We start from the raw sequence: 144,179 nt of genomic DNA on the forward strand, positions 1-144,179 counted from the left end.
TTGACTCGCTGACTGAAGTGCTGAATAAAGTTGCATCTGAACCGCACCTTCTTGAACACGAACCTGACAATGATGAAAAAGATTTGATGAAATGCACAGTTGTGGATACCTGTTTGGTTGGGATTGTTAAAGTCAGAGACCTCACAAATTTGACTGTTTCTAAACCTGCTGATATGCAAGCATCAGCTAATGTATCTGGAGAAACTACACATGACACAATAGAAGAATCTCAGAATGACGATGTGAATCTTAACACAGCGGAAAATACCAAAATGGATCCCTCTACAGACGAGCAAATAGCAAAAAATCAGAAGTTGGTACTCAAGCGAAAAACAAAACGTCAAATTGTTGATAATATTAAAAATGAAAACAGCTGTGGTGCACATGAAGACATGGAAGATGCTGCATGTTCTCAGAAGAAGCGTATGAAAATAGTGATCGACTTGAACAAACCACGAGCAGGTCCAGGTTCAGATGATGATGAAAAACAATCTCCTGCTAAGTAATCGGTTTTATCTGAAACAACCACCAACCAGAATGACTCATTGACTCCTCTTGCCAATGGTCAACGACAGAGTAGAAGAAACCGTTTGTTGACCACAAAAGCATTGGAAGCTATTCAGAACGGATTTATGGACCCAAAAAAGAAGAGGAAAGAGCTGGAGGATGGGACCCACAGACGTGTTCGTGCTAAAATGGGTCATGGATCAAGTTGTGGTGCGCGTTACTTGGTGGATGGAGTCATTGATGGTTCTTCCCATATGGTCACCGAGTCTCCGAAATGACATGAGGTTGACTTTTATAAGTAGTTTTCCTAAACCTGATCATGAGTTCAATTATCAAAATATGCAAAGTTAGTTGGTTCTTGTTTGATTAATACTTTATAATTCTAATATAAGGTTTTATATTTTCGGGGTGTTACAAGTCCACCCCCCTTAAAGAGGTTTGGTCCCCGAAACCTTTATTAAGTAGTTCTTTGGTTTGGACCAACTACCTTAGTTTCGTTTTTCAGACCTCATTTCTTTTTGTCAAGAGTTATCATTTGCCTCGACGCATGCGTCTTCCATGTGTAAGTTCCCATGGACTTTATCAATTTGCCACTTGACCACTCAATAATACGAGTTCTTTAACATGTTTATTCTATATTACCCCATATTTTCAAGTGTTTTATGTGAGTCACAACACTATTTTGACCCCGGGTGATCTTGTCGGCTAGACTGATCAGTCACCGTCACCTCTTGTCCCGTTAATTTGGGTTTATCCCTTCACCATATTCGGAGTTATGTGAGTTTACGATTTTCTATCCCGTATCTCGCGCTACAGCCTAATTATATTCTATATCACTTTTCATGACCATGATTGCATCGCATCACGTCGTGTTTAAGTTCTTATAAACTTTTCATCATCAAAACCTTCTTTCTAATGTATCGTTTTGCACCTATCGGTGTTAAGACCTACATCCTTTATTATTAACCATTTTCTATTTTGTCTCATAATGTGCATATTTGTTAAACGTTGTTTTTCACCGAAATTGAATTCTTTATACAATCACACCTATCAATGTGATCGTTGTTCTTCCTCATAAGGATTTTTATTAATTACATGTTACTTGGATAGTTACCAGTATCCAAGTTTCTAATCCACATTTATTGATACTTTATTAAGTTTCCGGGTTCGAGTGTACGCGCACCCCTTCCCATGGCAATATTTATCATGACTATTTTTCCCTAGGTTCCGCATACTCACTATTGTTTATTTTCTTATACACACACACACACACACACACACATATATATATATATATATATATATATATATATATATATATATTGCCTTTATATAATTTTCCTCATTTCACTACTCATATATGCCCATATGCAACTATCATTCGCACTCATATTAATTAAAATTCGTGTTAAAAATTGAATTTACAAGAGACATACCCGAAACGGCATCAGGTTCTATCTTGACTTCGGTTGCAGTTAATTGGAAAGATCTGGCCCTTGCCTTTTGTGCTTTCATTTGCACATCCTTCTCATTCAACTCCGGGCACTCAAATTTCCTGTGACCCAGTTGGTAGCAATTGTAACAAACCGAAACCTTCCCTGGGCAGAGCGAAGCCGTATGCCCTGTCTTTCCGCATATGGGACACGGTTTATCCTTAAAGCGACACTCGCCTTTATGCCCCTTTCCACATACCTTACAGCTCGGCGATCCGCCCTTCATATCCGGCTCCTTTGCCGATTCAGTTGTCCGTGCCTGCTTTGTAGGGCTTGGGTTCACATCCTGCACCCTTCTTTCGCCCCTCTCTACTTGTTTCTTCAATTCAATCTCCCGCTCCCGGGCGGTGTTAATGATTTCAGTGAGGGTCTCGTACTTCGAAGGTGTCATAGACTCCCGATATTCGGCACTTAACATATTATACTAATAATATATTTTCTGCTCCTCATTCGTCACAAGTTCGTCACAAAACCTTAATTTATTGAGAAAGATGCCCGTAGTCTTGTCTATTGATTCACCCTTTTGTCTCAACTGGATGAATTCTTCCTTGATTCTGTTGATGACCGCCTTGGGACTGTGATGTTTAAGGAATGGTACCTTAAACTCATCCCATGTCATGGACCTTGCCGCATCGGCTCCAATCTCTTTCTTTTTGTTATCCCACCAGTCTTTGGCTTGACCTCTCAACTGACCCGTACCGTAAGCTACAAAATCGCTTACGTCACAGTGGGTCCTTTCAAACACTCCTTCAATATCACTTAGCCATTTTGGCATATTATCGGGTCAACTTCCCCGTTGTAACTTGGCGATTTACACGCCATAAACTCCTTATATGAACAACCCTTATGTTCTCCGGATTTTTCTTTCACAAGGTTGACGTTGTCTTCCAACCTTTTAACCCGTTCCTCAACTAATGAAAGCATTGTATTCTGGACTTTGTCTATAAAACCGGATAGACTATTCTTGATTGCCTTTCCTACCTCTTCGGCAATCACCTCTTTCATTTGCTCGGTGACTATTGGCACCGCATCATTATTACCCTTTTCCGTCATCTCGAAACTGAAATGTTTATACCAATTGTTAATCACTTCATTTATAATATATTTTATTCGCTTCGGTTTAGCCAAGTTCATAACTTGCTTTAACCGTTCTCATTTAGTGCACTTTCCGGGTTTGAGTGTGTTAACACGCTCTTCCCGCGCACGTCAATTCACATCTCTTTTGTAACATATAATTAAATCTACTAAAATAACTAATTCTTACCGGATGATCGATCAAGCTTGAACCGAACACTTTGTTGACAACCTTGAGCTCTGATTACCAACTTGTAACACTCCGTTTGTTTTTATAATAATTTATCATAAACTAAGCATTTATAAACCAAAACTTTGATTTACATATCAAACATAAAGAAGTTTTCATCGAGTTAACAATTTAGATAAGTACTACTAGTTTAACTACCCCAAAACAAGTATTTAAGTGTTAACTACATAGACATTGTTTTAGACATTATTAAGTAATCGCGGAAGCTTCAAAATATCGTGTTCGGTTCTTGGAATTGTGCTTGATCGCCATCCGGATTAAGTCCATCATCACCTACGGTCAAAACCACATAAACGATTAGTTTTGACACCTTAGAATCAATTATAAACAAGTTCCATGGTTAAAAATGAGAAACAAACAAAGATTTTAGCGGATTGGGGCGGTCGCGCCGCGCGACCGAGTTGGCATCATCCGTCGCGGCCCGCCATGGCCGTCGCGTCGCGTGACGGTGATGGTGTTTCACCGTGGCATGGCGCGAAGCCACGTTTTGGGCAGTAAGTTCGTTGCTGGGTGCTGTATATCAGCCCAGCATCACTATTTCCCATTTACAAACTTTAAACTATCATAACTTTTGACTCGAGCGTCCGTTTTAGCCGATTCTTTTTCCTACGTGCCCGTAATTAAATTACGGACTCGTTTATCAACACAAATCACATAAAAATTCAGTTTACGAACAACTGGCCTATGATTCGGCTCTTTGTTTATTCGACCCATTCGTTTACAAGTCCTACAACTTGTTTTTGTTATCATCTCTTGTTTCAAGGATTTTACCCATTCCCGAGTTTTCAAACAATAGCGTTTCGCTCCCCTATCAAGAGTTGCTTACGCCTTAACAACATGCATTGTCTACGAGGATTTTAACATGCTCCTTTTAACAATTTGACAAGCATAACTTCTAAATTTTAAATCCCCATACAAAGGGTTTATTTGCAACAAGTTTAGTGTGTCCGCTTCACGGATTACGCTTTAATTATGACCATTCATCGAGTGATAGGTCAATCGCTTCAACAATTACAACTCGACATTGTTTTGACCCGTTTGGATGTCGAATGGAGGCCACCATTTCAAAGACATACCAAACTCTACATCTAACAAATGTTTTGACCCGTTTTATTTGTCTAAGGCACTTCGTCACTTCCGTGACTTAACGGGTTTTACTCTTCGGCTAAATTCTAATAGAAAAAACTAGAACAAATAAATAACATAATGTAACGAAACCATAGGTCGTGTACCTCTAAAGCACACCCTTCAAACGCATATCACCTCCGACTTGTCCGCTTGACGATCCGGATTCTTTGCCTAAAGAGTTCCATTCACAACCAATTTAGAACCCTTTTATAATTAATAACGCACAATTCATTATGATATTCGAATCTGCATTTTTGTTCAATCTTTAACATTTTAATCCTCATTTAGGCGTTTTAACAAACACCTAGCGGTTCAGATTTTACATAATCAATACTAAGTTCATGTCTTGTTATTTCCATTGCTATCAACTTCAACTAAGCACATCAACACATAATTTTAACCTCAATATTCCAGAAATTTCTTCATAAATTCAGATTTCACTAGAACAACCATTATGATCCTAGTGTTCACCTAATTTCTACAAACCCATTGATCACCTACAATGGTGATTATAAACCCTACAAGTATGATGTAAGGTTTTTACAAGAAATCATCTAGGGTTTATCCCTAGACATCATATCACTTCTAATTTCATCTATACAACAATCATGCAGGCTCAAAATTCAAAACTCAAGAGTTCATCTAAAATTTGAAGTAGAACCAAATATCAAATTTTCACATACCTTACAATCCCTTCATCGAGGTGATCGCTAATACGTATTCAGTTTTTGATTTAGACTTGATTTAGGCTTCCAGTTTGTGAGATTTTGTGAAACTTAGGGTTTGAAAAGAAACCCCCTGATCGCCCCTGTGTTCTTGTTCGACCACACACACACACATGTGTGTGTTTGGTGTGTTAATTGTTACTTTAAACATTTAAGTTTCAATTTTTACAAGTTTGGTCCCCTAACTTTTATTTTGCTATAGTTTAGGTGTTTAACCTTATTTTAAGTTACTTCAAGACTCGTAACTAACTGGGTTATAAATTCCTAGTTAGTTGGTTCTTGTTTGATTAATACTTTATAATTCTAATATAAGGTTTTATATTTTCGGGGTGTTACATCCACTTAATAGAATTCGTGTTACTTACGAAAACGCCACCGCGCCAATCTAGTCCATAGATTGTTTTGATTTGACGATCCATAAGCGTTCTCACCGTTCTCACACTTTCTACGGTTTTCTCTAAATCCAGACCCTATATATATATATATATATATATATATATATATATATATATATATATATATATATATATAGAGAGAGAGAGAGAGAGAGAGAGAGAAAGGAAGTGTAGAATACAACACCCCTAATCGTAAGTTACGTACGCAACAACCAGATGACGACACATGTCATTCTTTTATTTTCATACCAAGGGAAAATCAGACAATTACCTTCAACACCAGAGGATTACGAGTTCGTTACACCACTATCTCAGTAATTTTCAATTGTATCAGTTTCAAATATTCAGAAATTTTAAAATTATCCATTGCGGTTAAAGCTCTGCAATTAGGGTTTCAATTAATTTCGATTTTAGTGGTTCCGCAGACCAGTTCCAGACGAAATACAGAAGATGTTGAAATGGGAGATGATCATGATTCGATTAAAGAAGTTCGAACTCTAAATTCAAACAATGTCGAAACAGGGGATCCGTCCAGCATGCATCTTTTACATGTTTTATGTTTACCAACACGCGTGATTATTTTTTCTATAATATGCGTGATTAGCAAAACACATTATTACTAGATTTATATAACATGCTTCATTACATAATTATAACATGCATGATTAGCAAAACACACTTATACTAGATTTATATAACATGCTTCATTACATAATTGTAACATTCTTCGTTACATAATTATAGCATGCATGATTAGCAAAACACACTATTACTAGATTTATATAACATGTTTCATTACATGACTATAACATGCGTGATTAGTAAACACATTATTACTAGATTCATATAACTTGCTTCATTACATAATTATTAACATGCTTTATTACATAACTATATAACATGCTTCATTACATAATTATAGAACATGCTTCATTACATAACTATATAACATGCTTCATTACATAATTATATAACATGCTTCATTACATTATTATATAACATGCTTCATTACATTATTATATAACATGCTTCATTACATAATTATAACATGCGTGATAAGCAAAACACATTATTACTGATTTATACAACATGCGTGATTAGAAAAACACATTATTACTAGATTTATATAACATGCTTCATTACATAATTATAACATGCGTGATTAGCAAAACATATTATCACTATATTTATATAACATGCTTAATTACATAATTATAACATGCGTGATTACAATGTCTACATGCAGTGCTAAAGTAGTATATGAGGTTCTATGGCAATGGAAGGTATGGCTTAATTGTGTGTAGAATCGGAAGTGAGAAGAATGTGTGTTGAATCGAAAGCAATAAATGAGATATTTTAGGGCTAGAATTTCGCTCCAATTTGGTATACAGTTTCTGAATCTCGTATGATGTATGATAAATGAGAGAATGAAATTGACAATTATGTCATTTTCTCCTAAATTTCTATCAGAATGCTTGCTTATTACGATCGTGCCACCACGTATAATCAAGTGAAGATTGTATCAGATCCTGTGGTTGTGGTTGCTGCGTACGCACCGTAGGTTAACCGGTCTATATATTAAACAATACTTGCACAATTTATAAAAGTCTAGTTGTTTTTATACAAGTTTAACACCTTCTAATACTTGTTTAAACCCAAAAAAAAATTAGAATTATTATTTTCCCACTAAGTTCATCAAAATATTTACTAACTAGAATAATATTTGGTGCTTAGTAGTATCTAGGATCTTTAAAAATCGTTAAAAATCTAAAACGCATGCGAATACCGGGCAATTCCAAACAAAAACAATAAAGTAGGGTCTTTTTGTGCTTTCACCTAAGTTCCACTTATGACCTATTATTCCATATCAAACCAAACATATTGGATAATTCATGGACTTCTAAACACTAACCGAGTCGTCGCCAACGTTCGTTTTGGGTATAATATTGTTACACAATACAATAATTTTTCTAAATCCACCATTTGCAAATCCATTGCACTCTAGGGCTCTATAAACTTCAAATTGACTTTAATCACATATATTGTCACACTCCCAAAATTACCACTTGCGGAAGACGCCGTGGGGCATGTGACGTACCAGGATCTAGCCACCAATCATATTGAACTCATAGATATATTTGATTAAAACTTTCATTTACTAACATTAAGTGTTACATCGTTACAAATAATTAGCAGTATACAACGGAAGCATAATTCATTCGTTAAGTGTTTATAAACCACATGTAAAAACCAGTAGTCTTGTGTTGCGATTCCATGTATCTCGACCCATGACCACTCCAGCATCCCAGCCAGCAAGTCCCCAATGATATAAACCTACAAACCTGCAAGCATGCAGACAAGTGTGTCAGACGACGCTGGTGAGTTCAAAGTCTGTTAACCCGTTGTAGTTACCAGATATAGTATAAACAATTCCATGATTTGATTTGATGTTGTTATTAACTTGATTACCGTATGTGGCGACTAGATGTGAATGCCCAACCCCAATGCCTCCATTTAGGCATTGGTCATGAGGTCAAGGTATTAAACAACCTTGAATAGATGTAAGGGGTCTTATATGTACACGATGTGAATGCCCAACCCCAATGCCTCTAACTAGGCATTGGTCATGAAGTCCAGGTAATTAGTTCACGCCCGTCCTTTCGGCCCGGTGTGAGGGTGCCAAACCTAATAGCGCTATCAACTAAATACCTCGTTGCTTCTTCAGCAACACGGTAGATGTATGGGGTCTTACATGATTTATACTGTGTTCAATAACCAACATCCCAAATAAACAGTTTACCCAGTATTCCCTTTAGAAACGTTTACCAGATGTCCCAAACCACCGGGACGCATGCTTGGAAAAGTGCAGTGAACTCACCTTAGGTTGCTCGGTATGTTAGTTACTTGTTCACACATAATTAGTCAAAGCCTATGATGTTCATGTACACGAAATCAGTTTACGTTCACGTTGTTCACGCATGTTCATAGTGTGTATTTCGCAGCAAGGATCATCGCAAACAGATAACAATCGTTCATAACACACGTATCAGATAGGTTCATAATTCGCATGCATGTTTCGAAATAGTACTTAACAGTTAAATGAGCTGTTCATCATAAGCAAGTATTCGATTCACATATATCTAATCACATGATTAACACCTCGAATTGTATGTATATGATATCATGATACACTCTAGTTGTTCGATATATATACTGATTCATGGAACGGCTTCACATTCCCTAGTATCCTCAGTCATCACTATCATCATTAACAGGTGGTAACATTGTCTTTCATTATCATACTCGTTCAAAGTTACAATCTGTTGGTGAGCTTCAGTCCTAACGAAGAAACTCTTATGGCAGCGAAACTTCATACTTTCGTCGGCCAATGAGTGACAAGACTTCCTAGTTGTTTGTCGACGAAACCTTAAGGAGTTTTGCTGATGTGTGTGTGTGATCCACTCTACAAGTGGCCCGATTACATGCAAAGCCCAAATTACCAATTCACACAGTGTATGGGTTATTATATAATACCACCATTAAGATTAGTAATCCCTAAACTAGTTATAACCACAATTGTTTAACATGCTACCCCTTAGAGTCAACAACAACAGCACTAAATATTCAAACAAAACCACATCAAGCAATTATCGTGATGACCCTAATATTATATGATCTAGATCAATAATTAACGTATATCTTGCTAACATCTAGATTAACGATCCCAATGAATGGAACATCATATCATCATCTAATCTTAACCATACTAGCAGACCTCGACACACATAAAAATCATGCAACCAAACCACACTTGGCCGTGAACCAGAATAGCTAATCAATATCAGATTCTGTTGTAACGTAAATACATCTAGCAAGGATAATCGTGCTTTCTTGTGATGCTCACATACACTATTAGCACATTGCACATAATCACATACAACCAACATATTAAATACGAATAATATCATCACTAACCAGAGGGATCAAGATACAAGGTGGACTCGAAGGAGGAGTTTCGCGGAGGGATGTTGCCATCGAGTGCTGCCGTCGGCTCAAGGGCTTTTAGGGTTTCCAATGTGTCAAATACGTGATGCGTCAAAACTCTCTATGCAATATATAACAATCCCTTGGCACCGAAACTTCCATCTTTCGTCGGGTGAATGGGGCATTTTTGTCGAGCCCATAAACTGTCATATATTGTTTCCATTAATTACATCATATCTGCGGCCCAATACATGTGCAAGTAGTAGTCCACTAAAACGAGTCGGTCCAATAAAATTTCTGAGAACTGAATTGATATATATTGTCGGCCATTTATATTGCAATTGCATTAATCTAGAATTGGAGGCACTTGTGCACACTGCTCGAATTGGAATTGGCCCAATGAAGGTTTAGTAGTGTCAGACTATTCATGTGAGTATGTCTATTACATCGGCCACTAAATCAAAATTCAACATCTTTGTCAAACTCACTTTTTTTATATTAGTCCAATAGAGAATTAGTGTATATCACGTGAATAAAATTGACAAGCTCGCCCAAGAATTGATTGTGATATATAATGATGTGTCAGTTATCACGTGACTTAGATCGACGACCCATTAACTAACCACATAATAATCCTATACCAAACATGCACCAGTTACAATAGAATACGAATTATGATAACACTTTGCGAAACGAATAACGTGACGAGTAAGGACCTTGGAAACTCGGGTTGTCACATCATCCCCAACGTGAAGGAAATTTCGTCCCGAAATTTGATAAGCAATCCAAAACAGCACAGTGTTAGATCAGGATGACTGTGGGTTTTCCCCAAGCGCCACATCATCCCCAACTTGAAAGGGAATTTCGTCCCGAAATTCACCAGTTGCATCAGAATTCAATTTGACAGTTTTAAACAGGTTAGGCTACGTGAGCTCCATCTGATTATCGCGCTCCCATGAAAACTTCGGTCCACGTTTTGAGTTCCAACGAACTCTCACGATTGAAATTTGACTATGCTAACGGATCCTGACGTCCTGGTCCATGATTTCAGTAGATTACACGACCACTGCAACTTGTCACTAGCCTTCGGTTCTAATAAGGGTGTCACTAGTTTTCCGTCGGACAAACACTTCTTCAAATTCGAAGCATAAATGTCATCGCGGACGTTACCCAATTCATCAGGTAACTCGAGTTTGCAGATCATGACCCTGATTCTTTCCAGAGTTTGAATGGCTCAAAGTGACGAAATTTTATCTTTGCCACACTCCCCAAAGCGCACCGCACCTTCCCAGGGTGGAACTTTCAATCATAACACATTCGCCTACGGCGAACTCCAAGTGTTTCCTAAGCTTAACAGCTTCCCTGACGGTCATGTGCTGCCGCCCACGATTTCCTCTCTAAACGATCTTCCCAAGGGTTTCGAGTACAAGTCCTGGATATGCGATTAGGTTGCCACCCACCTTAACCCAACAAGGAGATTAGTGTTACTGTCCATGCAATGCCTCAAACATAGTTGTCTGAATACCAGAATGGTAACTGTTGCAGTAAAACTCAACCAAAAGGTAAATGTCCTTCTAACTCTTACTAAAGTCCATCACACACATGTTCGCAACATGTCTTCGAGTGTCAGGATGGTTCATTTACTCAGACCGCTTATCCTACGGCGATAAGCAATGCCCATGTCTAGACATGAGTCGAGAGTGTTGTGTTTTGTCCCCCATAAGTCAGGTATGGTTCAACATTGGAGGTAACAGGAGTTGGCACCTCGTGCCTCAAAACCGCCTTTCTCAGAGGAATACTCATAAGCTGTGAAGACTCGTCAGTTTCCTTGATTGCAAGAAAGTGTGCTGGTAACGTGAGATCATCAACGATCACCCAGGTGATATTGTTTCTGTTTCAATGCTTCTGGTTGCCGATACTCCACCTTGACTTTACCACAAGTCAAACATCATTCACATACATTGCCAGGTGGGCCTTCATGCCCGACCACCAGTACAAGACTTATGTATCCTAATATTTCCTATAGAAATCCATACGACTAGAATATCGAGGTTGGTGTGCATTGCTCAACACAAGTTTCCTACCGTTGCCATATAATGAGATCCACCCTCGTTCCTGGGGGTAGCGAATACCATCCGCCCTGCCAGAGGTTTCTTCTCCATGCCCCGCATGGGTTCAACTTGAAAATTCCTCTTCCTTCTGTTCTCCAGTTTGAACAGAGCGAGTCTGATCAGGTAAGTTAGAGTCGGTAGTATGCTGCAAAGCTCGTGCACATTCAAGTTCACAGTCGTAACCATCCAAAAGTTCCATCCGGCGATGCCTTTAACTGATTTAGCTCTTTCGAAACAAGGGTACACGGGAGGCTCTTGTGATCGATCTAAGTAGTGCATCCGGTATCATCCAAGTAATGCCTCCAACTTAAATCCAAAGACTACGGTTTCCACCGTAGGTTGTGTGTCGTGCAGTTCCTCCTTGTAACTCCATTACGTAAGTCGTCACTCTCTCGTGTTGCATCGGTGTGTAACTGGGACTCTGATTCGGACAATCATGGTATACCACTAGATCACCCGAACCCTAGGGTAGAGACGATGCTCAGGGTATCGCAGTGTTGGGATTCGAAAGCTGAAAAGACACCCTCCTGTTTTGTCTTTCACGAACACAGCACCCTGCTGTGTTAAAGAGATTTAAGCTGCGTGATCTTCGAAAATCCTATGATGAACCTGCTGTAGTGTCTAGTGAGGCCAAGAAATTGCTTCATCCTCGGAGGGATCTTTGGTGTCGATCAGTTTCTAACAGAATGGATCTTAGCGAGATCCACGTGTATTCCCACTTCGTCGTTCATATGACCAAAAAAAATGTACCTCTCGAATCCAGAAGTTACCTTCAACAAGACTTCGCGCGTAGTGGCTCCTCTCTCGAGAGCTCTAAAACAAGATACATATGCCGCCCAGGTTGTTCCTTTCTTCTGGAAACGATTTCTAAACATCATCCATAAACACGGTCGATTCATGTGATCCATAAGCTGCTGGTGTGTTGATTATCTCGATGGTCATGGTGTACAAAGTCGCACTGGCCGCATGGCGTTTGATATGTCGTTCTATGAACTGTCACCTTGCCGAGTTCTGGATAATCAGTACACATACAAAAAGGCTTATCCTCACGGATATAATTGGGGATTCCCAAAGCGAAAACTAGATCCGACAAAACTCCTGTCCAACAGTTCTCGTAGTAGCTTATATAGTTCTTGCAACCCTCATGGTGCAAGACGGTAAGAGTACGAGTATTCGGAGCTGCCTCTGGCGTGAGATCAGCTGGGATTCTGACTAACAGTTGTGGTAGTAAACCTGAAAGTTCCTCGAATAGCACACCGAGATGGGTCATAACATTTGGTGGATCCTCGATCCTATTTTCCTTAGCCTTATCATCAGAAACGGTTGCTAACATAGCGGGGTCATCCCTCCGTAGATACTTCTGGGCTCTCATAACTGGAATGGCGCTAACCCTTGCGCCCCTCTGACGCTTTAGAACAGACAACGGTTCTCCACATAAACTTTCTCCTCACTAGTATATCTGCGCGATCTTTGGATAACCAATCCACACTAATTGCTGTATTGTAGCCATCAAGGGTAGTCGAAGGAAGGTCGATGTCGAACGCTTGTCCCACAAGGTTGAGTTTGCATCCCAACAAACATATGAGGTTTCGTTTGTCTTGCCGTCAGCCGATTCCATAACAGGTTCGGTTTCAAGAAGCATCAGGGTTAAGCAGGACAGAGACAAAGCATTTAGCTACTCATGCTAGCTACCATGTTGCTGAAATCCTAGCGTCGCCCATGCCAATCCTAAATGCCCTTCCATGAGTATCATTTCCAGTGTTGTGGTTATCGTTACGAGGATTTCCCAGTACTGACGTCGGTGTCGTCTTGCTTTAACCATGGCCAATCCATGTTGTTGGCACCTCCATTTCCATACCGTTAGTTACAATTACGGGTATCCTGATGTTGCCGTGACTGTTACCTCTAACGTCATTGCCTGAAATGGAGTCCTACAATTCTTTTACCAACAAGGTCCATCTTGTCACATTTTTCCGTGCCACGTCCTAAGACGCTACTCATTGTGCCGGCCGTTTCACATTTTCGCACCACGGTCAATTGTCTTCGTTCATGTCCTGATTAATTCGTAGGAGTTAGCTCCCATGAGCCGCTGACTGGGGTTGAAGATCCGATTAGCGTCAAATTGCTGGTGTTCGTTGTTGGTAATCAGGGTCGTCCAAATGTTGAAGTCGGTATAGTACAACTCTCATCCTTTTGTCCACCGATGCTGCAAGTTTCTTGAGTAATACACAGTTTGTTTCGAGAGTGTTGCAGAGGTGGTCGCACTTCGGGATCTAAGACGTCAATACATTAAGTTCCAGCAAACAGAGAGAAGTGAGGGAGGTATAGACCAATCATTCGACGTTGCAACATCCAACTTAGGGATGTTCGTACAAGCACCTAACATTCTACATAGTTCGCTAGGCGTTCAGATGGGTTCAAAAGGTTTCAAAGGGAAATGAAAAGAACACATTCGAGTAGGAGACAATTACTTCTATGACTCCTATAGACTGTTGTATTTCACATCGATCAAAGAACGAAACGGAATCCCTTTTACACTTGTTAAGCCTCACTGGGACTCGCATGCACCCCACATTATTATTATGTGTGCACCCACAATAATATGGTGATTTGCATGCTCATCTCAGCTCCTCCTAACTCATGTCAAATGGTTCCTCAAACTCGAGTAGCAAACAAAGAGTATCACGAAACGTAAGTCATAAATATTTATGGAAATACCACCCTATCAGTCACATAACACATGCAAGTAATACATGAATTCATACTGTTGTGCTAAACGTGCAATCACATGCAATATCATATGTAAGTGTTCACTAATTATGTTGTGCAATGAATAAACGAGAGACGAACCTTGCAGTCTGGAGCTGAGTGTCATGGTCGTATTCAGAACTTGTTCGGTTATAGTCTGGTTTTATAAAACATTTTAAAACCAAGTTCACTATAACCAGTGGCTCTGATACCAAACTGTCACACTCCCAAAATTACCACTTGCGGAAGACGCCGCGGGGCATGTGACGTACCAGGATCTAGCCACCAATCATATTGAACTCATAGATATATTGTATTAAAACTTTCATTTACTAACATTAAGTGTTACATCGTTACAAATAATTAGAAGTATACAGCGGAAGCATAATTCATTCGTTAAGTGTTTATAAACCACATGTAAAAACCAGTAGTCTTGTGTTGCGATTCCATGTATCTCGACCCATGACCACTCCAGCATCCCAGTCAGCAAGTCCCCAATGATATAAACCTACAAACCTGCAAGCATGCAGACAAGTGTGTCAGACGACGCTGGTGAGTTCAAAGTCTGTTAACCCGTTGTAGTTACCAGATATAGTATAAACAGTTCCATGATTTGATTTGATGTTGTTATTAACTCGATTACCGTATGTGGCGACTAGATGTGAATGCCCAACCCCAATGCCTCCATTTAGGCATTGGTCATGAGGTCAAGGTATCAAACAACCTTGAATAGATGTAAGGGGTCTTATATGTACACGATGTGAATGCCCAACCCCAACGCCTCTAACTAGGCATTGGTCATGAAGTCCAGGTAATTAGTTCACGCCCGTCCTTTCGGCCCGGTGTGAGGGTGCCAAACCTAATAGCGCTATCAACTAAATACCTCGTTGCTTCTTCAGCAACACGGTAGATGTATGGGGTCTTACATGATTTATACTGTGTTCAATAACCAACATCCCAAATAAACAGTTTACCCAGTATTCCCTTTAGAAACGTTTACCAGATGTCCCAAACCACCGGGACGCATGCTTGGAAAAGTGCAGTGAACTCACCTTAGGTTGCTCGGTATGTTAGTTACTTGTTCACACATAATTAGTCAAAGCCTATGATGTTCATGTACACGAAATCAGTTTACGTTCACGTTGTTCACGCATGTTCATAGTGTGTATTTCGCAGCAAGGATCATCGCAAACAGATAACAATCGTTCATAACACACGTATCAGATAGGTTCATAATTCGCATGCATGTTTCGAAATAGTACTTAACAGTTAAATGAGCTGTTCATCATAAGCAAGTATTCGATTCACATATATCTAATCACATGATTAACACCTCGAATTGTATGTATATGATATCATGATACACTCTAGTTGTTCGATATATATACTGATTCATGGAACGGCTTCACATTCCCTAGTATCCTCAGTCATCACTATCATCATTAACAGGTGGTAACATTGTCTTTCATTATCATACTCGTTCAAAGTTACAATCTGTTGGTGAGCTTCAGTCCTAACGAAGAAACTCTTATGGCAGCGAAACTTCATACTTTCGTCGGCCAATGAGTGACAAGACTTCCTAGTTGTTTGTCGACGAAACCTTAAGGAGTTTTGCTGATGTGTGTGTGTGATCCACTCTACAAGTGGCCCGATTACATGCAAAGCCCAAATTACCAATTCACACAGTGTATGGGTTATTATATAACACCACCATTAAGATTAGTAATCCCTAAACTAGTTATAACCACAATTGTTTAACATGCTACCCCTTAGAGTCAACAACAACAGCACTAAATATTCAAACAAAACCACATCAAGCAATTATCGTGATGACCCTAATATTATATGATCTAGATCAATAATTAACGTATATCTTGCTAACATCTAGATTAACGATCCCAATGAATGGAACATCATATCATCATCTAATCTTAACCATACTAGCAGACCTCGACACACATAAAAATCATGCAACCCAACCACACTTGGCCGTGAACCAGAATAGCTAATCAATATCAGATTCTGTTGTAACGTAAATACATCTAGCAAGGATAATCGTGCTTTCTTGTGATGCTCACATACACTATTAGCACATTGCACATAATCACATACAACCAACATATTAAATACGAATAATATCATCACTAACCAGAGGGATCAAGATACAAGGTGGACTCGAAGGAGGAGTTTCGCGGAGGGATGTTGCCATCGAGTGCTGCCGTCGGCTCAAGGGCTTTTAGGGTTTCCAATGTGTCAAATACGTGATGCGTCAAAACTCTCTATGCAATATATAACAATCCCTTGGCGCCGAAACTTCCATCTTTCGTCGGGTGAATGGGGCATTTTTGTCGAGCCCATAAACTGTCATATATTGTTTCCATTAATTACATCATATCTGCGGCCCAATACATGTGCAAGTAGTAGTCCACTAAAACGAGTCGGTCCAATAAAATTTCTGAGAACTGAATTGATATATATTGTCGGCCATTTATATTGCAATTGCATTAATCTAGAATTGGAGGCACTTGTGCACACTGCTCGAATTGGAATTGGCCCAATGAAGGTTTAGTAGTGTCAGACTATTCATGTGAGTATGTCTATTACATCGGCCACTAAATCAAAATTCAACATCTTTGTCAAACTCACTTTTTTTATATTAGTCCAATAGAGAATTAGTGTATATCACGTGAATAAAATTGACAAGCTCGCCCAAGAATTGATTGTGATATATAATGATGTGTCAGTTATCACGTGACTTAGATCGACGACCCATTAACTAACCACATAATAATCCTATACCAAACATGCACCAGTTACAATAGAATACGAATTATGATAACACTTTGCGAAACGAATAACGTGACGAGTAAGGACCTTGGAAACTCGGGTTGTTACATATATATTAAGTCTAATTGTACCATCACGAAATAACGCATTTTAATTACAGCGCGGATAATGATCGGGAAAAATACGGGATGTCACATTCCAATCCTACCTCCCAAATTTTGATGCTAAAATATTTGGTTCTTCAGCCCTAGGCCCTGGTTGCATAATTATCTTATCAGGCAAGAAACTGTTGATGCCAAAAATGGGGAGAAGCCTAAAAACCAGATATGATAGCCATAGGAGCTGCAACTGCCAAGAAAAGGACAGATGATAGAAGCAGGGGCGGAACTAGTGTTATGTGAGCCGTAGCACGGGATACCCCACAACTTTCTTGGCGTACTACAATCTTTTATTTCATTTCTGTTTTTTTTTTTTGGTGGTGATACCCTTAATCAAATGTTAGGATACCCCTAAATGTAATAGAAGAGGATAAGATGAAATGAAGTTTCAGAGAAAATGAAAATTTTTGGTTACATAAAGTTGCAGGTTACAGAGCATACTTTCTTGAAGAAGGAAGAAGATGAACTCATAATAATTAATATTTAAAATAATATTATGAGTATTGGGATATTAAATGAAAATGAACACTACTAAATCTGGAAAAGTCAAAAGTCACTTTTCAAAATATCCAATTAATGTTCAACCTTTTATTCAATTTACTATAAACATTTTTTTTTTGAAAAGTAATTTATTGTAAACATTACTTATTTGTTTTTTTACTTTGTTTATTTATTATTTTATAGTTTTACCTGCATAAAAGATTCCCTGAAAATGATATGCATCAACATTTTTTATAAAATATACCGTGGTTATTTTTTAAACTAACAAAAAGGTTAAAAGTGAAAATAATACTTGAAAAAAGATTAAAATAGTTCTTTTTAAATACATAATAATACTTGAAAAGATTAAAGTGGTTCTTTTTAAATACGTGATTTAATAAATTATCTTTTTTGTTTAAATGTAAAGAAATATTATATAAACATGAAGAATATATACATGTTTTATCAATTCTATGGATATACGAATAAGAAAAATTTTAAACTCCAGTCATAAAATTAAAGATAAAGATCTTAGACACGATTCGTAATATTATTTATTATAAACTAAGTATTATTTATAAAACCTATAAATAAGATTTAAAGTTTTATAAAAAAAAATTTTATAATGTTCTCGTGTGTAGTACACGCATTAAAAAAAATGATAATCAATATAAGCTTTAAATTGTAAAAAGAAGAATTTAAGGGCCTATTTTTACTAGCTGCACAGGGCCCTTGAATTCTCAGGGACGGGTCTAGGTAAAAAAAATTGGGATACTCCTAAATTTTTCTTCTAGTTCCGCCACCGGATAGAAAGGGCCATTGATATGGTTGAAAAACAAAAAGAGCCCTTTGTTGGTGACATAGATCATGAAGAAAGAAGATCAAAATTCAAAAGAGATCAAAGAGGTCTAAGTGTTGCCTTGGTGAAAGATCAGATAGAAAGTTAAAGAGCGAGGAAAGAGAGATGTGAGGCAAGATATAAAAATAAATAAAATTGATAAAGTTGATATGAGGCCTCCAATAGTTATCCAAAAATCCAAAACTCTTGCAAAATTTGAAGCTAAAAAGAGACAAGTTCCTCAAACTCAACCAGGAGTTCAAACTCACGAAAAATAAGAATGTTATAAAATGGTGGTTAACGTGTTAGCTGGTTTGGTCTTGTGACTGCCACAAAACATACAATTCGAAATCGCCCTGACTATCCATGAACACCCAAAAGTTTATTATTGGTGATTATCTAAGTAAAGGGATGAATCAATATATAATGTAAAAGTTATTAATCTCTTTTTATTTTTAATTCACAACTAATTAAACCAATTGTTATAAATAGGACAGTTTAAAACCACACATGTTAAGGAAAAGCATCTTGAGACAACTTAATTTAAATGAGAAAATGAAAAAACTAACTAAAAAACACGTTGAGGACCGCAAGGGCGTTTTTTATATTATACATGTGATAAAGTGCCTTTTAATATATATATATATATATATATATATATATATATATATATATATATATATATATATATATATATATATATATATATATATATATATATATATATATATATATATATATATATATATATATATATATATCTAAGGGAGGGTTCATTTGAGAAGAAATTTAATGTGAGAAGAAAAAGAAGAAATGGCATATTAGTAAAATGTTATTTCATTTATAACTCATATCATTAATTTTTCTCTCTTTAATTAATTAGTCAACTAATTATTAATTATCCTACATATAATCTACAAAACCTACAAATATCAAAATTTTCCTACATATACCCTACACATTATAGAATTTTATCCTACACAGTCGAAATTTATCATACACACTTCGAAATATATATCCTACACAACTCGTGATTTATCCTACACAAACTAGTAATTTATTCTACACCTTAAATTAAGTTGTTTTTTTAATTTGAAAAAAAATATATATATATATTTTCAAAAGGAGTTACAAATTTAATTTAGCTAGTTATTAAATGGGAAGAATACACATTAATGATTTAGTAAGTTTACCAATATACCCTTATATTAAAATTAAATTCAAATATTAAATAAAGTAAAATGAAGCATTTTTATTGGTTGAACTTCTTCTTTTTTCTTCTTACAAAAAAATTCTTCTCATTTGAACCCTCTACTGTATAGTGGAGGGTTCAAATGAGAAGAATTTTTTTGTAAGAATAAAAAAGAACAAACTTCAACCAATAATAATGCTTCATTTTACTTCATTTAATTTTTGTATTTAATATGGGTGAAAGGGTATATTGGTAAAATTAGATAGATCATTAATTCTTAGTCTTCCTTTTTAATAGCTCACTAAATTAAATTTGTAACTTATTTAAAAAATATATATATATATTTTCAAAGAAGAAAAAAAAAATTAATTTAAAGTGTAGGATAAATTATGAGGTGTGTAGGATGAATTACGAGTTGTGTAGGATAAATTTCAGTATGTGTAGGATAAATTTCTAAAACGTGTAAGATAAATTTTGATGTGTCTAGGCAAAAATTTTAGTGTGTAGGATGATACTCTTTATGACTAATTAATTAGTAAAAAAATAATAATAAATGAGATGAGAGAAAAACTATTTAATGTTTTACAATTGTACCCTTTATTCTTTTTCTTCTCAAATGAAGCTCCCCCTATATATATATATATATATATATATATATTGGATATACTGCATATATGCATTATACAAAAAACAAAAATCTTGGAAAAAAAACGTTTTATTACACATGTGTAATATAACATGTATTACATATCGTTTTTGCCTTGCGGACCGCAAAGACTTTTTCTTGTGGTCCACAACGTGTTTTTTAAGTTCCGGGTATATGTATTACGTACGTGTAATACAGCTTCGGATGAAGTTTTTTAGTTTTCTTGTTAAAAGGAGTTTCTGATGATCCTTCCCTTCCCTATATGATAATTTATCAATATGTGGTTTTATTAGTATAAAAAATGGAGAGACCATAGACATGGATGAACCATTCAGGATGGATAATACATGCATTCAAATATAAGTAAATACCTTGTGGGCTTATAGACAGATTAGAATAATTATAAAATTTTCAAACTACATATATTAATCCAACTTTAAAGAAGACAAATAAAAAGGTTTATAAGGTGTTGGTTAGACGTGTTTGGTCTTGTGACTTGTAAAATCCACCAAAAAAAAAAGCAGATTAGTCGTCTCTTTTTATTTATAAATACCCGAACACATACTCTTCTCTTTCTGCAATCACAGTTTCCTTAGTGACCGCTGCCTGGAAGGGAGCCTACCACATTTTGGATTGATAACTTAATTAACTTTCAATATTTCAACCTAGTGGGATTGTATCCTTGCTGACTCAAACCACTAGGTTGAGGGTAACGTCGCCTTTAAAAGAGGGGCCTACTACTATAACTAAGATAATCTCTTAAAATGCCCAAAATGCGGAAATCATTAAAAGGGTACATGAAAGATAAGTCGGATCCAAGTGATTCTTTTATCTGTTTTTAATTTTATTTTATTTTTTTATTTTTATCTTTTTATTAGTTTAAAAATCTTTTCTCAAAGTTTGGTTCGATTAGACGTTGACGATAAGGTGGTATTAAAAGCTCTTGTGTACTTGGTCGACCTCGGTATCTTGCCATCACTATACTACATCCGCGATGGGTGCACTTGCCCTAGCGTGTGTGTAGAGTGATAGTAGAATATCAGGTTTTATAAATTTAATACTTGAAATCGACGAGTAAAAAGAGCTAAAAATATACTAAAAATTATAGACACCCGCACGCACGTCAAGTACTTAAACACTTTTTCTTGAACGGTCAACTAAATCATCGGATAAGTATCTTGGGATACCCTCAATCGAGCTAATGTATCCCCTCCTTCGTAACGGTCAGAGTTGGATGCATACCCGAGCCACCAGTTCCCAGGAAAACTCACCCGCCCGAATGCCCATTGCAGTAAAACCCGGTTCGGCTCGGTTTTGAACTGGCAACCTCCAAAGAGGCCTAGTTCTAAACCTCATTGCCACCACCAATGTCCTTCAAAGTGAGGCTACTGAGAGTTGAACTTAGAACCTCAAGGAGAAAAACCAAGTGATTAACTATTAGACCAACTTGTTAGAACAAGATAGGGAAATAGTGACCGGTTTGTCAAAACCCGATAGATCTATCAATATATCTTGTGTCCTCCCTCCAAGAGGTTAATGATGATAGCGGCAGGGAAAAATCCATGGATAAGCCCTCGAAAGGGTAAATAATGGCCCTTACTCAAGGCCACCATTGGCTACATTCATTGTCGTCTATTAATCATGTCAACTAAAAATAAAACGTGTTTCTCTACCGAAATGTATGAGGGACACTTTCAAAAGCCCAATGACATTCGGGTGCGATTGAAAGTTTGAAACAAAAGCCCAATCAAGTAGGTATTCACCTAATAGTTCCCTATATATGAGGGACACGTTCAAATCAATTCCAAGTCTACTAACAAAGATGTTCGCTCAACTTTAGACTTATGAAAACATTTTATATGTTAACTGTAACACCTCGTAAAACCACGTCCAATGATATATTGACACGTAATAAACCCTAATAAAGTCAAACCTTGAATTTAAGGGACTAATTTTTCAAAAAATCGAAAAACATTAATTATGAAAGAACTAGAAGTATTAACATACCTAAAATAAGTTTCTGAATAACCTTTTACGGTTTTATATTCACAAATGAGCCACTTGTTGATCAAGTGTAGCCGTTTGCGTAATTAATTGAAAGTTTGCGCGGTAAAGGGTTAAAAGCGTCAACATGTTAATTCTTACCTCTGAGTGACCTTTTAACAATCCAAGAGCTTCATGATATTTAATTATACTCTCGGGAATGCCAATCGTTGGCCGTCCAAGGCTTTTATGCCTTAAAGTGATGTTACGCGCAACTTTGCAAATATAAGGGGTTAAAAGTGTCAATATGTTTAATTATACCTCTGAATGACCTTTTAGCAAACCCGAAGCATTATGATGTTTAATAATACTCTCATAAATACCTAACATGGATTATATAAGGCTTCAATACTGTTAAACGATGATATGCGCAAGTTTGTGCATTAGAGGGACTATTTGCGTCAAACTGCAAAAGTCTATCGATTCGTATAGTATTGAACCTTCCGGAATATGATCATAAGTTAAGCATGCCCTAAATATCCTTTACATAGCTTAGAAATAGGCTTAGAGGTGTTTGGTGCGCAAAAATAAACTTATTTGATCAACAGGGACTAAAAGCGTCAAAAAGTGCATAAGTTTGCATTTTCGCGCATATCTTACGTTCTTAATATATCCGGACATCCAAAAATTTATGTAAGCATTACAATATTTTATTTTAGTGTTTGGCTTGATAAAATTCCATTCGTCGCGTAATTTGGTTCGTTTTTCGCGTCCGTCCGTGTTTCGTCGTAATTAGCCGAACGACGTGACCGTACGCCAAACGAACCGACATCCGGCATGTTTTTTAGCATGTTTCATGTCCCCTATGCTTAGGCATCATTGTAGAGCCTTAATAATGGTTTATCGGGCCTCAGATGTGTCGGGAATGGCATTTATCAAGTGCATGGGCCAAAAGTGACAACATTGAAAATACTGTGAGCTGGTGTAAGGACCGTATACAGGACCTCATATGGTCCATATACATGTGCCAGTACCAGAAAATTCAAAAACCAGCTTTGGTTTTGCTCTTTGTCTCACATATTTGATTCTAGGGGCTGGTATTAGTATACCCATGGTTTTCTAAATCAGGGGGCATACTTGTAGGGATGAGATCGAATCCCGTTTATCGAGAAACGATCCTAACGGCTCTCAAAAACCTATAAGTACCCCCCCTTGATTATGGCTTTCCTTGCTCATTCACTTCCAATCTTGCTCTCCTACTCAAATCTGAGGATCCTGACTTTGGGGAACCTCCTTTTGAGTTATCTTCTGCCCTTAGACCTCTTGTAAGTGTCCTTCCTTGCTTTGTTCTTTTTATTCGGCTTTTAAAGTCGAAAAGTCAAACGTTTCGATAAACGCTTTGACTTTTAGCTAGACCTTGTATGGTCGAGCCATGGTTCGCAGCGAACATGGCTACGTGATCGTAATTAGGTAGGTGTTAAACCCTCAAAAGGGTACCTCCTAATTACCACGTTTACTTAGTTAATTGTCGGGTCAAAGTAATTAAAATAAAAGTCAAATGGGTTAGTTTTAAATAAAATTCATAACTAATAATATAGAAGCTATAAAATCAGTTTTGTCACTTTAATAACTCGGTAAATATTAGTTGAACATGTCTAAACATGTTCAACCCGACAATTCTAAGTATAGGCTCGGTTCACAACCGAAAGTCGCAAAGTTTGACCTTTGCTTTGACTTCATTTCTGACCCAAATTAGCTTAGTTTAATTATGCCTGAGGGTTCCTTTGTGACCATATTATATGTTAGTATAACCCCCTGAAGTTATACTACTTGGTCCTTTAGCTTGTAATACTTTGATATTCTCATTCGGTTTGTAATATATTTATCTTTCGCTTCCGCTGTGCATAAAATTGTGTTGTTTGACTATGATGATATCAACTACGTCACGATACTCCCCACCGGGCCCACCGGTAATACGTGGAAATATCGGGGTGTGACAGGTTGGTATCAGAGCCAACATTGAGTGAATTAATCACTAGCCTTTGTGTTTAATCTCAATGACACAGTAGCACATTCCTTGACCTTCTGAGTCTAGACTTAACATAGGAATACTCTCAATCCTAATCTGGCAATTTTTACTTCCAATTTTTTTTATATATTTTGAATATGTCGCCAAGCGAAGAAGCTGTATTAGAAATGCTCCACTTCCGGAGCCTTGAAATGCTGAGCTTCGTATCGCGGCTAGAATGAAACGTGCATCCAGGGAGAAGACATTCAGAAATAAAGTGAAGAAGAAAACTCATTTTGCTGAAGATCGTTTCCTCAGTAGTCCTTATAAGGACATATTTATCTTTCAGTCCCTTCAAGGACAACATTATTCCTTTCAAGTCCCGTCTGGGGCACACCTGTACTTTTTAATTTTGTAGTGGAATGATTAAATCTAAATTTTCATTCTAAACATGAAAAATGAAATAAATGAAAAATAACATTCCTTTTATAAGATCTACCATTATAATAAGATGGCAAAATCTAAAAAGGACAAGACCTAGCCACGTGTCATTTTAAGACAGGGCCAAGATGGTAGTTCCTCAATTAGATTCAGATCCTTATTAACATCTCAATTTAGGTTTGTTTTGCGCTTAATATTAAAAAGAATCTTAAAGGTAAAACCTAGCCTACATGTCATTTCAGACATGGCCAAGATGGTGAAACCTATTCAAGAGATTCAGATCCTTGTTAACACCTAAGAACATGTTAGCACTCTTGACAAATGTGACTCGAGAAAATCACAACAGTCATCCTTATATTGGATTCTTCCAATTTTTTTTATCTAGCCTAGTGATTCAGAAATCATGGCTTAAATCATCCTATAAGATGATCATACTGTTAACACCTGAGAACGTGTTAGCACTCTTGACAAAAGTGATTCGAGAAAATCACAATAGTCATCCCTATATTGGAATTCTTCAAATTTTCCTGATTTAGCCTAATGATCCAGAAATCATGGCTTATATCATCCTATAAGATGATTATATTATGAACATCCATTAGTGATGAAGTGCCTACGGGCTAAACTTGTTGTCCGATAAGACAACGACAGTGGTGGTCTTTGACCCCCTGTCTAAAAATGTTGGACTATGTCCAAGCATAATAGTCTGTATGATCCATACGATCTCGACTAATAGCATCTGATAAGATGATCATATCATAAACATCCCTTAGTAAGGAAATGCCTATGGGCTATATCTATTGTCCTAAAAGACGAAAGACAGTTGTAGTCTTCGACCCTCTGTCAAGAAAAGTAACCAACTATGTTTAAACCTTAAATGCCTTGATCCTATACGATCATAGCTTATAAATTCAAAACTTTCCTCGTGACAAGGCCCTTGTGCCATTTCAATATCCTTAATAGCTTATGGCTGGATTAATTATAATAAAAATTTAAAATAATCCTGATTACCAAAATAACTAAGAATGGTCTATTAATACCATGGTTAATGAATCATCGAAGATGATGGTTCCAAAATAAACTCCCTGTCAAGAAAAGGGTAATGAACTATGTTCAAACCTTAATGCCTCGATTCTCTAAAATCGTGGGTTATAAATTTAAAACTATCCTTGTGATTAGGCCTGTTGTGCCACTTTAATATCATTAATGTTTTATATACTAGGATAAATTATAATGAAAATACTAATATAATTAACAAATTAACCAATATGGTTTATATTACCATGGTTAATGAATCGTTAAAAATGATGATTCCATAATAACCTTGGAATAAATCATTGTCAATGTCTATGTAGCAATCAAGCTACATGGCTGGATCAGAGGAGGTCAATAGCCACCCGAAGGAAAACAATGATACTACCAGAATTAATATTACTGGTGCGGAACTGCAGGCATTAATAGATAATGATGTTACTCGAGCTCTTGACAGACAATATAATGAATCAAGTGATACCCACTCTAAGACTCTATCTATGGCTCGTAGTAAGCCCCCTACTAAAACACATGAGTCGAAGGAGGACGATGTTCATCACTCATTAAATCAGAGGAGTGTCCCGTCTAGATAGATTGTGCTTCATCAAGAGGCACCAATTAAGAGCTGCTCATATAAATATTTTGTCTCCTGCAAGCCCAGAGACTTTACAGGAGAGAAAGGAGACATCGATTGCATAACATGGCTCGATGAGATGGACACTGTTGTTGACATCAACGGTTGTGCAGAACAAGATGTTGTGAAATTTTTTTCACAATCATTTAAAGGAGAAGCGTTGGCATGGTGGAGATCATTGCTCCAAGCCACGGGAAAGGTCCTACTTTACAACTTATCTTGGGATTAATCCGTTGCATTAATCAAGGAAAATTTTTGCCCTCAGCATGAGGTAGAAAAGATAGAAACAGACTTCTTGACTCTAGTCATGAAGGATTTAGATTGCCAGGCATACGTGACAAGTTTTAACATTATGTCCCGCCTAGTTCCTTATTTAGTCACCCCTGAACCTAAACGCATAGCGCGTTTTATTGGAGGCCTAGCACCAGAGATAAAAGGAAATGTTAAAGCATCTAGGCCTACCACATATAGGTCCGTGGTGGACTTATCCTTATCTCTCACCTTAGATGCAATCAGAAATAAGTCTGTTAAGGCTTCTGGCGAGGGAAAAGGGGAAAGAGAGGAGGAGAACTCTCATCGATCTGACAAGAAGAAAAAGGGAAGTTTTAAGAACAAGAAAGATTCTGAGTTTAGGAAAAACTCGAGTCAGTCTAATAACAGACCCAAATGCAGTAACTGCAGAAAGCAACATTCTGGGAAATGTAGAATTGACCCACGTGCTAAACTATGTGGAATTTGCAAGACCAAGGGTCACACGACTTTAGATTGCAAGGAGTTGAAGAACGCGACATGTTACAGTTGTAACGAGGAAGGGTACATCAAAACCAACTGCCCAAAACTTGTAAAGAAGCATGGAGAGGCCAGGAAGACAAACGCATGAGTCTTCCAGAGGAACGCCCAGGAGATGGAGCAGAATGATGACACTATAGCGGGTACCCTCCCTTATCAAGAATTTTATGCAGAAATTTATTTGATGATGGCACATATAAGTCTATTATGAACAATAAATGTTGTAAACTGTTGTCTCCGCCTGATTAGGACTCCGGTCATATAACGCGAGGTAGAAATTGGCTGATGATACTTTAGAGAATGCTCTAACAAATCTTAGATAGATATTTTATATCTATTAGGAATCACTCTTTTCTGATATCCTTATGGCAAGCTTTCAAGCTATCCAAATTCATCAATATAATAAAGACAGATGTGACATTTTGATCCCCTGTCAAAAAGGTGATGGACTAGGTCCAAACCTTAAATGCCATTGATGGTCTTTTGAGACCTAGGCTAAGTAATATTGATATATTTTTAAAAATAACGTTCATTAAGAATGTTAGTATTATATTGGCCTGTATGGTTTAATGATACCATGGTTAGTATATGCTAACGCCATCAGGTGATGAATAGCAGTTGTTGGATTGCAACTAAGTAATTGATTCATTTGGTGATTGGAACCAAATCTTGAGTATGACAAACTCAGATAAGACAACAGTCAATCGTGCCATTGATAATGCGACGCATGCTAATGATGCTACAATTGTAAACCTTAGAATTTCCAAAGATGTTCTTCAAACTATGATAGACGCAGCTGTTGGAAAAGCTGTGAAGAAGGCCGTGAAAAAGTTAAAGGGGCATAATGCTACATGCTCCGAATCTCATCCAAGACTACCCTTCCTTACTCACGAGAAGGATCTCGTTCATGCCTCTAATGCAAAGGATGAACTAAAAAGGAAAAGGGAGGAAGATAACTCCCAGAGTTCTAAGAAAAAAAGAACAAACAAAGGTCCAAATAGAAACCTGTATGCAAGACCAGCAAGAAGCGCCATTTTGGGAAGTGCAGGTTCGAACCAAAATCCCAATCTCAACCTCTACCTTGTGGGATCTGCAAGTCTAAAGGACATAAAACGTTGGACTGCAAGGATATGAAGAATGCAGTCTGCTTCGGCTGTAATGAGAAAGGCCGCATCAAGACTACATGCCCTAAGTCTGTTAAAGGAAAGGCGGCTAAGAATAGAAAGCCTAAGAATGAAAGCGCCTAAAATGCCTAAGATAGTTCATATAAATAATGGCATCAAGTACATTCCTTAACATTTATCAGCGATATAAATTCTAAGAGTTTTATTTTGGTTCGGGTACCAATAAATCCTTCATAAACTATAAGTATAGCAAACTTTTAAAATCTTTCATAAGAACCCTAGGTATTAAGCGTAAGGTAAAACTTACAGACAAAATCATAGGAACCATTTCTTCTGTTCCTGTCAGAAATCTTTAGTCATAAATTCTAGTGCACCCTCTCCCTAGATGAAGTACGTCAGAATATGTAATTGATATCTCTTGATCTCTATCGATTAAGAATACCAGATGGTATGACAAAAAGCGCCATATGAGGGCTGGTGTATCTTAATACGTTCCATAGATTGCTTCCATGCCTGATCAGTATAGAGGTTTAATGCATGGAACCACAAAGATATCCCAATGATCATATGGTACTAAAGCCAACTAATTGTATTCAAAGAAGATATCCAGAATGGAATTGTAGGTGTCTCTGATTAAGAAATCTGTAGACTCGTAACATAAATGTGCAACTTATCTGACTCAGGCACAGATAAATGAACTGGAGCATGAGATTTGGAAAATCTCTGTAATCTCCGTGTGTCTTGATTATCTTCTCCAAAGATTACCCTGTTTACCTCCTTAGAGGCAAGTAGAGTTAAGATTAACATCCCGCTTAGGGCTGCAATTATTGTGAAATCTCCATGATAACTAGTACCATCATTGGAAGAAACGAAACCCTGATTAAGTGAGTTTTAAAATAGAGGTTCATATAGCCTAACTCAATATTCTGAGAGCTGATATTGTTAAATAAGAAAGACGGTTCATTTTGTTTATGCATTGATTACCGCAACCCTATTTAGGCAACAATTAAGAATTGCCATCAGCTGCCCAGGATCGTCGATTTATTCGACCAACTGTAAGGGTTAGCTATTCCTTAAGATTAGTTTTAAGCAGTGTTTGTAATAACCATCTCACCATAAAATAAGTTTTTCTATAACAATTATTATGTAAGTATCAAGGCTACTCCTTTGGGGACCTTGTATAGATGGAATGTTAAACATCTATTGTTAGAACAATAGATTGGGAAGTCCAATTATCAGGATCTGAAAGTTGCATTGGAAACGACAAATAAGATTATTCGAATTCGTAATCATCTTAAAGTTGCCCATAATCGGCAGAAAATTGAGGATTGATAAAAGTCGCAACCTTCTTAAGTCCTTAATAAGGAATAAGGTTCAATCGAAGGTATCGCCCTAAGAAGGGTGTGCTAATTTTAAACTTCTCAGGATAAGTTAAGTCCTAGATATATAGGAATATTCAGAAATCGAATGCAACAAAGGGCAATAGCCTATAAGCTAAGCCCTATATAAGGAGCTCAATGGAGCTCGCAATGCTACCCACACTGATGATTTAAGGGTATGTTTCGCCAATAAGTTGAGACACGTTATCATAATGAGAGGCAGATTAATGAAACTTTATGGTTGGATGAGAAACCTGTATAGATTAAGAATCGTCAGGTTAAGAAGCTGCAAAAGAGAGTATGTACCTATTGTATAGGTCAACTGGGATACCCTTCGAGGCCCAAATATACTATGGAAGTTAAGTCCATGATACATCAGAAAGTACTTCCATTACTTTAGCAAATCTCGAGGTCAAGATTTCTTTTAAGGGGGTGAGGATGTAACACCTCGTAAAACAACGTCCAATGATATATTGACACGTGCAATAAACCCTAATAAAGTCAAACCTTGAATTTAAGGGACTAATTTTTCGAAAAATCGAAAAACATTAATTATGAAAGAACTGGAAGTATTAACATACCTAAAATAAGTTTCTGAATAACCTTTTACGGTTTTATATTCACAAATGAGCCACTTGTTGATCAAGTGCAGCCGTTTGCGTAATTAATTGAAAGTTTGCGCGATAAAGGGTTAAAAGCGTCAACATGTTAATTCTTGCCTCTGAGTGACCTTTTAACAATCCGAGGGCTTCATGATATTTAATTATACTCTCGGGAATTCCAATCGTTGGCCGTCCAAGGCTTTTATGCCTTTAAGTGACGTTACGCGCAACTTTGCAAATATAAGGGGTTAAAAGTGTCAATATGTTTAATTATACCTCTGAATGACCTTTTAGCGAACCCGAAGCATTATGATGTTTAATAATACTCTCATAAATACCTAATATGGATTATATAAGGCTTCAATACTATTAAACGATGATATGCGCAAGTTTGCGCATTAGAGGGACTATTTGTGTCAAACTGCAAAATTCTATCGATTCGTATAGTATCGAACCTTCTGGAACATGATCATAAGTTAAGCATGCCCTAAATATCCTTTACATAGCTTAGAAATAGGCTTAGAGGTGTTTGGTGTGCAAAAATAAACTTATTTGATCAACAGGGACTAGAAGCGTCAAAAAGTGCATAAGTTTGCATTTTCGCGCATATCTTACGTTCTGAATATATCCGGACATCCAAAAATTTATGTAAGCATTGAAATATTTTATTTTAGTGTTTGGCTTGATAAAATTCCAATCGTCGCGTTATTTGGTTCGTTTTTCGCGTTCGTCCGTGTTTCGTCGTAATTAGCCGAACGATGTGACCATACGACCAAACGAACCGACATCCGGATATTTTTGAGCATGTTTCATGTTCCCTATGCTTACGCATCATTGTAGAGCCTTAAAAATGGTTTAACGGGCCTCAGATGTGTCGGGAATGGCATTTATCAAGTGTAGGGGCCAAAAGTGACAACATTGAAAATACTGTGAGCTGGTGTGGTCCTTACGGACCGTATACAGGAACTCATACGGTCCGTATACATGTGCCAGTACCAGAAAATTCAAAAACCAGCTTTGGTTTTGCTCTTTGTCTCACATATTTGATTCTAGGGGCTGGTATTAGTATACCCATGGTTTTCTAAATCAGGGGGCATACTTGTAGGGATGAGATCGAATCCCGTTTATCGAGGAACGATCCTAACGGCTCTCAAAAACCTATAAATACCCCAATTGATCATGGCTTTCCTTGCTCATTCACTTCCAATCTTGCTCTCCTACTCAAATCTGAGGATCCTGACTTTGGGGAACCTCCTTTTGAGTTATCTTCTGCCCTTGGACCTCTTGTAATTGTCCTTCCTTGCTTTGTTCTTTTTATTCAGCTTTTAAAGTCGAAAAGTCAAACGTTTCGATAAACGCTTTAACTTTTAGCTAGACCTTGTATGGTCAAGCTATGGTTCGCAATGAACATGGCTACGTAATCGTAATTAGGTAGGTGTTAAACCCTCAAAAGGGCACCTCCTAATTACCATGTTTACTTAGTTAGTTGTCAGGTCAAAGTAATTAAAATAAAAGTCAAATGGGTTAGTTTTAAATAAAATTCATAACTAATAATATAGAAGCTATAAAATCAGTTTTGTCACTTTAATAACTCGGTAAATATTAGCTGACATATCTAAACATGTTCAACCCGACAATTCTAAGTATAGGCTCGGTTCACAACCGAAAGTCGCAAAGTTTGACCTTTGCTTTGACTTTTAGTTCTAACCCAAATTAGCTTAGTTTAATTATTCCTTAGGGTTCCTTTGTGACCATATTATATGTTAGTATAACCCCCTGAAGTTATACTACTTGGTCCTTTAGAATTAGAGTTCATTGCATGTTTCCATAATGCCTAAATGTTGACCATAATGCCCTTTCGATATTAAAACAAGATTTTTGAAAAAGTGAAAGGACTAAAACCTTTATAACTGATTTATAAACATGTTGATAAAATTTCACATCAGTTCGTGGTCTAAAATGGGAGTTATGCGCAATAGCGTAAATTGAAAGCTTTTTATTAATAAAATGGCATTTTCGGCATAAAGCCTATTTAAACCCAAATTTTGTCATCAAACTTTTTACCTACTGATATTATATAATATTTAGGGATTTTTGGAAATTTTTATAAAAATTTATTCTGATCATAACATAGAGTTATCGCATAGACTCGGTAATTGACGACAATGCCCTTTTCGCAAATAAAATGAGTTTTACACATCCTTTGCATACCAAACCTTTTTCTACTGATTTTATATGTTAAATAAGTTATTTTAAATAGTAAAGGCTGATCAAAATCTCAGATTTCGTTAATCAACCCGAATATCGTCAAATACCGACTTTTATGCTATTTAGGCGCATAGTATGGTTTAAAACCATATTGGGCACCTAAAGCTTGATACCTACTGATGTTATGAATAAATTTTTATACTTCAACAGTAAATAAAAGATTTGAACTCAGATTTCCAAAATTAACTCTTAAAGCTTATGTGAAATGACCAAAATGCCCATACGGTGCATAGTTTGGCCATAAATGATAAATTTCACATATGTGAGGTATTTTACTGATATAAGTTATTAAAATAAATATATTTAATGATCATTTTAGACCAGAACCTCAGATTATCATTTAACCTCTCTTATAACCTTTAAAATGACCAAAATACCCCTACGGGGCTTAAATTGGTTTTAAATTCGTTTTGGGCATAATGGAAGATATCTTACTGATATCACAACATACTAAAGGCATATTAACTTGTGGAACATGTTCATGACTCTTATGGTTACCCGTTACGCATGTTTCGCGTTCGGATCGGTTTATGTAACTAGTTTGCATAAAATAACCGAAACGGGTCAAACCTTATCATTTTCACTTCAAAATCCAGAATGTGTTTAGTTTGCCCATATTATACAAGTCTCCAAACTCATCGGGTCTAAATCACATTCTAATCCGGTCTGCGCTTAATCTTGCGTTTTGAACCGTAAACCTTCCTTAAAACTAACCGGTCTAAGTTTCAACTTAAACAAAACCCGTTAGGAATCTAATAGGTAAATAAAACCTTCGTTCCAGATTGAGAGCCCCAGTAGAAGTACTTGTGCTTGCTGATTAGAATATACGGCTGAGTATAAATTGCATTGCTAGCTCAGGTAAATACTTTTAACTTAGTTTCCCTTATACAGGCTTGGGATACGGTATTATAAAAATACCGCTTGGTCGGGTGTAGAAACCTTTTAATCGGAGATGATTAAATTGAATAATCCCATTTTAATCTGTATTGCTTGATAACAAATAACATTGGGGGTTAATAACCGTGTCCTGGATATCCTTGGCTCATTTAAAAAGTGAATGGCCACAACTTAAGCACAAGGTGTAGGCATAACACCTCCTGTTGCATGTGTAAAAGATATACTCACACATAAGGGTGTCTTCTTGTGAGATTATATTTGTGGTGTGTCTATTAATCTTGATCGGTTTGTATAATCACCGGCCCTAAATGTTGGACAAACATGTAAATCGGATACAAGATTTTTATTAATAAAATTGTCCCAAGTTATAAAAGAATTTTTGTGCCACGTGCATTCAAATCAATTTTCTAAAACATTTTCAAAATAAGTCAGTTAAATTGTATTTACAAGTGAAAACTGACGTATTTTCCAAAAAGGTTAAGTGACAGGTACTGTACGTAATTGGCTGGGAGCTCAGGGCGTTAATAGGGAATCTTGCAAGTTCTAGATGCCTACAGTCTGTTGAACAGTTTTCTTTTATTTGATCCGCCTGTGGATCCTTTACATACCGCTTGTAATACTTTGATATTGTCATTCGGTTTATAATATATTTATCTTTCGCTTCCACTGTGCATAAAATTGTGTTGTTTGACTATGATGATATCAACTACGTCACGATACTCCCCACCGGGCCCACCGGTAATACGTGGAAATATCGGGGTGTGACATTAACCCTTTATTTGGACGACCAATTGGTGACTACGACAAGTGGTTATGTTTCCTATCCTATTAGTGTTAAACAACACATCTTGCATACAAATTATCCTATGATTCTTCATAACAATCACACAAACACATAGATACTTACACACAAGGCTATCATAATAAATTATTTATAATTCACAAAGTACTTAAGAATCTTCATATCATATATCACATAATACTTCACCTTTTTCACCAAACATACCAAATCACACAAGTCCTACAAATTTACAACCAACCATATATATACTTATATTACACAAAACGTTTAAGACTTGTTTTTCTATAAGTATATTAGATCGTTATAATTATTTTCGGCAAATCACTACTTAGTGTAGGTAAAATGCAATTTGGAAAAGTCTATAATTTTTATGTAAATATCAAGTTTTGGAATTTTAATATATCAAAATAACCATTTTAATTACTAATCCACAGTCATAACACCAAAACACATAGTTTTCCATAGTAACACAACATGCATTATACGTATTCTTAAGTAATTTTTCATGTATCGATTACCCTAATTTCATCATGTAAGACCAAGATACATCTAATATCATCATATAATTGACGTTTTAGCAGATTTTATCATTCAAAGCAAGTTCCTGTTATTTAATCAAACAATGCATAGTTATGGCCATTTCTAGGCATAGAATTAATGTTTTTGAATCGCAACACCACATAGAACACACCAAGCATGGCAACATCATTTTATACACCTTAAGACCTGTTTTATCATCATATCATACACCTAAATTTTCTGTTCTTAATTAGATTCATCATGCGTGCCTCATTCATACCGAAAATTACCGTTTTACGTCTTTTTAAGTCTAAAATGACCACATAAACAACCCTACCCATCTGGATCACATCCGATACTTATCATATGACTTTTATGCACAAAATAACATATTTTTATCACCATAATTTTAGTTCCACATAAATCACACATTTATCATGGTAAACATCACATTTTACCCCATTTTAAGCATGTTTTACATAACTACAAGCTTCCAAATCATGAGTATCATTTAGATAAAGTAAGACCTGATTATTAAGACTAAAATACTATCATAATATCACCACATATTCAGATCATCAATAACTTTCAGATGCCTAGCACAATTTAGCTTTTATCTTGCATTTTTAACAATCACCAAGCATCCTACACCCTCCTAAATTAGGGTTTTCCACCCACAATCATCATCTAGTATTTTTATACAATAAATACTACATAAAACTCATATTATACATAACCCTAAAATATATCATGTTTCATGTGACATTTAACACATTTTAAGCACCATTTCAAACAGCATAAGCACCCACACCCTCCCTTATTACCCATGACACACACACACACACACACACACTTTAACCTTTAAAAACTCTTGTTTAAATCCCATGTTTACTGATTTCATTTGTTCAAAAAGAAAATCATGTTGTTTGGTGAAAAAACTTCACTTTAAACAAGCTTAAAATATCACAATTTCAGGATTCAAGAATGGGTTTACCTTGGATGAACAAGTAGGGTTTTTCAAAGATGATGATGGGATCTTGAACATGAATACTCCTAAGAAATACTCCAATGGGTGCTTGAATCTTCAATAAATTGCCCAAAACTCTTATGTGTGTGAAATGGAAGGTGAAATATAGAGAGATTTTGAGAAGATGAAAATGAAAAGTGTGAAGGAATGGGGAGGGGCGGTGGACGGTTATAGGAGGGAGAGGAAGAGAGAGTGGGTCTTGGAAATGATAAAATGTAATGATGAGGAAGAGGTGTGTGAGTTTATATAATTAGATGTATGGTGGTGTAAGAAATTTAATCATTTTAGGAGATTTTTGAGATATTTCTTGGTGGGTGTGGCCCTATAGCAAAAAATTAAGGGGTTTGGGGAGGGTTTTTATATATATATATATATATATATATATATATAGAGAGAGAGAGAGAGAGAGAGAAAGTGTAGAATACAACACCCATAATCGTAAGATATGTACGCGACAATCAGATGACGACGTGTGTCATTCTTTTATTTTCATACGCAAAGGAAAATCAAACAATTACCTTCAACAGCAGAGGATTACGAGTTCGTTACACCAATATCTCGGTAATTATGAATTGTATCAGTTTCAAATATTCAGAAATTTAAAATTATCCATTGCGGTTAAAGCTCTACGATTAGAGTTTCAATTTCAGTGGACCCACAGACCAGTGCCAGACGAAATACAAAAGATGTTGAAATGGGAGATGATCATGATTTGATTAAAGAAGTTCAAAACCCGAATTCAAAGAATGTCGAAACAGGGGATCCGTCCAGCATGCGTCTTTACATGTTTTGTGTTTTCCAACATGCGTGATTATTTTTCTATAATACGCATGATTAGCAAAACACATTATTACTAGATTTATATAACATGCTTCATTACATAATTATAACATGCGTGATTAGCAAAACACACTATTACTAGATTTATATAACATGCTTCATTACATAATTATAACATGCTTCGTTACATAATTATAACATGCATAATTAGCAAAACACACTATTACTAGATTTATATAACATGTGTCATTACATAATTATAACATGCTTCATTACATGACTATAACATGCATGATTAGTAAAACACATTATTACAAGATTATGCTTCATTACATAATTATTAACATGCTTCATTACATAACTATATGACATGCTTCATTACATACATAAAGAACGTGCTTCATTACATAACTATATAGCATGCTTCATTACATAATTATAACATGCGTGATTCGCAAAACACATTATTACTAGATTCATATATAACATGCTTCATTACATCAATATAACATGCTTCATTACATAGTTATATAACATGCTTCATTACATAATTATAACATACTTCATTACATTATTATATAACATGCTTCAAACATAATTATAACATGCTTCATTACATAATTATAACATGCGTGATAAGCAAAACACATTATTACTATATTTTTATAACATGATTCTTACATAATTTTAACATTCGTGATTAGCAAAACACATTATCACTAGATTTATATAACATGCTTCATTACATAATTATAACATGTGTGATTACAATGTCTACATACAGTGCTGCAGTAGTATATGAGGTTCTATGACAATGGAAGGTATAGTTCAATTGTGTGTACAATTGGGAGCGAGAAGAATGTGTGTTGAATTGAAAGCAATAAATGAGATATTTTAGGGCTAGAATTTTGCTCCAATTTGGTATTTGGTTTCCGAATCTCGTAAGATAAATATGATAAATGAGAGAGTGAAATTAACAATTATGTCATTTTCTCTTAAATTTCTATCCGAATTCTTGCTTATTACGATCGTGCCACCACCTATAATCAAGTGAAGATTCTATAAGATCATGTGGTTGTGGTTGCTGCGTACGCACCATACGTTAACCGACCTATATATTAAACTGTGACAACCGGTGATTTTCGGCTTTTAATTACGTGATTAACAGGTGATTAACACGATAATAAATAGTGTTTACAACGCAAATTAACTTAATTAGGCTTTTGGAGTGCCTAGAAACGGCTAACCGGCTTTACAGGGCGTGAACGGTGGGTTACGGAAAATCTGGTGAATATTACGCGACTACGAGCTGATACCGTACAAAATACTGACAACGCCGACAAGTATTAAATTTTTATGATATATTTTAGCTTCGTAATTGAATTTTAGTGACTACAGTCGAAACCGGATCGAAAAAACGGAGTGAAAACGACGAATGGAGCATTTTGCGCGATTTTTACGCAACCGACGAACGAACACGCAAACGTCGACAACCGACCCTAATTCACGTATTTTAGTATTAAATTTTTTCTCTACAATGCTTGCATGATGTTCGGGTACGAAGATGGGCTTCAAAGACGAGAGCGGGCCTTTCAAAATGCTAGAAACAGGCTTGTGGGCCTTGGGCCCAAGCCCACAAAACCCCCACTATATAAATGATTTACCCCTAAAATCTCTCATTTTCACCTAAACTTTCTCTCTCTAACCTCCCAAACTCTCTCAACTTTCCCTCTCTAGAACTAGCCGGCCGGTCAAGAAGTCCGACGACGGCAATGCTCCGGCGAGAAACACGGCGGCCGACCACCGTGTGCGGTGGCCCGGTGATGGCGGTACGACGGCGGCGCCGCCGCATGCGGCGGCGGCGATGACTACTCCGGCGAGCCTTTTTCCGATCCGACACCCTACCCCCACTAAACTAAACGTCCCCGACACGATGGCGGTGCCCGTTTTCGAAGAATCTGAGCCGTTTAGGCTCACGCGCAACTCCGGCGAAGTTCCGGTCAAGATTCCGGCGAGCTTCTTTTGGAATTTTAAATCCGTGCATGCGTAGATCGGGTTATGAGGAGCCTTTCTGCAAGTTTTCGAGAGTTTTATTTTTCCGGCGAAGTTAGTCCACTCCAGTGAGTACACTCAACTCTTTCTCTCGTTCAGATTTTATAAACCTCTATCAAAAGCTCCTCCTTCCCTTGTTTTCTTTTCGTTTTAGGGATGTTGGAGGCTCGGTTCAGTCTCGGCTCGACTGGTTGTGTGCGTTCAGGTGGTGGCTGGCGGTCCTGGTGGGATCCAGTGACGGCGGAGAGCCGGCGGCAGCGGTGGTGGGGTCGGCCGACGGTATTGGTGGTGTTTCAAGTTTAACTCGGTTCGACTCGGTGTGTTACAGTTTAACTCGGTTCCTTACGGCTCGACTCAGTTTAACTCGGTCAAATTCAGTCAACCGAGTCAACTCAGTTGACTCAGTCAAACTCAGTCAACCCGGTCAAACCTGGTCAACTGTTGGTCAACACGAGATGCGGTAAAATGTAACGAACACGTTAAAGCATTTATAGTTAAATTATGTTAGTTTTGTCGTGCATCCGAGCTCAACCCGACCCGACTAATATAACGACAAATATTTTTATCGTTTCAATTATAAAGATTTCATAAATCCTCATACTCTAGTTTATTTTATTTTAAGTGTTCATTATAATTTGCGAAAGATATATATAATTGTGTTTGGTTTATTGTTGAATCTTGATAAAAATACGACACTTTAGATGTCGGGACCGTCCAAAAACAGGGGAAACTCTGCCCGTTTTTCGAGAAAACCCGTAAAACGAAAGCACATTCTTATTCAAATGACTTACATAAAACAAGTCGCGGATGCATATTTTGTCAACGGTACTTTGTAAATTACAAATGTTTCAATAACGCTAAGTATTTTACAAAATAAATATAATAACTTTTATGTTTATTTTCAACGTTTAACGACTCGAATTCTCTTATAAAAACAAAAAGAATAGTTTTTATACTTACTTCGGACATTATTTACGACAATAAATATAATTATTATGTTTATTCTAAACTTCGAAATGTCGACGATTATTTTATAACAATGAATATAAACATGGTTTATTTCATACGAGAATCACTTTACAACTTTCGATATCAACGATTCAGAAATTTTTGCGACAAATCAATATAGTTATTATTTTTATTTTACAACTCCAAAAATCTGACAAGTCTTTTATAAAATCAATATAATTATTATATTGTTTCAAACGCCGAACACGCCTTCGCTTCATAAAATAGATGTAGTTTTATATATTTGTTTCAAATGTTGAACATCATGAATTCGTTTTTTTATAAATATAGTTTGTATATTTATTTCAAGTATTAAACAATACGAATACTTTTATAAAACATAAATACAGTTTACGTATTTGTTTCACGACGATTCTTTTGCAAAACAAATATAGCTTTTATATTTATTGCAAACATCAAACGACTTGTATTCGTTTATAAAATAAATATGGTTTATATGTTTATTTCAAACTTCCAACGGCGATTCTTTTATAAAATAAATATAACTTTTCATATTTATTTTATACGCCTGAACGGCATATACGGGTATTTTGACAAAGATCATACGAAACGAAATATATAATAGGAGTTTGTTATATATTATTTTCGTATGAATATTCTTTTTATACACGTACGACTTATCGGGACGACAAGCGATTTCAACGATATATTTATATATAAATATTTATTTATTTTAAATCTCTCGAGAGTCAAGTCTTTTCAAGACTTATTGATTATTAACGACATTAAGCGAAATTAAACAAGTATAACTTAATCATTTTCGTAAAGTTAATAATTTGCCGTCGCATCGTTCGGTCAACGCTTCGGTAGAGCTCGGTGACACGTAGTTTAGTTAATGCGTTTACTTAGAAGCTTATTAGATATTCCGTGTTAGGAATATTGTAGAATGCACGCTAGCAAGTCAAGTCTTGGAAACGACATCACAAAGTCGTAATTAGCTAGCTTTGCACAAGGAATATTCAGGTGAGTTCATAACCCCCACTTTTACTGTTTTACATTTTTGTAAATGTTTTCGGGGTGGAAAGACATGCACGATTTTCAGAAACATACAAAGTTTTTGATAAACAAAGACTGTATACTTTTAGACAAAGCACGTTTTGCAAGAACATACAAAGTTTTGAACAAACGCAAAATTTGTATTTCTAAATCATATTATGAATGGATTTCGAGGAACTCAAATGATTTACGAAAGGTTTATACTAAACATACCGGTTTTTACAAAACAAATACGTATTATAGAAATGTGAGGTTCAGCCTTAGAGGCTGGGGTGAAATACATGTTACAATTATTTAGGACATTTTTATACATGGTATGGTTAGCTTTAGGAGGGTTGGTGGGTACAACGCTTAAAGCCATTAATCCTCGTTGTTAGGACCGAGGGACACAAGAGTGATAGATCTATTTGGGTGTAGCGAGCCCACACCCGTGAGGTCGGGGAGACCCATAGAGGTGACTGTGTCTTACAGCCGAGGCCCGGTACAAATTTGCTAGGTTTGAGTTTTCCTGCATCACTTCACACATATATACCAGTGGCTTTGCAACCCATTGGTGATCTCTTTTTCCTTATTGCTACATGCCAGGGATTTTTATTATCATACACACTTACTAAAATAATTGATTTATACAAATTAAATACCATGTTTTATTCAAATTCAAAGCATAGGGTTTATGCGGGCGTGGAGTCAAAGTCCGGGTGGGCATTGACGGTTTTACAAATTTTACAAATACGAGACTTTACAAGTACATGGTTTCTTTTACGAACATAGTGCGTTACAAATACAAAGTTTCTATATAACTTGACAAGAAAATGATTTTAAATTCGTTTTCTCAACAATATTCAAAAACCGGTTATTCAAAAAGATTTACTTCAAATCTTTTACAAACAAACTATGAACTCCCTCAACTTTATGTTGACTTTTTCGCATGTTTCTTTCTCAGGTTGCTTTTCAAAGTTATGGCACGGTTGGAATAGGAGGACCACGAAGAGTCGAGTACTTAGGGGTGTTCAATTTCTAAAAGACTTAGATTATTTGCTTCCGCTGTGCAATGAAGATACCAGTCCAGTCACGTCAGCTCTGATAAATTTCGGGGTGTGACATAAACAATACTTGCACAATTTATAAAAGTCTAGTTGTTTTTATACAAGTTTAACACCTTCTAATACTTGTTTATGTTACAAACAACCCGTTGATGTGGCCTTACGGATCATTTGGTAACATTACCAATGTGACATAACCAGTCCCCGACAATTACTTGATGGTAGTAATTGTAATTATTGATTAGTTTAAGGGGCAATTATGATTTCCCTTTAGGTACCTTTAATGGAGAATGTAAAGAGTTTTCATAACCGATCACTATTCATGATCATCATTCATTTTGATGTTATATATATATTTGATCATAAGAGATGAACAACGTCATAAGAACACCAATACTAAAATTCTCTCTAAGGTGATCCATCAACCCAAGGTACCATAACGGGAATCATGACCTTATCTTCGTCTTCAAAGATGACCACTCCCACAAGTAAGTGTCTCTAACTTGGTATCTATATTTACGTTGATTGAATAAACATGATTAGGTTATATATTTTGACCCATGTTTAAAGATATAATCAACATGTGGTATGAGAGCGATGTTGATTATATCAATCTAATCATGTTAATTTGTTCGTTGTCTTGTTTTTGCTCACAAGTATATCGGCAAATCGATCTTATGGAATTAGAAACTTAAATGATTAAAAAAAATTCTATGATCGATTAATTAGCTTTCTAGTTGGATCTTGAAAATTTCCATGTTAAAATTAATTTATTTTTTTAGTCTAAGCAACGTTTTAGTTGCATTTCATGAATTGAATGCATGAATCAATTCTTTTAATACTCATATAAATAATTGATTGGAATGATTTTTCTTATGAATTATTAAATCCTAATATATATCTGTCTTCATTCACGATAATGATTATTGGCAATTTTAGTTCTTGATAAATCTGACTTTTCATATTTAACCTTTTCTTTGTTTGACTCATTGCGTCTGACCATCAGACTTTTGGTTTTGTATTCCTATGAAGTGAGTGGGTATATAATTTTATGATTAAAAATGAGATTAACGATCGGTTGAAATAAAATAATGGGCTCAAAGTGAACCAATAGGTTTCATTGTTAAGACTTTTACTTGGTCCAACGTAATTTTGTGATTAAAAATAATGTCACTAGTCACATATATTTATGTTATGCCTATTAACGTCACATGATATACGGAATTATTTTATGTTTTCGTATGACTCATGTGAATTATATAGTAGGTTTTCGCCTGTGATATATTTTGTATAAATTATTTTGCATAAATTTTGCATATCGTCTATGCGAAAATATATAACTTTTGCATGCTTTATTTTTGCAAGCCTTATTTTATTTTGTTTTGTATGGTCGTAACGGGTGCATGGCCCAACTTTGGTATGGCTATTACTTGCGAATGTCCCAACTTATGTAATAATGTGTATTGTTGAACAACTCAAATGCTATTAATTTGACGATATACATAGTAAATTATTAGCATAATTTACATAAATATTTCATTTCTGGCCAAAAGGTGTTATGTTATATTTATGTGCTTTTATGTATGTTCATTGAGACATTCTATATTTATGTGTGTTCATAATATATGAATTTTGGTCAAAGCCAAAGCGAAGCCAAAGTTCATGTTGAACACTAAAGACGGTCTATTATTTATATCGTTCATAATGCTGAATTTTGGTCATAGCCAAAATTTTGGTAGAACATTAAGCCGGGATTAATTATTTTATATCGTTCATAATGCGTGAATTTTGGTCAAAAAGCCAAAGCGAAGCCAAACTTTAGGCAGAACATTAAGTTGGTTTTATTTACGTATATTCATAATACATGAATTTTGGTCAAAGCCAAAGCGAAGCCAAAGTTCATGTAGAACAATAAGTTAGTCAATTATGTATGTTCATAATACATAAATTTTGGTCAAAGCCAAAGCGAAGCCAAATTTATGTAGAACATCAAGACAATCTGTTATTTATTTATGTTCATAATGTGTTTGAATTTTGGTCAAAGCTAAATCGAAGCCAAAATTCAGATAGAACTTAAATTAGTCTGTTATTTTGGTATTATAGTAGACTATATCTTTAATATAATAATTTGTGTCCGTCTTACTTGATTATCCCATAATGTAAATCACTCTAAGCTTCTTCTTAAGTTTGTATCCCATCTATTTCATCCACTCTAACTTCAAAACCTAAAACGTTTTGCTTACTAAAGAGTTCATACAAAATTTGCACTTATTGGATTGTTGATTATCTATTAAGATATGACAATCCTATTGCTCTTTTATGATAAAAGTATTACAGAAGAAAACTAGATCATGACTAGTGGGATAAGTCAAACATTATATCTCTTATGATAATCAAGAACTCACTTAATTATTGCTGTCACGTGAGCTATTCTAGATTCTAAATTTCCTAAGACTAATTTGTTTTCTTTGGAAGAATCAAAATAACTCTTAAGACGCCTGCATTACTCTAGATTCTTACTACAAAGTTTGTGGCATATGTGAATACATCATGATGTACAGTACCATGACCCATAATTTAAAGGTTTACACATGGAAATCAGTACACTTTTCCGGTGCATTACATATAACTTTTCCATTAATACCATAAGTTTCCTTAAGAATCAACTATAACACTCAAGAGTACCAAAGGAAAATGAGTGTGTTGATTAGCAGCATATGTACAGGAAAAGGAATGCACGAAACTGGAAAATTAGATGTTGTTCATCTCACCGCCACTAAACCTGAAAGGAGGATCCTTTTAAGATTCAGAGATAGTGTATAACTACTACTTCCAGCTATAAGTTTCTTCAAAGGAAAGTCTCACAGCAAGTTTATGCCATTAAACTAGGCATTAGCATCGAGACTATCCATAATTCAATGGAACAGCTGGCTAAGATAAGTAGTAAGATATTTATGATATTTAAGTCTGCTAATGGTAATATTCTAACCAACACATGACCGGTTGACTCTAGTTCTATGTGTTTCCTTACCAGAAATCAACAAATAATTAATATGAGAGTTAGTGGCAAAATTTTATGTTAAGACTATAAGAACCATAATAAACTGTTTTATAATTGGGCTTTATGATACCTTATATATTATGTAGATTATTCAGAATTTAGTATCAATATAAAAGCTACATTATGACAGTTGTGAGGTTTGCATGGTTAAAACAAAGTCACTCTTACCTTAAACTCTTATATTATTTGTCATCTCAATTTGGATAGAAACCTTATAAGATAGAACTAGATGATGCTACACTTTTTCACAACCTTTTGTTATCATGAAAATGAAAATTTAACAAAAGAAAAATGAGACTTACAAATTCCATCCATTAAGACCAAATTTCATGAGAAATCATGACTAGGTTAATGAAGGATGAAATATTATCAAATCTCATTCTTAGTGAGTTATGAGTATGTGTTATAAGCCTTAATATTTAAATGGCTAAGGGAATAAATTAAGTTCCATTAGAAGTTATATTTCATTGGAACGTATCCCAAAATGGAATATTCAGACATAATTCATTTATCATAATATTTACTTGTATTTAATATGTCTTATATGAATAAAGGTATTAAAGAAATTAATTCATATATGCTATGATTCCTTCTAAATATGTCCCTCAAAATTTTATAACATCTGGACATTAAGGAAATCAAGTCTGACATATGTGACAGGTTCCCATAGCACGTACATCATTGAAACTTATCTTGTAGCATTCCTAGAGATCTAAAAGTTTAGTGGGAGCATTAAGTGTCTTAATCTTTACTTGCGAAAGTTGCAAGAGGTAGGGGAGTGAAAACTTGTTGTTACCTCAATTTGTACTTCTTATACAAGACATTGTTTCTTCACAACTTTTCTCTTTAAGAATCTACTGCTACTCTAACAAAAGTTTCATTGTTGCTTAAACGTGGGCACACTCAGATTTCTTACCAAAATTATAATCCTCAAACAGAGAAACTACAATGAGTTACATCATTAACTTGTTTTTCTATTAGAATCTATTGGCCTTCTAATGTTGACCATAAGCATGCTAAATTTCTAATGATTTCTAAAATTAGTGGGAGTAGTAAAAGTCCTTATCATGACTTGCAAGAAGTACAAGAGGCGGGGGGAAGAGACTTATTAAATTTTACTCTGATTACACCTCTTGTACACCATACTCCACCAACTCTTACACACTTGGAATCTTGAAAATGATAGCAACTTAATCAAGAGTTAATCCATAAAATTGAAACTCTTAATACAACCCAATAATCAACTACGGAGGTCATCTAGGTTTAACTTTGATGATTATGTATCCTCCTTGACTGAAGTTGAAATGGATATTAGAAAGTTTACTGCTCCTACCTTTTCTAATTAAGCCATTAGCATTAATCAATTTTCTAAATGGAATAAAGATTGTTATTAACAAATTTGATTTTATGTGTCAAAATAACGTTTGGGATTTGGTTGAATTGCCTAAATCCAAATGAAAACGTTAAGACACTAAAAACAAGATTGATTGTTAATGGTTATGCTCAGAAGAGAATTATTTATCAAAGAATCATCTTACCTTTCTTACAAAAAGTTTCTTTGAGGATCATTCTTGTTCTAGTAGCTTATAATCTTTTGTAGCTACATTAAATAGATATTAAAACAACTTTCCCTAAACAAAGACTTACATGTTCAAAACAACCTGAAAGTTCTAAACTGAAAGGTCAAGAACACTTAGTTTCTAAGTCGATGAAATCCATATATGGGTTGAAGCAAACATCAAAATGTGACGAAATCTTAATGCAATTCTTTTCATCACAAATTAAGTGGATTTATGTGTACCAACCTCAGGATGAGTGGGAGCAACTAATGTAAATTTGTCCTTATATAGATGACACCTTTTTTGATAAGTATATGTTACATAAGTCAAATAATTTCTCACACATATTTTGATATAATGAATCTCGGAAATATCACTTACGTGAGAGATATCAAAATACACCGAGATAGACCCATTGGGGCATTAGTTTCGTGCCATAAGCTTTACTCCAAAGTGGGTCCTTACATATGTAACAAACAATATTGCTCTCATTAAGAGGATAAAATGATAAATGAGATTACTTCCTTATGCTTCATTAATTAGAAGCCTTATGAAGGTTCAAGTCTATACTCGTTTAGATATTGCTCACAATGATGAACATTAGATCACTCTAGATTATTGTGAAGCATCTTACAATATCTTTAAGAAACGAGAAAGACTATAAGAAGAGGTTGATTATTCTTACCTTGATTTTATGATGTTCAAAAGAAACTAAAAGTTACTTTGTGGTAATCCTTATGTCCGCAGACAAATCTATCTCATGGAGGAGTCATAAGAAACTGTTAACAACAACCTAAATTATAATGACATAATATGTTGTTAATTAACAACGCAATCGTCACTAAATGTTGTTGAAATTTTATCAGTGGACTCATAAACTTATTAACTCCATATAAATACTATATTGAAGACTTACTGTGAAAAGTCAGCTACCTTATTTCCTCGAACAGTAACAGTTCGAGAGGTGCTGCATTAAACTTCGATACAAAATTATTGTTCGTTTATGAACAAGAAGAGGAAACTAAATATTTGTATCAAATACATTTACATTCATAATATGCTTGCGGATCCGTTAACTAAGGTCTACACTCAAAGTCTTTCTAAGAGCTCATAATAAAGACGGGTTTTACTAAAGGCCTTACATAATAGCATATCGTACATATGAATGATTAGTTATTATTTTTTCCTCAATTACACAATTTGTTTGTCTATAAATACGTATGTACACCTGATGACATATAGACAAGAATTATACAAATTAATTTCAAAGGGCTTACCTCAGTCATTTTGGTCTTAAATTTACGTATGTTTTGATTTGGGGTTGTAACATAATTAATGGGGGTCTTGAGTTGACAATAACTCAATGACTGTATTTTTCTGTTGCAATTTCAATTTGAAACATTGATTAATGTTTTAACTTGGCCAAACTTACTTATACTTATCACAAATGATCACTCGGCCAAGTGGGAGAATGTTAGAAATAATCCGTTGATGTAGCCTTACGGATCATTTGGTAACATTACCAATGTGACATAACTAGTCCCAACAATTACTTGATGGTAGTAATTGTAATTATTGATTAGTTTAAGGGTCAATTATGATTTCCCTTTAGGTACCTTTAATGGAGAATGTAAAGAGTTTTCATAACCGATGATCATCATTCATTTTGCTGTTATATATATATTTGATCATAAGAGATGAACAACTTCATAAGAACACCAATACTAAAATTCTCTCTAAGGTGATCCATCAACCCAAGGTACCATAACGGGAATCATGACATTATCTTCGTCTTCAAAGATGACCCCTCCCACAAGTAAGTGTCTCTAACTTGGTATCTATATTTACGTTGATTGAATAAACATGATTAGGTTCTATATTTTGACCCATGTTTATAGATATAATCAACAGTTTAAACCCAAAAAATTGAGAATTATTATTTTCCCACTAGTTTTATCAAAATTTTACTAGTAGAATAATATTTGGTGCTTAGTAGTACCTAGGATTTTTTAAAATCGTTAAAAATCTAAAACGCATGTGAATACTGGACAATTCCAAACAAAAACCACAACGTAGGGTCTTTTTGTGTTTTCACCCAAGTTCCACTTATGACCTATTATTCCATATCAAACCAAACATATTGGATAATTCATGGACTTCTAAACACTAATTGGGTCGTCACCAATGTTCGTTTTGGGTATAATATTGTTACATAATACAATAATTTTTCTAAATCTACCATTTGCACATCCATTGCACAATCTGGCTCTAATCACATATATATTAAGTCTAATTGTACCATCACGTAATAACACGTTTTAATTACAGTGCGGATAATGATCTGGAAAAATACCGGATGTCACATTCCAATCCTACCTCCCAAATTTTGATGCTAAAATATTAGGCAAATATTTGGCTCTTCAGCCCTAGGCCTTGGTCGCATAATTATCTTATTAGACAGGAAACTGTTGATGCCAAAAATGGGGAGAAGCTTGAAAAACCAGATATGATAGCCATAGGAGCTGCAACTGCCAAGAAAAGGACTGATGATACAAGGGCCATTGCTATAGTTGAAAAACAAAAAGAGTCCTTTGTTGGTGACATACACCATGAAGAAAGAAGATCAAAATTCAAAAGAGACCAAAGAGGTCTAAGAGTCTCGGTGAAAGATCAGATAGAAAGTTAAAGAGCTGAGGAAAGAGAGATGTGAGGCAAAATATAAAAATAAACAAAATTGTTAAAATTGATATGAGGCCTCCAATAGTTATCCAAAAATCCAAAACTCTTGCAAAATTGGAAGCTTAAAAGAGACAAGTTCCTCAAACAAGGGGTGTGCACGGTTCAGTTTGGTTCGGGTTTTTGGGCAAAACTAAAACCGAAACCGAATTGTCGATTTTCGGTTTTTGAAAACCGTTCGGTTTCGGTTTTTTCGGATTCGGTTTTTTCGGTTTTTACACTAGTTCGGTTCGGTTTTCTGGTTATTTCGGTTTTTGAAACAAAATTATGTAAGATTAAAAAATAAAACATATAATTTAAAATTTAAGGATCTTTCTTATATATTTACATCTAAGTTATTATATTTAGCCTTTTTAATTAAGAATGTTCACATAAACCTAGTCTTTTTAATTAATAATGTTCACATAAAGCTAATCTTCTAATATATTTTTGTGTTTCTCCAAAGTTTTTATCAAGACATTTTCTTTTATAATATTTTGAAGATTATTTAATTTTAATATTAAATTTTGTTATTTGTTGTAGGCAATAAATAAACGATCTCAATTATAAACAAACATGTTAATGTTTTATTAGAAATACTTAATATTCAAGAATAAAATTAATAATTTATAGTAGCATGGGTTAAACACTTAAACAACTTAAATTTAAATGTAAAATATATGTTTTTTTCGTTTTGGTTTTTTTCGGGTATTGAAAATGGTTATCCAAAAACCGAACCGAAATTTTCGGTTATTAAAAATCTGAAATCCGAACAGTTGGTTTTTGTTTCGGTTTGGTTTTGTCGGTTATTTCGGTTACGGTTCAGTTATTTCGGTTTTCTGCTCACCCTTACCTCAAACTCAACCAGCAGTTCAAACTCAAGACAAATAAGAATGTTATAAAATGGTGGTTAAACGTGTTAGCTGGTTTGGTCTTGTGGCTGCCATAAAACATACAATTGGTAAATTATCACTGACTACCCATGAACACCCAAAAGTTTATTATTGGTGATTATCTAAGTGAAGAGATGAATCAATATATAATGTAAAAGTTATTAATCTCTTTCTATTTTTAATTCACAAATAATATAACCAATTGTTATAAATAGGAAAGTTTAAAACCATACATGTTAAGGAAGAGCATCTTGAGAAAACTCAATTTAAATGAGAAAACGAAAAAACTAACTGAAAAACACGCTGAGGACCGCAAGGAAAAGTCATTGAGGTCCGCAAGAGCCTTTTTTTATATTATACACCAGGTTATAGACCCGCGTATTACAAGGGTTGTGTGTATATATATATTTATAATATAAATCTCTAAATACATCATAGGACCGAAATTACATTTTCATGTATGATAGTGGAAACAATCAATTAAAGTCGTATTTTGTCGGAAAGATCAACTGAGTAACATGTTTCATTTTAGAAAAAAAAACAAAAAAGTGAAATGACCAAATGTGTCAAAAGTATTTGAATGCTTAAAATGTTCTTAATCGTTTTATTAAAAAGAAATCTTATATCATACTTTTGATAATATGTTTTCGCTACTCATAAACAATACATCAAACATTACAAAATGTATATATAAAAAAATAGAATGCACAAAAGGTGTTGAAACGTTGGCCTAACATGACTCAAATCCTTTTGACCTGTAAAAAAAATCACCTGTTTTGACATGAACTCGTTACAACCAGAAAAAAAATATAAATAAGATTCAAACACTTCCCATTAAAAAAGAAACAAAAATCCTATTTTACAAGTATGTGGTTGACCTGAGTGGTTCATAATATTCATTTTAAAGATAAATTATTGTGAAATACAAAAATAAATCGGAAAGCACAACTAATATGTGGAATATGAAAATTACATATTATATAAAAAAAAAAAACTTAAGCATGATTATTCATTTTGATAAGTATTAAAATCATAGGTTTTAAAATTATAGATAGTTGCCGTTAAAAGAGTTTAAAAAAATTGAAGTATTCTAATAAAAACTTTAAGTATTTGCATAATACTATTAATAGTCATTAATTAGAATTACATATAAATTAAATAATATTATTAATTAATGATTTAAAGAAGAAAATGTCATGTGGCGTTAGTTATAACTTTGAATAAGAAGATGGCATGTGGCATTAGTTGGAGTTTTTTTTATTATAATTAGATGTGATAAAGTGCATTTTAAAAAAATATATATATTTTATGGATATACTGCATATATGCATTATACGAAAAAATAAAAATTTTGGAAAAAAAAAACGTTTTATTACACATGTGTAACATAACATGTATTACATATCGTTTTGGCCTTGCTGACCGCGAAGACTTTTTCTGTGGTCCACAACGTGTTTTTTAGTTCCGGATATATGTATTACATACGTGTAATACAGCTTCAGATAAAGTTTTTTAGTTTTCTCGTTAAAAGGAGTTTCTGATGATCCTTCCCTATATGATAATTTATCAATATGTGATTTTATTAGTATAAAAAATGGAGAGACCATAGACATGGATGAACCATTCAGGATGGATAATACATGCATTCAAATATAAGTAAATAGCTTGTGGGCTTATAGACAGATTACAATAATTATAAAATTTTCAAACAACATATATTAATCCAACTTTAAATAAGACAAATAAAAATGTTTATAAGGTGTTGGTCAGACGTGTTTGGTCTTGTGACTTGTAAAATCCACCCCAAGAAAAGCCGATTAGTCGTCACTTTTTATTCTATAAATACCCGAACACATACTCTTCTCTTTCTGCAATCACAGTTTCCTCAGGAACGCTCTCAGGCTGCAACAACAACAACAACTTGTGCACTTGCAATATTTCTCAAAGGTAGAATTCTTTGTTTCATGATCATCAACTACTGTTTTATGTCTTTGTTTCTTGCATTCTTCATCATCATTGTGTGTTCATCAAAGAAATTAATCTTCAAAACAATAATTAAAAATGTATCTATTTGATGCAAAAAATGTATCTGTTAATCTTTGCGTCGTCACGTGGGATTCGTTACATTCAAGTTTAGTAAGCTTTTTTGATATATTTTTTCGTTGCTGTAGCATTAAACTTATATAGGTTTGATCTAATTGTTTATGTTTTCATCGCGAATGCTTTTAGTTATCGATGCTTATACTTTAATATATGTTCAGGGCATTCACTGTTTTTTTATGTTAATTTCTGTTCAATTTGGTATTGTTGTATGTGTTCAAGTAGTTACCAAATTGTTTCGATTCTTGGGCTCATTATAGATCTGAATTTGATTTTCTATAGGAGCTAATCGTCTAAATTAATTTTTTTAATTATGGAATAACTTAACTTGATTTATTGAATTGATTGAAATTTGCCAACATAAATGCAACAAAGTTTCTGTTTAGATGCAAGGATTTGGAACAGTCGTAAATCGCGTTAAAATTCGAGGGGAAAATTAGGTTCCCAATAGTATAAAAGATATTTGGGGACAAAAATGTGTTTAGTCATACAATCAAGAACTTGTGTTTTGATTGAAACATGACGCTAACAAGTAACGTTGTCTGTTTTCATGTTTAGTTGAGGATAGATGGATAGAGATGTTGATCAACGTGTCGAATGGCTCCATTCTGAACAATATTCTGCTACTGGTAACATCTTTGGAGAGCCACAAAAGATCGCGCGGGTTGGAGATGAATACCAGGCACAAATCCCATCTTTGATGACAGAAAGCGAGCGATCCCAACTCAAGAAGGTACCCGTCTGTGAATGTGGTCTGTCAATTCCTGTCACATGGGTTCACAGTCAACATAAGAACAAGGAAGAAACCATGGATATTGAAGCAAATGCTAAGGGCGGGAAAACAGACAACGATTTGGTTCCAGTTCCTTGTTCACAAACTGAAGAATCTTGGAGCGCGATTGAACATGATAGTTTTGTTCTTGGTTTATATATATTTGGTAAGAATCTTCGTGTTGTGAACAAGTTCATGGGGAATAAAGGTATGCCAAATGTTATATCTTATTACTATGGGAAGTTCTACAGAAGCAGTGAACACCAAACATGGTCAATGTATCGGAAGAAAAAAATTAGCAAGTCCCTTCCTGGAAAAAAGATTTTCAGAGGGTGGCTGCACGAGCTTTTGTCTCGCTCGCTTTCTAATGTAACTGATGAGTGTAAAGCTAAGTTGACACAGGTACTTTGTTTATTGCTGATTTTTCTACACTTTGAAACATCGGTTATTAATGTATGGTTTCTTGCAGGTCATTAGAACGTTTGAGGAGGGTAAACTTTCATTTGAGAAGTATGTGTTCAGTTTAAGAGATACAATAGGCCTCGATCTTCTTGTAGAAGCCGTAGCCATTGGGAAAGGAAAAGACGACCTTACTATCAAGACCCAAACGCGATTAAGCAGCAAAAAAGTAGAATCTACTTGCTCTTCTCTTAAAACGGAAGAAATTGTTGATATTTTGAAGGATCGCATTGGATTAAGTAAAGCGCGGTTAAGTGAGTTCTTCTGGGCTGCTGTGTGGCCTCGTCTTTTAGCTAGAGGATGGCACTGTGAACAGGCTACAAACTATGCGTTCCAAAACTCGAAGAATCTAGTGTTTCTTGCACCTGGTGTGACAAAGTTTTCAAGGAGGGATCTGGTCAAAGGAAGTCAATATTTTGACTCGCTGACTGAAGTGCTGAATAAAGTTGCATCTGAACCGCACCTTCTTGAACACGAACCTGACAATGATGAACAAGATTTGATGAAATGCACAGTTGTGGATACCTGTTTGGTTGGGATTGTTAAAGTCAGAGACCTCACAAATTTGACTGTTTCTAAACCTGCTGATATGCAAGCATCAGCTAATGTATCTGGAGAAACTACACATGACACAATAGAAGAATCTCAGAATGACGATGTGAATCTTAACACAGCGGAAAATACCAAAATGGATCCCTCTACAGACGAGCAAGTAGCAAAAAATCAGAAGTTGGTACTCAAGCGAAAAACAAAACGTCAAACTGTTGATAATATTAAAAATGAAAACAGCTGTGGTGCACATGAAGACATGGAAGATGCTGCATGTTCTCAGAAGAAGCGTATGAAAATAGTGATCGACTTGAACAACCCAAGAGTAGGTCCAGGTTCAGATGATGATGAAAAACAATCTCCTGCTAAGCAATCGGTTTTATCTGAAACAACCACCAACCAGAATGACTCGTTGACTCCTCTTGCCCATGGTCAACGACAGAGTAGAAGAAACCGTTTGTTGACCACAAAAGCATTGGAAGCTATTGAAAGCGGATTTATGGACCCAAAAAAGAAGAGGAAAGAGCCGGAGGATGGGACCCACAGGCGTGTTCGTGCTAAAATGGGTCATGGATCAAGTTGTGGTGCGCGTTACTTGGTGGATGGAGTCATTGATGGTTCTTCCCATATGGTCACCGAGTCTCCGAAATGACATGAGGTTGACTTTTATAAGTAGTTTTCCTAAACCCGACCATGAGTTCAATTATCAAAATATGCAAAGATACAGCAATTAGATTTTACAAAGAGCAAGTGCATTGTTATTGCTCTAAATAAAATAGTTCACTAAACCAATTCATATTAGCATAATGATAGGGAAAGTTAGAAGTTGAAACTTTTATCTACAAGATGTTTGGTTAAATAATTGTAGTCTAAAGTGTTCTAAATGTGCTAGAGGAATTCTAAAGTGTTCTAATATGCCCTCTAGATTAATGCTTGGCCAAGAAAAAAAAGAAGGTATTAGATTTTGAAATGGGATTTTCCTTTCTCCATGCAACTAAAAAAATCGCTAACACATTACAATGCCCATTAAGACTGAAAATCATCACATGTATTTTTTAAACTAAAACGACTTGGATTTTCCTTTCTCCGTGCAACTAATAATCCGCTAACAACATTACAAGGCCCATTTAGGCTCAAAAGCGTGTCATTAATCATACATATGTATTTTAATGTTAAAATGACTTGTTATAATCTAATGTGGCTTTGTGTAACTTAAATTAACTCAATAACACATGACTCGTCATTAGCATGTCTCTAATACCAAAACGACTCATTATGTCTTTAATAACCAAGTGATGTGTTATGACGTAATGTCGTCTTGCGTAACCTAAATTAACCCACTAAAACATTACAGGTCATGTTAAGTCGCAAAAGCGTATTATCAATCATACACATGTATTTAATATCAAAATGACTTATTATGACCAAATAGTGTGAATTAAACTAACCCACTAACAAATGACAGTGCCCATTAAGGCTCAACATTGGCCTGGTCATCATAAACATTTCTCTAAAACCAAAACTAATTGTTATGACTAAAATAGTAGGACATGCTGCAAAACAGGTCTGCACAAGCTTTTTGAACAATAACAAGCCTCAATACCTACTTTTTGGAAGACATGTTTATAAAAGCTTTTTGAAACACATACAACCTGCGTCTCCTATCTTCTTCATTCGTTTGATATGGAACTTGAAAGAATTTCACCTAATAACAAATAGAAACAACTACATACTCGAAAATCACGGATGTTATTGGTTCAACAAACGAACACAACCCATTCAACAACCCTAGATTTTTATTTTATTTTTATGAGTGTTAGTAACTTGGATTCAATTGTATTGTTTAACCTTTCTAGGGGAAAAATATGCTCCATAGCGATTTTTGTTGGTGCACTTGTGTCTGTACTTTGTCTGTATTCGGTCACGATGTAAACGATGTCCTTGTCAGTCTTGTAAGTTGACCAAGTCAACCGTCCTCCTGGTTTGACTTGGACAACAGTTTGTATGTTGAAAGATATTTGTCTATGACGAAGGATAGATCGAAGGATAGCTTGAAGGATAGCTCTCGAAGGATAATGTTGATCCTTCGAGGTGATCGAAAGATGAACCTTCGATGGATGATCGATAGATCATCCTTCGAAGTCTATGCTGATCCTTCGATTGACTTGTCATCGATAGATGATCCTTCGGACCATCTATCGGATCCTTCGGACTGGACATCATGGGCTGGGTATAAATACCCATGCAGTGTATGAGACAGACAGACACTTAGACAGATTCACACACACTCGAGAGATAGAGAGCATTGAGAGCATTCTGTCCAAAACTCACACACACACTTTGAGAGTTTACATGTTAGATTTGTAAACATTGTGCTTGTAACTGAAACCTTCATACGTATTAATACATTGGTGTTAATCGGTGAACCCTTGTGTGTTTGTGTTTCTACTTGTTTCATCCCGGTTTGCTTACTAGCTTGGATTCCGCACTCGCTAGTGGGTTAGTATAACAAGGTTTGAGGTTCGTCATCCTCCAAGACAAAGGGACCTACAAGTGGTATCAGAGCCAAGGCTCTTAACCTTGTTTAAAACCGGGTTTGTTCAAGTTCTTGGTGTGTTTGAACACTAGGTTTAGCACCCGTTTTGGTGGTTTCTCTTGCATCTCAGAACTGAAAAACGGTTTCTAAACCTTCGGGAGTGTTCAAGGTTAGGTTGGGTAACTTGAAAACTTGTTTTTAAGTGACTTTGTGTTTCCCGGCCATATTTCCGGTCAAGGATTCCGGTGACTGGTTTGGGGATAAGGTTATCCATTTTGGGAAATTTTTCAAAGTTGGTGGGAAAGGTACAGCCTGCACATCCTTTCTGCCGAAAGTTGACTTACCTACCCATCACCTTTTCACCAACCTGTCATATCAGCGTCAGTTGTGTCAGAAGGTCTCGAAAGATATCTTTCGACATCGAAAGATCATCTTTCGACTATCTTTCCATCAAGGAAGGCTCGAAAGATTATTATCCTTCGACCCATCCTTCGAAGTCTGAAACATATCTTTCGATAAAGGAATCTATTCGAAAGATAAGTGTCCGAAAGATAGGGATTTAACTCGAAAGATAAGGATCTTTCAAAAGGGAATCCTTCGAGTTCTTGAATCTTTCGAAATTATTGTTCGAGATTCAACAGTAATCTTTCGAGTACTGTTGATCCTTCGAACAATAGTTGATCTTTCGATTGTGGTCAGTTTATTGTTAACTAGTTTCTGTGATTTCAGATCTTTCGACCAGGATCCTTCAACTGTGTGATCTTTCGGAATTCTTACTTAGCATTTATTTTGCTTATCAATCATGAATCCGAATTGGTGGAATCCGGCCCCCGACAGTGGTAAATATACAAGTTCAGGTGTCACTCCCTCATGGTGGGGTACACCGGCGCCAGACAGTGGAAAATACACGTCTACAAGTCTATCGCCTTCATGGGCCGAGTCTCCGGTATCGACATCTTCTCAGGGAAATCAATGGGCGTTAGTCTCGAATCAAACTCCTAGTATCCAAAGTATCTTACTGAGCGAAAGTGAAACAGGAAGTTTGAATCGACCTCCGAAGCTGATGCATTTAAACGAGTATCCAGGTTGGGCTGATAGATTCCGTACATATGTTCTGGGTCAAAATACAGAGCTGTGGATACGTTTCACCACAGACTTTGATCAAGCTATCGAAGTCGCTGCTTCAACAACTGCTAGTTTTGCCGATCTTCCAGAGGATCAGAAGAAAATATATGATCTGGAGAAGAAAGCCTACGCCATTCTCACTCAGGCGTTAAGCAAAGACATCTATCATCAATTTGTCAGCTTCAAGACTACGAAGAAGCTGTGGGACGGATTGAAAACCAGGGGAGTAGGAAATGAAGCGACTCGTCAACTGCGTCATGATCTGCTCAAGAAAGAATTCAACTGTTTCACATGCTTAGATAAGGAGTCTTTGGGAGACATGACAAGTCGATTTTATCATTTGCTTACTGAGCTGAATAATTTTGGTGTGACGACAACTCAAGCAGAAGTGGTCAAAAAGTTTGCTGATGCTTTGCCTCCCCAATGGAGTAGTTTCTTGGAAATCCTGAAGTATAACGGAGTGTTGAAAACTACAAATATCAACGACTTCGTGCAGCTTCTGGAAAACAAGGATCAGGAGGAAACATTAAAGGCGAAGAGAGTTCCATTGCCACAGAATCCTGAAATGTATTGTGGAACTTCCAATACTTCGTCTGCAAGAACAGGTCCACATGCTCCTTTGCAAATAGCGTTTGTCACTAGCACGGATATGTATGGCAATCCGGTGCAAGTTCCTGTAAAGCCACCTCCCACCACAGACATGTATGGAAATCCAATACAGCCACCTCCTCCTCCTCCTCCTGCTCAAACACAACGTGCATGTTATGGAGGAACATCATCTGCTGGTCAACAATCAAAGCCAAGTACTGTACAGCTCGACACTTCAAGCTTTTCTAAAGTCAGTGTAGAAGTAGCTAAGGAACACATGGAGCTGCTTAACACTATAGTGAGCGCGTACTGTGGGTTGATAGAAGGTCAGATTGGCAATATTAATCTGACACAAGAAGACTACCGGCAGATTGATAAAGAAGAGATGGACTTGATGGATATCAAGTGGGCCTTTGCGAGTGCTGTGAGAAGAGCAAAGGATTGGATGGAAAGTACTGGAAGAACCAGCTTGGAAAGTAAGAGAGACACCAAGTATGGGTTCGATAAACAAGCTGTTAAGTGCTTCAACTGTGGTGAACGGGGTCACTTTAAAAGGGAGTGCACAAAGCCAGCTCAACACGGGAACCAAAACCCCTTCAGAAATCAAGGCAATCAGCAGAACAGAAACAATGAGCGTACATTGGTGCCTGTCAACAACCAAACCAACCGGGCTCTTGTAGTTCAGGTGGATGAAGGCTGTGACTGGTCAATCCAGTTGGGTGGTGATGCTCCCGATGGAACAGCATGTTTTGCTCAGATTGTGAAGGAGTTAGTTCACACCAGTGGTGGAGAATCTTCTGCCAGTGGTGGTGAATCGTCTGAAGATGAAGACTCTTCTGGGTACAGCAGAAGTGTTGATGAAGAATCATCCAATTCTGGTGATGATCATGTGGGTGAGACATCTAATGTTTCGGATGATGCTGACTTTGATGGGCTTTTGGAGGAAGCGGCAGCTGAAACTCAAAGAAGATCTATTTTGGTGGATCAAGCTGCTTATACTTCGTCTTCTCTCCATTCAGCCTTTATGGCTAATGTCGACGGTTCATCAAGTCAGGTATGTGTCGATGAACCCACTGCTGTTAATTGTGATGAATGTGCTAGGTTGCATGCTAGGTATGCTGACTTAGAAGGAAACATGTCTGAGTTGCAAGCCAAACATGATGCTTTACAAGCTAGTTTGTTTGACTTGCAAGACAAACATAGTTCCTTGAGTGCTGAGTGGTGTGACTTGCAAAGCAAGCGTGAGGCTTTGCAAGAGAAATATGATGTGACATTCATCCACAATCAGAAGTTGACTGTGGATCTCTCAAAATGCACAGAAGCCAACATGTTTTATGAAAACCATGAAAAAGAATTTAAGTCAGTAATTGAAACATTAAAGAAAGATAAAACTGAACTGACTAAAATGGTTTCAAGAAAACAAACTGATATTAATTTGTATATATCTCGCCTTGAGATTATGCAAAAAGAGATGGCTTGTGTGAAAACCGAAAGTGATGCGATCCAACTCAAGCTAGACAGTTATTTGAGCTCTAGCTATGTGTTAGATCACATCATTGATGTTCAGAAGGAAAAGAGAGATGTCACATGCATAGGCTACAAGAAGTGTCCACCACCAGTGAGACATAATTATGATGCCATGCCTGATGAAGAGGACAGGGTATTCTTTGAACCGTCTGTGCCTCTAGATGTTAAGGAATTTGCTGCAGGACTCGGATACCAAAAAGAAGTATCCTCAGATTCAGATGTGTCAGCAGATACATTTGTAAGTGCTGAACAGAATCAAGATCCTCCAGTTGTGATTGAGGATGCTGATTCTTCTGATGATGAATCTGATGATACTATCCCAGCAAAGTCTGATGCGGTAGTCAAAAATGAGGACATACCTCTCGAGAATCACATTTTATGTGATCCCCCTGTACAACCCGCTAAGACTGTTGCAACTGAGTCCTCATCTGCAGAAGAGCCGGAGAGTGTGAATTTGCTGTACACTCTTGTTGGTGATGATAAAATTTACTCAGACAAAGATTTTCCCATTAAGAATGTTAATCAATCCTTAATCTGTAAAGTCTTTGAAAATTCGACAAGTAAGTTTTTGGGAAAGACAGGACCACGTGTTACAGTTACACAGTGTCCTCCTATTCCAAAGGCTAAAATTCGAAAACAATTTGGTAACAAGAAATTACCAACAGTGCCAACACAGCAAAATCACACCAAGCCCAAAGAAAAATCACCGGCTCAAGTCCAAAAGAAGCCGAATCAAAAGAAGAAGAAAAACGTTAACTTTGTGAAATCGACGGGAACGGACAAAATTGAAACGTTTGAAAATAAATCTAACTTAGATTTTGTCAAGAAAGCTACTGTTTTGAAAAGAAATGAACAAAACAGTTCACAGCCTAGTACCTCGGGTTCACAAGGTTCAACATCATCGGCTAAGCGATCACATGATACTTCGGGGTTTGTAGAACGAAGATCATGTTTTGAGTGTGGAACCATTGGGCATATAATTCGAAATTGCCCATATCTTCATAAACAAAAAGAAAAGGTTGATGATCCCCGTGGCAAGACTGACCGTAAGCCATCTGTTTTCACAAAACAAGATCCCCGACTTGTAAAAGAAAGGGAAAAGAAACAGAAACGCCAACAGGTCAAGAAGATTGAAAAAGCAATTAAAACTGATGTGGTTCAAAAACAATCTGTTGCTGTAAAACCAGACAATTCTAAAACTTCAAACAATCAAGAAGTTAAACTTTTAAAGAAAGACACTGGTAAAACAAAACAGACCTGGAAACCAAAATCGGTTACTGAATCAGGGGGACCATCACAATTCACCAACCATCAAAGACAAGAAGTTATTGTCATTGATGAAAATGGAAGACCCAAGACCACAATGGCTTGGGTCCCCATCTCCAACTAATTCATTTGAGTTCATGTGCAGGGTGTTCCAGGAGGAACTGTCAGTAGTCATTGGATTGTTGATAGTGGGGCATCCAGGCACATGACAGGCGACATGAAGTTTCTCTACGACGTTAAATCTATTAGAGGAGGTTATGTTGCTTTTGCTGGAGATAAAGGTGGATATATAACGGGTGAAGGAATGATATCCAACGGGATTGTCAGCTTTGACAAGATCAACTTTGTGCAACAACTTGATCACAATCTTCTTAGTGTTTCTCAAATCTGTGACAAGCAGTTCTCAGTACACTTTGATGCTAATGGATGTTACGTGCTGAAGCCCGGCTTCAAAATCCCAAAAGAATGGATTCTCTTGTCGGCTCCAAGGATAAATGATTTGTACGTCCTTGATATGAGCCAAGCTATTACTACGTCTGCACAAGCAACTTGTTTCGTTTCCAAAGCCACAGAAAAAGACACTATCTCTTGGCACAGACGAATGGGTCACATTCACTTACGCAAAATGAATCATTTGGTATCAAATGAGTTGGTGAATGGTGTTCCTCTTAAAAATTTCCATCTTCAAGACGTCTGTGTTTCGTGCCAGAAAGGAAAGCAAACAAAGAAGAAGCACCCTACAAAGAAGATCAACACAGTGGCAGTTCCTCTTGAACGTTTGCACATGGATTTGTTCGGTCCTGTCAAGCACAAGAGTATTCGGGGTGATCAATACTGTCTCGTGGTTACTGATGATTATTCAAGATTTTCTTGGGTAGCTTTCATGGCACACAAGAGTGAAACCTTTGGTATTATCAAAAACTTGATCATTCAGATTGAGAATTTGTATAAGTTGAAGGTTAGGCGGATACGTAGCGACAATGGTACTGAATTTAAAAATCATTCCATGACGGAGTTTTGCACTTCAAAGGGTATTCTTCATGAGTTTAGTGCAGCTTATACTCCTCAACAGAATGGTGTCGCTGAACGTAAGAACCGCACATTGATCGAGACTGCTAGGACAATGTTGGTAGAGTCACAGTTGCCCATTCCATTCTGGACTGAAGCTGTGGCCTCTGCATGTTACACATTGAACAGAGTCCTTACAGTCAAAAGACACAACAATACCTGCTTTGAGCTTCTTCAAAAACGGAAACCAGATTTGTCTTATCTAGAACCGTTTGGAGCTCCATGCACAATCATCGGTCCTAATGGAAAGTTTGGGGCAAAAGCAATTGATGGATACTTTCTTGGGTATGCCACCCCTAACTTACGAGTCTGGAATCTAGAGACTAAAAGGGTCGAGGAATGGTCTGAGGTCAGAGTACAAAGGCACACCTTGCCAGTCAAAAATCCGGGTCAACCTTGGATGTTTGAGTACGATGACTTCTTCAATTCGATCAATGTTGAAGCCGTTGAAGAAAATGCTACGGCTAGGATGTTTTTCGAGAGTGACAATGCAACAGTTTCACCGGTGGTTCGTCCAATTCTTGTTAATCAAGAACCATCCTCTTCGGTGAACAATAATACTCTCAACAATGAGGATTTTCATGATGCAAACGAATTGAACGAATCTTCAGAGGATGATGAATTTGTAGATGCAGATCAAGAAGCTCCAACAACAGCAGTTCATGGTACTTCAGAGGGTACTCCTCCAGTGGATGCCCATCGAACAGCTGAGGCTACTGCATCATCCTCTTCGTCAATTCTGGGCCTTGAATTGGTTGTTGATCTCAACAACCTGGGTACAAATGTTCCAGTTCCAGATAATCCAGAAACAAGGATTCATAATACCCATCCTCAACAAAACATCATTGGAAATGTGCAAAGTGGCGTTCAAACAAGAAACATGTTGCGAAACAACAACAATGCAGGCTTGTATGCAGCTATTCGAGAATCCGGGCAACAAAACGATTGGTCCTTCGCGTGTTATGTCTCACAAGAAGAACCAAGAACATGGAAAGAAGCCTTGAAAGATAATGCTTGGGTTGAAGCAATGCAGGAAGAGCTGCAACAATTCCAGAAGCTGGGTGTCTGGAAACTAGTGGAGAAACCTGCTGGATACAAGAAGATTGGTACCCATTGGGTTTTCAAATGCAAAAAGGATGACCGCGGAGTTGTTATCCGAAACAAAGCACGTTTAGTCGTTCAAGGTTTTCGTCAGATTGAATGGATCGACTACAACGAAGTTTATGCACCTGTTGCACGTCTCGAAGCAATTCGAATCTTTCTAGCCTATGCGTCTTTTAAAGGATTCAAGGTTTATCAGATGGACGTGAAAAGTGCATTTTTACATGGTGTGGTTGAAGAAGAGGTGTACGTCGAACAGCCTCCAGGTTTTGAAGATCCTATCCATCCCGATCGGGTTTGGTTGCTCAACAAAGCTCTCTATGGTCTTCATCAAGCACCGCGAGCTTGGTATGCAACCTTATCTCACTATCTGCTGGAGAACGGTTTTCGTAGAGGTCTTATCGACTGTACTCTTTTCATCAAAGAACAAGATAGAGATCTTCTTCTGGTACAGGTATATGTTGATGATATTATTTTTGGTTCTACTAATGATGTCTTGTGTAGGGAATTCGAGCGCATTATGCAGGATAAATTCGAGATGAGTGCTATGGGGGAAATGACTTTCTTCTTGGGTCTACAAGTACAACAAACAGAGTCTGGGATATTCATCCATCAGACTAAATATGTTGGTGACATCTTGAGCCGGTTCCAGATGTCTGATGCAACGCCCATTGGTACCCCATTGCCAACAAATCACGGAATTACTCCTGACTTGAAGGGAGAAGCTGTTAGCCCCTCAAACTACCTCGCGATGATTGGATCTCTTATGTACCTCACAGCATCAAGGCCAGACATAATGTACCCAACGTGCCTGCTTGCCAGATATCAAGTTAACCCGAAGGCCTCACATCTTGCTGCTGTAAAAAGGATTTTTCGTTATTTGAAGGCGTACCCTGACACCGGTCTGTGGTACCCTAGGGATAATAACTTTGAATTGGTAGCTTTCAGTGATTCTGATTTTGGCGGATGCAAAATCGACGGTAAATCCACAACGGCTGGATGTCAGTTCTTAGGAAATCGCCTAGTCACATGGCAGTGCAAGAAGCAGACGTGTGTCGCTACATCAACATGTGAAGCTGAATACATTGCTGCCTCAAGTTGTTGCTCCCAAGTTCTTTGGATCCAACAACAAATGCGGGACTACGGTTTTGAATTCCTAACTACTCCTATTTACGTTGATAATTCTGCTGCTTTAGATATCACTAGAAATCCTGTGCAGCACTCAAAGACCAAACACATCGAAATCAAATATCACTTCATACGTGATTGCTTTGAGAAAAGGCTAATCGATGTTGTTAAGGTTCACACCGATGACCAACGTGCCGACTTATTTACCAAAGCATTTGACAAATCAAGATTTGACTTTTTATTATTGGTAAACGGCATTAAGGTCAAGCAAGAGTAAAACCAACATCGGAAAATCATTTTTGTAAATATCTTTGTGTTTTAAATTTATCTTAGTTTATTGATTTTAGGGGGAGTAAATCCAAAAACCTGAAAATCCAAAAACATCGAAAAATTTCAAAAACACCAAAACAATAGAAAAACAAAAATGAGTTTCCTGGCGAGCAAAAGAGAAAATGATAGTACATCAGTGGTCTATCCAAACCTCTTTAAACCTTAAATGAAAAACGATAAGCAGCTCTATATAAGATGTATCGGTAGGCTCACAATCATTTTAAAGTGTGCAGGGTGATATAAATCTTAATCGACTGAAGACCAGGTGGGAACCATTCATTGGCATATGGTCTTAGTACCGAAATTTCGTTTGATAGATTGCCGAGGTTCTGAGATATTCGGTCTTTATGCTGCTTATCATCTGGGTATCATGGTTGTATCTTTTACCGAAAAATAACGGGGACGCAAGTCTAGATCTTCCATGATACTATACATACGTGTACATAATACATACTGCATTCGACCTTAATAAGTGATAAACAATCACATGTCCCTACAAATAAGTGATAAAATATCGCATTTATCCGGGTGTCAAGTTCGTCTCTCTGCTGTACGGAAGTACTGACCTGTTCACGGACTTGCACCTGTGCCCTCATGCATACGAAAATCAAGTTCCTCATCAATAAGTGATTATATCACATAGGGCTTGTTTTCAAATCAAAATAAGTGAGTACCTCACATTTTATACGGTCAAACAGATGATAATCGGTATACTCACCGGTAAGATGAACCCTCGTGCATACCTTGATACGGGAATGTGTCGTGATGTGGATGAACACCGGTCGTAAGTATAAATCATACCTTAATGTATCCCCTCGCCATGATTACATCTGATAAGTTGAGCTTAAGTGGACAACAATACCGATAATTGTTATAGGATGCTTATCTTAATGTTAACTAACTGAACAACAAGAGTGTTTTGGCATGACCGTACACTGATATGATTCTCTTACCCTCGAAACTCGCAAAAAGAATGTTTGTGTATATTTATCTATTTACTGCTTAACTTTTATTGTTTTTTTTAACAGTTTCGTCGTTTGGTGCATATCAGCATGACATTAGCGGTGATGTCGTTTGATAACACTCAAAGGATTTTAAATTGTTGTCTTTTAAATTCAAAAATACCAAAAAGATTTTAGGTGTGTTTTAATATAAACTTCATAAAAGCCAAAAAGATTTTATTTCTACTTTATTTTCGATCGTACGATGTTGGAGCTCGAGCCTTCGATACCTGAAATCTGAACGAAAACCGAATTGACTAAATCTTCATAAACGGTCGAAATTTGCAAGTTTTGAAAGTTAAAACTAAAATTGACAAATTTATTAAACTTTCAAACTGTCGGACGGTGTTTGATTATGACATGGTCATTCGTGTGTCATTTGTTTATACTATTCCAAGCAGTTGTTCTCATTACGCGTTTAGATTTCTTGCATGTGCAGATTCTAAAGGCTAGGAGAACATGGTCGATGACAAGCTTTGGAACGAAGACACGACGAGAAGGCACTCAAAAGATGAAGATGATCGAGTTGCCGCTGGCCATCATCAACACCACAAGGATCTCACTTCATAAAGACCAAGTCATTCACGAGCATAACTCAAGGGGGAGCTTATGCCAAGGGGGAGTTTGTCAACACACTTCCTACATGATACGGGTAGTTTGTTGATACACTCTCTGCTTTCAAAACGTGAAGACTTTGAAGATCCTCCGACTATAAAGACTTGATAGGACATCAGAGTTTTGAGAACTCGAAGACCAAAGACCATCGAAGTTCGAAACGAGTCTACAACTTTAGAAGATAAAGACAAAGCTACAGCCAAGGGGGAGTTTGTTGGTGCACTTGTGTCTGTACTTTGTCTGTATTCGGTCACGATGTAAACGATGTCCTTGTCAGTCTTGTAAGTTGACCAAGTCAACCGTCCTCCTGGTTTGACTTGGACAACAGTTTGTATGTTGAAAGATATTTGTCTATGACGAAGGATAGATCGAAGGATAGCTTGAAGGATAGCTCTCGAAGGATAATGTTGATCCTTCGAGGTGATCGAAAGATGAACCTTCGATGGATGATCGATAGATCATCCTTCGAAGTCTATGCTGATCCTTCGATTGACTTGTCATCGATAGATGATCCTTCGGACCATCTATCGGATCCTTCGGACTGGACATCATGGGCTGGGTATAAATACCCATGCAGTGTATGAGACAGACAGACACTTAGACAGATTCACACACACTCGAGAGATAGAGAACATTGAGAGCATTCTGTCCAAAACTCACACACACACTTTGAGAGTTTACATGTTAGATTTGTAAACATTGTGCTTGTAACTGAAACCTTCATACGTATTAATACATTGGTGTTAATCGGTGAACCCTTGTGTGTTTGTGTTTCTACTTGTTTCATCCCGGTTTGCTTACTAGCTTGGATTCCGCACTCGCTAGTGGGTTAGTATAACAAGGTTTGAGGTTCGTCATCCTCCAAGACAAAGGGACCTACAATTTTTACTGAACTTTATGATGTAGCAATAAACAAGATATGATGAAATATTTTATGCTAATACATTTTTACCCCTATCATTGTTATTGTTATTGTTATTGTTGTTGTTGTTGTTGTTGGTATTTGTTTTTTAGGCACAAATGCACAGTTGGGAGAACATAATCCCACCGAGACCCATGTGATCGTTACGTACGTAAAATCACCTATGTGGGAGAGAAGTGAGGTCGTTTTAAATGGAATTGTGGGGTGCACAATTCCTAGCACTCTCGCAGAACTAGGATAGTGTTCCACGACCATAATAGACACGTAAATGAGAGGTTAACTAGACCAAGAAGACTAGTGTGTGAAGTGTAAATGTGTAATAACGTCTACGTAGAACACCTACTTCTCCTGTATTACTTGACCGCTGGAATTGTATCTTAACACTAGAATGTATGGCTCGATCTCCATTCATGCGGGTGATTGTTGGAAGTTTGGTGAAAAATATGTTTTCCACTTAACTTTGGACACAAATATCATTTATATTTGAGATTAATATACTTATTATTTAGGGCATTTGTGTTCTACTATGTGAGGATATCACAACGAACCAAACCGTGTCCAAAATGGAACCAAGATGAATGAGAGATCGAAGCTCTAAGTTGTGTGGCTGGAACATTAAACTTTGAGCAGGTTTATAAGTAAGCTTTTTCGTAGGAATATTCCTATATGGCAAGGCACATCCAGTGGCAGTCAAGAGGGTGTAAAGCACCCATCGTGTTCGCGTCCGGCCACGGGATGAAAGTAATGAGCGTAATGTGACGTTTTGATAGCAGTTTGTACTTTGCATTGCCGCGAGCCGCTTGAGAATCGCCTTTACTATTTTTGACCTAGTGTGGATTGGTGTTGTTCGAGTCTATGGTGTGGCTCCAATAACTTGTGTGGTCAACAAAAGACTATCCAAATTCCAGCAATTATTATAAATTCATTTCTTTACAAAACTGAATTCATCCATTGAATTCAGCAAGTAATCACGAATTCATTTGAGAATAATTACGATTTTGAATTTTGATTTACATGTTTGGCAAACCACACACATACTCAGACAATTTCCATAACTTCTCTGCCATGCGCGCTCTTGTTTAAGGTATTGTTTCCAGTGGCGGACTTACAATGTTAGTAGGGGTAGCACGGGTGTTGGTGCACTTGTGTCTGTACTTTGTCTGTATTCGGTCTGATATAAACGATGTCCTGTTTTGTGTTGTAAGTTGACCAAGTCAACCATCCTCCGGTTTGACTTGGACAACAGTTGAAAGATGTTCTGATCGAAGGATAGCCTCGAAGGATACACCTGATCCTTCGAGGTGATCGAAAGATATGGTTCGACCATGGTTCGACCATTAGACCTCGAAGGATGATCCTTCGAGGTCCATGCTGATCTTTCGTGTAACATGTGGTCGACAGATGATCCTTCGGACCATCTGTCGAATCCTTCGAGCAGACCTGCTGAGCTGGGTATATATACCCATGCATGTGTTGAAAGTTCTGGAGTTCTGCCATTTTTGCACCGAGAGAGAGAGAGTGTTGAGAGCATTCTGTCCAGAACTCACACACACACACACTTGAGAGTTTACATGTTAGATTTGTAAACATTGAGCCTGTAACCGAACCCTCATTGCATTAATACGACTAGTGTTAATCGGTGAATCTTTGTGTGTTTGTTTCTCTACTTGCTACTAACTCGGTTTGCTTGCTAGCTTGGATTCCGCACTCGCTAGTAGGTTTGTATAACAAGGTTTAGGTTCGTCATCCTCCGCGAAACAGGGACCTACAAGTGGTATCAGAGCCTCGCTCTTTACCTTGTTTAAAACCGGGTTTGTTCAAGTGTTTGGTGTGTTGAAACACTTGGTTTTGCACCTGTTTTTACTTGTTTTTCTTGCATTTTCTTTGAGTAAAAACGTGTCTAAACTAACCGGGAGTGTTTAAAGTGGGGTTGGGTAACTTGAAAAATTGTTTTAAGTGATTTTGAATTTTCCGGCTATATTCCGGTTCAAAATTCCGGTGACTGGTGTTGTTGTCATTTTTGGCAAACTTTCAAAGTTGGTGGTGAAAGGACAGCCTGCACATCCTCTCTGCCGAAAGTTGACTTACCTACCCATCACCTTTTCACCAACCCGTCACATCTGTGTCAGTGTGTCAGTGCTCATTCGAAAGATATCCTTCGACATCGAAAGATATCCTTCGACATCGAAAGACAATCCTTCGATCAGTGACAGCTCGATAGATAAACATCTTTCGAGTAGTCCTTCGAAGTTCGAAACATATCTTTCGATCAGGGAATCTTTTCGAAAGATAGTTGTTTTATCTCGAAAGATAAGGATCTTTCAAGTGTGAATCTTTCGAGATTTTGAGTCTTTCGAAGCCAGTGCTCGAAAGTCAACAGTGATCCTTCGAACACTGTTGATCATTCGAACAAGTGTGATCCTTCGGAAGTTAGCTATTCGAAAGATAAGTGTCCGAAAGATAGGGATTTGACTCGAAAGATAAGGATCTTTCAAAAGGGAATCCTTCGAGTTCTTGAATCTTTCGATATTATTGTTCAAGACTCAACAGTAATCTTTCGAGTACTGTTGATCCTTCGAACAATAGTTGATCTTTCGATTGTGGTCAGTTTATTGTTAACAAGTTTCTGTGATCTCAGATCTTGCAACCAGGATCCTTCGGCTGTGTGATCTTTCGGGTGGCTATTATCCTTTGAGACATTGATATAGTTTTCATTTTTCTGATCAAAAATGAATCCAGCATGGGGTAATCCGTCAACTGCAGAGAGCAGTACGTTTTCTGCAAGATCCAGTGTGCCATGCAATTCTGATATGTATTTTGGAACTTCCAGTACTTCGTTTGCAAGACCCGTTTCACATGCTCCATTAAAAACGGAGTACGTCACAATCACAGATTGTTTTGGCAATCCAAAACTAGTTCCTGTAAAGCCAGCTCCCACCACAGACATGTATGGAAATCCATTACCCCCAGTTGCCGTGCAACACCATTATTCTACTGTAGAATCGTCATTTCTTAATCCCAAGAACAGTAGTCAGACAAAAACGGCGTTGTATGCTGAAATTGTCAAAGATGTCAGCAAGGGTGGATCCTCGGGGAATGATGACAGTTCTGAACATGTTAGAAGTTCAGGTGAAGATGTTTCAACTTCAGTGGAAGGTGATACAACTTCAAGTTCAAGTGAGGATGGATCTGAATGTGAATCATCAAGAGAGATTGTTGATTCTGATGCAGAAAGGCCAACACCTGAGAGTAATTCCAGTCAGGTATGTGTTGATGAACCAACTGCTGTAGATTGTGATAATTGTGCTAGATTAAAGGCAAACATGTCTGAGTTGCAAGGCAAACATGATGCTTTACAAGCTAGTTTGTTTGACTTGCAAGACAAACATGTTTCATTGAATGTCAAGTGGTGTGAATTGCAAAGCAAACACGAAGCTTTGCAAGAGAAATATGATGTGACATTTATCCACAACCAGAAGTTGACCGTGGATCTTTCAAAATGCACAGAAGCCAATATGTTTTATGAAAACCATGAAAAAGAATTTAAGTCAATGATTGAGACGTTAAAGAAAGATAAAACTGAATTGACTAAAATGGTTTCCAGAAAACAAACGGAAATTAATTTGTATATCTCACGTCTTGAGACAATGCAAAAAGAAATGGCTTGTGTGAAAACCGAAAGTGATGCGATCCAACTTAAGCTAGATAGTTATTTGAGCTCTAGCTATGTGTTGGATCACATCATTGACGTTCAGAAAGAAAAACGGGATGTCACATGCATAGGATATAAGAAATGTCCACCACCTGTGAGACACAATTATGATGCGATGCCTGACGAGGAGGATAGAGTGTTCTTCGAACAATCTGTTCCTCTTGATGTGAAGGAGTTTGCAGCAGGACTCGGATACCAGAAAGAAGTATCCTCAGATTCAAATGTGTCAGCAGATACATCTGTAACTGCTGAACAGAAACAGGATCCTCCAGTCGTGATTGAGGATGCTGATTCGTCTGATGATGAATCTGATAATGCTGTCCCAGCAAAGTCTGATGCGGTAGTCAAAAATGAGGACATACCTCTTGAGAATCACATTCTATGTGATCCCCCTGCAAAACCCGCTAAGACTGTTGCAATCGAGTCCTCGTCTGAAAAAGAGTCGGAGGGTGTGAACTTGCTGTACACTCTCGTTGGTAATGATAAAATCTACTCTGACAAAGATTTTCCTATTAAAAATGTTAATCAATCTTTAATAAGTAAAGTCTTTGAAGATTCGACAAGTAAGTTTTTGGGAAAGACAGGACCACGTGTTACAGTTACACAGTGTCCTCCAATCCCAAGGGCTGAAGTTCGAAAACAATTTGGCAACAAGAAATTACCAGCAATGCCAAAACAGCAAAATCACACCAAGCCCAAAGGAAAGGCACCGGCTCAAGTCCAGAAGAAGCCGAATCAAAAGAAGAAGAAAAATGTTAACTTTGTGAAATCGACGGGAACAGACAAAATTGAAACGTTTGAAAATAAATCTAACTTAGATTTTGTCAAGAAAGCTACTGTTTTGAAAAGAAATGAACAAAACAGTTCACAGCCTAGTACCTCGGGTTCACAAAGTTCAACATCATCGGCTAAGAGAACACATGATGCTTCGGGGATTGTTGAACGAAGATATTGTTTTGAGTGTGGAACAATTGGACATATCATTCGAAATTGTCCATATCTTCATAAGCTGAAAGCAAAGGTTGATGATCCCCGTGAACAAAATCATGCCGCCCAAGAGAATAGTAAAGGCAAACAGGGCGAAAACAAGAAAAAGGTTCGGAAGATAAACCTCGTGAAATCAAGAGGGACTGATAAAATTGATACTTCCAAAAACAAATCCAATAAGGATTTTGTTAAACAAAGTAAAATTTTGAAAAGAAACAGTCAAAACAACTATACACAACACACAAACGGTTGTGATGTAGGACCAAGTACCTCAAGATCACGAAGTTCATCATCCGGCTATTGCAGTTATGATACTCCGAGGTTTGTTGAGCGGAGATCATGCTTTGAATGCTGTGAGTATGGGCACATCATTAAGAATTGTCCATATCTCACCAAAAGAAAGACAAAAATTGATGCCCCCCATGGTAACAATTACCATAAAAGATCTGTTTCACCAAAACAGGACCCTCGTCTTGTTAAACAACGAGCAAAGAAACAGAAAAAGAAACAAAGAAAAGAAGTTGAAAAGTTTTTAAAACCGGAGATTATCCAAACAAAATCTGTTAAATCAGATGTTAAACATGAAAAACAGAAAGAGATTTGGATACCAAAACCGGTAACTGTTTCAGGGGGAGCTACATCAATTCCGAATCATCGGGAAATGGATGTTACAATTCTCGATGATGACGGACGACCCAAGTCTGTGAAGGCTTGGGTCCCACTCTCCAACTAATCTCTGAGTGAGTGTGCAGGAAGTTCCAGGAGGAACTATTGATAGTCTTAGGATTGTTGATAGTGGAATGTCCTTGCACAAGATAGGCGACAGAAGAAATTGTTGCCTTTGATGGAGAGAGAGGAAAGAAAAAGAGAATGTGTTTGAATGAAGTTGCAAAATTCGACCAACTGAAGAACGTGCCAAAAATTTGGTCATTCTGGTTTTTGATCGGGTCCACAGGAACGAATGAAGTGAAATGTGTGTCGATGCCTTTGCATGGATTGAACATCCGCACACCATTTCTGAAAGAGAAAGTCAAGACCTTCGCTGGTACAATGTGGAAGACCAGCCGGACCCGGAGGTTTATGAGCTTGTTGCTGTCAAGAGATTTTTCAGTAGTTGCAAATTCGACCTTGAAGTCCACACCGGATGGATATCCAGTTGGGAGAGTGCTTAGATTCCTTGCAATGCACGGAACAGTTGCAGGATACGCCTCTAAATTCTTAATCTCTCCTATACTTGTCGATATTTTAGCTGCTCTGTGAATTGTTATTATCTCGTACAGCACTCTTTGACCTGACACGTTGATCTCGGATATCACCTCACACGTGATTGTTTCAATATGAAACTCATCAATGTTGTCAAGGTCCGCACCGCTTACCGACCTGCCAACTCATTTTTCCAAAATTTGTTAAGTCTTTTCGGATAAAACTTAATTTTGGTAAACGGCATTAAGGTCAAGCACAAGAGTAAACCAACATCGGAAAATCATTTTTGTAAATACCTTTGTGTTTTTAAATTTATCTTAGTTTGTTGATTTTAGGGGGAGTAAATCCAAATATCTGAAAATCCAAAAACATCGAAAAAAAAAAAATTTCAAAAACACAAAAACAATAGAAAATCAAAAATGAGTTTCCTGGCGAGCAAAAGAGAAAATGATAGTACATCAGTGGTCTATCCTAACCTCTTTAAATCTTAAATGAAAAACGATAAGCAGCTCTATATAAGATGTATCGGTAGGCTCACAATCATTTTAAAGTGTGCAGGGTGATATAAATCTTAATCGACTGAAGATCAGGTGGGAACCATTCATTGGCATATGGTCTTAGTACCGAAATTTCGTTTGATAGATTGCCGAGGTTCTGAGATATTCGGTCTTTATGCTGCTTATCATCTGGGTATCATGGTTGTATCTTTTACCGAAAAATAACGGGGACGCAAGTCTAGATCTTCCATGATACTATACATACGTGTACATATTACATACTGCATTCGACCTCAATAAGTGATAAACAATCACATGTCCATATCAAATAAGTGATAAAATATCACATTTATCCGGGTGTCAAGTTCGTCTCTCTGCTGTACGGAAGTACTGACCTGTTCACGGACTTGCACCTGTGCCCTCATGCATACGAAAATCAAGTTCCTCATCAATAAGTGATTATATCACATAGGACTTGTTTTCAAATCAAAATAAGTGAGTATCTCACAATTTTATACGGTCAAACAGATGATAATCGGTATACTCACCGGTAAGATGAACTCTCGTGCATACCTTGATACGGGAATGTGTCGTGATGTGGATGAACACCGGTCGGTAAGTATAAATCATACATTAACGTATCCTCTAAACATGATGACATCTGATAAGTTGAGCTTAAGTGGACAACAATACCGATAATTGTTATAGGATGCTTATCTTAATGTTAACTAACTGAACAACAAGAGTGTTTTGGCATGACCGTACACTGATATGATTCTCTTACCCTCGAAACTCGCAAAAAGAATGTTTGTATATATTTATTTATTTACTGTTTAACTTTTATTATTTCTTTTAAACAGTTTCGTCGTTTGGTGCATATCAGCACGACATTAGCGGTGATGTCGTTTGATAACACTCAAAGGATTTTAAATTGTTGTCTTTTAATTTCAAAAATACCAAAAAGATTTTAGGCTTGTTTTAATATAAACTTTATAAAAGCCAAAAAGATTTTATTTCTGCTTTATTTTCGATCGTACGATGTTGGAGCTCAAGTCTTCGTTACCTGAAACCTGACTGAAAACCGAACTGACTAAATCTTCATAAACGGTCAAAATTTGCAGATTTTGAAAGTTAGAATTTAAAATTGATAAATTTATTAAACTTTCAAACTGTCGGACGGTGTTTGATTTTGACATGGTCACTCGTGTGTCATTTGTTTATACTATTCCAAGCAGTTGTTCTCATTACGCGTTTAGATTTCTTGCATGTGCAGATTCTAAAGGCTAGGAGAACATGGTCGATGACAAGCCTTGGAATGAAGACACGACGAGAAGGCGCTCAAAAGATGAAGATGATCGAGTTGCCGCTGGCCATCATCAACACCACAAGGATCTCACTTCATAAAGATAAAGTCTTTTCACGAGCATAACTCAAGGGGGAGCTTATGTTAAGGGGGAGTTTGTCAACACACTTCCTACATGATACGGGTAGTTTGTTGATACACTCTCTACTTTCAAGACGTGAAGACTTTGAAGATCCTCCGACATTGAAGACATGATAGGACATCAGAGTCTTGAAGACTTGAAGACCAAAGACCGTCGAAGTTCAAGACGAGTCTACACTTTTAGAAGAACAAGACAAAGATTAGAGATCAAAGACAAAGCTACAGCCAAGGGGGAGTTTGTTGGTGCACTTGTGTCTGTACTTTGTCTGTATTCGGTCTGATATAAACGATGTCCTGTTTTGTGTTGTAAGTTGACCAAGTCAACCATCCTCCGGTTTGACTTGGACAACAGTTGAAAGATGTTCTGATCGAAGGATAGCCTCGAAGGATACACCTGATCCTTCGAGGTGATCGAAAGATATGGTTCGACCATGGTTCGACCATTAGACCTCGAAGGATGATCCTTCGAGGTCCATGCTGATCTTTCGTGTAACATGTGGTCGACAGATGATCCTTCGGACCATCTGTCGAATCCTTCGAGCAGACCTGCTGAGCTGGGTATATATACCCATGCATGTGTTGAAAGTTCTGGAGTTCTGCCATTTTTGCACCGAGAGAGAGAGAGTGTTGAGAGCATTCTGTCCAGAACTCACACACACACACACTTGAGAGTTTACATGTTAGATTTGTAAACATTGAGCCTGTAACCGAACCCTCATTGCATTAATACGACTAGTGTTAATCGGTGAATCTTTGTGTGTTTGTTTCTCTACTTGCTACTAACTCGGTTTGCTTGCTAGCTTGGATTCCGCACTCGCTAGTAGGTTTGTATAACAAGGTTTAGGTTCGTCATCCTCCGCGAAACAGGGACCTACAACGGGCTACCCCTCAACCCCGTCTCCGTAGTGTAAAAATACCCCTTAACTCCTTTTCCATAGTGTAAAAATACCCCGCAACTTCGTCTCCGTTATACAAAGGATACCCCTGGTCTAAAAAATAAAAAATTGGGATACCCCTAAATTTTTGGGCTAGTTCCGCCATTGATTGTTTCGGTTGTTAGGCTAATCCCAGCATACAATCTTCTTAGGTTGTTGTAGGGTGAGAGACAGACGAAATCACCTGGGTGGCCCAAAATCAGTTTTAAGGGACATCCGTTAAACAAAAATGCTCAACCATCTCCGTTTTAATTCAGTTTATTTTTTGTTTAGTGTAATTGTTCTTGCATGCCGTCTTTGTATATTGTAATCAGATTCTGTTTTTATTTCATTGTTCTTGCATGCCGTCTTTGTATATTGTAATCAGATTCTGTTTTTATTTCACCGTATTGTAATATGTTTTTTTTAAATCAAGTTATTCATCTTATGTTCTTTATTTTATGAACGGTTGTCCTACAAAATACAATACACTTTCCAGGTCTTTTAATTTGCTTCTTATTTATAAACCACCCTCATGTTTGTTGATTCACTTGCATGTGATTTACAGATCCCATTCTTTCGAGTTTCATATCAAACGACGTTGACCATTGATATCTCTTTTATCCTTTTAGTTCCATTATAGACACACTTAGCTATTCTTAAGCTTTTAACAAGGAGAACACAAATCAACAGATTATGAACACTAATATATATTTAATTCTTTGTGTTCAGACACGGTAAAAAAAATAATATTTTCAGTTTGTTTTTCCTACAAATAGTGATCTTAACTAAATATGTTCAGTAAAGCAAGTTCATTTTGATTTCCAACCAAGATATTCAGGAATACCTATCACATAAAAAACTAGATAAAAAGTTGAGTTGGTTCCTTATAAATCCTGACTCCCATATGTGCTGAAATCATTTTATATTTCAACCCAATGGAGTTCTAATCCACCAAACTCAAACAACTTACTCATCTCATGCACTTGCATAAAACTTTGAAATACCACCACATATGCATGAAACACAACATAAAGCACAACCAAAATCAAACCCAAACAGCATAGAAATCCAATCCAAAAGTTGGTGCAAGTTCACCATAAATATCAAAAGATGTTCTGCTGGTTCTCCATAAGCATCAAAAGATGTGTGTGAAGTAATCTCCACTTAATATAGAGCCCACATACAGCACAAAGTTTAAAAACAAACATCATTCATAAGAGGGTGCAAGTTTCTCTTAACCTTATGTGATAATTATTAACTTATGGTACCATCTGACCACAAGTTACTAAGGGTCGAAATCGAAACATGCTACTTTGAACATGCTGAAGACTCCACATCAGATAAATCATCAAAGACAAGCTCCTCCCTGTGCATTTCCAGGCGAGCAGCTTCAACAAGAAGACTCATATTGTAGTCCGCATATGTTCGTATCTTCTTCGAGTTTTTGGATTCACTGGCTACTGCATCCATTGTCTTTGTAGTCACTATACTTTCACAGCTTTCACCATCAGAATAATCAGATTCTTGCTCTGCATAACACCACATCCGGTAAAAGAGTTAGCAAACTAAAGAGGTTACTGTGTTGTGAAAATTGCTACCTTTTAAAAATAAATTATTTTGTGTTTTCTTTATTTGTATTTTTATTGTATCCTAGCCAATCTAATACAAAAGCAATTTTTTTTCTTTTCTTTTTGATTTTCGTTTAACTGAGAATTTAATTTATTTTATTAATTTGTAATTGTAATATTTAAAAAAAATTATAAATACTAAGTTTTGTTGAATTTGATTCCACCTAGTGATATACATTTAGTGAAAACTATAGCTCCTCATTTTCAAGACTATAATTTAACTAAAAATCATGTTTTCTTTTAATTTAACTCATACTTTTAAAAACCTCCTACATCTCAATCCCCAAGACTATAATTTAACAAAAAATCATATTTTTTTTTAAATTTAACTCTCATCTTTTAAAAACCTCCTACATCTCAATCCCCATTCATATCTCTATATTCTTTTTCCATTATTTCGTTATCTTCTTCCAATTACAATCTTACTATTTTTTGAATTTAACTCTCATTTTTCTTTTTCCATGATTTCTTTATCTTTCTTTCAAGCACCACCTTGCTGACCACCACCCAAGCACCACCGCTGACCACCACCTTGCTTGTACCCCGACCACCACCTACCTGCCACATCTTCATCAAAAAATAAGAGAAAACCCTAATCGGTCTTTTTTCCAGTGAGAGAGTTTATGAGATGAAACCCCTAATACTCTTGTTTTCCGAAGAGAAAAAAGAAGAAAAGGGTTGATATCTCCACCGCTGCATCTCTCTTTTTGATTGATTTTCAGCACCCCCACTTGATTAGCATCTCCCCACATGGATATAAGGTTTTAATCTAAGAAAACTCACAAATCTAGGGTTTTGATTCAGATAGAGAAGGGGGCTAAAGTGATGAAGATGAAACTATGGTGGCAACAACTCCATGGTGGTGTGATGAAGTTGAAGAAATCGAAATAGATAGATAGGGTAGAGACATGTGGTGGTTGTGGTGGCAGTTCCATGGTGTGGTGGTGGCAATGGCACACCATGGTGATGGAGATGATGACGACATAGATATGTATGTGTCTGTTACATAAACGATACCTCCAGTCAAATATAGTTAATTACAAAAAAAAAAAAAAAAAAAAAAAAAAAATACTTAAAGTCATTTTTGTTAAAATTTAACATAAAAATTTACAGACCTTGATACCCAATATTACTACAAAACAAGAACCCACAAACCTCAAACATGCAACTTTTTAAAGTTAGTATCCAAACATTTTACTTTGCCTAAACATAAAGACCATTTGCATCCTTATCATGATATGTATTTGCACATCCTGAAAAACTAGATTATATAATTTTGTTATTGTAAACTATAAAGCAAGTCATTCCATGCTTCAATTCTTTATTCTTCTTTCTTGTGTGTAATTCAATAGACAGGATTTAATGATAAAATACACTAGTGTATTTTATGATTTGATGATGAAATCCTTATCGTACACGTGTGTAAATCAATGGCTAGGATTTGTTCACTCAGCTCGCAAATACACTAGTGTTCACTCTAAAATCCCACCCTATATATATATATAGGACGAGGAACATTACAGAACACCAATTATTGCGAGAACAAAAAGAACTCTGAATCACTAAATTTTGGGATTTAAGATTTATATTTTCTTAATCTTATGTTTCCTACATTCATATGTGTATTATATATATATATATATATATATAGGGAGCCGCTAGAATGAAAACCAACTCGAGTTGTAAGAACCGCGAGAACTACACCCCACGGAGCGCCGTTCGCCATGATTTTTTTTTACAAGTAGATGTGTATATTATAAACACAGCCGTAAAAAATCATGGCGAACGGCGCTCCGTGGGGTGTAGTTTTTTACACCACAAGTTTGGTGAAAAAAAAAAAGAAAAAAGAAAAAAATTAAAAAACACCAAACTTGTGGTGTAAAAAACTACACCCCACGGAGCGCCGTTCGCCATGATTTTTTACGGCTGTGTTTATAATACACACATCTACTTGTAAAAAAAAATCATGGCGAACGGCGCTCCGTGGGGTGTAGTTCTCGCGGTTCTTACAACTCGGGGTGGTTTTCATTCTAGCAGCCCCCTATATATATATATATATATATATATATATATATATATATATATATATATATATATATATATATATATATATATAGAGTAAGGTTAACATACAAAAAGCCTTATCATACATCACGTAGGAGACAATGAAAACCGTTGGATCAGGGGTATAATCACGCATGGGACCACATAATCACGCATGGGACCACATAATCATGCTTTGGACCACATAATCACGCATGGGACTATAATCACGCACGTTCTATGATAATAACGCACGTTATATTTTTTGTCATGTATGTTAATGTAGGTTAAGCCTTGAAGTACATTATACTTTCTCTCTCTCTCTCTCTCTATATATATATATATATATATATATATATAACCACATATTTTTAGCTACACATAGTCTATATACATGTAGGTAATTTAACCTACACATAACCTACATATGTGTAAGTTATATAAGAACTAAAAATTTTCCATATATTGTTTTTAATTATAGTGTGAGAAACAATAAATCTTACATTTGTAACATTTTCATTAACTTTTTAGGTTTTTAGGATTGAAAAAATGGGTGATTCATTTTGTTCTGCGTGTTCTCACAATATTTAGTGTTCTGCATAAAAATTTCCTATATATATATATATATATATTTTCTTAGCGCTTACCTTCGTTGGATATTCTGGATTCCCTACTAACAACAGGAGCTAAAATGTCTTGATTTGCACCCTCGTTTTGACCATCTTCAATGGTGTCTTCTTTTTTTTCTCCAAAAGCAGCAGACGATCTTTGTTCAGTAAAAATCCTCATAACTTTCCCCTCATTCGCCATCTCGAACAACTGGGCAAATCAGTATCAATGATAAGGAATTGCATCTTGGTTGTAATACAACCTTATTTAACGAGGACTGAAAAAATGGATTATTAACTTTTTTTTTACCACTGTATACACTGGCCATATAGTTTTTTAAGTTATTGAAGATAAATGTCTTGGAAAATTACTGGAATAGACAAGTTAACTGTTGGTTTTAATGAAATAGGCACAAATATTTAGTCCTTGCCAAAATAGAAAAAGGAAAAACCAATCAAGAGATGCCAAACAAGATTCGTGGGCTTAAATTGCCTGCACAAAATTCATGGTGAAGTACAATGCGGTCCACATAAAAACCAATAAAAAAAGGACATGTGTAAAGCGAAGGTTAAATAGCCATCATGAAAAAGCATAGGCTTAATAGCCGTCAGATGCTAATAGCCTACAACTAAAGCCATCAGCTATTTAGCCTTCGCTTTACACGTATCTCAAACTGATTTGATATTATGTGGACTATCTGAACTTCACAATGATTTAGCATCTCTTGATTGCCACTTTTTGTCTTTTTCTATTTTGGCAAGGGCTAAATAGTCATGTCTATTTCGTTAAAGTCGAGGATCAACTTGTCTATTCTCGTAATTTTCGTTGAAGATTTTGGTTGCTTGTATCACAAAAAGGTACATATATACTATTTTCATACACTTAAATGTGTATGTAACATATTGTTTCCTGTTAACAAATGTACCAAGCTTTGATATTTAATCCTTCCACACTTGTGACTATCAACTATTTTGTCTAAACCTATTAAGCACAAGACATTTTGGTACATTTATTTATATATTTAAACACACAAAAGCATATAACTTCAATAATAAATAATGTGAAGAAATCAAAATTTTAAACAAAATTTAAAAGCATGAAACATTGAGCCTCTAACAAAAGAGTGGCAGTTAAGTTGAAGTAACACATATATATAGTTGGTGAGAATAAATTCTGATTTTAAAAGAAAGAGGTGTTATTGTGTCTACCAAGTTGTAGGGACTTGAACTCAAAATCTATTTAAGTTTCGACAGATCAGCACATCCCAATCCCCATCCCTGTTAACACGATTTATTTCCCCTTATCATAAAGATATATTAGTGTTACAAACAGCTAGGTCCATCCCCTAAAATACACATGTAGAGTTTGTTCAAAAATATATGATGTAAAGTAGATACCAAATTCATATATAATGTATTCATATATAATATAATAAAAAGAATAAAGAAAGTGCATGATCCTTATAAATAGTATGCTTGATTCAAAACAATAAAATAAAAGATTCGAACAAAAGGCTCCACGAACAAAGAATTACCCCAATTACAGGCCCCAAATGTGGAAACTAATAAAAAAGTGATTTGATCATTCAAATCGGTCCCTTTATAAAGAAACAATTGAAAACGTTTCTTTTAGTTTACACATTGAAATGGAAGAGAAAAACTTGCTTACCTTGGTGAAAATTAGGAATCGGTGAAATCTTGATCGCGAATTGAAGAAAGCAATGGCGTGCACCGTTGTCTGTCAGTCAATGTGGTAGGCTAATCCGAAAATTAAAATTCGGAAGACACCTGTAAGTTTATTTGACGGCTAGGGTTTGAGGTTATCGGCGACGATTAGGTTTTTTACGCTTTATTAGGATATGTAATATGGAAAGTGGTTTATAACCATAAATGGGTCGGGTTTAAAGACCCGAACGATTCGTGCATATTCATTTTGTTTTTTAGAAAATGGGAAAATAGAGGGCTTTCAATGATACACACATCAGCATGGTGGGCTTGTATAGTCAAGTGACAACATTTTACAACAATGTTGTGACACCTGTGCCTCTGCGACCATCAAACAAATACTAAATTTATGAAATATTGTGTTTCATACTTGGGATTTGTAAAAATATGTGTATCGTTTGCACATATCAATTCATGTTCGATTTTAAGCTTTAAATCGCTTTCTGGAAGGTTATACGCGCACTGATGCGTAAATATAACCAGTTTAATGCAACGAACACTCCGGAATAGTGAAATAGGCTTAACATACCTTAAATAACCTTTACGTAACTTAGAAATAAGTTTTGGAGGGTTTGGTGTGGCGAAATCAAGTTTATTCGTTTACAGGGACTAATTTCGACAAACTGCGAAAGTAGGCCGATTTGTACTGTAACGAACATTCCGGAACTTGATCATAAGTTAAATATGCCCTAAATATCCTTTACATAGCTTAGAAATAGGCTTTGAGGTGTTTTGTGCGCAAAAATAAACTTTCTTGATCAATAGGGACTAAAAGCGTTAAAAAGTGCACAAGTTTGCATTTTCGCGCATATCTTACGTTCTAAATATATCCGGACATCCAAAAATTTATGTAATCATTAAAATATTTTATTTTAGTGATTGGCATGATAAAATTCCATTCGTCGCGTAATTTGGATCGTTTTACGCGTCCGTTCGTGTTTCGTCGTAATTAACCGAACAACGCAACCGTACGACCAAACGAACCAACATCCAAGATATTTTTGAGCACATTTTAAGTTCCCTATACTTTAACTTCATTTTAGAACTTTGAAATGGGGTTAACGGGGCTTAAACGTGTCAAAAATGCATCAAAAACCAAGTTTTGGGCATGCAGGGGCTAAAAGTGTAAATCTGTCAAAGTTCTTAGGCCTGGGGCGTAAGCCCAGGCTTATTCTTACGCGGCCGGCGAGAGCTGCCTAGATCAGAAACATTGAATCTGGCTATCCAGCTGGTTTTTGATGGTTTTGAACATTGTTTTGGCATACCTTGGGCTATATTTGATGGTTTTTAAGGTACCCATTGTTTAGAAATACCATGTGCCCAAGTGGAGGGTTGAGATTCAAGCTCGGTTTACGAGAAACGATCTTAACGGTGGACTGAAATCTATAAATACCCACACCTCCCTTCCTTGCAATTCACAAATCTGATTCTTTTTGCTCTAAGTTGGGGCTTAGCACCTCATACCTGAGCAATTTGAATCATGATTACCTTGCTTGGACCCTTTGTGCCGTTTGATTTCCGTGATCCCTCTAGCATTGCTTGGTAGTTATTCAAGACTTCTAAGCATCCTCAAGTGAGCACATTTTCCCCTCTTTTACTGTTTTTCAAACGTTTTGGGCTGAAACACATGTGCCTACTTGTTACTTTCATACTTTCCATGTTTTCATATCATATACATGCTATGTTCATTAGTACACTATTAGTACATGATTTCATTATGTTTTGCTATGTATGTTCACTTAACATGCTAGCCCATTGTTTTAAATTTTGAACTATTCGAACCATTTGTAACCATTTGATATATGTGAACCATTTGTAACCATTTGATATATATGAACCATTTGTAACCATTTGATGTATGTGAACCATTTGTAACCATCTGATATATGTGAACCATTTGTTATATGGGAACCATTTGTAACTGTTTGAACCGTTGGGTTAGGGAAGTGATTAGCTAACGGGGCGGGTGTAATGTGTTAAAAGCATGGTGGATACGCCGCTGGTACTTCCTATATATAAGTGTTTTTAACACATTATATACCGTTGCGTTATCTAGATCACTTGGGTAAACGATTTTGAAACGATGTCACACAATGATGTTTTCTTAATAATATAAACCATACGAGTTTTGTTAACGAGTTTCTACGATATGTTTTACAATTTGATTTCATAAAACAAATGTTTTGGAGTTAAGAATCATGTCTACGAGATTTTATAAATCATATCCAACTTGATTTGAGTTGGTTAATTATGTCGCAATACTATAGTTTTCAAAATAAGGTTTTTAAATAAGTATTGCAACATGTAAAACGAGCCATGAATCTGACACTCACATAAAACCTATGTACTCGCCGGCATTTTTATGCTGACGTATTTTCACATGTGTTTCAGGTACCATAGTTGATGATGTTTGATGATGATATTTATGTACGCTCACATAGGAATGGACGAGGCCTTAGTGACATAATAACAATGGAAGTCTATTTGTTCATGTTTTGTTTCTAATTCCAATGTAATGTAATCCATTTAATTCAATAAAACAAAACTGTTTAATCCATGGTTGTGAAACAATCCCCGACGTTTCCGCCACGTTTTGTTGTTTTACGTGGTCGGGGTGTGACAGAAAAGTTGGTATCAGAGCCAATGGTTATAGGGAATTAGGTTATTAGTAATGCTTTGACCTAGACTATAACCTTCCTAGGACCCTAACGCGAGTTTACTTGCGTTTAGTCATAAAACAATACCGTTGGCTATCTTTAGGCAGCAACCACAATAAGAACATAAATTGCGAATCTGTCTTGAAAACTAATCATCTGTTCTAGGATGATTGATTACTAGGTTTTGAACCCTCTAAGTTTTCAAAATCTCTTCAAAGTTTGGTCTAAATAATGTGAACACGTGCAAACTGGAAGGGTGGGTGCCTGTACCCTGGGTCTTCTGTCTAAGGCTAGAGTGTTCGTACAAATCCGCAGTATCGGACCAGTCACTCTTACCTGGGAACTCTTGGGGTGAGTGTCCACTTATAGGCGAGCATGTCTTTGCGATACATTATATTGACCCATTTACTTTGATTAGTCACCGTCTCATTTGTTTGCCTTTGGTAACAAACAAATGGTCACAATCTTCATGCGTTGTCATTTTCTTTTGACTATCTTTCGCTTGTTTCCTCCTATGCCTTCCATTATCTTCAAGATGCCTCTTCATCGCAACAACACTCAAATGTCCGAACCAGGCGCTGCAATTACCCAGCGAATAGGCGTCGTACACTAGAGGACTGTTGATTTAGCTATTACCATGACTCGCCTCAGGGATGAAGCCGTATAAAGGAACTGCTCCTTGGTGCAATCAATGCCACTGTCATCATCCGAATCAAATACCCTGTTTCAAATGTACCCACGGTGGACGATGGGGACATTTGGTTAACATGTGCCGCTTTGCAATCCAAAGCAAAGCTGTTACAAATCCTGCTGCTGCTCAACCTTCAAATTCTGCTTCATATGTCGCCTTGGCATATCTAGCGCCTCAACCTCATGAACTTTCTACCTTGTGTATCGACTTAAGCACGCCTAGTGCGAGGTGTCGAAACACCTCTCGTTACACAAATTCCGAAATCCATATAGGATCTTTCTCTCCTCATAATTAGATCCTTGTGGATGGGTAACGTTCATCGGAGCCCTTAATTGAATTCTTTGTATGATTCAATATGTACATTACGATTCAATAAGGATAAAGCCGAATTCCTATTAAGATTTTCCTATCTTCATAGATAGATTCTTGAAAATGATTAAAGTGCCAAATGAAATCCACGGATTGGATTCCTTGTATGCTTTAAATATCCGTGTCCAAAGATAACAAATTAAAGGTCAAGTTAAACAATTATGCGATTATGTGCTTATGTGTTCCCTTTCATGTTTTTGTGTGATCCAAATTTTTGTTATCCAAATCCTCGTAGAATCTTCCATATCTTCGTATAAGGGATTCATAGTAGGATATCCAAAGGTACTACCTTAAATCCTTAATGGGCTTCTACGTTAAGTTAAGGACCTTGGATTATAAAGTACTATTCCATAATTAGACCCCTTGAGTGGTCTAGTTAAACAGATTGATCCAAAAATCTGGTTAGGAATATCATGTGATGATATAGCTGAAAAGACTCCTTGGTGGTCTAATTAAAGAGATCATTTGTCGATCTAATTAAAAGGACCCTATGGTAGTCTAGTCACACTCATCACAGGTTTGATTTTCTTCCCCTACACATTATGAAATGCACTGTGCGGGCTGTGCAAGGAATTACGAATTATGGACGCGTACATAATTATGGAATTTAGTGCACAGAAACCACAGCAAGTTTTGTCATGTATCTAGAGTTAACCCTATTCATTTCCATTTCTGAAGAATACCCATTGAGGAAAATGACTCATTCCATTCATATTCGTTTCTGAAGAATATCCATCGAGGGAAATGAATATCCTTGATTTTTCCTTCATTTCCGTTTCTGAAGAATACCCATTGAGGAAAATGACTCATTCCGTTCATTTTCGTTTCTGAAGAATATCCATCGAGGGAAATGAATATCCTTGATTTTTCCTTCATTTTCGTTTCTGAAGAAAACCCATCGAGGAAAATGTCTCATTCCGTTCATTTTCGTTTCTGAAGAATATCCATCGAGGGAAATGAATATCCTTGATTTTTCCTTAATTTCCGTTTTTGAAGAATACCCATTGAGGAAAATGACCCATTCCGTTCATTTTCGTTTCTGAAGAATATCCATCGAGGGAAATGAATATCCTTGATTTTCCTTCATTTCCGTTTCTGAAGAAAACCCATCGAGGAAAATGACTCATTCCGTTCATTTTCGTTTCTGAAGAATATCCATCGAGGGAAATGAATATCCTTGATTTTTCCTTCATTTCCGTTTCTGAAGAATACCCATTGAGGAAAATGACTCATTCCGTTCATTTTCGTTTCTGAAGAATATCCATCGAGGGAAATGAATATCCTTGATTTTTCTTCCTTCATTTCCATTTCTGAAGAATACCCATTGAGGAAAATGACTCATTCCGTTCATTTTCGTTTCTGAAGAATATCCATCGAGGGAAATGAATATCCTTGATTCTTCCTACATTTCCGTTTCTGAAGAATACCCATTGAGGAAAATGACTTATTCCGTTCATTTTCGTTTCTGAAGAATATCCATCGAGGGAAATGAATATCCTTGATTTTTCTTCCTTCATTTCCATTTCTGAAGAATACCCATTGAGGAAAATGACTCATTCCGTTCATTTTCGTTTCTGAAGAATATCCATCGAGGGAAATGAATATCCTTGATTTTTCTTCCTTCATTTCCATTTCTGAAGAATGCCCATTGAAGAAAATGACTCATTCCATTCATTTTCATTTCTGAAGAATGTCCGTAGAGAAAAATAACAAGATTATGCCTTGCACATCTTTAATGGGTTATTCTACGCAAATAGATAAACACCCTAGATTCCATGCAAGACAATTATTTAACACAGCGTCACAGACAGAGTCCTACGAATAAATTTTGGGACGAAATTTCCTAAAGTAGGGAAGACTGTGACACCTGTGCTCTGCGACCATCAAAAAAATACCAAATTTATGAAATATTATGTTTCATACTTGGGATTTGAAAAAACATATGTATCGTTTGCACATATCAATTCATGTTCGATTTTAAGCTTTAAATCGCTTTCTGGAAGGTTATACGCGCACTGATGTGTAAATATAACTAGTTTAATGCAACGAACACTCCGGAATAGTGAAATAGGCTTAACATACCTTAAATAACCTTTACGTAACTTAGAAATAAGTTTTGGAGGGTTTGGTGTGGCGAAATCAAGTTTATTCGTTTACAGGGACAAATTTCGACAAACTGCGAAAGTATGTCGATTTGTACTGTAACGAACATTCCGGAACTTGATTATAAGTTAAATATGCCCTAAATATCCTTTACATAGCTTAGAAATAGGCTTTGAGGTGTTTTGTGCGCAAAAATAAACTTTCTTGATCAATAGGGACTAAAAGCGTTAAAAAGTGCACAAGTTTGCATTTTCGCACATATCTTACGTTCTGAATATATTCGGACATGCAAAATTTATGTAATCATTAAAATATTTTATTTTAGTGATTGGCATGATAAAATTCCATTCGTCGCGTAATTTGTATCGTTTTTCGCGTCCGTTCGTGTTTCGTCGTAATTAACCGAACAACGCAACCGTACCACCAAACGAACCGACATCCGAGATATTTTTGAGCACATTTTAAGTTTCCTATACTTTAACTTCGTTTTAGAGCTTTGAAATGGGGTTAACGGGGCTTAAACGTGTCAAAAATGCATCAAAAACCAAGTTTTGGGCATGCAGGGGCTAAAAGTGTAACTCTGTCAAAGTTCTTAGGCCTAGGGCTGATGCGGGCCCAAGTGTGGAGGAACGGGCTATTTTGTATTTAGAGGCCCAAGACCGCGTAACAAAAGGGGCTTCACTAAAATGGCTCTAACTTGGGCTACAGGTGTCCGTTTTGGACGTGAGACCAGGCGAATCGAACGTGAGAACGAGCTCCATCTTGCTGCAAACGCCTTTGGCGGTTTGGGTCATCGTCCGGGCCAAAAAACGCTTATTTCTATTACTTATTTGCATTTTTATGTTTTTTGAACTATTTTGGGCTTTTTGTTTTAGGCCGTGTGTTTGGCCCGTTATCTTTTTTAGGCCCATTTCGAATTTCGGTTTCTATTTATATGTTCCTCTAGTAATATGAATGGGCAGACTTAAATTTTGAAACTACTCAATTTTTCACTTCAAATTCTGTGCCCTTTGGTTTGCAATTTGGGGGTTGGGGAAGAACTACACGGGTATTCGTAGAATCAACGTGTTTGATCTTCATTTATCATACCACGCTCTACATCAGGGGCGTAAGCCCAGGCTTATTCTTACGCGGCCGGCGAGAGCTGCCCAGATCAGAAACATTGAATCTGGCTATCCAACTGGTTTTTGATGGTTTTGAACATTGTTTTGGCATACCTTGGGCAATATTTGATGGTATTTAAGGTGCCCATTGTTTAGAAATACCATGTGCCCAAGTGGAGGGTTGAGATTCAAGCTCGGTTTACAAGGAACGATCTTAACGGTGGACCAAAATCTATAAATACCCACACCTCCATTCCTTGCAATTCACAAATCTGATTCTTTTTGCTCTAAGTTGGGGCTTAGCACCTCATACCTGAGCAATTTGAATCATGATTACCTTGCTTGGACCCTTTGTGTCGTTTGATTTCCGTGATCCCTCTAGCATTGCTTGGTAGTTATTCAAGACTTTTAAGCATCCTCAAGTGAGTACATAGTCCCCTCTTTTACTGTTTTTCAAACATTTTGGGGTGAAACACATGTGCCTACTTGTTACTTTCATGCTTTCCATGTTTTCATATCATATACATGCTATGTTCATTAGTACACTATTAGTACATGATTTCATTATGTTTTGCTATGTATGTTCACTTAACATGCTAGCCCATTGTTTTACATTTTGAACTATTTGAACCATTTGCAACCATTTGATATATGTGAACCATTTGTAACCATTTGATATATGTGAACCATTTGTAACCATTTGATGTATGTGAACCATTTGTAACCATCAGATATATATGAACCATTTGTAACCATTTGTTATATGGGAACCATTTGTAACTGTTTGAACCGTTAGGTTCGGGAAGTGATTAGCTAACGGGGCGGGTGTAATGTGTTAAAAGCATGGTGGATACGCCGCTGGTACTTCCAATATATAAGTGCTTTTAACACATTATATACCGTTGCGTTATCTAGATCACTTGGGTAAACGATTTTGAAACGATGTCACAGAATGATGTTTTCTGAATAATATAAACCATACGAGTTTTGTTAACGAGTTTCTACGATATGTTTTACAATTTGATTTCATAAAACAAATGTTTTGGAGTTAAGAATCATGGCTACGAGATTTTATAAATCATATCCAACTTGATTTGAGTTGGTTAATTATGTCGCAATACTATACTTTTCAAAATAAGGTTTTTAAATAAGTATTGCAACATGTAAAACGAGCCAGGAATCTGACACTCACATAAAACCTATGTACTCGCCGGCATTTTTATGTTGACGTATTTTCACATGTGTTTCAGGTACCATAGTTGATGATGTTTGATGATGATATTTGTATGCGCTCACATAGGAATGGACGAGGCCTTAGTGACTTAATACCAATGGAAGTCTATTTGTTCATGTTTTGTTTCTAATTCCAATTTAATGTAATACATTTAATTCAATAAAACAAAACTGTTTTATCCATGGTTGTGAAACAATGATTTTGTTACAACACTCTCCGACGTTTCCGCCACGTTTTGTTGTTTTACGTGGTCGGGGTGTGACAAATGTTACTAAAGTAAGGTCCGAAAGGTTACACCAAGAGTAATAACTAAATAATGTTGTTTAAAGGTTAAACATACCTAACACGAAATGGCAAATTGCGCTGATTATCAGGTCCACTAGTAATTAGATAAAAGATCATGTACAAGAGAGAAATTCCATGCAAAGTGTAGGAGATAATCATTGGCACACACATGTCTTTCTCAATTTATGGAGGGAAGTGTATAATGGTCTTTTCTACCTTGAACTACTTTCCCACTTCGACATAACTTTTTCAAATGTTAATATTTAAAAAAATGCACCTTATTAGTGAGCATTTGATTATCTTTAATTTGAGCAGACTATTGCTCTAGTTTTCTTAATTTTTGTACAGGATACGTGATTATACATTCAACATAAATCATTACGTGATTACATATTCAATATAAATCATTACGTGATTACACATTCAACATAAATCATTACGTGATTACACATTCAATATAAATCCATTACGTGATTACACATTCAATATGATTTGTTATAATTGATGTTATTACAATTATGCTTATTACGTGATTACACTTTAAATGATAAGAACTTGATTGTTTATGCTTTATTTTGTGATTAAATCTCTAATATATTGCATTATGTGGTTATTATAAGTTGTTTGACTAATGTTTTGTACTACATTTATACTTAATATGTGATTAAACCTGAAATAACAGGTATTTCATGAAATATTATATATTACATGTTTTTTATTATAGTTATAGTTAGTACGTAATTATGTAATCACTGAGTGGGGTTTCACATAATAACTATAATGAAATCATAGTAATCACGTAATGGGTATTCAAAAATCACGTAATCATGAATAATACATAGTTAACTATTGTTACATAATTACGTAATAACTTAATGATAAATACTATAATGAAATCATGTAATCACATAATGGGTATTCATTGATTTAGGTATTCATTGAGTATGTTGCAATACATAATCACGCAACGTTACACAATCACGTAACTTTATAGTTTATAAAATAAAAATAAAAAATTTAAGAAAACTATAGCAATAGTATGCTCAAATTAAAGATACAGAAATGCTCGTTAATACAGTGTAATTTAAAAAAAAATATTAGCGTATGAAAAATTTATAGTCGTTTGAAAATCAAAGGGGAGGAGTTCAAGTAAGAAAAGACCATAATACGCCTTCTCTGTTTGTTTTTTCAATTGTTTAAACCTGATATTTAACAAAGTGTCGTCGCTTTATTTATAGCCATTGATCTTGGGAAATCAAGGGTAGGACTTGTCGCCTACATTTCGTATGCAATTCCTCCCATGTATGGTAACCAACCTCCTAGTAATTATTATTTGAAAAATAATTATAGTTTAATATATATATATATATATATATATCGGGAGAAGATCATGCGAGAACCGCGAGAACCAATGTGAACACAACCAAAAATGCCTAAAAATAGCTAAAAATCACACAAATTTTTTTTTAATATTTTTATATAAAAATAGCTACTTTTCGAAGCCAAAAAAAAATTAAATTTTTTTTTTTAATTTTTTTGCCACTAAAAGTAGCGATTGAGCATAAAAATATTAAAAAAAATATATTTTTTAGATTTTTTTTATTTTTTTAGATTTTTTTTAGGTTTTTTGGGGGTTTAGTTTTTAGCATTTTAGCTTGGGGGGGGGGGGGGGGTTAGGTTTTTGGGGGTGGGGGAGGGGGGTTTAGGTTTTGTGGGGGGGGGGGGGAGGGGGGTTAGGTTTTTTTAGGGTTTTTTTTAGCTATTTTAGGTTGTGTTCACATTGGTTCTCGCGGTTCTCACAATAAATGGAGTTCTCGCATGAGCCCCTCCCTATATATATATATATAGGGTAGAGATAGTGTACAAAGTGTCTAAAGTGTGAGAAGTGCAAGATGTGTTTTAAACCATTAGATCTTTGATCTAAAGGTTGAGATCAATAGGGACCAAATTATAAATTGTGTTTTAATTATTTGGACTGATTTGAAAATTGTAGGGGTAATAGTGTCTTTGTATATGTTTCAAATTAGGTAACCTCTCCTAAATTCTAGCGATTCACTCCTAAATTCTAGCGATTTAAATTTTAAACTTATTCTAAAATCCAGACATTCTAAAAAATCCAGAAATATGTAACTGCTACAAGAAATATATAACACTATACATCCATCATGTAACACTATATAACACCATATAACACTATATAACTCTAAATAACACTATATAACACCATATAATACCATATAACACTATATAACATTATACATCCATCATATAATACTATATAACACCAAAAAACACTATATAACACCATATAACACTATGTAACACTATATAACACTATATAAAAATATATAACACTATACAGTTCCGAATGGTGGTTGCAGTGTTATATATGATGTTGTAGTGTTATATAGAGTTATAAAAGGGTTATATTGTGTTATATGCTATTCGTAGTGTTTTTTAAAGATTTTTAGTGTTATATAAAAACCTTCATTCTGCATCCATCACTATATAACACTCTATAAATTTTCATTCTGCGATCTTCAGAATTAATAATTGATGAACGAGATGACACAAATTCGTAGATTAATTCTTAGTTCGTATTCCTATAATTAAGGGTGGTGGTTATGGAAGGTTATCAATTAATTAAATCAATAAGAAAATTACTTGTTTACCCTTTTGAATTAATTTAGATTGAGGACACATGTCATCTCCACAATATTTCTCACACTTCACACACTTTTGAATTAATGTACACGATCTTCAATATATATATATACACACACACACATATATATAGGAAGAGGATCATGAGAAACTAGATATAAATAAAAAAACTAAAAAACAACCAAAAAATCCTAAAAACACACAAAAAATCAATCTTTTATTAAAATTCGCTATTGATTATATATATACAAACTTTTTTTAAATGTAGTACTGCACATGTCATTATATGTACATGTTGCATGTACAATTTAGCCCTAGAGTTTAGGTTTTGGGTTTAGTTTAGCTTTCAGGGTTAGGTTTTTGGGGGTTTAGGTTTTGGGTTAGGTTTTTAGGTGGGGGAGGAGTTTTAGTTTTAGTTTTAGTTTTTTTCTTTTTTTTTGGGGGGGGGGGGGGCGGTTACGTTTTTGGGGGATGGGTGGGTTAAGGTTTTTGGGGGTGGGGGTTTAGGTTTTTGGGGGGTGGATGTCATACCCCAACCGATGGCGGAAACGTCGGAGTGATGATACGAAAACGAGATTGCTCGAGACTTCATAACTTGCTAATTGCAACAATAAATAATTTTAATTTCATTTCATGCTAAACGGGATACATTGATCAAAAGGAAATTACAACAAGTAGAACATAACAATTTAAGCAACAAAACATAATTTTAAACTAAGTGCGTTTCTAGCCATCCTACTAGATTCTTTCAACGCATCATCGTCATGCTCATGCAATATATATTAAAGTAACATGTCAACACAAAAGCATTGGTGAGCATACAAGTTTAGTGTACTAGCATATGTATAAAAAAAGATTTAACGAAATCCACATGGCAATAATGTATTCTAAGGCATAACATGACATAAACTAGCATGCATCAGCTACTTGCCAACCCAAAGATTCCACTAGCGTAATCTTGTCGTCGCAACGACAAGACCGTTTTTGTATTTCTTAACATGACCATAAGAATACGGGCGGTGTGCTACTCCTATAGCGTTATACATGTTAAGGGAGGCTTGTATGAAGTTAATGACAAAGTATTGTGCAAGAATGGCTCTCTAGCATGCATGTATTTCTAGAGGATAAACGTATAAAGCATGTATATTGGATTCAATTCTATGAATAAAGTATTTGTGTATATGTATTTGTGTGAGTTTTACTATGATATATATTGCACCCAAAAGTGTAAAAATGAAAAGGGGTTCATGTATACTCACGGTTTGCGAAGTAAATCCATGTAGTGAGTTTGACGAGTCTTGAGTTTATGGAACATGAAGTTACCCTAAAGGGAAACGGAGGTGTGTGAGTTGCGGTTTTTGTTCAATGGATTAGATTAGGAATTTAAAAGTTCACACATTACGAATGTAAATCAAGGTACCATGAGAATGGTCATGCAAGGAGGTAGGATGAATTCCATCCATTTAACCTCATAATATGTTTCACCAAAGCACAAAAACATTAATTTTGTTGATGGTTTCGGTTGGTCATGAATGTGAAAAATAATAATAATAAAACCTACTAAATCTACAAACAACCAAATGAGTTAGCTGTATGTGTGCATGCCAAACATGGCAAGTGTTTAGGGACGTGATGTAGCCTTGTCCCTTTGATGAAAATTGTTTGAGACTTAGTGGTATGAAGATAACAAATCAACAAGTGAGGTAGTGGAACAATGTTAGAGAGTCAAAGCTTCCATGGTTCAAACTTTCACCAAAACACAAGTCTCACCATATTGAAGATGGTGAGCTTGGATGGTTTTAACACTTGTAGGTTGTCTAAAACCTTGTCAAAACAAAAAGTTCAGAGGGTGTTTGCACCTCTAAACGTATAACAATCAATCATACATAAGTTCCATAACCATAGGTTTGGTTAGAAGCAAGGTAGGTACAAGATTGTGCAATTTTAAACATCTTTATAGATGTTTAAGTAAAAACTTCTCCAAATTAACAGAAAGTTTAGGCCTCAAAATGGTGATGTTCCACCTTAGTTTACCATGGTAAACTTGTGGAAACACTCCTAGAGGTGTTCCAATCTTTCAAGAAGAAGAAGAAGTGAAGAAACTTGAAGAAAAGTGAGATTGAAGCTCACTTTGGAACTTAGAGGAATATGCCCTTAACTTGATGTTTCAGCTGATTATGGAGTGTATTGAAAGTGTTTGAGGGTTTGGAAAAGTGAAATGGAGGTGTAGGCGTAACACCTCGGAAACTTGTACCGAATTATATGACGACACGTGTGCCACTATGTTGGACGAGAGGGACTAAATGTGTAATAACATAGAAGAATGTTTGTGGATGGACCATTTATGTCAACATGCCAATTAATTTGGCCTCTGAGTGACTCTTACGGACCGTAAAGCTTAATAGCTTACGGACCATAAGACAGGCATTTTATTACTTCTGTTAGACGGTTACGGACCGTAAGCTTTAATTGCTTACGGACCGTAAGCCCAGGGCCCTCACGGTCCGTAAGGCTCGGTGCTGGCAGATTCACCGGCAAACCAAGGCAGTCTGCACTTGCTGCCATGTATCCGCATTCTTGCTACTTTTGTTTAGTTTCTTACACCTCATACCACACCTGTGATGATCTTAAAACATCCCTAACACCTGGCAAGATCCTACATCACTGCTCCAAGTATAAATAGCACCCTTTATGAACATTATTCTTTGATCATTTTCACTCATTTCTTCTCTATCACTCTAGGAGTGTTTCCTGGCCAAAGGAAGCATCCTAACCAAGTTCATCTTTCATCTTGGATCATTAGTAAGTGTTCCTTTTCAGTTTATTTCATTTATAGGCTAAGTATTTAGCCGAAAGTCAAGCAAATTGATTTTTCTTTGACTTTCGGTTAAGACCATTATGGTCCAGCAATTGTTTGAATCGAACATGGCTATGTGATCGTAATTTGGTAGGTGATAATCCCCTAAGAGGGCACCTCCTGAAGATCACGTTAAATTGGTCAAATGACGGGTCAAAGTTATAATCAAATAAAAGTCAAAACGGAGTTTTTCGAAAAACTTATAAACATCTAAACACATATTTTTGACACTATATCAGTTGGTAAATAGTATTAGAACATGTCTAAGAATGTTCAACTCGTCAATTCCAGTTTATAGTCTGGTTCGTAACCGAAAGTCAAGCAATTTGACTTCTGCTTTGACTTTCAATTCTGACCCAATTTAGCCAAGTTAGCTATTGATTTGAAGTTGCATTATGATCATATTTATGTATGGAATAACCCTCTGTGGTTATACCATTTGATCATAATCGTTTGTCGGGTTTTATACAAGTTCATGTATTATGCCATAATATTGACCAAAATGCCCTTTTGAGCATAGAATGGTTTTAAAATGTAATGTACACATAATTTGATAAACCTAATAATATGGTAACATAATAATAATGTTTTGCCATAATGAACTTGATTATAACTCATCCGATCACCCGATACCGCCTATGCGTGTACGGTTGACTTATGTAACTTAGTTTACGTAAGTTAACCAAATTGGGTCAAATCTTTCAAATTTCTTTCAAATTCCCGAATGTATTATTGTTTACCCATATTATACAAGTCATAGTACTTGTGAGGGTTTAAACTACATTCTATCCGGTCACCACTTAATCTAGCGTACCGTACCATTTTCTTTATATTATAATTAACCGGTCTAAGTCTACGACTTGAATTGGACCCGTTAACATTCTAATTGGTTATTATACCATTCATTCCAGAATAGGGCGTCCAGTAAATTGCAAACCTTGCTAGTTGTTTTGTTTGAACGGTTGTGCTTATATATATCTTGGATTGTAAGATTTAAGCCAAGTAAATACTCTTAACCTATTTTCCCTATATGGGCTTGGGATATAGTAAATTATTACCGCTTGGTCGGGTATGGGATCAATGACGGATTGCGTCTAAAAATCCAAATAACCCGTTTTAATTCGTTTTGCATGATAACTTAAACATTAGGGTTAATGCGACCGTGTCCTGGATATCCTCGGCTCTTTTAATTGCAAATGGCTACGACTTAAGCACTGAGTGTAGGCATACACTCGACAGATGCTAATGGTATAATAAAATATTTTTCTTACCCTTAATGGGGATACCCTTTTATGGGTTAAAATGTTGTGTCGGTTAATCATGTTATCGGTGTTTAGTACTGGGCCCCATATGTATTGACAAGCATGTAAAACTGAAAACAAGAGATATATTTTATCCCAAGTTATTCATGAAAATATAAGTGCCATTGTGTGCATAAAATGATTTTGAAATATTTTCAAAATGTGTCGGTTATTTGTATTTACCAGTGTAAACTGACGTATCTTCAAAAGACTAAGCGCGGGTTGCAAAATATGTAAATAGGCTGGAAGCTGGCCGGTAAATGCTTTAGTGGAATTTGCAACTCCATGCATTGAAGCCTAGTAGTCTGTTACATAATCATTTTGTTATTTCGATCCGCCTATGGATCTTTTATACTTTTCTGTCTGTATATTATTTTTGAACATTCGGACACTTGTAATTGTAATAGTATTTTTAATCCCAAGACTTCCGCTATGTTGTTTGTGATTATCTATATCAATTTGTCATGTACCCGAAGTCCGAGCCCATCAGGAAATCAGGGTGTGACAGTAGGAGGCTTGGTTATATAGTGGTTGACTAGGGTTAGTGTTTTAATAGAGATATAAGGTGATTGAGGAAGAATGGAGGTGGAAAAGGTGACCAACCTGCAACCAAGAAACAACAATATGCGGATTAAGCCCCTCGCCACCCGCGGTCGGCAACGGGTAGTCTGTCGCCCCCCGTGAGGGGCTCTTTCCCAAGTTTGGTTTTTTTCTTTTTTTCATTTTTGCCCCTGAACTTTGTAATTATGTTATTTTATGTTGTGTTCTTGTATTTTAGCTTGTTTTTAGGAATTTAAAGTGTACCAAGGTATTGTATGAGTATAATGCATGTATGATTAATATTTCTAGGCATTTCGAGTCTCGGTTTTGCGTATGTAACATGTGTATGTATAAAAATGAATTTCCATTATGATCAAAGCCTCGGATTACAAGATTAGAAATGAAATACGAATACATCACGATTACAAGTTTCTAAATATAGAAATACAAATGCAACTTTCTAAATAAAGAAAGTATAGAATATGAAGTGTTACAGTGGAAGTGTGGGCGTTAGTTTGGGGGTTTAGGTTTTTTTGTATTAATGCACATGTGTAGTACTTATTATATTTTTTTATAAATTAAAAATAAAGAAATTTAAGAAAAAAATTGAAAAAAAAAATTGTGTGTTTTTAGGATTTTTTAGGTAGTTTTTTGGTTTTCTCATAATCCATCCCCTATATATATATATATATATATATATATAGGGGAAGGTTCAAATGAAAACCACTAGTTATTGTGAAAACTCGAAAACTAATTAAAAAAAGCCAAAAAAACATACAAAAATTTTTTTTTTTAATTTTTTTTTTGCAATCAAAATTTCGCAGGTTTTTTAATATAAAAAAAAATTTCAAAAAAAAAAAAAAATTTGTGTAGTGCACATGTGTAATACTGCACATATGTATGTGTACTACACGTGTATTATTACACATGTGCACTATACAAAATTTTTTTTTTTTTTTGAAAAAAAGTTTTTTTTATATATAAAAACTAGCGATTTTTATAAAAAAAAATTTGAAAAAAAAAAATTTGTGTGTTTTTTAGGCTTTTTTTAGTTAGTTTTCGAGTTTTCACAATAAAAGTGGTTTTCATTTGAACCATCCCCTATATATATATATATATTGGATTAAATAACTGGGTTATTTATAAATAAATAATTATTTAATTTATTTTAAATTAAAATATAATTAGACGTTATATATATATATATATATAGAAAAAGTATATCGTATATTACGGCTTAACATACTTCACGTACAACAACGTGCGTGATTTGTTATATAACATGCGTGATTAATGTTTTCAATATGCGTGATTATTGTGTTTCAACATGCGTGATTTTGGATTTTTGAGTTATAACGTGCGTGATTTTAAAATGAACGTGCGTAATTACCTGTCGTACGTGATGTACGTTAAGCCGTAATGTATGTTAACCTTCCTATATATATATATATAGGGGAGGTTCATTTGAGAAGAATCTTCTTAAAAGAAAAAAAATGAATTAATCTAGACCTTATATTTTTTTATCAATGGTTGTGAATCAAGATATCATTTTTGTCCACCTTTAATTAATGTTTTAATTACTAAGGGTAATATAGACATTTTGATGTAGAATATTAATAAATATTTTAAAGAGTTACTCAAGTCTTATTAATGCAACCATAAATTCCTCCTTCACCATCATTAATGTATTGACTCCTACACAAATTTTATTAGAAGTGACAAAATTACGTAAAAAAATTTTGTCCTACACATATTTTATTACGAGTCGCAAAATTATTTAAAAGTGTTTGAGTCCAACACATTTTGTATCATACACCAAAATATTGTTTTAATGGTGTAAGAAACGTTGAAAATGTAAGAGCATGTACAAGATTGTTTTTATTGTGTAAGGTGCACAACTATTTTATAAGATAGGCTCATTATATGATTAGAGTTCATTAATTTGAATAGCAAAAATAAATAATAGACTCATTAAATGATTTGTTCAAATTACCTTTGTATCCTTTGTTCTTTTTATTCTTAAATTTTAATTCTTCTCATTTGAACTCTCCACTATTTATATATATAGGGTAAGGTTATTGTAAAAAAATGTGGTTTTTGTGAGAAGGGTAAGAAAGAATCTACACCATTAGATCTTTGATCTAATGGTTGAGATCAATAGGGACCAAATTGAAAAATGTGTTTTATTATTTTGGACTGATTTGAAAATTGTAGGGGTAATAGTCTTTATATCCATTTGAAGAAAGGAAACCGTATCTTCAAATGCACACCAGTTATCAGAAAACCCTACAAATTCGCAATTTCACTCCTCAAAAATCGGATTTCATGGAAGAAGATCATCATCGAAAAAACATCGTTGTGTTATAAATGTAATCTACAATCCTTTTTGTTAGGATCTGAGTTTCTTTTGATTGTGTTTTGTTTAAGAATTAAGAAGATGAACAAGTAATGCAGCGGAATTAGAATGGAAATAAACTTTGCACACAATCAAACAGGAGAAATGCTTTCAACACACATTTTAACAAAGAACCGAATGATTGAATTTATTTCAAGATTCAATTACAATGCATGCATGTATAACAAACTCCCCCTCAGCCTGAGCTCACAGTATTTGTTCGTACAGGAAGACAAGTGGTGAAAGAGCAGATAGAACAGTATATGGTACTGTTCTATATATAGGCATGAGCAAACCAGTGAAACATCTTGGCTGACGTCACCATGAAAGTGACATCTAACCTCCTAACAACCTGTAACTACTGATCTAATACAACTACTACTTGCTAACTACTGATTACATTACAATATAAAGAATAAACAAACTACTGCTTCCCATTCCACTGTTGTGACTCCAGCAGTACTTTATGTCTTTAGCAGTGCTTGACCCAGATCAGTAGATTGAGCATCAGTGTTAGTCTTCAACAGTTCTTAAATCATCAGCAATTGTTGAAGGACAGATGTTGTAGACGAGCAGTAGATAGAGGTTATCGGTTGTTTAGCCACTTTCAAGGGGAGAGAATGAATCATAACATCTGCTTATTTTGGATCCACTGCTCTGATCCGGTTTTGGCTTTAATCAACTATTCCTTTGGTAGGGTTCAATCCCAACAATCTCCCCCTGGAACAGATGATGCCAAAACCCTTCATTATTGTGGAACCTTATTGCCTCATCAACAATTCCCTGACTTGCCCTTTGAATTGTAATTCAAAGTCCAAGGAATCTGTGTCATCCTCATCCTTGCACAGTGTAAGATCAAGTAGATCTTGCAGATCTTCAACACCCAGGCCCAATGCTTTTTCCCTTGATATTTTTCTTCACTTCACCACTGGATCTGATCAGAGTCAATGTGGGTCTATGTGTCAGATTTCCACTTTAGTATTTTTGAATCCAGTGGATTTCTTCGGGGAGGTTTTATTGCAGATGAGTTTGGAGATGGTGGCCTGGTAATAACTGGCTGAGCAGTTGTTGGAGTTTGTGCAGATTCAAGTCTTTCTACTATCATCCGCTTAAGCCCTTCTTTCACAAGGTAATCCCCTGGTTTTTTTCGGATGTTGTTTCTTTATCCATCTGCTTTTGTTTCCTTCTTTGGTAAAAGATGGCAGCAGGTGGAGCAGTGGATCTCCTGAATTGTTGCTTTTGTGGCTCAGCTGAAACCACTGCTTCGGGATAATCAGGCTTTTGTGGAATATTAGGATTTTTCTTCCTTAGTTCTTCCAGCCTTTTGTAAGATGCAAACACTTTATCCTCTGTCCATCTTGACACCTGATTCCTTGACCCAAAATCAGCTGTAATCAGCTCTTCTTTCATCCTCTTCAGCTGTAGAGTCCTTTCTGGTACATTTTTCTTGAACTTTGCCCAGATAGGAGGAGTCTGCTTTACTTTGTTTTTTATCATATCTTGAATTCTGGCTGCTTCACTTTCAAGCTCTTTAATGGTCCATTCTTTGTACATGTACCTTTCTCCTTTGTATTTCTTGTAAGCCATGATATTATCAAGATAGTTTTTTCTCAAGGTTTCATCTGCTCTTTCTGATAGTTGCTGACAAAGATTTTTTGAAAACTGCTCCAAAGTTTTGACTTGGGTCAGCAAATATTGGTAGTATCTTTTGTGACAACCCGTAACTTCGAGGTAAAAACGGTTTCTTTTAGGCAAATTGGATTTAAATAATCCCAACTCACTGTTATTGGCCAATAATAATCTCAACTCATTTAATCACCAATAATAATCCGAACAATTCAATTTTGTTTGTAAAATACTCCCAGTTAAAAAAAACATTAACTGGGTTAAAAAATTGCTGATGTGGCTTGCCACGTCACCTGCCACATCAGTTGCCACATCATCAAAATATGCAACGTAGACTGCCACATCAGCTGCCACGTCATAAAAATGCCACGTAGACTGCCACATCAGCTGCCACGTCATCAAAATATGCCACATGGCAAGCCACATCAGCAATTTTTTAACCTAGTTAGTGTTTTTTTAACTGGGAGTATTTTACAAACAAAAGCGAATAGTTCGGATTATTATTGGTGATTAAATGAGTTGGGATTATTATTGGCCAATAACATTGAGTTGGGATTATTTAAATCCAATTTGCCTTTCTTTTATAGTGTGCAAACGTGTAGTCGAAACCAAATTCATATTGCATTGAAACAACCCGAACCGTTTAAACCAAAGCACATGTCTCGCTTGTAGATTCAACCCACTCGTTTAACTCGAAACTTATGAGGCCCAAACTATAGTATGATCATTATACATTATATTGGTTAGTTGATTGATTATATTTTATTATTATTAGTTGATAAGAAAAAAAATATATATATTTCTTCTTTTTGCGGCAGTAGGTATATCCTACTAATTAGAATTCCAGATGGATATGTACCTTGAATGGGCCTGGCTCTAACAATCAACTCCACCGCCAAATTTTCAGCCTAAAAAGATATATATATATACATGTACGTACGTAATGAAAACCCTCACGCAAGTCACCCAAACCCTACGGCAATTCTCCATCTCTACGCACGTTACCTTTAATCCATCTCCCTCCCTCGGCAACTGGAGAACATCACCACTCCTCCGCCACACTCCTCCGTCATCGATCGCCGGTAAGTCCCGCAAGTTTCGTTACTTCGTTTTCAAACGTGTTGTTTCGGTTTTGGTCCGATCTTAGCTTCGTGTGATGCCTGTATTTGAGTGATTACATGAAACTACATGAAGGTATATATATATATATATATATATATATATATATATATACACGTGTTCGATGTTATGCATATGAATTGTTCATGCTTGTTTGTACATAGTTCTAGTTAACTGTTCATGAAAGTATATGTATATATCAGACGTTAAATATGAATGAACAATAGTTTTGGTTCGACTTCGGTCTAATAACATGAACGCATACATGAACCGGTGTGTTTAGTGTAGACATGAAGATTTACGAGACTGCGTATTTGATGTTATGTATAACGTGCTCGGTTGATCGTGGATAGTTATAGAATATCAGAAGCTTTTAAAGTCGAATGTATATGAGTGATTCATATGTATGAAGAGTTTATGCGATGCAACAGGTATGGCTGATGTAATCGAGCAAGTTAAGGGTTGCAAATATAAAACAATAATAGGCCCCCGCTAAAAGAATTGTGTGTGATTATAAATTAAAGTCAACCCAAATGTTTATGAGTAGTTCGATGTGCATGTGAATGATCATAATGATTGTTTTATGTGGAACAATACTTGTTTTAATATGATTCAGACTTTCCAGGTGAAGTAATGAATGAATTGGTTATATATATATGGATAGATAATTGATTTAGAGATCATGCTGGGATTAATTATGTGTGATGAAACGTATGTGATAGATCTGATGTTTGTGACTCAACCTTAATATCAATAGTTTAGGCACTGCACATCCGGACTCCAACCACACGAGCCCACTAGCGGGCTGGGGAGTATTTTGGGTCGTTCAGTCCTTGGGCTGGACTCCGAGAACATATATTGTTAATGTTCAAAGAAATAAAAAAAAACTATATCTTATTTCACTACCAATATTGGAAGTCAAACAATTAGTGGGGCCGATTGTGAAAGATATTGGGCTGGGTATAGTTACGAGCTAAATGTTTTGGCTGGACCTTTATGTGTGGGATTAAACATGGGTCGCCGGGTCATGTCGGGTCTTATGTGGGTTCGATACAAGATGCCGGTAACCAAAGTGAATATTAAGTGTTGTGATTTATTATTGTAATGTGCATGAAGATATATGGTCTTGTATCGTGAGAATACATATAACCCGAATGCTTTTTGTAACGTGTATGATAAATGTGTGCTATACGTGCCTATCACATGTGGAAAATGTTTGCTGAATAAGTGAATTCTATGTAGCGAAACTGATTATTATTGAAACCATATTAGGATTTGCGGTGTCCAACGATAATACAAGTAACTAAGTCTAACCGAGCAAACCAAGGTGAGTTCACACAGCCAAGGCATGGGGTTCCCACGGTGGGAATGGGATTTTGATGATTTATTCGTACATACTTAATTAATAGAACCTAATGATATGGTCCTCGGGTGAGGAAGAGAAATGATAAGATACGGCTAGACTAGTATACCGATTGAACTGATCTTCGCATACACGCCAAGGGTTGGCCGCGATATTATGACTATTCATTCGCACACATGCCTTGGGAAGGCCGCGAACTATAGATACTAAAACTTCGCACACATGCCAGGGTGGCCGCGATACAAATATACATAGTCTAGAATACTTGGGAACTTTCCCTAATCTTCGCATACATGCCTAGAGGGTCGCGATACGAACTAATATGATACATGACTTAACGAACGAACACAAGGCTTACTTTACTAGTACTATTACTGAACTGTTTACTGTGAACTCGCTCAACTAGTTGTTGATTCTTTGCTGCATGCCTTGCAGGACCTTAGGTACTTATGGAGCTTGCACAAGGAGGAGCAGGTCGTTGTGGAGCATGGATCGTGGATGCCATGTTAAACGTTTAAACAACTGAACTTATGATTTACATTGGGTTTACATACTTATGCTTCCGCTACTCAAATTATGTTTTGTTGGTTTTGAACATCAATTGTATTGAATTGGGTTTTACGAACTACTTTAATTATTATACACTATGTTCAATATGATTGATGGCTTGATCCTGGTCATGTCACGCCTCCAAGCGGTGGTACTCCGCGGGTGGATTTTGGGGGTGTGACAGATTGGTATCAGAGCCATTGGTTATAGAGAACTTGGTTTTAATATGGGAAAAACGTTTTTATTAAAACCAGACTATAACCAGAACAGTGCTCTCAACGATCCACAACGACGCTTCGCTCCACGTGCAAGACTCAACATCCTAGGTAATAAGGTTTATGTTTATTACCTGCATGCTAGAATTACATAGAATTTTGCTCATGGTGTGCTTAGATAAACATAGCAACTGTTGATTGAAACCTTGTGTGCTTACCCTTTTCTGTCATTCTTTTCTTCCCTTTCTGCGTCAATACCCTCTTTTGGTACATTGTGAGTGTGCATTCTTTCGTTTAACTTGCGCTACGTCATCAACTCGACAGGCATGTCTGCACCGTCCGCATCTTTCGACCAATCCCGGGCGCCAGGGAAGGCACCCGCTGCTACTCACTCACCCCCGCGTCAGATGGAGACGCGTGCGGCTTATAGGAAGAGACTCGCGCAGGGCGGGGAGTCGTCCTCCCGACCTACGCATGCACTACCAGTTAACTCCCTCAGCGCCCAGGCCGAGTCGGCTGTGAATAAGGCCCTCCGAGATTATAACCAGATTCTAATAGAACAAAACCAAGTCTTAATGGAGCAAAATCAGAAATTACTAAAAAAGGTTGCTACCCTAGGAGGGCGAGTGGAAGCTCAGGAGAAGCAGATACAGGAACTTAATAGGAGAACTACTGACTTGAAGGCAGAAGCCCTAAAAGGGCGTGAGGTACAAGGTCTGATACTGAGAGACGCTCGAGTGGATCATGAAAGGCTTAACTCACATGCCGAAAGGCTAGGTATGATGAATTGGAGGGTCCATCAGTTGGAGGAAGCCCGCTTCGCACCTGAACCCGAGCCAGCCCCAGTCCCGGCACCTCCCGAACCAGAGGCGGAAGAGTCTGATGAAGAGCCGGAAGAGGAGGAAGAAGAGCCCGAAGAGGAGGAGGAAGAGCCGGAAGAGGAGGAAGAAGAGCCGGAGGAGGTCTCGGATAATGACGGAGACGATGATGATGGTAGTGACCTTGGGGATGGAGACGTGGACGACTGACTCGTCTTTCACTCGTTTATCTAGTTATTATTTTTTTTTTCTTTCAGTTGTTTTCGTGTAAACAATCATGGTGACTAAAACTTTTGCGAATATTCGATGCAGTGACTTATATGGTTTAATTTGAATAGGTTTTCTTATTCTATTGTTTTAAGGATATTTCTTGTACTGAGTCGTCACCTTACCTCTTTTTCCCCTTGCACCACAAGAGTCACATCTTTGACTCAACGACAGTTACCTTAATTATGGTAAACCTCTCGCTAGCCTTTGTACTACCCGGTGCCTATTGGTTGATGCAATGCCTCTTGTTCGAGTTCGTTGGAACTCCCGTCGTGGCCCAGAGTTCACCTGGGAACAAGTAAATCAAAGGAAACGCAAGTATCCCCAGTTGTGCAAGGAACGTAAGTCTACTACTGAAGCTACAGTGGAATTTCGGGACGAAATTCCCAATCAACGGGGGGATGATGTGACACCCCAAGAAAAACCAGGAAAACCATGCAACCTAACTAGCTTCCTCAGTGACAACGTGCTAAATTTCGCGATGAAATTTCTTTCAAGTTGGGGATGATGTGACAACCCGTAACTTCGAGGTAAAAACGGTTTCTTTTATAGTGTGCAAACGTGTAGTCGAAACCAAATTCATATTGCATTGAACCAACCCGAACCGTTTAAACCAAAGCACATGTCTCGCTTGTAGATTCAACCCACTCGTTTAACTCGAAACTTATGAGGCCCAAACTATAGTATGATCATTATACATTATATTGGTTAGTTGATTAATTATATTTTATTATTATTAGTTGATAAGAAAAAAAATATATATATTTCTTCTTTTTGCGGCAGTAGGTATATCCTACTAATTAGAATTCCAGATGGATATGTACCTTGAATGGGCCTGGCTCTAACAATCAACTCCACCGCCAAATTTTCAGCCTAAAAAGATATATATATACATGTACGTACGTAATGAAAACCCTCACGCAAGTCACCCAAACCCTACGGCAATTCTCCATCTCTACGCACGTTACCTTTAATCCCTCTCCCTCCCTCGGCAACTGGAGAACATCACCACTCCTCCGCCACACTCCTCCGTCATCGATCGCTGGTAAGTCCCGCAAGTTTCGTTACTTCGTTTTCAAACGTGTTGTTTCGGTTTTGGTCCGATCTTAGCTTCGTGTGATGCCTGTATTTGAGTGATTACATGAAACTACATGAAAGTATATATATATATATATATATATATACACGTGTTCGATGTTATGCATATGAATTGTTCATGCTTGTTTGTACATAGTTCTAGTTAACTGTTCATGAAAGTATATGTATATATCAGACGTTAAATATGAATGAACAATAGTTTTGGTTCGACTTCGGTCTAATAACATGAACGCATACATGAACCGGTGTGTTTAGTGTAGACATGAAGATTTACGAGACTGCGTATTTGATGTTATGCATAACGTGCTCGGTTGATCATGGATAGTTATAGAATATCAGAAGCTTTTAAAGTCGAATGTATATGAGTGATTCATATGTATGAAGGGTTTATGCGATGCAACAGGTATGGCTGATGTAATCGAGCAAGTTAAGGGTTGCAAATATAAAACAATAATAGGCCCCCGCTAAAAGAATTGTGTGTGATTATAAATTAAAGTCAATCCAAATGTTTATGAGTAGTTCGATGTGCATGTGAATGATCATAATGATTGTTTTATATGGAACAATACTTGTTTTAATATGATTCAGACTTTCCAGGTGAAGTAATGAATGAATTGGTTATATATATATATGGATAGATAATTGATTTAGAGATCATGCTGGGATTAATTATGTGTGATGAAACGTATGTGATAGATCTGATGTTTGTGACTCAACCATAATATCAATAGTTTAGGCACTGCACATCCGGACTCCAACCACACGAGCCCACTAGCGGGCTGGGGAGTATTTTGGGTCGTTCAGTCCTTGGGCTGGACTCCGAGAACATATATTGTTAATGTTCAAAGAAATAAAAAAAAAACTATATCTTATTTCACTACCAATATTGGAAGTCAAACAATTAGTGGGTGTCACACCCCCGATTTCCACGTGTCACCGGTGGGCCCGGTGTGGGGTACAGTGACGTAGTTGGCATCGTCATAGACAAACACACAATATAATAATGCACAGCGGAAGCAGAATAGATACATTTCAACTTTAAATAAAGTGCAATAATAAATATCACAGTAGTTGAAACGGATCCACAGGCGGATCAAATAAAATAAGATAAAAATTGTTCAACAGATATTTGTCGTCCGAGCTTGCGAGACTATAGTGGACGCTCTTAGGAAACAGCCAGCCTATTTTCGTATAGTACCTGCACTTAACCTTTTGGGAAAAATACGTCAGTTTACACTGGTAAATACAAATCAACCGACTCATTTTGAAAATGATTTAAAATTGATTTAACTGCACAAGGCATAAATATTTTTATTAACTTGGGATAATTATATAATATAAACTTGTGAACGATTTACATGCACTCGTATCTTTGGTGGCCCGGGATCTACTGTCCGGGCTAAGAATTAAATGACACACCACATTAAAGAGTTATACACGCCGAGTGTACGCCTACACCCCGTGCTCTGGTCGTGGCCATCTCGTAAGATAATGCCAATGATATCCGGGACACGGTCAATAACCCCCCAAAGCCTAAAGTAAGACAAGACTGTTTAAACGAAGTCGCACAAGCTATTCAAGACTGTACACCCATAAGGCGCAGGACTTGTGCGCCCGATCAAGCGGTATTTTAAATACCGTACCCCAAGCCCGTATAGGGAAAATAAGTCAAAATGTATTTACCTGAGCAAGTATGTAACACAAACGGTAAGTGTGGTAGCTTTTACTGGGCCTCCTAATCTGGAACAAAGGTTTATAATTAACCTATTAGATTCCTAACGGGTCTTTTATTTAAGCCTAAGCTTTGACCGGTTAGTTTTAAGAATGATACGGTTTACGCACGATTAAGCGAAAGACCGGATAGAATGTGATTTAGACCCGACAAGTTTGAATACTTGTATAATATGGGTATACTAAATACATTCTGGATTTTGAAATAAAAATGATAACGTTTGACCCGTTTCGGTCAATTTACGCAAACTAGTTACGTAAACCGAACCGAACGCTAAAAGGGCGTTACGGGTAGCCAAAAGAATCAAATGCAAGTTTCCTGATATAATATGCTTTAAATATGATATAACATCAGTAAGTTATGTTCCATATTGCCTGGAATAAGTTTAAACTCAATTTATGCCTTTGAAGGGCATTTTGGTCATTTAAGAGATTGTAAAAGAGCTAAATTAGAAATCTGAGGTTCGGGTCTGGTCCATACAGAAAATATACTTAGTTTAACATGTTATAACAGTAGGGTATGACCCATATATCAAATTTATCATTTAAAACCAAACTATGCACCGTAGGGGTATTTTAGTAATTTCACAAGGGCTAAAACTGCCAAAACTGGAAACCTGAGTTCAAAATATTATACTTACTGTTATTATATGAAAATATGCAATTTACATCAGTAGGTATAAGTCTTATATGTTAAAAACGGGTATAACGCTTACTATGCGCTTAAAACGCTAAAAATGCGATTTAGAGCCGTTTCCGGGTTTATATATGAAAGCTGAGATTTTTATATTCCCAGAAGGCTCAAAATAATTTATTTAACATATAAAATCAGTAGGAAAAGGTTTCGGGTCAAAAGAATGTGTAAAACTCATTTTATGGCTAAAACGGTCAAAACCGACATAAGCCGAAATAATTAAGCGATCCAAGATACGATCAGCCAAAAATTAAATAAAAATCATCTAAAATCCCAAAATATTATACTACATCTGTTGGTAAAAAGTTTCGTATCAAAACGTGGCCAGAAACGGGTTCTACGCGAAAAGGGCCGTTTATGTAAATTTATAATATAGTTTTACGCTAATGGCCATAACTCACAATCTGGACCACCAACTGATCCGAAATTTTCGGTGCAAGTTTATATATTAGAAATAAAGATTTATATCCTTTCACTTTTCCAAAAATCACGTTTTATATCAAAAAGGGCAAAATAGTCAACTTTTAAGCATAATCGGAAACATGCAATTTAATCGGCTAAGTATAGACTCAATCAACAAAATTCCAGAAAGTTTTACCAAAATAAAAATAGTCAAAAATACTTTCCAATACAGATCTCAAACATGCATGTACGAATCCGAATCGATAGTCTACGAAATAGTCGTTTTATAGGACTTTCGGTCCCGATTCGTATTTATACTATAGATTGTCGAGTTGATGATGATAGAACACATTCTTATATGTATTACAAGTTATTTATGATGATCAATCAGATTGCATGTCTAATATATTAACATTCAAGCTTATTTTTGCAAAAATCACTTCTGTTGACTTTTTAGAAACATGTTTGACTCGACAATTAGCATGCATATAGTGGGATTCAGATAATACCCTTTAGAGGGTTTGTTTCCCACATAAATACCAACATAAATCTGGTTTTAATTCGAGAAATGACTGATTGAAACTTGTTTAATCAGAAAGTCAAAGTGTATAATCAAACAGTTTGACTTTTAGCAATAATCAAAGCAAGAACGGATTAGAGATCGAATTAGAAGCTTACCAAGGTCCTATTGATGTTAAGCTAACACAAGAAATCGGCCTTGATGTCCAGAAATGCTCCAGAGATTCTTGAGAGCTTTTGCAAGTTTGGAAGTTCTTGTTCACAACACAAGTGTTTAGTAAAATGAGCTTTGGATCAGATTTAAAGCTGAATTTGGATGTTTGCAAGGAGGTTACTGTGGCCTAGGCATGCATGGACGTCTATTGGAGCTCAAGGGAGGTGAAAACAGCTGGAATGCACCCAAAATCGGACCCAAATCAACCCAGTTCGCGACTTCTGTCGCTGGGCGCTGGGTCGCGGCCCGCGTAGGACCTCAGGCGGGCGCCTGGGGTCAGCAGTTCCAAACTTCGCCCATTTGTTGCATGTTTGGCCCCTGTACTTTGGTTGCGATGATTCGGCTACTTATCTTGACCCGTAAACCCCCAAACTTGGTTTCTAGGAACCTTAGGACATTTACCAACATGGTAATGTCCTCGGATAATTTTGCGCTCAACCGAAAAGCCATGAAATTCGACGTTGACGCTTTTAACCCCTCAAGTGCGGTTTTGACCATAACTTTCTCATACGTTGACGAAACTTCACGAAATTTTAACCACATATTCTAGTGAGTATATTTTAGCTTCTCAAAGCTTCAGGTCTGCCAAAAGTTCACTCAGAGGTATAAATTAAACATGTTGACACTTTTGGCCCCTATAGTTTGTAATACTTCACTTTTGTGCAATTTCCGCGTCGTATGATCCATGAACCACCCGTTTAAGGTTATGAACATTATGTGGGGTTATCATAGAGTCTATTTATCCATTGTTGACACTTTGGACCCTTACGTTCCATAGTTTTCACTGTTTGTCACTTTTAGTCCCTCTAAAGTTCATTTTCACATACCGGAACCTTATGACACGTGTCAAGACATTATTGGACGAAATTTTTTCGAGGTGTTACATCCTCACCCCCTTAAAAGAAATCTCGTCCCCGAGATTTACTGAAACAAATGGGGATATTTTTCTTGCATCGTGGATTCCACTTCCCACGTGTATTCGGGACCTCTACGGGCATCCCATTTGACCTTAACAATAGGCACGTGCTTCCTTCGAAGCTTCTTTACCTGTCGATCCTCAATCGACAAAGGTTTTTCGTCAGCGAAACACTTCTTCAAATTACAGATGTGAAACACATTATGAATAGCACTAAGCTATTCAGGCAAGTTTAACTTGTAAGCGACTGACCCGACACGTTCGATAATCTCGAAAGGTCCTATGTATCTCGGGCTCAGCTTGCCTTTCTTTCCAATTCTCATCACACCCTTCCAGGGCGATACTTTAAGCAACACTTTTTCACCTACATCGAAGTGAAAATCTTTGCGCTTAGGATCTGCATAACTTTTCTGCCTATCCCTGGCAGCTTTCAAACGATCGCGTATCTGCACGATCTTGTCTGTCGTCTCAAAAACAATGTCTGGTCCAGACAACTGGACATCCCCAACTTCTGCCCAACAAATGGGCGATCTACACTTTCTACCGTATAGGGCCTCAAAAGGCGCAGCCTTTATGCTGGAATGGTAGCTATTGTTGTAGGAGAATTCAATCAGTGGTAGGTTCTTATCCCAACTACCACCCAAGTCGATCGCACATGCACGAAGCATGTCTTCCAAAGTTTGAATAGTACGCTCACTCTGACCATCAGTCTGAGGATGATAAGCTGTACTAAAATTCAAACGAGTGCCCAACGATTGTTGGAAACTCTTCCAAAAATGCGACGTATATCTAGTATCTCTATCGGAGATAATAGATATAGGTATACCATGTAGCGCTACGATCTTATCGACGTATAATTGGGCTAACATATCTGAGCTATACGTCTCTTTGATGGGTAGAAAATGAGCTGACTTAGTCAGTCTATCTACTATGACCCATATGGTATCATTTCCCTTTTTCGTCTTCGGCAACTTGGTGATAAAATCCATTGTCACCATTTCCCATTTCCATTTGGGAATTTCAGGTTGTTGGAGCAAACCTGACGGCTTCTGATGCTCAGCCTTGACTTGCGCACAAGTCAAACACTTAGCTACATGCTCAGCTACTGACTTTTTCAAACCAATCCACCAATAGTTTGCTTTCAAATCCTGGTACATCTTATCAGCTCCAGGATGAACGGAATATTTAGAGCTGTGGGCTTCCTGGAGGATAACATCCCGAAGTCCTCCATAGACTGGAACCCATATTCGTCCGTTTAGTCGTAGCATTCCATCCTTGTCGTAGGATAACTGCTCCTCAGTTACTCCTAACTTTTCTGCAGGATAGTTAGCTTCCAGCACAGCTTCCTTCTGTGCAGCTAACACCCTTTCATTCAAATTATTTCTTATTTCAATGCGCTTGGCATTGATTCTGATTGGTTTCACCCTTTCCTTTCTACTTAAGGCGTCGGCAACCACATTTGCCTTGCCTGGATGGTATCGTATCTCGCAGTCATAGTCATTGAGAGTTTCCATCCATCGCCTTTGACGCATGTTCAATTCCTTCTGATTGAACAAATGCTGAAGACTCTTGTGATCCGAATAAATTATGCACTTGGTTCCATACAAGTAATGTCTCCATAGCTTCAAAGCAAACACAACTGCACCCAATTCCAAATCGTGGGTGGTGTAGTTCTTCTCATGCACTTTTAACTGTCGAGAAGCGTAGGCAATAACTTTGCCTTTCTGCATGAGTACACAGCCCATACCAATATGTGATGCGTCACAATACACCACAAATTCTTCTATGCCATCGGGCAGTGTCAACACTGGCGCGTTGCTTAATTTCTTCTTCAGAATATCGAAGGATTCCTGCTGCTTAGGGCCCCAATCAAACTTAATCTTCTTACGAGTCAACGAAGTTAGGGCGCAGCAATCCTAGAAAAGTTCTCGATAAATCGCCTATAATATCCTGCCAATCCGAGGAAACTGCGAATCTCGGTGGGAGTCTTCGGCTCTTGCCAGTTCATGACTGCTTCTACTTTAGCGGGATCTACTTGGATACCACGCTCGCTTACCACATGTCCAAGAAACTGGACTTCTCGAAGCCAAAATTCACACTTCGAAAATTTGGCATAAAGCTTCTCTTGATGCAGAAATTTGAGAATACAACGAAGGTGTTTCTCATGGTCAGCTTGGCTCTTCGAGTAGATAAGGATGTCATCAATAAAGACTATGACGAATTTATCTAGATAAGGCTTGCAGACGCGGTTCATGAGATCCATGAACGCGGCTGGTGCGTTAGTGAGCCCAAAAGGCATCACTAGGAACTCGTAATGTCCATAACGAGTCCTAAACGCTGTCTTGTGTACATCTTCGTCTTTGACCTTCAACTGATGATAACCTGACCTCAGGTCGATCTTGGAGAAATAGCTTGCTCCTTGCAACTGATCGAACAGATCGTCGATCCTGGGTAACGGATACCTATTCTTGATAGTGACCTTGTTAAGCTCACGGTAATCGATGCACAGACGCATCGACCCATCCTTCTTTTTAACGAACAAGATTGGCGCTCCCCAAGGAGACGAGCTAGGTCTAATAAAGCCTTTAGCTAAAAGATCGTCCAACTGCGTCCTCAACTCCTTCATCTCCGTTGGTGCCAATCTGTATGGTGCTCTTGCTACAGGCGCAGCGCCTGGAATGATGTCTATCCGAAACTCTACTTGCCTATCTGGTGGCAAACCAGGTAGTTCTTCATGAAATACTTCAGGATATTCCGAGATAACGGGAATATCTTCAATCTTCGGCTTCGGCTCATCAATGGTAACTTGTGCCATGTAAATGACACATCCCTTCTGCATGCACCTGGATGCCTTGAGCATGGACACTTGCTCCGGCAATCCATGCTGGGTGTCTCCTTGAATAGTAAGTGACTCACCAGACGGAGTCTTAACTATTACTTGCTTTCTGTTACACAGAATCTGGGCTTGGTTACTCGACAACCAATCCATGCCTATCACTATGTCGAATCCAGCTAGCTTAAAGGGAAGCAAGGATAACGGGAAAGAGTGATTCCTAATGGATATAACACATCCATCTAGAACTGTCGAAGCGGTTTCTATGGTTCCATCGGCTAATTCCACCTCATATTTTACGCTTAAGGTTTTAACAGGAAGGTTCAACAATTTACAAAACTTATCATCTACAAACGACTTATCGGCTCCTGAATCAAACAAGACTCTAGCAAAAACATCATTTACAAGAAACGTACCGGTAATGACGTTGTCGTCAAGGACTGCTTCCTTAGCGTCCATTCTGAAGACTCTCGCATTAGTCTTCTTCCCATCATCAACCTTCTTCGCATTCTTTGGGCAGTTGGGCCGAATGTGCCCTTTCTCGTTGCAACCAAAACAGGTTGCATCCTTCATTTTCTTGCAATCCACAGCTTTATGATCTGTGGACTTGCAGATCCCACAACGTTTCTCGAAAGACTGGGACTTAGACTCTTGCCTGCATCTCCCAAAGTGATGCCTCCTACAAATCTTGCATTTGGGTTTTTCTCCCGACTGATCTCCTTTCTTGAACCCCGACCCTTTCCTATGGTCGTTGTTTCCCTTGTGTCGTTTCTCAGGTCTTCGTGAGGTGTCATCCTCACGTTTCCTTTTGTTTTCCTCCGAGCTCTTCATAGCTCTAAGTCTGACGACATCTTGAGTGAGGGAGAGGGATAGATCAGCTACTGATCTAAATGTAGTAGGCCTTGAAGCCTTGACGCTTGCCTTTATCTCCGGTGCCAGACCCCCAATAAATCGAGCAATCCTACGCGGCTCCGGGGTCACCAGATAAGGCACTAACCGGGATAAGGTGTTGAACGTAGTAAGATACGCTTGACAATCGAGATTCTTCATAACTAGAGACACAAAATCCGATTCAATTCTCTCGACCTCATGCTGCGGACAGAAATTTTCCTTGATCAGTGCTACAAACTGATCCCATGTCATGCTATACAGAGCGGTCTTTCCAGTAGCTTGTAGAAGCGACTTCCACCATGCTAACGCGTCACCCTTGAACGACTGGGACGCGTACTTCACAACATCCCTATCAGCACACCCGCTGATATCAACCACAGTATCCATCTCATCAATCCACGTCATACAATCGACGGCCCCCTTTTCCCCAGTGAAATCTCTGGGCTTGCAAGATACGAAGTATTTGTACGTACAGGACCTGCTGTGCGTATCATGGTTCATCTTAACTTCTTGCTTTGGGATGCTGCTGTGGTTGGAGGAGTGATTATCATCCTCAGCTTTCTTCGGCTCACTCTTTTTAGAAGGTGGCTTACTATGAGCCTCAGAATGAGTCTTGGGCTTTGCGTGCGTTTCTGTTCGGGTCCTACTCCGAGTACCACTAGATTCCCTGAATTGCCTATCCATAGCTTTGGCAACAGCGTTATCTATCAGTGCTTGCAACTCTGCACCGGTAACGTGAATCTTTGCATTATCTGAGTGTTCCCCAGAATGACTGTTGGTCTCCTCCGATTTGGCCATTGTAGCTTTAAGCTACAATAAAGGACAAGGTCTATTTAGAAACCTAACAGTATCATCGTTCTAGACGATTTATTAACCATGGTATCAAGAACCTTAACAGTTAATTTAATAATTTCATTCAGGCTCTTATTAGCAATCAAGGAAGGAAAATATATATATATTGGCACCATTGGCCTAGTCACATGGACAATTACTAAATTATAAATTTAGATTTTTATAGGATTATAAATTGTATAATTAAACAAATAATCCTTTACTAGACAGAGAGTCATAAACCACAACTGTCACTATATGACATAGTCATAACCCGTAGGTATCAAGTCATTAATAGTCTTGTATACAGATATAATCTGTAGATAATTTATTAAAAGGGGTGGCTTGTGTGATTCTACCGATCAGCTTAGCCAGGAATGTTAACATGTTTTCAGACGTTAACAGGGAGTTGAATCTTTTCAACCAGGTTTTACCATCATGGCCAGGCCTGTTAATAGGGCATTCAAGCTAGGTTATACCTTACTAAGATTCTTATAAAATGGCAAATCAAATAAAAATTGATATTTTTCCATTATTTTAATATTATATTCATGCATATAAACAAAATGAGAAATTCAAATTAACCATTTCAAATTTCAAATAAAGTACTAGTACATCTTTGCCCTAAACGGGACTTTAATTCAAATAACACGAATAACATGCCCGCGCAGGGGCTAAACAACTAACAACAACGACAAATAAAATAAAGCAAACCCACGCAAGGGTTAACAGAACAACATACCCTCGCAGGGGTAGAATAAGGGAAATATACCCACGCAGGGGTAAAGTACAGAATAGATGTCCACGCAGGGACATGAGTAGTGAGATAACAATCAAAGGATTCAATGATCCTTCTTACTCTTACCCTTGAGTAAGTCAAACACCTTCTTGAACATGCCACTGTTGCGTCGGCGATCAGCTCGCATCTCGTGTTGCAACTCACGTCGCATACTGTTAATCCCATGTAGGATTTCTTGAACCTGCGGCGGCGACATCATAGGCGCCGGTGGCGGTGGCTGGTACTGCTGCGGCTGCGGTGGCTGTGGCTGCTGGTAACCCGGAGGGTAACCAAAAGTAGACTGCCCAGCAGTCCAAGCGTCTCCAAATGGACCACTAGGTGGGAGCGAGCTGTAGTTTACAGCTTGCCAATAAGGGTCTCCTGTGTAATCGTAACCCTAAGGGAAAACCTGCTCGAACGGGTTAAACTGAGCTGCGCTGGCATAAGCCGGAATCGGCTCTCCGTAGTTCTGCGGCGGCAGAGGCGGGATCGGTACTGAAGTGACCTCCGATACGGGATGCGGAGACTCCCCCGTCTCGGACTCCTCGTGAAGAGGCGTGTAGCGGCTGCTACCAACATGTGGAGGGGTGCCTATGCGAATCCCTTCGCGCGTAGACATACGCGCATTCCTCCTTGGCCTCTGAGGCGGAGGAGGTAGAACTGGTGGCGGCGGTGGCGACGGAGTGATCACGTCGCGCCATAGGGCCTCAGATAGGTCCTGCTGTAGAGGCGGCTGCTGCTGAAGCTGCTGCTGCTGAGAGTGGTGCTGCGAGTGCACCGGCGAACCATGGCGAGACTGGAGCATCGGAGAGTTGTGGCGGCTGGGGGTGTAATACCAATCGTACTGCTTAAATCTCTCCTGAAAGCTGTCCACACCATTGTAGGGTGATCCCCTAAATGGCGACCCATCCGATATCTCGATGGGATGGTTGGGCGTACCTGACGGTGGCAGTGAAGGGTCCGTGTCCTCGTCAACTTCCATCTCGTGTCCACCAGGAAAGTGGTCCTCCGGTCCTAGTGGGTTATGACCCACTGGCTCATCCACAAAAGCATCAGGGTTATACAGACCCTGGTAAACTGGTGCTGGGTATTGGTGAGGCGACTAATGGAGCGGTATGTAGGATCCATGAGAACCATGGGGCCCATTCTCCGAGTGGGGCCCAAATGATTGGGGTAGTGATGGCGAAGTGCTCATAGACACCGAGTGTCTAGCCGGCTCGGCGAATGATCCCCAGAGATCATTGGCTGCGGTGTGGTGCGTAGCTGACGGAGCTCGTCTGTGTGAGGGTCCTGCCTCATGATCGTGAGATGTAGCGAATCCTCCTCGACCTCTCATCCGTGGCGGCATAATGATCCTGTCAAAATTCAAACAAGTTGCACAACAGAATATATAAGACAATGATAATAATTAAAAATAAAATAAAATAAACGAAATGTTGAACATTTCCTAAGTTCTTTGTCTAGACTCGAAAATCGAGGAATGTGCAATTGTGTAACTGAGATTAAACACAAAGGACTAGTGTTTAATTCACTCAGCGTTGGCTCTGATACCAACCTGTCACACCCCCGATTTCCACGTGTCACCGGTGGGCCCGGTGTGGGGTACAGTGACGTAGTTGGCATCGTCATAGACAAACACACAATATAATAATGCACAGCGGAAGCAGAATAGATACATTTCAACTTTAAATAAAGTGCAATAATAAATATCACAGTAGTTGAAACGGATCCACAGGCGGATCAAATAAAATAAGATAAAAATTGTTCAACAGATATTTGTCGTTCGAGCTTGCGAGACTATAGTGGACGCTCTTAGGAAACAGCCAGCCTATTTTCGTATAGTACCTGCACTTAACCTTTTGGGAAAAATACGTCAGTTTACACTGGTAAATACAAATCAACCGACTCATTTTGAAAATGATTTAAAATTGATTTAACTGCACAAGGCATAAATATTTTTATTAACTTGGGATAATTATATAATATAAACTTGTGAACGATTTACATGCACTCGTATCTTTGGTGGCCCGGGATCTACTGTCCGGGCTAAGAATTAAATGACACACCACATTAAAGAGTTATACACGCCGAGTGTACGCCTACACCCCGTGCTCTGGTCGTGGCCATCTCGTAAGATAATGCCAAGGATATCCGGGACACGGTCAATAACCCCCCAAAGCCTAAAGTAAGACAAGACTGTTTAAACGAAGTCGCACAAGCTATTCAAGACTGTACACCCATAAGGCGCAGGACTTGTGCGCCCGATCAAGCGGTATTTTAAATACCGTACCCCAAGCCCGTATAGGGAAAATAAGTCAAAATGTATTTACCTGAGCAAGTATGTAACACAAACGGTAAGTGTGGTAGCTTTTACTGGGCCTCCTAATCTGGAACAAAGGTTTATAATTAACCTATTGGATTCCTAACGGGTCTTTTATTTAAGCCTAAGCTTTGACCGGTTAGTTTTAAGAATGATACGGTTTACGCACGATTAAGCGAAAGACCGGATAGAATGTGATTTAGACCCGACAAGTTTGAATACTTGTATAATATGGGTATACTAAATACATTCTGGATTTTGAAATAAAAATGATAACGTTTGACCCGTTTCGGTCAATTTACGCAAACTAGTTACGTAAACCGAACCGAACGCTAAAAGGGCGTTACGGGTAGCCAAAAGAATCAAATGCAAGTTTCCTGATATAATATGCTTTAAATATGATATAACATCAGTAAGTTATGTTCCATATTGCCCGGAATAAGTTTAAACTCAATTTATGCCTTTGAAGGGCATTTTGGTCATTTAAGAGATTGTAAAAGAGCTAAATTAGAAATCTGAGGTTCGGGTCTGGTCCACACAGAAAATATACTTAGTTTAACATGTTATAACAGTAGGGTATGACCCATATATCAAATTTATCATTTAAAACCAAACTATGCACCGTAGGGGTATTTTAGTAATTTCACAAGGGCTAAAACTGCCAAAACTGGAAACCTGAGTTCAAAATATTATACTTACTGTTATTATATGAAAATATGCAATTTACATCAGTAGGTATAAGTCTTATATGTTAAAAACGGGTATAACGCTTACTATGCGCTTAAAACGCTAAAAATGCGATTTAGAGCCGTTTCCGGGTTTATATATGAAAGCTGAGATTTTTATATTCCCAGAAGGCTCAAAATAATTTATTTAACATATAAAATCAGTAGGAAAAGGTTTCAGGTCAAAAGAATGTGTAAAACTCATTTTATGGCTAAAACGGTCAAAACCGACATAAGCCGAAATAATTAAGCGATCCAAGATACGATCAGCCAAAAATTAAATAAAAATCATCTAAAATCCCAAAATATTATATTACATCTGTTGGTAAAAAGTTTCGTATCAAAACGTGGCCAGAAACGGGTTCTACGCGAAAAGGGCCGTTTATGTAAATTTATAATATAGTTTTACGCTAATGGCCATAACTCACAATCTGGACCACCAACTGATCCGAAATTTTCGGTGCAAGTTTATATATTAGAAATAAAGATTTCTATCCTTTCACTTTTCCAAAAATCACGTTTTATATCAAAAAGGGCAAAATAGTCAACTTTTAAGCATAATCGGAAACATGCAATTTAATCGGCTAAGTATAGACTCAATCAACAAAATTCCAGAAAGTTTTACCAAAATAAAAATAGTCAAAAATACTTTCCAATACAGATCTCAAACATGCATGTACGAATCCGAATCGATAGTCTACGAAATAGTCGTTTTATAGGACTTTCGGTCCCGATTCGTATTTATACTATAGATTGTCGAGTTGATGATGATAGAACACATTCTTATATGTATTACAAGTTATTTATGATGATCAATCAGATTTCATGTCTAATATATTAACATTCAAGCTTATTTTTGCAAAAATCACTTCTGTTGACTTTTTAGAAACATGTTTGACTCGACAATTAGCATGCATATAGTGGGATTCAGATAATACCCTTTAGAGGGTTTGTTTCCCACATAAATACCAACATAAATCTGGTTTCAATTCGAGAAATGACTGATTGAAACTTGTTTAATCAGAAAGTCAAAGTGTATGATCAAACAGTTTGACTTTTAGCAATAATCAAAGCAAGAACGGATTAGAGATCGAATTAGAAGCTTACCAAGGTCCTATTGATGTTAAGCTAACACAAGAAATCGGCCTTGATGTCCAGAAATGCTCCAGAGATGCTTGAGAGCTTTTGCAAGTTTGGAAGTTCTTGTTCACAACACAAGTGTTTAGTAAAATGAGCTTTGGATCAGATTTAAAGCTGAATTTGGATGTTTGCAAGGAGGTTACTGTGGCCTAGGCATGCATGGACGTCTATTGGAGCTCAAGGGAGGTGAAAACAGCTGGAATGCACCCAAAATCGGACCCAAATCAACCCAGTTCGCGACTTCTGTCGCTGGGCGCTGGGTCGCGGCCCGCGTAGGACCTCAGGCGGGCGCCTGGGGTCAGCAGTTCCAAACTTCGCCCATTTGTTGCATGTTTGGCCCCTGTACTTTGGTTGCGATGATTCGGCTACTTATCTTGACCCGTAAACCCCCAAACTTGGTTTCTAGGAACCTTAGGACATTTACCAACATGGTAATGTCCTCGGATAATTTTGCGCTCAACCGAAAAGCCATGAAATTCGACGTTGACGCTTTTAACCCCTCAAGTGCGGTTTTGGCCATAACTTTCTCATACGTTGACGAAACTTCACGAAATTTTAACCACATATTCTAGTGAGTATATTTTAGCTTCTCAAAGCTTCAGGTCTGCCAAAAGTTCACTCAGAGGTATAAATTAAACATGCTGACACTTTTGGCCCCTATAGTTTGTAATACTTCACTTTTGTGCAATTTCCGCGTCGTATGATCCATGAACCACCCGTTTAAGGTTATGAACATTATGTGGGGTTATCATAGAGTCTATTTATCCATTGTTGACACTTTGGACCCTTACGTTCCATAGTTTTCACTGTTTGTCACTTTTAGTCCCTCTAAAGTTCATTTTCACATACCGGAACCTTATGACACGTGTCAAGACATTATTGAACGAAATTTTTTCGAGGTGTTACAGTGGGGCCGATTGTGAAAGATATTGGGCTGGGTATAGTTACGAGCTAAATGTTTTGGCTGGACCTTTATGTGTGGGATTAAACATGGGTCGCCGGGTCATGTCGGGTCTTATGTGGGTTCGATACAAGATGCCGGTAACCAAAGTGAATATTAAGTGTTGTGATTTATTATTGTAATGTGCATGAAGATATATGGTCTTGTGTCGTGAGAATACATATAACCCGAATGCTTTTTGTAACGTGTATGATAAATGTGTGTTATACGTGCCTATCACATGTGGAAAATGTTTGCTGAATAAGTGAATTCTATGTAGCGAAACTGATTATTATTGAAACCATATTAGGATTTGCGGTGTCCAACGATAATACAAGTAACTAAGTCTAACCGAGCAAACCAAGGTGAGTTCACACAGCCAAGGCATGGGGTTCCCAGGGTGGGAATGGGATTTTGATGATTTATTCGTACATACTTAATTAATAGAACCTAATGATATGGTCCTCGGGTGAGGAAGAGAAATGATAAGATACGGCTAGACTAGTATACCGATTGAACTGATCTTCGCATACACGCCAAGGGTTGGCCGCGATATTATGACTAATCATTCGCACACATGCCTTGGGAAGGCCGCGAACTATAGATACTAAAACTTCGCACACATGCCAGGGTGGCCGCGATACAAATATACATAGTCTAGAATACTTGGGAACTTTCCCTAATCTTCGCATACATGCCTAGAGGGTCGCAATACGAACTAATATGATACATGACTTAACGAACGAACACAAGGCTTACTTTACTAGTACTATTACTGAACTGTTTACTGTGAACTCGCTCAACTAGTTGTTGATTCTTTGCTGCATGCCTTGCAGGACCTTAGGTACTTATGGAGCTTGCACAAGGAGGAGCAGGTCGTTGTGGAGCATGGATCGTGGATGCCATGTTAAACGTTTAAACAACTGAACTTATGATTTACATTGGGTTTACATACTTATGCTTCCGCTACTCAAATTATGTTTTGTTGGTTTTGAACATCAATTGTATTGAATTGGGTTTTACGAACTACTTTAATTATTATACACTATGTTCAATATGATTGATGGCTTGATCCTGGTCATGTCACGCCTCCAAGCGGTGGTACTCCGCGGGTGGATTTTGGGGGTGTGACAGATTGGTATCAGAGCCATTGGTTATAGAGAACTTGGTTTTAATATGGGAAAAACGTTTTTATTAAAACCAGACTATAACCAGAACAGTGCTCTCAACGATCCACAACGACGCTTCGCTCCACGTGCAAGACTCAACATCCTAGGTAATAAGGTTTATGTTTATTACCTGCATGCTAGAATTACATAGAATTTTGCTCATGGTGTGCTTAGATAAACATAGCAACTGTTGATTGAAACCTTGTGTGCTTACCCTTTTCTGTCATTCTTTTCTTCCCTTTCTGCGTCAATACCCTCTTTTGGTACATTGTGAGTGTGCATTCTTTCGTTTAACTTGCGCTACGTCATCAACTCGACAGGCATGTCTGCACCGTCCGCATCTTTCGACCAATCCCGGGCGCCAGGGAAGGCACCCGCTGCTACTCACTCACCCCCGCGTCAGATGGAGACGCGTGCGGCTTATAGGAAGAGACTCGCGCAGGGCGGGGAGTCGTCCTCCCGACCTACGCATGCACTACCAGTTAACTCCCTCAGCGCCCAGGCCGAGTCGGCTGTGAATAAGGCCCTCCAAGATTATAACCAGATTCTAATAGAACAAAACCAAGTCTTAATGGAGCAAAATCAGAAATTACTAAAAAAGGTTGCTACCCTAGGAGGGCGAGTGGAAGCTCAGGAGAAGCAGATACAGGAACTTAATAGGAGAACTACTGACTTAAAGGCAGAAGCCCTAAAAGGGCGCGAGGTACAAGGTCTGATACTTAGAGACGCTCGAGTGGATCATGAAAGGCTTAACTCACATGCCGAAAGGCTAGGTATGATGAATTGGTGGGTCCATCAGTTGGAGGAAGCCCGCTTCGCACCTGAACCCGAGCCAGCCCCAGTCCCGGCACCTCCCGAACCAGAGGCGGAAGAGTCTGATGAAGAGCCGGAAGAGGAGGAAGAAGAGCCCGAAGAGGAGGAGGAAGAGCCGGAAGAGGAGGAAGAAGAGCCGGAGGAGGTCTCGGATAATGACGGAGACGATGATGATGGTAGTGACCTCGGGGATGGAGACGTGGACGACTGACTCGTCTTTCACTCGTTTATCTAGTTATTATTTTTTTTTCTTTCAGTTGTTTTCGTGTAAACAATCATGGTGACTAAAACTTTTGCGAATATTCAATGCAGTGACTTATATGGTTTAATTTGAATGGGTTTTCTTATTCTATTGTTTTAAGGATATTTCTTGTACTGAGTCGTCACCTTACCTCTTTTTCCCCTTGCACCACAAGAGTCACATCTTTGACTCAACGACAGTTACCTTAATTATGGTAAACCTCTCGCTAGCCTTTGTACTACCCGGTGCCTAGTGGTTGATGCAATGCCTCTTGTTCGAGTTCGTTGGAACTCCCGTCGTGGCCCAGAGTTCACCTGGGAACAAGTAAATCAAAGGAAACGCAAGTATCCCCAGTTGTGCAAGGAACGTAAGTCTACTACTGAAGCTACAGTGGAATTTCGGGAAGAAATTCCCAATCAACGGGGGGATGATGTGACACCCCAAGAAAAACCAGGAAAACCATGCAACCTAACTAGCTTCCTCAGTAACAACGTGCTAAATTTCGGGACGAAATTTCTTTCAAGTTGGGGATGATGTGACAACCCGTAACTTCGAGGTAAAAACGGTTTCTTTTATAGTGTGCAAACGTGTAGTCGAAACCAAATTCATATTGCATTGAACCAACCCGAACCGTTTAAACCAAAGCACATGTCTCGCTTGTAGATTCAACCCACTCGTTTAACTCGAAACTTATGAGGCCCAAACTATAGTATGATCATTATACATTATATTGGTTAGTTGATTAATTATATTTTATTATTATTAGTTGATAAGAAAAAAAATATATATATTTCTTCTTTTTGCGGCAGTAGGTATATCCTACTAATTAGAATTCCAGATGGATATGTACCTTGAATGGGCCTGGCTCTAACAATCAACTCCACCGCCAAATTTTCAACCTAAAAAGATATATATATACATGTACGTACGTAATGAAAACCCTCACGCAAGTCACCCAAACCCTACGGCAATTCTCCATCTCTACGCACGTTACCTTTAATCCCTCTCCCTCCCTCGGCAACTGGAGAACATCACCACTCCTCCGCCACACTCCTCCGTCATCGATCGCCGGTAAGTCCCGCAAGTTTCGTTACTTCGTTTTCAAACGTGTTGTTTCGGTTTCGGTCCGATCTTAGCTTCGTGTGATGCCTGTATTTGAGTGATTACATGAAACTACATGACAGTATATATATATATATACACGTGTTCGATGTTATGCATATGAATTGTTCATGCTTGTTTGTACATAGTTCTGGTTAACTGTTCATGAAAGTATATGTATATATCAGACGTTAAATATGAATGAACAATAGTTTTGGTTCGACTTCGGTCTAATAACATGAACGCATACATGAACCGGTGTGTTTAGTGTAGACATGAAGATTTACGAGACTGCGTATTTGATGTTATGTATAACGTGCTCGGTTGATCATGGATAGTTATAGAATATCAGAAGCTTTTAAAGTCGAATGTATATGAGTGATTCATATGTATGAAGGGTTTATGCGATGCAACAGGTATGGCTGATGTAATCGAGAAAGTTAAGGGTTGCAAATATAAAACAATAATAGGCCCCCGCTAAAAGAATTGTGTGTGATTATAAATTAAAGTCAACCCAAATGTTTATGAGTAGTTCGATGTGCATGTGAATGATCATAATGATTGTTTTATATGGAACAATACTTGTTTTAATATGATTCAGACTTTCCAGGTGAAGTAATGAATGAATTGGTTATATATATATGGATAGATAATTGATTTAGAGATCATGCTGGGATTAATTATGTGTGATGAAACGTATGTGATAGATCTGATGTTTGTGACTCAACCTTAATATCAATAGTTTAGGCACTGCACATCCGGACTCCAACCACACGAGCCCACTAGCGGGCTGGGGAGTATTTTGGGTCGTTCAGTCCTTGGGCTGGACTCCGAGAACATATATTGTTAATGTTCAAAGAAATAAAAAAAAAACTATATCTTATTTCACTACCAATATTGGAAGTCAAACAATTAGTGGGGCCGATTGTGAAAGATATTGGGCTGGGTATAGTTACGAGCTAAATGTTTTGGCTGGACCTTTATGTGTGGGATTAAACATGGGTCGCCGGGTCATGTCGGGTCTTATGTGGGTTCGATACAAGATGCCGGTAACCAAAGTGAATATTAAGTGTTGTGATTTATTATTGTAATGTGCATGAAGATATATGGTCTTGTATCGTGAGAATACATATAACCCGAATGCTTTTTGTAACGTGTATGATAAATGTGTGCTATACGTGCCTATCACATGTGGAAAATGTTTGCTGAATAAGTGAATTCTATGTAACGAAACTGATTATTATTGAAACCATATTAGGATTTGCGGTGTCCAACGATAATACAAGTAACTAAGTCTAACCGAGCAAACCAAGGTGAGTTCACACAGCCAAGGCATGGGGTTCCCAGGGTGGGAATGGGATTTTGATGATTTATTCGTACATACTTAATTAATAGAACCTAATGATATGGTCCTCGGGTGAGGAAGAGAAATGATAAGATACGGCTAGACTAGTATACCGATTGAACTGATCTTCGCATACACGCCAAGGGTTGGCCGCGATATTATGACTAATCATTCGCACATATGCCTTGGGAAGGCCGCGAACTATAGATACTAAAACTTCGCACACATGCCAGGGTGGCCGCGATACAAATATACATAGTCTAGAATACTTGGGAACTTTCCCTAATCTTCGCATACATGCCTAGAGGGTCGCGATACGAACTAATATGATACATGACTTAACGAACGAACACAAGGCTTACTTTACTAGTACTATTACTGAACTGTTTACTGTGAACTCGCTCAACTAGTTGTTGATTCTTTGCTGCATGCCTTGCAGGACCTTAGGTACTTATGGAGCTTGCACAAGGAGGAGCAGGTCGTTGTGGAGCATGGATCGTGGATGCCATGTTAAACGTTTAAACAACTGAACTTATGATTTACATTGGGTTTACATACTTATGCTTCCGCTACTCAAATTATGTTTTGTTGGTTTTGAACATCAATTGTATTGAATTGGGTTTTACGAACTACTTTAATTATTATACACTATGTTCAATATGATTGATGGCTTGATCCTGGTCATGTCACGCCTCCAAGCGGTGGTACTCCGCGGGTGGATTTTGGGGGTGTGACATCTTTGAATTTCTCTGTCAGACTTTCCTTCTGTATTTCTTTTGGAGATATCCTCTGCTTGTTGAGCTTTGACCTTCAAATATTCTTCAATGTTGTTAGGCCTTGGATATCCTTGAACAGATGGTAAGTTCCTTTTGGCAGGGTCATCTTTAGAGTAGAAGGATTTGATCTCCTCTCTAACTGCTGGAAGATCTAATGGAAATTGGACACCTGCAGGAACAATAGCAGTGTTTGGATTTGAGACTTGTGCTGAAGAGAGTGGAACAGGGTTAGGAATAGGTACAAGAGGCAGTGGTTGTGTGGTTGTTTGTGGTGGTGAAGTGTCATCATCTAGGACAACATTGGTTACCCTTCTCCTTTTGGGTTTAGGAGAGGTTGGTGGTGTTTGGATGGATTGAATGGTGGTGATTTGAGTGGAAGGTTGCTGACTAACAGTTGTTGAAACAACTGGTGTTTCCACAATTGTTGTCATTACAACAGATGATGTGTCATCTGAGGTCTTCTGCTTTTTAGCAGGAGGTGATGGTGGTGATGAAGTTGTTTTTGGTGGTGAGGTGATTTTTGGTGGTGATGGTATTTTTGGTGGGGCAGTGGTTGAAGTGGGACTAGTGGTTGTAGTGTGTGTTGAAGTGGTGGCAGTTGTTTGGTTAACAGTTGTTGAAACCACTAAAGTACCAACAGTTGTTGATACAACAGGAGTTTTAACATCTGTTGGTTTGGGAGATTGATGTGTGGAGCTTTTAGGAGGTTTGGGAGTATGTTTTGTAGGTCTGGATGGTATGTGTTTGGGTTGCCTCACTTTTCTAGTGGGATTCTTTCTTTTTGGCTCAGGATTTTCTTCATCCTTTGGCTCAGAAGTACCCTGCTCATCCTTTTCCATAAAAACTCTCTTCTCCTGTTCAAACCTTGCTTTATCCTTTCCCTCCATATCCCTTTTTACCCTTGCTTTTGCATCAGCAATGGCATTTGTGGTTACATCAATCTTTTTAGTACCATCTGGCAAGAGGATGTCTGCAAGCATACTTGACTTATCTGGTTCAATATACAGACCATCTTCATATCCCTTCTTTTTCAACTGCTTCAATTTCTCCCCCTTTTTGGCATCAGCTGGTGGTGAGTTATCCACAAAGATGATAGAGGGAGGAGCGGTGCCAGTGGTGTTCAGCAAATGGGCCTTGATTGCCTTGATATCTGCCTAGGTATTTTTAAATCTTGCTTCCATGAGATTTCTGGTCTTTTGAACTTGTATTTCATGTTGCTGATCAGCTAATGCTCTTTGTTGGTGTAGCAGAGGTTGAAACAAACTCCACAGCTCATTTGGAGAAGGAACAGATGATGGAGCAGCTGTTGGAGTTGGTGCAGCAGTGGATGGTACCTTTTGTGCTTTCAACAACTGTTGCAGCATTTCTTTGATTTCTGCAACAGAAGTATCAAGTTTGTCAACTCTATCCGTCAATTCTTGGTACATTAAACCATCACCCAACTTAATGGGATCATCTGATTTCCCACTGACAGTGGTTGTATCAGTGGTTGCCTTAGGGAAATTTTCCCAAAAGTCATCCAATGATGCCCCTTGTTCTCGGTACTGGGGACTTCTTTTCTCAGCAATTGACATCCTTTTAATGGAACCAGTGGTTGGAACAAACACACCAGTGGATATCAGAGTTGCTGGAGAGGAAATTGCCTTCAAGGAAGTCTGATTGATGAAACAACTGGCCAAGTGTAGATCAGTGGATCCATCACTTGTAGTTGTTGCTTCACTTGAACTACTGACAGGAAATACTTGTACTTCCTGCAGTGTAACCTCCTCAGGTCTTGTTGGTGGGTTAGCAATGATTGAAACATCAGACCCAGTCACTTGTTGGGGTATATTCTCATTAATAGGTGGTTGAGAAGAACTGGCTTGTGTCTGAGCTAAATCAAGTGCATCTAACAAAAGTTTTGTTTGTGGGGGAATTTGTGAAGTGAGTATGGGTGTAGAAAGCGAATTTGCCCCGGGCAGTGGGTTGTGGATGATAGAATCAAGTGATTCTAGAGCATCATAATTTGGTGTCCCTGTTCTTACAACCTGTTCTTTTTTAGAAGAAGCAGGAGGAGTTTGAGGCTCAGGTTGAGATCTTTCTACCATTTGTTGTGAGGAAGTAGTAGCAATGGTTTCTGGTGACTTTTGTGTTATCACTGGCAGTTGTTCTGTGATCTCATCTTCCAGAGTTGCCTTTATTTTTAGGTTTGGGGGGCTTTTGTGTTTTCTTTTGTCTTGGTCTTTTGGTGGCTTTAGGTGAGCAGTTGTTTTGCTGCTGTGATCACCTTGAGCAGTGGGCTCAGCAGCAGGTGCCTGAGGAGCAGTGGAAGCTGCTAAAGTCGGCTCAGTAGCCTCTGCTTGTGTTTTGGAAGATGGTTTTCATAGCCTTGTAAAAGTTTCAGGTGTAAGGCCATTTATTGAAAAAGGTTCACCCTGGATGAGCACATGAGCATCATCCTTTCCAAATTTCTTTTGAAAATAAAAGCTTAGGAACCTGGGAAATAGTAAAAATGATTTTTTAGAAACATTTTTTACCAGGTCATCAAAGATCTCCTAGGAGTAATTAAAGTTTTCCCCATGCAATATAGCATAACCCAGGTATTGGATCTTTAATGGAATTTCGTTGAAAGAAGTGGTTTTATTAGAAACACACATCAAGAGGGTATGAAACAAAAACCTTGTAGCGGGAGGAAAACTGCCTTTTTGCAAAGTATCTTTTTCCATTTCCTCGGCATACCCTCTTTCTATAAAATCTGTTTGATACTCTATTCTAAGAAAAGAAGTTTTACCTTGAAGATCATCCAGTTCAAAAACTTCTGATAGAGTTTGTGGTGTGATTTTAACTGACTTACCCTTTATCGAGGAATTGATGGCCAAGACTGTTTTATCTTGAGATTCAAGTGTTGCATTCTTCCAAAATTCTCTCTGGGTTGCCAGGTAAATCGGAGCATCAGCGGTCAACAAAGTTTTGTACTTTGAAGATGACATGGTATCAATGATGGAATCGAAGGTTTCAGTGTGAGTGGGTTTTGTAAGTAAACCCATGTAATTGTGAGGAGCTTTGAATGGAATTTCTATGGCCATTAGAGTGAATTTGTGAGAAGATGAAGACGGTGATTTGAGTATGTGTGCGAGAGGAAGAAGATGATGAATGATTTGAGAGAAACGGATGATAACTGGTTTGAGAAAGGAATTTTGAATTCGATTCGACAGTAAAAACCCTGTTTGGGGATTTTGATCAGGGTTTTATAGAGAAAAAGTGAATGCTGACGTGGCAGCGGTTACAAAAGATCTGACCGCTATGTACTGTCCACGTGCCAACCCCTGATGAATAATGGAAGACAGTTGTTTTATGAAACCACTGATATAGCAAGATCAGTGGTTACAACGGTTATAATGAGAACAGTGGGTGACTTAAACTATCAGTGGATAGCCTGTCAGTGGATAAAACACTGATTTTGAACAACAGTGATTACCAAGGAAATGAGAGAACAGAGGTTGACTTTGTAGCAAACAGGTGTTTGAAACAAAAACAGTGGTTATGGCAGACTTTTAAGGATTAATGAAAATTTCATTTTTAGCTATTTTTAAGGATGATTTTTGATTTTCTGAAAACATTTTATTGTTTTTATTCATAGAAAAACAGGATTTTGCCTGTTATTCCATGTTCAGCATGCCAATCCTAGAGATCAAGCTTTCAAAGGTAGATGTGTCTAATGCTTTTGTTAGCACATCTGCCAGCTGATCCTTAGTTGGAACATGGTGCAGAGAAATCAAACCTTTTTCATAGCAATCCCTCAAAAAGTGATGTCTGATATCAACGTGCTTGGTGGTTGAATGTGAAACTGGATTTTTGATGATATTTTCTGCTGCCTGACTGTCCAACATAAGTGGTGTTTTTAGGGCAATGATACCAAAATCCAGCAACTGATTTTGAAGCCAAAGCAGTTGGGCTGTACAGCTTGCAGCAGCTATATACTCTGCCTCAGCAGTGGATGTTGAAACATGTTGGACCATTCCGGTGACCCTAAACAGTCAAGTTGAGTAGTTCATCATCATTTACAAAGGCGGAATCAATGCAAACAATGTCAAACAGCTTGTTCCTTTTCAATTCTTTTCTATTACTGGTTTCCTGAGCTTTTACACGTTCAAATGACAAACGGACAGCACCTCGACTCAGAATACAAGACCAGATTCCGCTCCAAATGACAACACACCTATCCTATATATAGTTAACCTGATTCCGCTTGAAACTGTCTCAAGCGAAATACCTGATTTCGCTCCAAGTGATTTCAAGCGAAATCACCATGTGTGACTCAAGCGGAATTACTAACATTTCTGATTTCGCTTGAAAATGACCTATTGTCATTTCAAGCGGAATCACCCACTAAATTACATTTTCTTGGTTTCCATGCACTGATCTATCCTATCTAGACATAAGACTCGATAAAGACGAAGTTAACAGACACTAGATGCACCAACAAACTCCCCCTTGGATGTTGACGAAGTCTTCGGCATCGAGTCTTCAGTCTTTGTCTCTTTCCAATTTATCTTTCTTGTAAAAACTCTCTGCAAATCTTTAATCTCCCCTTTGAATGTTGATCCAGAATTCTGACTCCCCCTTTCACAGACTCTCCCTCTCGGAATGCTGAGACTTGAATTTCTGGTTCAAACTTTAACATTTTGTTGCCATGGGGATTTTAATCCTGTTTCCTGTTTCTCATACAAATAACATTACAATCTATACAATCTTAAAAAAATTCAACTGTTCATCAGTTTTGGAAATCCACTTAAGTATTCCGGTCCAAGTTAATGACCCTGATTACTCAATTAATCTACCAAGTCCAACTTAATGACCTTGGTTGATCTATGACAAAACAAACTGATTTTTGTTCAAGAATTTTTCAAACATTCTCTGAAAATAACAAGTTTCAAGTTAATGAACTTGTTTTTGACTTTAAATCAATCAAATCTAAATAAGATAAGCTCTCCTCATCCTCAAGTCCAGTAACTTCCTGCATCTGCTTCAACTTTGAGAATCTAACGATCAACTCTCCACTTTGGTTTGTCGGAAAATAAAGCAGAAATGAAAAATCTTTTTGGATTTTTAAAAAGTTTCTAAACTAGAAATGAAATACAGAAACTTAAATGCAGAATGTAATGAAAGTAAAGTATTTACAAACATATTTTTGGTGAGCGTGTTAGGGAATCATATCAGCTATCAGACAAATCACGAGTACCGTTAAGCTTTAATTTCATACTCAGAATTAAACAATTCACTTAGATTGTCGATATGCTGATCCACTTAAATTCTCACACAATTTTCAATCTGTTCAGGATACGAATTAGGTGTTTTAAGAACTTAAACTCATTCATGTGTCCCACCTCTTGAATATACTCCCGTATCCGGATCCCAATATTCAGTCTTACAGGTGAGTATACCAAAGATGATATCTGTAAGGGGTTAGATGCGAAACCGTGAGAGCTCAGGTCAGAACTTTCGTTCCGCAGAGAGATGACGGTTCGACTTTCGGTGTGTCCCCTTTAGAGGATCTTTTGTTTCAACAGCACATGATTAGCATTTTTCAATGTTTCATCATTTTTTATGCTGAGGGTGGTGCTATATTTCAAGCAATGCGGAAAGTATTATTCGAGGACTAGGTCAGAACTTCCATTCAGCAGAAGTCCCGGAATAATACCCCAGATATCACTGAGTATAAAGACCTAGTATCTCAGAAAGAGGGACCTTTCAAACAAGATTTCAGGGGTTGCCTATATATCCAAGTAGTGTTCCCCACTCAATAAGCAAGTTTGAATTTTTATGTTTATATCCCGAACAAACCTATTAAATGTGTAAAAACCTATCGACACATCATTAGCGAGACTGTTTAACTCTTTTAAACTTTACAAATCTTTAGCGTACCGTAACTGTCAAGCCGATGTACTATCATTTTCCCTTTTCACACAAGCTCTTTTTTCAGTTTTCTATTGTTTTTTAATTTTGAAATTTTTTACTGTTTTTGTATTTTTGCATTTTTTACTGTTTTTGTATTTTCTCCCCCTAAATACCAAAACAAGTAAAAAATCGACAAACCATTGCAGATTGTTTCTCATCGTCATCTACAACAGTACCTTCATCAACGCCAATAATTCCATCCGACACCGAGAAAAGCATCATACCGTTCAGATTTAAAAGATATTTAAAACGTGTTTTATCAAAAACTTTGGTATGTAAATCAGCTTTCTGTTCGTCAGTGTGGATTTTCTCAATTCGTATCAACTTCTTCTCGAAGCAATCTCGGATGAAGTGATGTCGAATTTCTATGTGTCTAGTTTTAGCGTGATGTACTGGATTTTTCGTTATATTTATAACGGCCTCATTATCAACAAAAAGAGGTGTGTTAAGAAACGGCAAACCGTAGTCGCGCATCTGTTGCTGGGTCCACAAGATCTGAGAGCAGCAGCTGCTAGCAGATACGTACTCCGCTTCACATGTGGATAGTGCCACAGACGTTTGCTCCTTACACTGCCAGGTGACCAGACGAGGTCCAAAGAACTGGCATCCTGCTGTTGTTGATTTTGCATTGACTTTGCAGCATCCGAAATCTGAGTCGGAATACCCTTCGAGCGTAAAGTCGCTTTTTTTAGGATACCACAACTCCAATGATGGAGTTCCATTCAGGTAGCGTAATATCCTCTTCACAATAACCATGTGCGAAGCTCTTGGGTTAGATTGAAATCTTGCTGCGAGGCACCTTGGGTACATGATATCAGTTCTTGAAGCAGTTAAGTACATCAATGAACCGATCATGGAACGATAAAGCGTCTCTTCTACCCTGTCTCTGGTGAGATCTGGGTGTATCCCATGATTTGTTGCTAGCGGGGTTGACGCTGGAGTAGAACCTGACATCCCAAATTTCTCTAGAATATCATGAACGTACTTCGTCTGGTGAATGAAAATTCCCTCAGGTAGTTGATCAACTTGAAGACCCAAAAAGAATTTCATCTCCCCCATTGATGACATTTCGAATTTTTGCTTCATCACTTGTTCAAAATCTTTGCACAGATTCTCATTTGTTGACCCCAAATATTATGTCGTCCACTTATATTTGAACTATCAGAAGATGTCCGTCGGCCCCTTTGGTGAAGAGAGTGGCATCCACTTTTCCACGAATAAAGCTGTTGGCTAGTAGGTGTTGAGACAATGTCTCGTACCAAGCTCTCGGGGCCTGGTGTAAACCATACAGCGCTTTGTCTAGCAAGTAGACCTTGTTTTTGTGGATTGGATCAGAGAAGCCCGGTGGCTGTCCGACATATACCTCCTCTTTAACCTTCCCATAAAGAAACGCCGATTTCACATCTAGCTGATATACTTTGAAGTTTTTCCAAGATGCAAATGCCAGGAAAATTCTGATTGTTTCTAGTCGAGCTACAGGAGCATACACTTCAGTAAAATCTATCCCCTCCTGCTGACTAAAGCCCTGGACAACGAGTCGAGCTTTGTTTCGCACAACAACTCCTCGATCATCTCTCTTACACTTGAACACCCATTTTGTGTTCATCTTCCTGCGACCATCAGGCAAGTCTACTAACTTCCACACTCCCAACTTTTCAAACTGACTCAACTCTTCTTGCTTCGCATTGACCCAAGAATCTTCAGTAAGCGCCTCTTTGTAAGTTCGCGGTTCGATCTGCGAAATAAAACAACTTAGTGAAAACTCAGTTTGTAAAGGTGCTACTGTAGAATAAAAACAAGTAAGCCCTTGGTCAATTTGACGTCTAGTGCGAACGCCTAATTGTAATTCTCCAATGATCAGCTCCTCTGGATGGTATTAAAGAGTTCTTGGCATCACCTCGCTCGGAACATCTACATCACCTTCCAGATTAGTAACATTCTGATTTGCACCTTGTTTACTGACTGGGTTTGTTTAACTTGAACTCTGAATTTGCTCCCCCTCAGAATCTGAATCACCACGATCAAATATCGGCATATTCTCAGATTCTTGATTATCATTCTGTTCCGTCTGATTATCATGAGCAACTTCATTTTGTTGGACATCATCATGTTCACCAGCATTGCTTGGACCTGCTTCATTGTCATTTGAAGTTTGTCGTTGTCGCCTTGAATACTCAGCTGGGAACCTTTCCTGCGATGACTCATTCTCCCTCAGAATATCCAACTCGTCAAAGAAATGTTTTTCTTCTTCTTGTTCTTCCATCATGTCAAACGAATCCCACAAAGTGTCATAATGATAACGCCATGAATCTCCAGGATTCTGCGGCGGCATTGTATAACCTTGACATTCAACATTGAGCTTCAATAATCCGCTTCTCACTTGGAATGAAGACACGTCGTAGAGGACTTGCATAACCGATGAATATTCCCTCAACACTCTTCGGACCAAACTTTCCAAAAGGCTCTAGAACAGTACAGGGTGACCCAAATGATTCAAGATATTTCAGATTTGGTTTGCGGTTATTGATCAACTCAAAGCATGTTTTGTTGAATTTCTTGACAGTGAGAACTCTGTTGAGCGTATAGCATGCGGCGGAAACAGCTTCTGCCCAAAAATTTATCGAAAGCTTTGAATCAGTAAGCATAGTTCTAGTCGTTTCGATTAGTGTCCTGTTTTTGCGTTCTGCGACTCCATTCTGCTGCGGAGCATACGGAGCACTAAACTCATGCAATATACCTCTTTCATCACAAAATTCTTCCATCTTGTTGTTCTTGAATTCAGTACCATTATCACTTCTGATTCTTTTTATACGCCTTTGGTACAGATTTTTAATTTTCTTGAACAACGCCATCAAACTATCATATGTTTCATCTTTCGACTTCAAGAATGATACCCACGAAAATCTGGAATAATCGTCAGTAACCACAAGACAGTAGTAATCTCCTGTAATACTTTTGACATTCACAGGACCAAACAAATCCATGTGAAGTCTCTCCAAAGGCCTTGAACCTGAATTGACTTGCTTTTTAGGGTAGTAGTAATCTCCTGTAATACTTTTGACATTCACAGGACCAAACAAATCCATGTGAAGTCTCTCCAAAGGCCTTGAACCTGAATTGACTTGCTTTTTAGGGTGTGAATTCTTCTTCTGCTTGCCATTGACGCAACTAATGCACTCCCCTTCCAGATGAAATCCTTTCACATGAACACCAGTAACTAAATCGTTATGCACCAGGTGATTCATTTTTCGTAGGTGAATGTGTCCCATCTTTCGGTGCCACAATCGTGATTCATTCTCTGTTGCTCTAGACACAAAACAATGATCCTGACCCGTGGTTGTAGTAGCTACGCTCATGTCCAACACGTACAGATCATTGACTCTTGGTGCCCTCATGATAATCCATTCTTCAGGGATAACAAATCCTGGTTTCAAGATCAAACATTCTTTGTCAGTGAAGTGAGTTGTATACATCCTGTCACAAATCTGCGAGATACTCAGCAGATTATTCTCCAGCTCAGCAATGTAATTAACTCTTTCAAACGTCACAATCCCATTGGATAACGTTCCTTCACCAATAATCCTACCACCTTGATTTCCTGTGAATCCTACATAACCTCCATTGAAATTCCTAACATCGTACAACAAAGCTGTCTTCCCTGTCATGTGCCGAGAAGCTCCACTATCCATAATCCATCTTGAAACAGATCTTGGAAGCTCCTGCACAAACCACAAACACTTTAGTTAGATTTGGATGCTACCCAAGCCTGTTTTGACTCAGGTAACTCAATTTTGATGTGAGATTTTGTAGTGTAAAGTGGCGGAAAATTTTTGTCATTCATTTTTAAACTTTCTTCAGACCCAACCTCAACCTTTTTATATAAGAAAAACTCATCTTTTTTAGGTTGACCAGATGGTTGGTCTTTCTTTTGAACATCTTTCTTCTCAGATTTTTGCATTTCTTTCTCAAGTTTCACATAATAATCCAAAGGAACATCCATCTTTACCGGTGTGGTAGAAGATGATTGTTTTTCAGTCTCAGAAACCTTTGGTTTTGGAACACTTGATTCCTTTTTAACCACTTTTGGCTTCCATGTTTGTTGAGGTGACGCAACCCGCTTGTAAAACTTATCGTTATTAGTTACCACCTTTTTAGCAGGTTCAATTTTGACTTTGATGTTTTCATTTTTCAAAACCTTTTTCTTAACAAACAATGGAGCTTTTCCTTTCCCATCAACTTTCTTCTTTTGAATCTTAACAACTTCAGTCTTAGGCTTCAAGTTGGTAAACTTTCGTGCAATATGTCCAACTTGATTGCATTTGATGCATGTTCAAGTGTCAACTACTCAACTTGTGCCTTTGGACTGAGGCTGTGAAGCTTTCTTCTCGAAGAACTCTTTGTTTGATTTTGAAAAGATTTTAGATTCCTCATCAGAAAGTGAACTTGAATTGCTCACAAACACTTTCTTCTCAACAAACCTTCTGTTTTGAACTTTCCTTTTCTGATAAGTCTTACCACACTGATATCCACCCGACCATTTGTTTCAATTGTTGTTATAAAAACGTGGTAGAACAACTGGCTTCTTGTAGTAAGCTTTATCTTTTTCAAAATTCATTTGTCTTTTTGTGTGATTTAAACTGTTCACTTCTGATAGATCAACTTCAATCAGTTTGAACACATTTGTTAGTTTAGCAACATTTACATTTTCTAGTGGAAACTCAGAATCCGAAAACAACTTATCCGAACCCAACATCTTGTACATGACAAGATTTGGTCCTTCATTTAAGTTGTTCTTGGACTTTGGTTTTGGAATGTACTTGTCCAAGAAACATTCATCTTCCTCAGTAGTGTCACTTTCAGATTTTAGAACATTCTCAACCACACTTTTCACAACTTCAGTTTGGACACTATCGTCATCGGAAGAAGAAGTGAACGTGACATCAATTGTGTCTGGAAGTTTCACCTCATTTTCATCTTCAACATTAACCAACCCTGATTTTTTCTTTGAATAATTGTTCAAACTGGTGGTGGAACTTGATGATAACCCACCCCTGTTCCATCAGAGAATACATCTTCGCCTGCTTTGTTTTCCCCGATAGGTTTGGGAACAATGTGTTGCAAAACAAAACTTGCAGAGTTGTAACTGGTCAATTTCAGATTGATGCGCTCATTTTCAATCTTAGCTTCTTCAAACTGAAGCTTCAACTTAGCAATCTCATCCAATTACTTGTTGATTTGTTCTTCTTTGTGTCTAAGAACTACAGTTAAATGCTCATTTTCTTTTCTTGTTTTACTGTTTCGTTCATCAGAATCTTGAATGGTTTGTTTTAACTTGTTAAAATTTTCTGAGAGTTGACGATTTTCATGAATTAGTTCCTTATTTTCTTTCCTAATTCTTTCTACTTCAATTTTATCCTTGTCAATTTTCTCAGTCAACTTTTTAACTTGATCATTTGAAAATTTGAGCATTTTATCACGATCAAGAATCTGATCTTCAACCTTTCTGACTCTTTTTGTCAGATCATTAACCTTCATATCATTGAGGTAAGCTTGTGTACTACTAATTTTGCAGTTTCTCATGCAATTTTTGCAGTCACTATCACCTTTGACTTTCTTACCTGACTCACTTGACGACGTATTCGAACTGACCTGGCTTTTAGACTCAGATACAGACTTAGAGTCTACCTCAAGTGCTTTAGCAGCCAGCACCTTGTCAGCCATCTTTCCAAAGTTTTCAGCTGTCAGCTCTTGTGACGTATCAATGATCCCTTCATCTATCTTCTTTGGCTTCAGCTCCTGCTCTTTTTCTTTCTCTTTCTCTTTCTCTTTCTCTTTCTCTTTCTCTTTCTCTTTCTCTTTCTCTTCACCACCTCCCCACCATTCTCTCTGTTGAGACTCTTCAAGTTCAGCAAATTCCGCAGTTAAAAATTCAAGACTAAGAGTCTTTGGATCAATAGCAATGTTTCCTTCAGGATCAAAGTAACATTCTCTATCCGCATCCCATCTCTTTGCTCTCTTGGCTTCAGTGTATACACGAGAAAGTCTCATCATTCTCCATTCAGCTCTCTGTTGTCTATCATTTGCTTTATCTGCTGGGGTTCTGGTGTCTTTGTAAGGTTTAACTTCTGTTTTTGCTGCAAACGCATAACCTACTGCGTCTTCCTCAGGTAGCAGCTCACTCCAGTCAAAACCTTCATCGTCATGAATGACAGCAAGAGCTCTGGATTTTTCTTTGTCTTCAATTTGCTTCATCCTAGGGGATTCAGCCTTGTTCTGATGATAAATTGCCTTCTTGTAGTAATCTTCTCTGAACGGATTTTCAGAATCATCAGCATAAGCATTTCGGCACTCTCTTTTAAAATGACCTTTCTGTTTGCATTTGAAACAGGTCACTTTTGATTTGTCAAAGCCTAACTTGGTAGAAGGTCCACCAATAGACTTTCTTCCTGTAATCTCCATGAAACGTTGTGCCCTTCGAACTGCACTGGCCATACACCACCTGATATCAATCAGTTCCATCTCTTCAGGATCTATTTGATCGTAGTCTTCCTTTGTTAGGTTGGTGTTGCCTATCTTGCCTGCCACAAGGCTCTCGTACGATTCAAGCACAGATGCTAAGAAAACCATCTGCTGCTTTGCAGATTCTTCGCTGAAATTTTGACCATTCTTCAAATCTACAGCGATGTTGCATTGAAATAAGTTCTTTGATGCAGATTGGTTTGAAGGTGTTGAAGAAGATCCACTGTGGAAACCACTATGGGAAGTTTCATGATTCACAGTATTTGAGCTTTCTGCAGAAAACGCTGTTCTTGGAGACCCAGTCTTTGGTAGATTTCCTCTGTAGTACAGCTCCACATTCTGTTGATAAGCTGTGTTGTTGACTATAGATTTCTTTATCTCCAACTCGTGGCTTTCTAGTCTTTCGATAAGCAAATCCACAGTCAACACTTCTGGCTGTTTGATAGTGTTCTTCAACATCAAGGAAAAGTATTGCCAATCTTGATCATTCGGCAATGAATCAAACAATTTGTCAACCAACTCCTCTTGAGTATAAGTGATTCCATGTCTAGCCAGCTCCATCTTTAAATGCCCAAATCTCTTGATCATTTTACAAACAGATTCATTCTTCATACAACCAAATAAATCAAACTCTTTTCCCAACAGTTTCTTTTTGTTTTTTACAATCTCAGCACTACCTACACACTTAACCCTCAATTTTTCCCAAAGATCTTTCGAATTCTCATATTCGATCAATGAAATTATATCATCTCTGACTGACTGATGAATCAACGCTATGCATTTTTGTTCAGCAACGTATCTTTCAACATCATCAGTATCTGTCAATCTTTCACCAACAAGTTCTCCTGAACTATAACCATTCTTTAAACTTTTCCAGCTTGGATATGCGAATGCTTTAAGCCATTCCTCAAATCTAGTAGCCCACCGATTATAATCTTCGATCGCCATCAGTTTAGGAGGTTTGTTCTATGTACCATAGGCACTTTCTACGCTCATTGCATCAGAAAGAATCTTCTTCGCATTCGGTGTTGATGTAGTTTCATTTGTGTTGTTCGTTGTGCCATCTCCCGAACCACTGGTATAAGCAAACACATCACAGAATGGATTCATGAACAAATCATCCATTTCCAAGTACCTGAAACAATCAATAAACACTTAGACAAATTTTTGAAATTTTGAAAAACAACAATTTCAAGCGAAATCACTATTTCAAGCGAAATCCTGCTTCAATCGGAATAAGCTTTCAAGCGGAATAAGCCTTTTCAAGCGAAATCTCTTATTTCGCTTGAACTTTCAAGCGGAACCTGTTTTCAAGCGAAATCACACAATATTTTCAAGCGGAATATGAATTTAAGCAGGTTTCGCTTGAAATTACACTGATATTTCAAGCGGAATAAGATGATGATGTCAGCATTTTCGAGTGATTTTCAAGCGGAATATGTCAATTTTGTCCAAAATTGATTGAATTAAGGATTAGTTAACACTATGTTTCGCTTGATATATGTCAAAATCAGGCCATTTTAACCGTAAAATATCATTCAAATCAGAAAAGAATGAGTAGAAGTGAGAAAATCCGATGATTTCAAGCTGAATTGGTATGAACTCCTCGTCCTGGGCTCTGATACCACTTGTTGGACCATTCCAGTGACCGTAAACAGTCAAGTTGAGTAGTTCATCATCATTTACAAAGGCGGAATCAATGCAAACAATGTCAAACAGCTTGTTCCTTTTCAATTCTTTTCTATTACTGATTTCCTGAGCTTTTACACGTTCAAATGACAAATGGACAGCACCTCGACTCAGAATACAAGACCAGATTCCGCTCCAAATGACAACACACCTATCCAATATATAGTTAACCTAATTCCGCTTGAAACTATCTCAAGCGAAATACCTGATTTCGCTCCAAGTGATTTCAAGCGAAATCACCATGTGTGACTCAAGCGGAATTACTAACATTTCTGATTTCGCTTGAAAATGACCTATTGTCATTTCAAGCGGAATCACCCACTAAATTACATTTTCTTGGTTTCCGTGCACTGATCTATCCTATCTAGACATAAGACTCGATAAAGACGAAGTTAACAGACACTAGATGCACCAACAAAACAACTGCTTGCTTTTTGCTTTGCCAAGATACTAAGCAATCACCTAGAAATTGGCACCCTCCTGAAGTGGACTTCCTTGTTGTATTACATCCAGCAAAGTCACTATCTGAGAAACCTGAAAGCTTGATATTCCCATTAGCTGGATACTAGATACCAAGTGTGGGAGCACCTTTGAGGTATCTGAATATCCTTTTTACAGCAATTAGATCAGACTTTCTAGGGGCTGATTGGGATCTTGCACAGACACATGTTGCAAACATGATGTCTTGCCTAGATGCAGTTAGGTACAATAAAGACCCAATCATGCTTCTATATAGTGTTTGATCCACCAAATCATCCTTCTCATCAGACATGACTAATTTTGTGGTTGCAATGGGCGTACTGCATGGTTTACAGTCATCCATCTCAAATTTCTTTAAAAGTTCTTTGGCATATTTGCCTTGATGGATAAAAGTACCATTTTGTAGTTGTTTCACTTGGAGACCAAGGAAACACCGGAATTCACCCATTGCACTCATCTAAAACTCAGCTGTCATGAGTTGTCTGAATTCTTCACACATTTTGTTACATGTGCTTCCAAAAATGATGCCATCCACATAAATCTGGACAATCATCAAGTCTTTCCCTCTCCATTTTAAGAATAGTGTTTTGTCTATTTTACCCCTAGTGAAACCAATGGAAAGTAGAAAGGTGGAAAGAGTTTCATACCAGGCTCTAGATGCTTGTTTTAAGCCATACAAAGCTTTATTTAGCTTGTAGACATAATTTGGATAAAATGGATCCTTAAAGCCTGGAGGTTGACAAACATATACCTCTTCTTGAATCTTACCATAGAGGAAAGCACATTTGATATGCATTTGATACACCTTTATGTTGTGGTTGACAGCAAAGGCCAGTAACAGTCTGATAGCCTCCAATCTTGCTACAAGGGCAAAAGTTTCATCATAATCAATGCCCTCTTCCTGTCTGTAACCTTGAACCACAAGCCTTGCTTTATTCTTGATAACAATGCCCCTTTCATTAGTTTTATTCTTGAAGACCCACTTTGTGCCAATAGGACTCACATCCTCTGGCAGTGGAACAAGCTTCCAAACTTGTTGTCTTTTAAACTGTTGGAGCTCCTGTTGCATGGTTTCTACCCAGTTGTTGTCTTTCAGTGCCTCTTGGTACTTGACTGGCTGATGGAGAGATAGAAAACCAGCAAAAAGACAGATGTATTGGGATTGGCTTCTTGTGAGCACCCCTTCACTGATGTTGCCAATGATTTGGTCAGGTGGATAAGATTTCAAGAAGATAAGCTCTCCTTTGTATGGAACAATGGCATTTAATGGTGAGGGCTGCAGATGTGAATCATCTGAGCTAACCACTGCTGGTGACTTTGATGATCTAGCAGTGGCATCAAATGGAGGTGGAATAGGAGGAAGTGGTGTGGACACATGCTGAATTTTATCCACTGTTTGAGGACTTTTGTCAACAGTGTTTGATGATGTGGAAGTAGGGGTTAATGGGCTACTTTGGTCAACAACTATTGAGGTAGCAGTGGTTGAGCTTTGACAGCTGTTTTGAACATCTGCTGCTCTACCATTTGATGCAGACTTTTGTTGTGGAATGATGACTTCATATCCATAGTCTGATGGTGAACTTTGTGATGGACCTGCACTGTTAGTCTTGACAGAAACATTTTCAAAAGTAAATTTATCAAAATCAAACAACTCTACAGGATTTGCAGGGATTTTCATTGAAAAAAGTTCATTGAACTTTACATTCAAGGTCTCTTCCACTGTTTTGGTCCTCATGTTAAACACTTTGTAGGCCTTAGCAGTGGTTGAGTATCCCAAATGGTATCTACTGTCTACTTTGGCTGCAAATTTTGAAATGGAGTCTTTTAAATTCAAAATAAAACATGGGCAGCTAAATACTTTAAAGTATGAGATCAGTGGTTTGATTTTATACAGTAGTTCATAGGCAGTCTTTTGATGCCT

The sequence above is a fragment of the Helianthus annuus genome, chromosome 1 (genome assembly GCF_002127325.2).
Source record: "Helianthus annuus cultivar XRQ/B chromosome 1, HanXRQr2.0-SUNRISE, whole genome shotgun sequence".
Classification (NCBI taxonomy): Eukaryota; Viridiplantae; Streptophyta; class Magnoliopsida; order Asterales; family Asteraceae; genus Helianthus; species Helianthus annuus.